General features: G+C 42.0%; 6 protein-coding genes across 10 annotated transcripts in view; 3 read left to right on the top strand and 3 right to left on the bottom strand.

The window, feature by feature from the left end:
• Positions 1-10607: 10607 nt before the first annotated feature.
• Positions 10608-15866, top strand: LOC138960011 (uncharacterized). Its single transcript, XM_070331730.1, has 3 exons — positions 10608-11039; positions 11294-11564; positions 11731-15866. Exons 1-3 carry the CDS (start codon positions 10653-10655, stop codon positions 12330-12332), a joined length of 1260 nt encoding a protein of 419 aa, XP_070187831.1. The 5' UTR covers positions 10608-10652; the 3' UTR covers positions 12333-15866.
• Positions 15867-15993: 127 nt separating this feature from the next.
• Positions 15994-36401, bottom strand: LOC138960010 (hillarin-like). Of its 2 annotated transcripts, XM_070331729.1 has the most exons (12): positions 36275-36401; positions 34989-35246; positions 34386-34505; positions 30749-30990; positions 28935-29126; positions 27116-27377; positions 24080-24565; positions 23203-23355; positions 21349-21499; positions 20104-20393; positions 19575-19763; positions 15994-18680 (listed from the first exon to the last, which is right to left on the bottom strand). In XM_070331729.1, exons 4-12 carry the CDS (start codon positions 30970-30972, stop codon positions 18621-18623), a joined length of 2007 nt encoding a protein of 668 aa, XP_070187830.1. In that variant the 5' UTR covers positions 30973-30990; positions 34386-34505; positions 34989-35246; positions 36275-36401; the 3' UTR covers positions 15994-18620. The 2 variants fall into 2 exon arrangements, with proteins under 2 accessions (XP_070187830.1, XP_070187829.1); XM_070331728.1 differs by lacking the exon at positions 34989-35246 and having other exon boundaries at positions 36275-36389.
• Positions 36402-42499: 6098 nt separating this feature from the next.
• Positions 42500-71812, bottom strand: LOC138954633 (uncharacterized). Its single transcript, XM_070326432.1, has 7 exons — positions 71735-71812; positions 51891-52010; positions 48855-49016; positions 45208-45693; positions 44792-44944; positions 43491-43641; positions 42500-42840 (listed from the first exon to the last, which is right to left on the bottom strand). Exons 1-7 carry the CDS (start codon positions 71810-71812, stop codon positions 42500-42502), a joined length of 1491 nt encoding a protein of 496 aa, XP_070182533.1.
• On the top strand, positions 63649-84610 carry LOC138960000 (serine/arginine-rich splicing factor 11-like). Of its 2 annotated transcripts, XM_070331715.1 has the most exons (4): positions 63649-63834; positions 71696-72393; positions 76124-76397; positions 77729-84610. In XM_070331715.1, exons 2-4 carry the CDS (start codon positions 71908-71910, stop codon positions 77992-77994), a joined length of 1026 nt encoding a protein of 341 aa, XP_070187816.1. In that variant the 5' UTR covers positions 63649-63834; positions 71696-71907; the 3' UTR covers positions 77995-84610. The 2 variants fall into 2 exon arrangements, with proteins under 2 accessions (XP_070187816.1, XP_070187817.1); XM_070331716.1 differs by lacking the exon at positions 63649-63834 and having other exon boundaries at positions 71401-72393.
• A 5858-nt stretch (positions 84611-90468) lies between these two features.
• Positions 90469-105861, top strand: LOC138959998 (uncharacterized). Of its 2 annotated transcripts, none has more exons than XM_070331714.1 (4): positions 90469-90737; positions 95121-95281; positions 100571-100886; positions 103417-105861. In XM_070331714.1, the coding sequence occupies exons 2-4, from the start codon at positions 95159-95161 to the stop codon at positions 103791-103793; spliced, it is 816 nt and encodes a 271-aa protein (XP_070187815.1). In that variant the 5' UTR covers positions 90469-90737; positions 95121-95158; the 3' UTR covers positions 103794-105861. The 2 variants fall into 2 exon arrangements, with proteins under 2 accessions (XP_070187815.1, XP_070187814.1); XM_070331713.1 differs by having other exon boundaries at positions 90469-90741.
• Positions 105862-109230: 3369 nt separating this feature from the next.
• The window catches only part of LOC138959997 (alpha-aminoadipic semialdehyde synthase, mitochondrial-like), a 19134-nt gene continuing 4444 nt past the window's right edge, over positions 109231-123920 (bottom strand). The window contains exons 4-12 of one of the 2 annotated variants that reach the window (XM_070331711.1): positions 118353-118529; positions 116256-116408; positions 114343-114489; positions 113560-113638; positions 113205-113332; positions 112569-112843; positions 111481-111592; positions 110378-110437; positions 109231-109450 (exon numbers count right to left, since the gene is read on the bottom strand). In XM_070331711.1, coding sequence (XP_070187812.1) covers positions 109376-109450; positions 110378-110437; positions 111481-111592; positions 112569-112843; positions 113205-113332; positions 113560-113638; positions 114343-114489; positions 116256-116408; positions 118353-118529 — 1206 coding nt within the window. In that variant the 3' untranslated portion in view covers positions 109231-109375. The remainder of the gene's footprint in view (positions 109451-110377; positions 110438-111480; positions 111593-112568; positions 112844-113204; positions 113333-113559; positions 113639-114342; positions 114490-116255; positions 116409-118352; positions 118530-123920) is intronic. The other variant, XM_070331712.1, reaches the window with a different exon arrangement.

Genomic DNA, 123920 nt, shown 5'->3' with positions numbered 1-123920 from the left:
CCTGAGAAACTTCAAGAGAAAAGAAATAGTCGTATGATTATAAGCTTGTGTTACCACTGCAATTCTAGTGGCTACAATGTTTTTTTTGCATAATCAATCAATCAATCAATATGAGGCTTATATCGCGCGTATTCCGTGGGTACAGTTCTAAGCGCAGGGATTTATTTTTTTTAATTTTTATTTTATGAAATTAATATCGCGCACATATTCATGGCGCAGGGATTTATTTATGCCGTGTGAGATGGAATTTTTTTTACACAATACATCACACATTCACATCGGCCAGCAGATCGCAGCCATTTCGGCGCATATCCTACTTTTCACGGCCTATTATTCCAAGTCACACGGGTATTTTTGGTGGACATTTTTATCTATGCCTATACAATTTGGCCAGGAAAGACCCTTTTGTCAATCGTGGGATCTTTAACGTGCACACCCCAATGTAGTGTACACGAAGGGACCTCGGTTTTTCGTCTCATCCAAAAGACTAGCACTTGAACCCACCACCTAGGTTAGGAAAGGGGGGAGAAAATTGCTAACGCCCTGACCCAGGGTCGAACTCGCAACCTCTCGCTTCCGAGCGCAAGTGCGTTACCACTCGGCCACTCGGCCACCCAGTCCATAATTATGAACTCCACTTGCCTAAATTTTGCATTCAGTTTATTTGTATAAAAACTCAATGCATTTGACAGACTCAGTTTAGGCTACACTTTTAATAATATGCTGAATGAACTTTTTTTTATTATCTCTCAAAAAACATAACGAAGAACAAAAACGTATTTTTTTGTATTCTACTTAGTGGCGTTAGAGGTATCCCCCTCCATCCTTCGTTTTCTTCGTGGTTGACAGAAATTTCAGATATAATGAATAACACATTCACCGTGATCAAATCTATACAAGCAGCGCACACATACTGAATGACCACAAACGCTAAAGAAAAAAAGAGAAAAAATAAGAAAAAATCACACATTCTGGCTTGGAATCACGCCACCTTCAGCCCCCCCCCTCTTCCCCACATACCCTCTCTCTCTACCACCCTCCGAACCTCCCTCCACCCTTATTATTCAACCATCACAAAGACAATCATCGGTGGGGAAAAACCAAAGTTAGCTTGATCTGTTCGATAGTGGCAGAGACCCCCCTCCGAAAAAAAGGGGGAAAACCCAACATCATCCGATCTTCTGTACCTTCCAGTTCATACTCTCCGCCCTACTCTTTCCCCGATATCTCCACTATGCGTTACTGTTCAACCCAGAAATCGATTCTCAGGAAGAGGTTTTGATGAACGGGAAATCCCGATATTTCTGATCGACCGAAAACATGATAGACTGCATGAGGTCAATCTTTAGTCAACTCTAGAATAAAGCAGCAGCAAGCCTCGTATACCTGGCAGTACTTATTGACTGCATGTAGTGGTACTACCCTCTGCAGATATTACACCTTCCGTTGTACAGAAAACACATTGCTCCAGTTCGCACCTCAGTGACGACAGAACAGGTGAAAGAAGAAGATCGGCTATAAGGGAATATTTGGCGAGTGATCTTACTATTGACAGAGACTGTCTCGTCTTCAAGGTAAGAGTTCGGTTATTGATGCTGTTCCGAATAGACAAAAAGAAGTTTATAGCACAAATCTTTAATATTTTTCTTTAATTTGTATTCAGCTTTTTTGTCTTTTCATTTGTACATTTAGTAAAGTTTTATATATTTTATATTTATTCACTTTTTACATTTAGTCAAGTTTTAACATAGAGGGGGAATCGAGACGAGGGTCGTGGTGTATGTGTGTGTGTGTGTGTGTGTGTGTGTGTGTGTGTGTGTGTGTGTGTGTGTGTGTGTGTGTGTGTGTGTGTGTGTGTGGGTGAATAGAATAGAATAGAATATATTAGAATAGAATAGAATATATTTTATTGTCGGAACCAAATTGGTTATTGACACAAAGAGCGATTAAAACAATCTGAAATAAACTTTCCTAGACGAATTTGTATTCTGTCTTCGCAAAATACTTCACTAGGTTTATTGTTGGAATATTTTATATCTATATTTGATAGATCCTTTATAAAATCATTTCGCAGTTCAGTGAACTTTTGACATCCGTCTAGGAAGTGAATTTCATCTTCAATAACGTTACATTTATTACATAAACGATTTTCTCTTGGTATGTTATTATGTCTTCCAGTTTCAATTTTTAAAGAGTGTGTACTTGTCCTTAATTCACTCAGTAAATAACTATGCTTGTGTGTGTGTGTGTGTGTGTGTGTGTGTGTGTGTGTGTGTGTGTGTCTGTCTGTCTGTCTGTGCGTGTGTGTGTGTAGAGCGATTCAGACCAAACTACTGGACCGATCTTTATGAAATTTTACATGAGAGTTCCTGGGAATGATATCCCCGCATTTTTTTTCTTTTTTTCGATAAATACCTTTGATGACGTCCTATCCGGCTTTTTTGTAAAAGTTGAGGCGGCACTGTCACACCCTCATTTTTTAATCAAATTGATTGAAATTTTGGCCAAGCAATCTTCGACAAAGGTTGGACTTTGGTATTGCATTTCAGCTTGGTGGCTTAAAAACTAAATAATGACTTTGGTCATTAAAAATCTGAAAATTGTAAAAAAAAAATTCATTTTTTTATAAAACGATCCAAATTTACGTTCATCTTATTCTTCATCATTTTCTGATTCCAAAAACATATAAATATGTTATATTTGGATTAAAAACAAGCTCTGAAAATTAAATATATAAACATTATGATCAAAATTAAATTTTCGAAATCAATTTGAAAACGCTTTCATCTAATTCCTTGTCGGTTCCTGATTCCAAAAACATATAGATATGATATGTTTGGATTAAAAACACGCTCAGAAAGTTAAAACGAAGAGAGGTACAGAAAAGCGTGCTATCCTTCTCAGCGCAACTACTACCCCGCTCTTCTTGTCAATTTCACTGCCTTTGCCACGAGCGGAGGACTGACGATGCTACGAGTATACGGTCTTGCTGAAAAATTGCATTGCGTTCAGTTTCATTCTGTGAGTTCGACAGCTTGACTAAATGTTGTATTTTCGCCTTACGCGACTTGTTATATTTTATATTTATTCACTTTTTATATTTTATATTTATTCACTTTTTATATTCTGTTCGGTCTTATTGTTGTTATTGCTTTTTCGCGTTCAGTCTCTTCCTGTTTTATTTTGTATGTCTAGCCTCTCCTTTGATAAAAAAAAACATCTACTATGTTTTGACTATAATCTACTAGAAAATAAGGGAAGGGAAAAAGAGTACTTAAAGGCACAGTAAGCCTCCCGTAAACCATCACAGATACTGTCAGGCTTTTACACACAGTACAAACACCCTTCCATTTGAACGCTCACCGCTTTTGAACATCCTAGGTGCCCTACGTAAAGAGCGAGCAATTCTGCCGATTGTCTCCTCACACAATCGGACCGTGGTGCGTTTTGGTGCTGGACCTTACTTTAACTAACTATAATAAATTGACAGCTTGTTACACAAACATTCTTAAATCATAAAAGAATTCTTTTTTCATCAAGACAAGATCAGTACAATTCGAAGTTTTGAAAGTTAAAAAAAAAAGAAAAGCCCGGAAGCAGAGTCACGCAAGGTCGTGGTTCTCGTAGCAGACGACGGTTTATGCCTATCGCCAGTCAGTTCCTCTAAACAGTCAAAAGCCATCGCTAGAGTTCTTGTGAACCACAGCCGTTTGTTTCGTGCATAGTCAGAGGTACATAATAACGTGCTATTGCAGATAAGCTCACAGCGAATTACAAACTGACGACAACATTGTGAAAAAGGGAAACTGGATCACACGGGTTCACGATGGCTCAGGGGTAAGATAAACCACGCAAAAATAAATTCTTTGAAAATTGCTCGCTCTTTACGGAGGGCACCTAGGATATTCTCAAGCGGTGAGTGTTTAAATGAAAGGGTGTTTCATTTTTTCGATAAATGTCTTTGATGACGTCCTATCCGGCTTTAGTGAAAGTTGAGGCAGCACTGTCACGCCCTTATTTGCTGACCACATTGATTAAAATTCTGATCAAGCAATCTTCGACGAAGGCCGGACTTTGGTATTGCATTTCAGCTTGGAGGCTTAAAAATTTATTAATGACTTTGGTCATTAAAAATCTGAAAATTGTAGTCTTTTTTTTTTTTTTTTTTTTTTTTTTTTTTTTGTTTTTGCCAAGCACATCATTGTGGGGCTTTTAATGAATAACATGCATCCGTCCACTCACAATATATTTTCTTTCATCCTTCAACATTTACCACTCAAAAAGTATATAGTATCAAAATTAATGAAAAACTTTTTTCTTACTTGTACCCTTAGACAATTTTCCTTGGTTGCCCCAAGATTGTGTTACTATTTGCTTAGACCATAGCTTTTTTTCTTTTTTTTCCGTTGAAATATGTATTTAAAATGCATATCATTATAATTATACACACACAAAAAACACAGTATGACATCCACTATATACATCTTGGTGTAACTTTGGGTCCGTATCTAGAAATGAGAAGAGAAGGAGAAAAAAATAAAAGAAATAAGAATAGAAAAATAAAAGAAATAAAAAAGAGGAATAAAAGTCATAATTTTACATTTCTGATCTGCAATTGCTTTTCGAATAAAACAAAGAGAGGAATTGAAGCCTTTGTTTTTTTATAAATACTTATGCACATTTTAGCAACCAAAATTATACGGTTCAATTCTTTCAACAGGGTTGCTTGCATTTTTCGATTTTTAACACCAAACATAATTTCGTGCACTGTTAACTCTATTTGTTTATCCATATGTACCCAAATATAAAATTCTATCTGTTTCCAAAACTCAATCACCACTGGGCAAAAGAGAAAAAAGTGTTCTATATAATCAACGCTATTGCTACAATATGAACAGACATTGTCCTCCACAACTTTCATTTTACATAACATAATGTTTGTGGGATAAATATTGTGAAGTAATTTCCATTGTAATACACGCAACCTTGTTTCTTTAACCGATTCAAAACTAGTCAGCCAATCTTTCTTATCAATTTCATAATTAAATTTCCTCCTCCAAAAGCCAATTGCACAAGGTTCAACAACTTTCATACTTACTAATTCTTTTCTAAACTGTTGTGCGCTATGTACTTTCTTACCACGATATAAGGGGATATCCATCAAATCAATTTCTTTCTTTCCGTGCATCGTCTTGTGCATTACATTCAGAGCAACAGCACGAACCATGTTATATTCCAAAATTCTCCGTGGGGATTTTCCTAAAACATCACAAATGAACTGATAGGAGACAAATTCGTTTCTGTATAAAACATCATGTACGCTATTAAGACCCTTTCTCGCCCAATCTTCAAAATACAGTACATTTCCGGCATAAGCAAAACATTGGTTATTCCATAAAAGCGGATTAAATAAATTATCATCAATACATAAGCCTTCGTTGTTATCAAGCCAGGTTTTCAAAACAATTTTCCAAAATTTGGATTTGACAAGTTCACTCCCCTTTAGTCTCCGAAAATTAACATTTGAATAAAAACATTCACAATTTGAGCCGTACATTGAAAACACTGACTTTGGAACACATTTCCACTTATCCGTGACTTTGCGGGATGTCAGTCTGACAGCCCATTGTAATAAAAATGATGCCTGCATGTGTTTCAAATCAATCATATTTAAACCACCATTTTCGACATCACTACACAATATTATCCTTTTAACCTTTTCAAATGCCTTTTTATTATTTTCTTTCTTTTTTCACAAAAATCTAAACAACAGTCTATTAACTTCTGCTAATACTTTATCAGGGATCACAAATGCCTGCATAAAATAAACAAATTGGGAGATCAAGAACGTTTTTATTACAATAATTTTACCCATGATACTCAAATTTCTTTTCTCCCATGCCGCAATCAAGCGCTTAACAGACGTAATTCGCTCTGTCCAATTTTCCTCAACGTCAGAGGCTGATATGTCATTACAAAAATAAATTCCCAAAATCTTTAATTTTTTCTTCCAATTGAAATCATAAAAGGTGTCTTGACAATGTTTTTGACTTCCTAGCCACATGGCTTCACATTTTGACAGATTCAACTTTAATCCGGAAACGTAGTAAAAAGAATCAAAAATCAATAAGGCATGTTTTAAATCCGTTTCGCTTTTCAAAAATAACGTTACATCGTCAGCATACAAAGCAATTTTTAACATATCATCCCAAAACCTATCATTTAAACAATTCAAATTCGAAATACCGTTAACATTCTTATTCTGCCTAATCTTAATGGCTACTAACTCAATTGCCAAAACAAAGGCTAAAGGCGAGAATGGACATCCCTGACGGATTCCAGACTCCACTGGAAAATACTCAGACAACCAGCCTGCATAATTAACACAACTCTTGGCATCTTTCATCAAAACTTCGACCCAAGTTACAAACTCCGGGCCAAAGCCAAATTTTTTAAAAACATTTATCATAAAGTCTTTTGAAATACAATCAAATGCATGAAACATGTCGATGGTGACCAAAAGACCTGGTTTATCTTGCACATTCATTTGATCTATGACGTCATCAATCAATCTTAACAAAGATGAAACTTGCCTCCCTTTAATATATCCAACCTGATCAGGATTAATCACATTATGTACAACTTTGTTCATGCGTAAAGCCAGACACTTCGCCAGTAATTTATAATCACTGTTTGTTAGCGAAATTGGACGCCAATTATTTAATTCATCTCTCGGAAGGTTTTTACCTTTATGAATTAACACAATGACAGCATTTCTTTGAGACGCAGACAAACTACCATTATCAAATGCTGCTGAAAAAGAACGTGATATAAATATACTCACTCGAGACCAAAATACTTTAATAAATTCAATTGTAATGCCATCAGAACCTGGGGAAGAACCATTTTTCATTTGTTTTAGTGCGTGCAACAGTTCATTAGCAGTTAGAGAGCCCTCGCAGCTGTTCTTATCTTCGTCGGAAAGAGAAGGAACGCTGCAGCCTTGCAAAAAATCGTCAACATTACCAACATTATCTACTATATCTATTTTCTTTCTATACAAATTCATAAAATACTTTTTTTGCACACTGTGTATTTGTTTTTGATCTGTACACACTCGCCCTTCATCATCTTTCACGCGATCCATAACCTTTGCATTTGCACGTGCTTTTTCCAGACTCAAGAAATATTTTGTGTTTTTCTCCCCTTCCTCGACCCATTTAGCGCGAGCTCTAACCTGAGCGGCTCGTGCCCTTTTTATTTCCATTAACTCGAGTTGCATTTTCACGTGTTCACGCTTTGCTTGGGTATCATTACAGTTAGGATTCTTACTCAAGTAAACGTCTAAATCATTCAGTTTATTACACAAATCTGCAACTTCATTTCTCCTTTGACACTGTTTATTTTTGCTATAATTAATGGTAAACTCTCTAATTTTAACTTTTAACATTTCCCAATCCAGTTGACAATCCAATTCTTCGCTACAAAATCCTTCAATAAAAATATTCATTTCATTAACATAATCAATATCTTCCAACATCAAATTATTAAACTTCCAATAACCTTTGCCTCGTACAATCTCACTTACTTTCAATCGAACCAGGCACCCTCTATGGTCTGAAAAAGGAACACTGACAATGCCACAATCAAAGTTCAAATCAAAAATACCGGAGCTAACCAAAATGTAATCAAGTCGTCTGGCAATAAACGGAGTCTTTCTTGACCAGGTAAATTCCTTTGTATCCGGGTTGAAAAACCTCCAGACATCATACAAATCACATGTGTTAACCACATCATTAAATTTGGCAACGTTATCCCCAGAATGATTCTCGCCAGCTATAACATCCATTTCATTATTCAACACGCAGTTAAAATCACCACATACTATGATCTCATCGCATTCAAAACTTTTAATTTTTTCCGTCAACTCATCCAAAAATTTAACTTTTTCTTTTGTTTCGTTAGGTGCATACACATTTACAATTGCAACTGATTTATTTTTTATTCTAATACATGTCGCTAAGATTCTCTTTGAAAATTGTAATCAACATTATTGTTGTATAAAACGACCCAAAAATAATTTCATCTTACTCTTTGTCATTTCCTGATTCCAAAAATATATAAATATGTTATAGTCGGATTTAAAACAAGCTCTGAAAATAAAACATATGAAAATTATGATTACAATCAAATTTCCTAAATCGATTTGAAAACAATTTCATCTTATCCCTTGTCGATTCCTGATTCCAAAAACATATAGATATGTTATGTTTGGATTAAAAACAAGCTCAGAAAGTTAAAAAGAATAGAGGTACAGAAAAGCGTTCTATCCCGCTCAGCGTAACCACTACCGCGCTATACAGGCTCGTCGATTTCACTGCCTTTTCCACGAGCGGGTATACGGTCTTGGTGAAAAAATGCAGTGCGTTCTGTTTCATTCTGTGAGTTCGACAGCTTGACTAAATGTTGTATTTTCGCCTTATGTTTTAACATAGAGGGGGGAATCGAGACGAGGGTCGTGGTGTATGTGTGTGTGTGTGTGTGTGTGTGTGTGTGTGTGTGTGTGTGTGTGTGTGTGTGTGTGTGTGTGTGTGTGTTTGTAGAGCGATTCAGAGTAAACTACTGGACCGATCTTCATGACATTTTTCATGAGAGTTCCTGGGTATGATATACCCAGACTTTTTTCTTCTTTTTTTTCGATAAATGTCTTTGATGACGTCATATCCGGCATTTTGTAAACGTTGAGACGGCACTGTCACACCCTCATTTTTCAATAAAATTGATTGAAATTTTGGCCAAGCAATCTTCGACGAAGGCCGGACTTTGGTATTGCATTTCAGCTTGGAGGCTTAAAAAATAATTAATGACTTTGGTCATTAAAAATCTGAAAATTGTAATTAATTTTTTTATTTTATATAAAACGATCCAAATTTACGTTTATCGTATTCTTCATCTTTTTCTGATTCCAAAAAGATATAAATATGTTATATTCGTATTAAAAACAAGCTCTGAAAATTAAAAATATAAGAATTATGATTAAAATTAAATTTCCGAAATCGATTTAAAAACAATTTCATCTTATTCCTTGTCCATTCCTGATTCCAAAAACATATAGATATGATATGTTTGGATTAAAAACACGTTTAGAGAGTTAAAAAGAATAGAGATCTAGAAAAGCGTGCTATCCTCCTCAGCGTAACCGCTCCCGCGCTTTTCTGGATTGTTAATTTCACTGCCTTTGCCACGAGCGGTGGACAGACGATGCTACGAGTGTACGATCTTGCGGAAAAAATGCAATGCATTCAGTTTCATTCTGTGAGTTCGACTGAGCTTGACTAAATGTTGTATTTTCGCCTTACGCGACTTGTTTTTTGTTGTTGTTTACATCAGATAAAAGCATCGTTTCATTCTGTCTGATCGACATTCCAAATGTCAACAGCCGGATTGTTTTGTTGCACACCATTTGAACACGCCAATACCTCTGTTGCTTCAGAAATAAAAACAAGTCTGAACGGGATTTTAAAGCTGAAGAGATATTGCTTCCGACGGTAGAAACTATAACAAAGAATTTCTGAAAAAAAATACAACCCCCCCCTCCCCCCTCCCCAAACTCCCAAGGTTTTACTGGGAGCAGTGCCCGGACTATAAACTAAAGTTGAAGGGTGCTCCCATTTCATGAGACAAGTTGGGTGTTCACGTAATTGCTTTGTCTATACAATATGGACAAGTACGTATAGGGGTGGGGTGGGGTGGGGTATGATGTAATGTAATTGTGATAATGTATGGGGGTTATGATGTAATGTATATATGTATGATGATGTATTCTGTGTCGATTGTGAATGTATGGTGGGGTGGGGTGGGGTGGGGGCGGGGGGTTAGATGTAATTAATGTACGATGATGTACTTGGTGTTTGATAGTGTATGATTGTTTGTTAGTTGTAGATAATAGTACGATGTTTGATGTTGTAATGTTTGTGCGTGTGTTATAATGCAATATGTTATGATGTAATGTATGATGATGTATTCGGTGCATGATAGTGGATGTATGCTTGTTAGTTGTAGATCTAGTACGATGTTTGAGGTTGTAATGTTTGTGCGGGTGTTATAATGCAATATGTAGCCGTATGATGGTTCCAGTGTGTGAGTTGTACATGGCCGGGTGCTAGAGTGCCGCATGAATGAGTAAGTGCATGTGGAGCTGTATGGCTGGGTGAATTGTGGGTTGCGTACGTCCGAGGGGCACATGTAGCCTGTGTGTCTGAAGTAGTGGGTATGTTGCGTAAGGGTGTGCTGATATTGAACTTCAGTTGTGTTTTGTAAATGTCTATGTATCAGTGTATTATGTCTTGCCACACACATGCCAAATTTCCTTGTATTGATGAGGACAATAAAACTTCTTGTATCTTGTATCTTGTAAAAGGGGGAAGAAAACTGGATTGCGAAAAAAATGCCTGTAGGTTACTTCCCGTAAACTGGACTAAACCTGAAAAAGCCCACCAAAGATAGGCTATAGCCGGTTTTCTTGTGTGATGTCATAAGTATAATTATTATCGAATGTGATATTAATTTCCTTGTCGTCTGTTATTTTTAATCTGATGCAGATCGAAAATCAAGGAAGGAAAACGCGAACGCAGGGGGCGCATCAACGAAGCATGATGCACAGAATAAGAAGACAGCCAATGAGATATTACACCAACACCGTTAAAGTTTCGCGAGTATTTCCAACCTTCGACGGCGAAACCGACGACAGTATCAACACCACAGAAATGAACCAACTACAAGGGAAAACCCACAGATCGGATAGACAACAACAGAGTAAAACCCGCATAACAGAAAGACGACAGAGTAAAACCCGCTCAACAAAACAAGAGAGACAGCATGAGACAAACCGCCCGGGGCAACGAAAAAGATACCACAGCGACATGAGTTCTGATGACAACTTAGAGGAAAACAGAATAGAACGAAGGAAGAAACAGAAGAGAGACTACGCGAGACGCAAAACTCAGCGCACCAACAGAGATCTTGACTGCCTGGCATCGGTGAGTAGGTCTTTATTTCTTTATTTTTTAATATACCTTTTTTTTCTTCTATTTCTTATTCTACTGTCACCCGGGTTTGGGCGTGCGGGAGTATAACGAAGTTGTGGGCTCCAATAACTTCAAAGCCTACAGACTTTGTAAGATTTATGAAACAGAGTATGAACTCGCACCAATACCACCACATACATTATCTCCTCACTTGCTCATTGAAGGATGACTTGTGCCATAATGTATGGATGGGTCCATTGTTTCAGAACTGTGAACGACTAAAAGATGAAAACAACGATATGAAGCAGCAGATCAGAGATCTCCAGACCTGGGTGAAGTTTGCCGAGAGCTTCCTCACGCTGTGTCGTCATCTGCATTTACGTTACCCTGCTCCACAACCACAGCCAGCGGGAATTCTCGGACACTCCATGACGTCAGAAGCTGGAGTGACGTCGTCTTTATTACCCACTTGTGATGTCGGGCTTTCTGTTCATATTGCTTCCCGCACAAATGACAGTGTCGCTTGGAATGCTACAGGTAAGCGCAACAAATTCCTTCCAGTGTAACAGCAACAACAAAAAAAGCATACACATCAATGTCTAAACACCGGAAGCCGTTAGACACAGTGTCATTATTATGTGACCTTCTTCGAAAATGTTCTAATAACAAAACAATTCCTAATGACACATTGATGATTTTGCAGGAGGCCAAGTCCCGAACACCAATAACCTGATTCAGCAAATGGACCCGGACTGCATGCTACAACATATTTGGAAGATTTCTCACACTCCGACCACCGGGAACTTGCCCACACAAGATCCAACATTTTCTGCTGATTCTGACAGCATAGGCATAAACGAAAGCCAAGTCCCGAACGCCAGTAACCTGGTTCGAACAATGGATTCGGACCGGCAACTGGAAAATGTTTGGCAGCCTACTCATACTCCGATTGCCGGGCCCTTGCCCACACCAGATCCAGCATTTCCTGTCAATGCTAACAGCATGGACATGAACGAAAACCAAGTCCCGCACGCCAGCAACCTAGTTCGAACAATGGACTCGGACCGGCAACTGGAAAATGTTTGGCAGCCTAAACACATTACGACCAACGGGTCCTTGCTCACACCAGATCCAATATTTCCTGTCGATGCTGAAGAAATGGATCTCTTCGACGACCACGTTGTGCAAGACCTCCTTTTGGTTGTTCAACAGGACTTTGATATGCAGACCGCGCTGGAAGAACTGTCACAGTCTTTGCCTCTCCCAGTGGAGGCGAGGTACGGGCTGAGTTTGAAGTCTAATTGAGCAAACCGATCAGAGCTATCGGAAATCAAGCAGTATTGTCATAGAGGCTCACTCCTTCCCGCGTGAACAATCGGGTAAACCATCTCGGATGTGTTCAAAAAGTCCCTGCACATGAAAATATACCCAAAATAACAGCCTAGCTGTTCTTGTGTGCAGCAGGGTCATAATTGTTTGATGAATTTAGTTTCGAACCACTGGTGTTTGTTTCTTAACGTGAACTGTGTTATAAAACTGATTTCATTTTCCACGCCGGCATTTTTTTCAGTGAATTGTGTTAAAACTAGGTTAATCTCCACATTGCAACGGACAAGTCTGAAGAAAGGTGCGTTTTCATGAGTCTTTTCTCGTGAACCATGAGATGATACTTCTCCTTCGTTTACTGTTGGAGACAACAGCAAGCGAAACCCCTTAATCTTACACCCGTGACTAAAGCACTTTTATCCATTCTTCTGACTGCTGCAAAGACGTGAATCCCATAAGCTTACAGTGCAAGTGCATGCAAGCAAGCGCATCAGAATCAGCATTATAATCAATTGAATGTTTTGTGCATGTGTTCATTTTGCACATGCAAGTACCACTGATGTTGTTGTACACAGCATTGTACGTAGGCGATGTAGGTGGAGACAGGGTATGGTGGGAAGCGGGAGGGGAGTAGGGGTGGTGAGGTTCAAAGCGTCAAGAAGTTGTTGCTTGCACTCGATCTTGATCATGCTTTTGAAAAAGTTTTTTTTTAATTCTTTTTTGTTGTTTTTACAGATTGGTAGACTGGTAGAAGTGTTGGTGCTGAAAGTTCCACTGCAGACAATAGTATTTCCCCGCTTTTGCAGTTATTACAGTATTCAGCTTCTACAAATAATGTACACTAGTTAGAATAAGATATTAGTGTTTCGCGGGCGTTTGGCTCAAGCGCCGATGAAGTTGTCACTTCGCTCCGGACTGTTATGTCATGGAGACCTTTTGCAAAATGTGTACAAGTGTCTGAGTGTTGTGTTTGAAACAAGACTCAGCAATGGCTCTTTTTCAACATGAGCAACACACCGTGACAATATTTAGTTCATACAAGCGAAGGAATGTTTGGAGAAAAAACATGCGTGCACACAATTTCAATCTAACCTGTGCTGTTGCAGATATTTCTGGGACGAGGGGTGCTGGTAAAAAAAATTGGGGTATAAAAAAAAAGTACTTTCGTCGATCACGAAAAAGTTTTGAGCAAAAGGGGAAACAGCTTTGAGTACCTTGACAAAGATCAACGATTTTCTTATACTGCTTGTGTTGTGTTGTTGTTACTATACTGTGATATTATTGTTGTAGATGATGATGTAAATGTCGTAGTCTTTATATTCATTGTTGTTGAGATTTTGTCTGGTAAAGATAGATATGTATATAATGAGCTGAGACCAAAGAACAATTTACAGTGAACTGTCAAAAATTAATTCAGTGCTACTGATCCATTGTCGATGTGGTCGCAGACCATTCCGTGGCTAGTACTGGAACAGTGTCGCCCCGTTTAAAACCAAAATGAATGCATCCGCCAGCATATCAGTTAAGCTCATTTTTAGTAGGCTGAACGAACTAAGACAGACGATACAATGTGACTGTGGAGTGAACTGCTAGCATAACAGGTACGTGGACTGAGGCTTCGGAGGCGTTGTTAATGTTCCTCCACCAGTGCAAGCAGAAGCTGTTCGACAGGTTGTGTCAACTTTTCACTGTAATATGGTTCGTACGCCGGATGCCTGTCTAACCATGTGCCACAAGAGAGGGGTGTACGAGCACATACATTGTAAAAGTTGTACAAGTCATATTACTGTGAAACAGTTAACGCACTGTAGTAACGCATACGCCGGAAACCCTCGTCACTTGAACGTTCTCCTTTATTCAAACAACTTTGCATGCATTAATAATTTACAATGATTCGTCTCTGAGACCGATTTAAGTCTAAATTACTGTACTTATGAGGTTGACATAGTTTTTGTGGTACGGAAACTAATAACATTTCAACATTTTACAAACCACAACACAAAACCAAATAGTTGAAGAAGACAAAATGGCGATTTGCCCAACGGTGTGTTGTTGTTGACAGTGCTTTCTTTATTCATCGCTCAATATTTACAAAACCATGAATCAATTTACGCATCAAAGAAGCACAACAACTTATACTTGCAAGTGTGCTTTTACACAAAGCATTTTTAAGTGACGGAGTATCTAAAGGGCTTTGCAACGTTTAATTGTCAGTCAGCTTTATCATTATACCCCTTGGGACAACCGAGCCAGTACATTTCCACAACCCTGACATCAGACAAAATTAATGACTGATAATTATTTGGCATGTTCTTTTGCAAAATCGGACCTCTGCTGAACGATGTCAGTACTTCTAATTAGTGGTATGTAAAACCAATCAAAGCTAATCATTTGATATGAATAAAATAACTTAAAACTTGACTTAAACGCCAATACCTTTATCCAAACATTATTAAACCAACAGTCCTTAGTTTTTGTTAATGTTGTTTTGTTTCTTTAAACATATTTGCATTTGAGTTCTACAGCCCTGCTTTGTGTACCACTAGTCCCGTAATAGCAGTATTTGGCATGTATCATGGTTCGCTCCAGGGTATGGAAGCAGTCTGTTGTTTTAACTTTACGTCATCAAATCGGAATCCGCCACGACAGCTATTTTCCTTCGCACGCTAATGACGTCAAGGCGCCAGCTGTGACTTGTCATGTGTGTATCTCGTGGGTGAAAACAATGGATTGTTTCCAATGTTCTCATTAAAACTACTATTCACGTCTTTCGACCAAAATTGCTGTTTACTATTTTGCATTGGAATAAGTGTCGTTGTTGCTGTACACAAACGAAATGGCTGTGCATTGTTTACCATTTAAATGAATATTCCTTTTACGATCGATTGAAATCGATGTTCACTTCTTATAGTTGAACTGACTGTTCTGTTTACAATATGTACATTTTGTAGCATTCAATTTAATGTACCTACAAAATTACGACTCAAATCGGTGGCCACTCGTTACCATTGAATTCAATGTTAATTTTGCTATAAAAATGAATCTCTATTCTTGACCATTAAATAAATGTTTCTTTTACTACTGAAATCAATGTACATCGCTTACCATTGAAATGAGTGATTAATGATTACTATAGCCATGACGGTGGAACGTGAGAAAATCAAATTTTGTTTTCAAGAGGTCGCTCGCCATTTATTGTCAAAAAAGTCTAGTGGCCACTTTATGTACTCGTTTGGACTTTGAAAAACAGTTACATGTCAATTTTTTTTTTTTTTAACATATTAAAATACATTCATTATCTAATACTGGTTTTAGCTCCAAGTATGAACGAGAGTACCTCGTGTATGTGCGTGTGTCTGTGAATCTATATGTTTACACAGTCGTAGTCCTCCATCGGTCTATGGACACCTTCTGAAAGGTTCTTCAATCAGGAGGATCCTGGCAAGCTCGCCACAACTGTCAGTGAATTATTATGTTTGCATAGTCGTAGTCCTGCATCGGACTTTCGTGCACGCGGGTTGCATCATACACACACTCAGTTACACATGTCTACACACTGCAGGCACGCACTGTCGCACACAGACACACTGGGCGATGACGTCACGCACCCATATGCGCCCAGAACACTTTGGTTAACAAATAAAACTTCGAGAATTTCGCTATTGAATCAAAGAACAAAAGGCAACAACAAAATCACTGGTATAAAAGAAAATCACAAGATATTGGACTCACTGATATATCTAATTTCAGCACAAGTGAAACTCAAAGATCGAAAGAGCGGAATAACTAGAAACCAATAAAAACCTCACTACCCTGTTTACACCAAGAATACTCCTTTGCAACATTTCCCTATTGTTTTTACACACACTTTCTACCTAGACTTACAAATGATTACACACTTTATCCGTTCAACCATTCACCCCAAAGCAAAAACACATCCACGTGCCATGTTTTCCTATCGATCTCTGCTTCCTGCAGAAAAACACATCCAGCATGCTCATTTGAGCGGTAGGGGTGACAGCTTCATACATTCATATAAAACATTACTACTGCTAGCTCAGACAATAAAAGGTAAACATACCTATGCAAATGTAGGAATGTGTAATCACACGAGAACAAATCAAAAGGAAAACAGTATACAGTCTCGCAACACGTCTAATTGCCATAACTTCTCCAAACTACTAATCATCTAAATACCACAACATAACAAAATCGTTACTGATCTCAATGAAAATAATCATACATTACTCTGTTTAACTGTTACTATACTGGTCTCCTGAACACCATACAAATTCCTTGACAGCGTGCATGTAAGAAAGAGAGACAAGACAAGACAAGACAAGACAAGACAAGACAAGACAAGACATTTTTCAAAAAGGGTAATGGCATGAGTAAACAGTTGCTTTTTACATTTAGTCATGTTTTGACAAAATGTTTTAACATAGAGGGGGAATCAAGATGAGGGTCGTGGTGTATGTATGTATGTATGTATGTATGTATGTATGTATGTATGTGTGTGTGTGTGTGTGTGTGTGTGTGTGTGTGTGTGTGTGTGTGTGTGTGTGTGTGTGTGTGTGTGTGTGTGTGTACAGCGATTCAGAGAAAACTACTGGACCGATCTTCATGACACTTTACATGAGAGTTCCTGAGTATAATATCCCCACCGATGATTTTCAGTTTTTGGATAAATATCTTTGATGACGTCATATCTGGATTTTTGTGAAAGTTGAGGCAGCACTGTCGCGCTCTCCATTTTCAACCAAATTGGTTGAAATTTTGGTCAAGTAATCTTCGACAAAGCCCAGACTTTGGTATTGCATTTCAGCTTGGAGGCTTAAAAATTGATTGATGAGTTTGCTCAATAAAGTTGTCGTTAAAATCGATTTTACGTAAACAGATTTAAAATTGATTGCATTGTATTCCTCATCTTCTCCTGAATTCAAAAATATATAGATATGTTATGTTTACTCTAAAAATGTGCTCAGAATAGAGAAAATAGGTTCAGTAAGTACTACGGACGCGTGCTTCGCGGCAGCGAGCGTGACCCATCTCGGTCTTCGGTATGGTTAGCCGAGACTATCTGAATGTAGTCTCGGCGATGAGTGGTTTGTGGTGTTAATCTTGACTAAATGTCTTTATATCGCTTCACGCAACTTGTTAAATATCCATCCCTCGCACATGAGAGGGACTTATCTAAAGATATGTTATATCAATGTTAAACAAACAAACAAAAAAACAAACAAACAAACCAAAAAGGGAGAAAAAATTAAAAATCATTGTTATTATTAAATGTATAAGGAAAATAGTTTCGGACAAGAAAAAACACCGACAATGTCACACAAAAATACTCTGTGAATTGACGGATAGATCTGAAGGAACAACAACGTTGCAAGTAATAACCGTTCAGCGCATTAAAATTAGATACACCATAAAATTGAAGATAAATAACGACATTTATCTGCTGACAATTGGGAAAGGTTGAACAAAACAAGTTATTTGAAGTATTAATACGTTCAGGCTAATTGAGAAGGTCGGCGAAGTGAAAAGGAAATGTGTCATGAATAGAAAATGAAAAATGTCTGCATTCAATATTTCTTTAAATTGATGGTATGTATGAGAACGCTTGGAAGTGAATTCTAGAGATAAAAGAGAGAGAGAGAGAGAGAGAGAGAGAGAGAGAGAGAGAGAGAGAGAGAGAGAGAGAGAGAGAGAGAGAGAGAGAGAGAGAGAGAGAGAGAGACATTAACAGAGAGGGTGGATTGGTGAGTAACTTGAAGATGATTAAAGGATTTCACAATGATATCAACAACTCATTATACCTGCGTCGTGATACTCATAGCCTAGGGATGAGATTCAAACAGCAACATTATCAGAATATGAAGCACATACGATCTAAGCTAGATCAAAACATCCCTTAAAACAATCACATCTTCTCGACCTTAGGAGTAGGCGAGTACGTTAATGACCAACACCAACAACAAGAATAAGAACAACTCACGGGCATGTAAGAAATGACAGTAAATTGAACGAGTACATTTAACTTTGTGCACCAAAAGCACCACAAAACTAAGCAAACAATGAAACAATTACTTTGCTCATTTGTAAGCCTACCAAAAGAATTCTTTTAATTTTTGTTAACAAGTTGCAAATTTTTATTGTTTACATCACAGTTTCATTCCGTCTTCAACTTAGTTGCTGTTGCTGCTGGTCTTGTCGTAGGTTTCGTCGTTTTCCTCGGAGTTGTTGTTGTTAGCGTTATCTTGCCTATCATGGGTTGACGGGCTCTTCGTTGTTTTCTTCCAGTGCTGAATCAACCACAGCTTTGCTCTGTCAAAAGGCAGGAATAAAAGGCATACATAAAATTGAGTGCAAGACCGATAGATAAGGGGAACAGGAATCTGGATCATACAATCTAAGGAACACAACCATACCACTCTCGTGTGGGTCCCATTTAAAGGCGCTGTCCTTCCCGATTTGCCTTACTATCTTTGATCTGACTTTTACATGTAATAAAACTAAGTCTTCATGGTCACTTGGGCACATACCAAAATTCAATATCCTGGGTACTTTCCGTAAACAATTTGATTTTGTAATGAAATAATTCTTCTCTTGATGGATGCTAATGGATGTATGAATCAAAACACAAGAAAGGTCAGTTGTTGGAACGTTGTTATTGATTTGTTTTTGTTGTTGTTGTTTTTGGATTTGATGGATGTATGTTTACTGATTAAATGCCCCACAAAGATGTGCATGGCCAACTCAACAACAACAATCTTCACTTGTGCCAATCTGTAAAATTAATTCATTAACAAGAAAACAAAATGCTTTAAACGACTCTTCCTCATCATGTCCCATTACACTCACTAAATTATAGTGGGACGTATTTCTTTGATAGGTCAGTGGATATTGTTCGTAGTGGTATACCTTCTCAAACAAACATGTTTATGCTGTCGTCTTGAAATTCGACGAAAACCAGCCAAATTTGTGTTATGTCTGACGATTATGAAATGAAACCTACAAGTGTGTGAAATTTGGTGGCTTAAGCTTCAACCATATGAGAGAAATCCTCAATGTTAAGTTTTTTTTATGAACCGAACATGACCCCGCTCTGACCCATTATTTGACGAGGGTCAACCAAACTGGGATAATGTCGGGAGATCACCCAACTCTAGAAGCATGCACATTTCAATGCTCAAGACTGTTTTCGTTCAATCACCTTACCCAGTTGTAAAAAGCAGCAACGCCGATGCTAAGGGAGCGAACTTCCTCTGCCGTAATCTTAGCAAGCAGAGCAGCCGCGCTTTCAAGTCGCTTCGGGTCCACGTCCTTGGTTGCGTCATAGCTTTGAATACGATAGAGGATGTTCTGTTTTCCATGACTGCGCAGCAGACTTTGGACAACGTTCCATTTCTAAAACGGACGAAATAAGTCACATGACAAACCACAACGTATTTGAACTGCTGCAGGAAGGATTAGGTGTATCTTTATGGCATGATTCTTAAATTGAGAAACACAGTGGAATTATGATTTCGGATTCGGACAGAGACTCAGAAACAAACACACAGACAAAGACATTCAGACAGACAGACAGACAACAGAAACACACACACACACACACACACACACACACACACACACACATACACACACACACACACAACCACACACACACACACACACACACACACACAGACACACATATATACATCCCCCAACCCTCATTCCTGACATTTGAGGTCATCTCATATACCTTCTTCAGCTTTTTGTCATTTTCCCCCAGCAAAACGAATGTGGCCACGACAGTATCACGCACGCCCGGATGTGGGTGGTTGTAGCTTTGAACTTCGCTGACCTGTGACCCGCTAAGCTCTTTGACCTCGTGACGTACGCTTGCCAGGCGACGCAAGCGTCGTAGTGTGTCTTGTGCCTGCTGGAAGACGTCTGACTGGTGTATATAGTAGGCCACCGCTGACGCATTGGCTTCGTTCAGAGTAGCTTCGATCTTGTCGATATTCTTGCTTGCAACGGCATTCTTGATGGCTGGATATTAAAAGACGAATGCGTATTGTCATTAGCAGGTATTTACAGGGCTGGCTCTGGGGAGAGTTCATAGGTTCCAGAAAAGGTACCTTTTTTCTCAAGGAGAGAACCAGAAATCCCCTTTTAAAATGCTGAAATTCAACAGCATCTTTCAACAGCAAATACACCCCCCAGTGAAGCAACATACCGTCAGTATCCTAAAAAAAATGAGCAAGCCCTTGTTCTGAACATGCCCTCATCCAGAACTCACTGCTAGTTCCGGTGTAACACGAGAAAATTACTCCCACGAGATTTTTACTCCGGAGTAAACATTTTGTACGAAAAAGTTACTCCCTTTACGAAAAAAGCACTCCCCCATTGCACGAGAAAATTACTCCCCAAGACAGGTGAGTTCCGAGTAAACATTTCGTACAAAAATGTTACTCCCCTGACGAATAAATAACGAATAAATTACTTCAGCCCAACAGGAGCAATTTAACTTCCCATGCCAGGTGTACGAAATTTTTACTCCCTTGTCCCCTGTATTAGTCTTGGTGGTGGAAGGGGTGGAAGGACGGTAGCGCGACATTCGTGTGCGCAGGATCACTTATTGGCATTATCCCTTCGCCCACATCCCATTTTTGCGTACGAGATTTTTACTGGAAGTAAAAATAAATGGGGAGTAAAAAATTCGTGGAGGGAGTAATTTTTTCGTGCCTTGGGGAGTTCTTTTCTCGTACGAAAAGTGTACTCGGAGTAAGAATTTCGTACGAAATATTTACTCCGGAGTAAATTTTTCGTGGAGTAGAAATTTCGTGTTACACCGGGACGTCCCATCAGGCAAGGTTTTAAGACATTTAAATCACAGACGGTAAAAGAATCTGACTTTTAGGCAACCTCCTACGTATACGGACATGCATTCAAACCAAATCTTGTGATAATTCAGCTACGCCTGCGGAACTCGACTGATACCAACCAGTGGTGTGGAGGCTTTTCAGCTTGGTGTAGGCCTGGCTGAGGATGTCACTGTCACTGTTCGCGTCACTGCCGGCATGGAACTGCCGTACAGCACTCTCCAGGCGATCGATGTCGTCGTCTTTCAGCGCGGCGGAAAGTTCGTCGGAAACCTGCCACAACATATGATCTCAGCCTTCTTTTTACATTTAGTCAAGTTTTGACTAAATGTTTTAACATAGACGGGGAACCGAGACGAGGGTCGTGGTGTATGTATGTGCGTGTGTGTGTGTGTGTGTGTGTGTGTGTGTGTGTGTGTGTGTGTGTGTGTGTGTGTGTGTGTGTGTGTGTGTGTGTGTGTGTAGATCGATTCCGAAGAAACTACTAGGCCGATCTTCATGAAACTTTACATACACATTCTTTTAGATAATATCCCCAGACCATTTTTTCTTTTTTTGGATTAATATCTGATGACGTCATATCCGGCTTTTAGTGAAATTTGAGGCGGCACTGTCACGCCCTCATTTTTTAACCAAATTGATTGAAATTTCAGTTAAGCTAACTTCGACAAAGGCCGGACTTTGGTATTGCATTTCAGCTTGGAGGCGTACAAATTAATTAATGAGTTTGGTCATTAAAAATCTGAAAATTGTAATTAAAATTCATTGTTTAGATATCGATCCAAAATAATGTCATCTTATTCTTCATCATTTTCTGATTCCAAAATCATATAAATATGTTATATTCGGATTAAAAACAAGCCCTGAAAATTAAGAATATGAAAATAATAATTACAATTAAATTTTGATTATAGATTTAAAAACAATTTCAGCTTACTGCTTATCGGTTCCTGATTCCAAAAATATATAGATATGTTATGTTTGGATTAAAAACAAGCTCAGAAAGTTAAAAAGACTAAAGATACAGAAAAGCGTGCTATCCTTCTCAGCGCAACCACTACCGCGCAATACTGCATGGCTAGTCAATTTCACTGCCTTTTCCCCGAGCGGGGGACTGACAATGCTATATGGTCCTGGTGGGTTAAGTGGGGAGATTTTTCCGATCTCCCGGGTCAACTTATGTGCAGACCTGCTAGTGGCTTATCCCCCTTCGTGTGCACACGCAAGCACAAGACCAAGTGCGCACGGAAAAAATCCTGTAATCCATGTCAGAGTTCGGTAGGTTATAGACACACTCAAATACCCAGCATGCTTCTCCCGGAATCGGCTTATGGCTGCCCGAATGGCGGGTTAAAAACGGTCATACACGTAAACATCCACTCGCGCAAAAACAGTGAACGTGGGAGTTTCAGCCCATAAACAAAGAAAAAGAAGAAGAAGAAGAAGTTGGCTTATATCGGACAAATCTCCTTCGCCATCAGACGCAGTCGCGATTCGAACTCCGAACCTTCAAGATTAAAGGCCGACGCCTTTATCATTAGGCGACTTTAACTGATTATCTGAATATTCAAATGAGATGCACACGAAACCCTTTGGGTGCTGCTTCTCCAGTTTTGTTGTTATAAACTCTAATTCTCAAGGTGTTTAAAAAAATTCATCACATCAAATGAATCTATCACGACTAGAAGAGGGAAAATCGATATGAACAACTATTTTGCTCGAATGGGCACCATACAAGTAATGCTCGCGTTCCTCTTCGATAGATTCCTAGCTCATTGAAACACCATCCTTATATCTGTCTGCATGTCCATCTGTCTGCCCATCTGTCTGCCCGTCCGTCATTCAATCTGCCTCCCATGTTTGTCCACTGAATAAGAAAACTACAGACAGACACTTCAAAATCAATTTGCCCAAATTTGTAAAAACGAAATTGAGGGGTATGGGTTGGTGCTGTACGTTGGTGGGGTATTTCTCACCTGCTTTGCTTGACCTTTGTCCGAATACACAAGTTGTTTGTCGGGTGTGAGCAGGTAGTTGAGTACGTTCATGAAGTCGGCCTCACTGTCCTTTGTCTTTGCATTGACCTGGAGGGTAAACTCAGGGTTTTGTGCGTGGTACGGCACTTTCACCTGCAACATCAGTTGAGCCGTTATACCGTTAAAACAATAATTTCAAACCTGTGGAGACTGAGGAAAATAAATAGCACTGACATGTGTATAAATAAAGCCAGTTTTGAATATTGAATCTCCAACATCCGATTTATTTTGTGCAAACAATTGTTACACAAATACAGTGTTGTTCCAAGGCCTCAGTAAATTACGCATACTTTTTTGATTAGAAGTATTATCATGACCCGAGAGCGGTCGAATGTCCGATAAGCTTTGCCACATGGGACGTCTTTTGACACAACAATTTGTTTTGTGGTTGGGACATTTTGACCGATATACATTTAAAAACGAGGTCTAACTTACCTATTGTTATTTTCTGTGTCTGGGAAGAACACTGACAATGACAGGGTGACAAGGACAGCTAGAGGCAGAAGGTGTAAGTAGAGGTTTTCCGGAAATATTTCTTTAGGGATTTTCAAGCGTTGTGAAAGAGGTGCGGCCCGCTATAGAGTGACAAACAGGAAACACATGGTCGTGGTGGTTAAGACAACGACCGCAACGAATAACTAACTCCGACGTGTATATTATTCAGAATCCGCTCAATATGACCCCATTCCTTTCGAAAATACACAAATCGGATTTATGCTTTGTTGCGGCCGGCAATTATCGCTTGCTCGGGGCGCAGCTCTTCCACTACTCTTGCAAATTCTGACAGAGTTATTGCGAACATTTACACGTATCGTACCGTAACGGTCACGGTGTTCCCATCCTCTTCCTGAGTGACACGGCTTTCCAGCTCCTGACTTTGAAGGAACCTGTGCACGAGACGGGCCTGGACGTCCAGTGGCTGCGACGTGCGGAACTTGAAGCGGACCTTTTCGCCTTCTCTGGCCACCACCAGCCCTTCTTCGCGCGATGCGTTCACCAGCCCAGAGTCAACCGCCTCCTGGCTGAAACCAAATCCCTTCTCCGGAATGTCAGGAAAAGGCTTCTGCTTTCCGATCTTACCAGTGCATTTCAGACCCATGTCACAAAGGTTGTTCATGTCGTTGTCAAACATGCGTATTTCGTAGATGCCTACAACAGGAAGGCGTATCGCAAAGGACTGAGTTGTCATCGTTTTCTCGGTGATGACGTAGTTTGTCAACTGGAGGTCCTTTGGGAGATTGCCCTTGGACTTCTCTTCGTTGAAGAACAGCTGGTACTTTATTCCTCGACTCTTCTCCGGCATCTGCATCATGAAGCAAAATGCAAGTGTACGTGTTACACGAAATGGATTTCTGATACCATTAACGCATGTGCCGACACCACCACTTTCATTTGGGAGCTGTGCTTGCTTGTTAATACTGCATGTCAGCAGGCAAATTCTCATTGTTTTTTCTTCTTTCCTTATGCACAACTAAAACCCCCTGTGGCAATAACTATTGCTGTTCGGAAGGGATCATATAAACTTAAATCCAAAATCAGATAGACTGCCAACGTTCCAAAATTCAGAATAAAAAAACAACAAGATGATGTTTTGATGTTTACTGAAAAAGATAATATATTAGATGTGTTGCTAGCCGTGGATTTGAAAAAGCGTTGCACAGTGTGTCCTGGCCCTTTTTACAAAAGGCATTAGATTTTTTCAATTTTCGAAATGATGTATAACAGTGGGTAAAGGTTTTCTCCACGACATACGGACATGTGTTACAGTAAATGGCCAATATTTTGCATGGTTTAATATAAGAAGAGGCGTCCGACAAGGTGATAACCTCTCGCCATATTTTTTATTTAATATGTTCTGAGATATTCTCACTCATGTTACGTAATAATCCGGTGATAAAAGGATTGAAATTAAAAAACGAGAAAGTGCTATTGTCTCAGTTTGCGGACGATACAACTCTTATTTGGATGGTTGTACAAAATCATTTGTTGAATGTATTTAAACAAAACAGAGATTGTCTAAATACTCTGGATTAAAGATAGATAATGAAAAAACAGAAATTGTCTGGATCACATGAAAGATATAAGAGGGATATGAATTTTGTTGGGGGGACCCTGGGATTAGTTTTGGGGGGGTCACATTTTCCACAAACACCAGCAACATTTCTGGGATTAATTATGAAGCAAAAATAAAAGAGATTAAAAGAATGTTAAACGATTGCAGTCGAAGACAGTTAACTCCATTCGATCGAAATGTAATTTTGAAAATCATTGGTTAATTTATTGACTGCACTTCCAGACCCACCCAAAATGTTTACGAGAAGTTAATGCAGCTTTTTTTTCCCTTCCTGTGCAATGGTACACGTGAAAACATTCCTGGGAATGTAGTTTGCAGACCTTATTGCCATGGTGGTTTGAATATGATTGATATGTATTCCTTTGTGGCATAGTTAAAGATAAATTGGATTCGCAGGTTTAAGATGTTGGAATTTGATGTAAAAAATATTCTTTTTTGATATAATACCTGAAATGGAAGATATAGTTAAAGTGGTAGCTGAGTATGTAAATGTGTTAATCACACCAAAGATTTCAATCGCTGCGAGATCGCATCCATGCGTTCAACTTTATAATGCTTTCCTTTGTCACACTCTGCAGTTGCCCCTGTGGTGTAAAGGATATATTAAACGTGGCACAACAAACCCAGCGGTCATGGGTTCGATCTTCACATTGGTCTTTCATTTTTTTTTTAATGTTCATGCTTTTTTTCTCCACTGTTTTTTTTGTGTGAAAATATTGTTGGAGTGCCGGCCATTATCAGTTGGCAGGTTTTTGGTTGTGCCTAAAAGGAATATATTTGTTCAGTCTCCGTCTTGATGGGAACGGGTACAAGGTTGTCTGAGTGGGAGATTCTTTTGCCATCCTACATTCTTTCTTTCTTTATTTGCTGTTTAACGTCGTTTTTAACCGTTCAAGGTTATATCGCGACGGGGAAAGGGGGGGGGGTGGAATGGGATAGAGCCACTTGTTAATTGTTTCTTGTTCACAAAAGCACTAATCAAAAAATTGCTCTAGGGGCTTGCAACGTAGTACAATATATGACCTTACTGGGAGAATGCAAGTTTCCAGTACAAAGGACTTAACATTTCTTACATACTGCTTGACAAAAATCTGTACAACCATTGACTATATTCTATACAAGAAACACTTAACAAGGGTAAAAGGAGAAACAGAATCCGTTAGTCGCCTCTTACGACATGCTGGGGAGCATCGGGTAAATTGTTCCCCCTAACCCGCGGGGGGGTTGACATCCTACATATACCTGTCAAAAAACCCCAGTAAACTGTATGATGAGAGTGCGAACTTTGGCTATTTTAACTGTTTAATAATTATTCATTTGATAATTTTAATAATCGATTTATTCACATGGGGGGGTACTTGTTGTGCTGACTTCTGAACAGGTATTTATACGCTCAGGACGATACATTTTGACACTTACTATGGATATGATTCAAAAGTAATGTGACATATTCATTCTTTCGATTTAGGATTTTTTCTGCCCCTACCTCCACAAAACAACTAATTACTTAAAAATAAAAAACCACCACTCTCAGGACGAACATTCATTGTATCCGAGAGTAGAAAGAATACCGTTTCCTAAAATTGCAATTACTTTTTTGACAATAATAGGCAAGCCAACTAAACAAAACAACATGTGCTAGGTAGATAATTGATTTGACTTTATCCTCGTATGTAAAACTTGCCAAGTTTTGCCAATTATGATTTTTACAGCAATTTTTAATTGGTCCCTTCTGTTTTTGACACGTCGAATTTGCGTTTGCCTAGATTACTTATTTACCTTGTCAAAGGTGATGCGGCATCTACCGCCCGCAGCTTCTTCAAAGAGCTTGTGCTTATCCGCAAGGTGCCAGGATGAGTGAAGATACGCCTCATAAAACTTGGGTGTAGTCATGAACGCTTCCAGGGACCATGGTTCGGGGATAAGCTGCCATGCGTTGTCCTTGAGTGGAAAGTTGTTGTGGATAGATAGTTCTGGGTCCATCAAAAAGCTGTCTTCGTCTGGCGAAAACTGTTTGAGGACGACGCCCACAAACAAAGACCTGTGAGACAGACATTTCAACGGTTTATCGGTTTCAAATACGCTTTATGCAATAGCCGTGAAAATAACGGTTCTTCGATTGTTCTTAAAATCAATGTACTAATGCTGCTACTGTAAGGAGAGTGAATTAAAAGAAACAACGGCATTTAACAGGCAAGTGCAAATTATATAACTCTCAAAAGAATTCAAGGGCCACTTTGAAATTCATGCAACGATAAGTATGCTCAAGCTCCAAAGTTAAGCAGATTTTTGTTGACGCTTTTTAAATTTTTTAAAACAATGCAATAATTACCTTTGTTTAATAACTAAGCTTCATCAATATTATATATCCAAAGCGCATCTGTCTGGCTTTCCGTGAGAACATATTCACAATCTTCACGTATAAAACGAGGCGTGAGCACAGCTTAGTCTAGCCAAGGGGTCACTGTACTCGTTTTGGTAATTAATGTTTGTCATCATTTTCACATGTTTTCATTGATAAGCAGCTGGAAAACAAAAAAAACAATGTTCATATGGGACGAATCGAGGTAGTGAATGTGTTTGAGCTTTCAGGCGAAACGTGGATTGTGAAAGTAAAAGCCGAACAGGCTGTTTGTTTGATGTGTGGAACCATCGCGGCTTTGGATTTATGTTTCCAAGGACACAAATTGCAAAAATTCACTATCAAAGACCCAGTCAATGTTGAAATTACTACGGCGACTCATAGTCAATTTGCAACTTATCTCTGTAATCGCAAAATTCAAAGTGAAAAGTCTCGGCCTTGGTCAATAAATATGAAACAAAAGACGATATGCTCCCCCTCGGACAACAAAGCACCAAACATCGTTTTTGTCATCATTTTGGTAGTGAGAAAATAAGTGCAAAATCCACACAGGGAGCCATGCTTTGAAACACGAGTTCCGTTTTGATAACTCATGGTTTGGGGCCCCAGCACGTTGTTGCAATCAAAGCTGGCGTGTGAAAGTACCTTTCTGTGTTTTGAGTTCATAAAATGTTGAGATAAATATGTCAGGTTTGAGGATGCACAGTTCTGTATGTTCCTCTCAGTATTTCTTATTTGCGCTTTGTTTATTGATACAACGTCTTGTGCACTGGTTAAGATGTGTGTACGTGTGTCAGGGGTCAATTGGTTTGACTTGAATTTGACGTTCGTGTTTCTCCGAACGTCTGTGTATCGAAACACAGATACACGCACTCCATGACTTTGTAAGAAGACAAAACATATCGCTAGGTTTCATTTGTTTGTGATGAATTTATGACCTTTCATGAAGTAGTTTTGTTTTTTGTTTACTTGTGCCAGTTTGCCAGTTCGTTTTTGGAACTTTGCAAAGCAGTGTCGTGTCGTCCGTTTAGGTCTGGGGAAACGCCAATGAAAAGAGCCGAAGAATCCCCGAGCGTTTCTATTGGGTTTGCTTTTGATTATCCATGTAAAACCTGCTTCCTGCAACTATGGTAACCGGGGATTTATTGCATGGGGAACATGAGATTTATTTCCCAGGTGTTTGTGAATGAAAACTCGTGAAAATGATGACAAAATTGGATTATCAATGACGAGCACCTTGTTCGTTCGGGGTTCCCGCTGTCCTCAATCAATGTCCACCCATCAGATCCAATACATCGAACATAGGCATCTGAAGTCTGCACGAGGCTCCATGACCCCTCAACGTGCACAGCGTTCCAGATGTCGTCGCCGAAAGAAGTTCTGGATTTAAACTTCCCGTGCAGCACAACACAAGGCAGATTAGCTGACCTGCAGGGGGAAGATTTTAACCGTTATTCATTGTTATATGTAAGCACCCCTTACGACCTTCTCCTTCTTGCTTCCCTCTTCTTCTTTATTATCACCAGCGTTTCGAGCAAAAATAACACAAACTGGCAGTTGCTGATTCATCTTCACAGTTTGCTTGAAATCTGCTCATTCGTTGTCATTCAAAAAGCTATTCCTGTCTCGATTCGTGCTGAAAGGCTATAGTTGTGTTTGCAGTTCGCTTTCATTGGACGTAAGACAACAATAACGATAACGATGTTTAACTGATGAGACTAGACGATGTCTGGTCGACAATGAGAGAATTGGCAAATTATACGACTTATTTCCAATATGCTGACTGTTAGATAATGATAAAGACATGTTGAGGAAATAGATATCAACATGGGCCGGCAAATTCAACATCACACAGTCAGTAAAACTGCATTTGACGTAAACTGAGTTATCCAAATGTATGTGATTCTTACATTTTGTTTACCATGTAGGCCTAATGTTTAAGCGAGCTGATCACAACATGGTATTTTGAGAAGGCATTATGCCTGTATTTCCGGCCCCGACCGAAACCCTAAACACCAACACACACCCGCACACAACTACACACACACAAACATACACATACACACACACACTAACACACACACTTACACACATACCCACACACACTAACACACACATTTACACACACACACACACACACACACACACACACACACACACACATACACACACACAAACTCACACACACACACACACACACACACACACACACACACATACACACACACTTACAAACACACATTCACACACACAAACACACACACATACGCACGCACGCACGCACGCACGCACGCACACACAAACACATACACACACACACACACACATGGTAAAGCAGTACATTCAGTATTATTCTGTTGTTGGGTTTTACGTGGTTTCGTGCATTTTCTTTCATTATTAACAGCTATTGTGTTTTCAGCGTAGCAATAGGGTCCGATATTTAGACGAGACAAGTATAATGCGACGAGTCGAAGACGAGTCGCATTATACTTGTTCGAGTCTAAATATCGGACCCTATTGCTACGCTGAAAACATAATAGCGATTATATATAGCTGTTGTGACCTTGATTTGTTGTTCCAAACTTACAAAATAACAGTTTTTGCGTCGATGCGTTCATCTCAGGTTTTGATAGCAGACAAACTTCTCAGTTACGCGCATCATGTTCGCGCAGACATGCACACCGCTACACGCTTTCTGACTTTGGAAGAAAAACTGACTCCAAGTGCATTCGATTTCACAACACAGTTGTTGAAACAGCTTTTTAAGTTGTCAGTGTATGCTGTTGTCGATAGAAACATCGCCGCGTGGTACAGATGTGTAAACCGGAACCATGCGTCGGCCATTTTTCTCAATATGCTTTTGGATATTGAGAAAAATGGCCGACTTCGGCAGCAATATGCTTTGATGATCGGGAGAGACCATCCAATCACAGCCCCCGAATTCCCCCACGTGTTCATCAGAATAGCTATATAGTGTTATAACATGGGGAATCTTAAATCTTTCTATTCTTATCAAAAGCGTAGGATAAAGATCGATAGCTAATTATTACCTGCAGAGGTGTGCAAAAAACTTTGCTAATGCTAGAAAGCTGAAATTGCCGGTCAGCTCCTTGAGAAGCACATGCGGCGAAGAATCAGGCGCTTCCAAGCGATAGTGAATTCCATAGGGGTACAGTAACTTTCTGGTACCGGCCCACATGAAGAGAGCCCTAACTTTCTGTATGTCGTTTGTCAGACCCTTGAAGAGATAGTTATGTAGTCCTTCCCAGGTCATTGCAATGTCGTCAGGCGCCTGTGCAAAATAATGTAAACCAAATGCCGTATGCATGAAAATATATTGGAGTGTTAATAGCTTCCCACTTCCCACTGTATGAAGACCTAAACTTAAAAGGGGGTGATTTACTTTGATGATCACAAGCAAGTTAAGGGAGTACATCGTTCTTTCGTGTGTGATAAATTAGTCCCATAACCATGATTGGCTGTAGGGGAACGAGATGTTAGAGTTCTCAACCTCTCTAGGGCCATCCTTAATTAGGGCGGTGTTAACCCGTGATTTGTAAAAATGTAAAAAAATTTACAAATCACGGGGCGCGCCCCGCGATTTGTAAAAACATTTGTGACCCTACACCACGGAATGAGTAGCATGTCACCTTTGCATGATTTTCATATTTTTACATTTTCCTAAAGAGTTTTTTATGCTCTATCCAGAGCGAACACTGTTTGAGTTATAAGCCTGTGATTAAGGTGATCCTCACACTGTTACCAGACACTCCCCGGACTTATATTAAGCCTAGCGCAGAACCGCGCGAGGTGACATGCGACTCATTTCGTGGTGGAGGGTCACATTTTTACAAATCGCGGGGCGCGCCTCGCGATTTGTAAAAATGCTTTTACAAATCGCGGGGCGCGCCCCGTGATTTGTAAATTTTTTTACAAATCACGTTTTTGCGCCCGATATTTTTTTGTCATCTCCAAAGTCAAGGGACAAAAACGAAATCCCTTGACTTTTGGGGTAGCGCGACTCTGTTAATTTCATTACTAGGATGTCCCATCGTTGGGAAATTCCGGTCGCTTCCTCCCAGTGGAAAGCTAGCAGTGACAGAGTCGCACTACCCCAAAGTCAAGGGATCTATTAGTCCCGTTTCGCCGTTATCCCATTTCACCCCCATCCCATTTCGCGACATTTCACAGGCCAAGTGACATTTTACCACCATAATTATCATGTACCATTAGCTCCACATCCAATTTTGGCGCAATACCGTTTCGCCGTTAGCCCATTTCGCCCCCATCCCATTTTTGCGACATTTTACAGGCCAAGTGTCATTTTACCACCATGTCATACCACAAGCGCCACATTCCATTTTGTCGCCATGCCGTTTTGCCGTCATCCCATTTCGCCGCCATCCCTATTTCGCGACATTTTGGATTGTGGCAAAAATGGGATTTCGCGTAAACGGAATGTCTTCCTAGTTGAATAACGCAGTATAGTAGTATAGTGAGGCTTGGCAAGAAGAATAAATAAACAAAATAATGGGATGGCGGCCAATGGAATGGTGTCAAAATGGGATGTCGCGCTATTGTTATGACACGGTAGTAAAATGACGCTTGGCTTGTGAAATCTCGCGACAATGGGATGGGGGCAAAATGGAATGGCGGTGAAACGGCATGGCGGCCAAATGAGATATGGTGTCAAAATGGGATGTCGCGCTATTGTTATGACATGTTAGTAAAATGACGCTTGGCTTGTAAAATGTCGCGAAAATGGGATGGGGCAAAAAATGGGACGGCGGCAAAATGGGATTGCACCAAAATGGGATGTGGATCTAAAACCACCCCCACCACTCAACGTAGAGGCTCTAAAAAAGAAAAATTAATAATAATAAAAGGCATGCATTACTTTGTGGAATGCGATATTTTTACATTTTTACATTTTTACATATCGCGGTTTTAGGTTCGACGTGATTTACAAATCACGGGTTAACAGGTGTGCATCTCCTTTCCCTCGCTGCTTCTGCCTTCCGCGGCCATGAAGAGGGTGGGGTACCCAGTTGCAGCTGGGTTGACTGGAAAAAAGCGAGTATTTGTTTCAAACCTAGATCGCCAGCGTGAGAGGCAAGCACTCTAAACACCATAACACTCTGGCTCTGCTTGTATGATAACAAACCCAAAGGAATCAGTTTTTCCAACAGTGAAGTAAGGGTGAAACAAAATCCTGTGGTACATCATCAAAAAATGGTCTTCGTCGGCCTTAAAGATCCGAGTGAAGACGTTCATAAGTCACATGAAAGATCTGCTAATAGTGACTGTCTAATGCCGAAATGTTGACAGTCTTGATTTGGGTTATTATCATAATAATATGTTTTTAATAATGTGTTTCAAAGAGTCCACAAATACAACTTGAATACTGTGCACCCCCAACGTCTGTACAACAGCAATCAAACATTCATGGATGTTATTTGTCTGCAAAGAAATCGACTTTTAAGATTTAAGCTGCAATGGAAGACTTGTACTCTTATACTCTTGCTCTGTGCTTAACATTTCTATTGAAATCGCATGACGTTTGGTCAAAACAGTTTATTTGGAGCCGTACCAGATCACTGCAACTTCAAAGGTAAGCAAAAACGAAATCCCCCCCCCCCCCCCCCCCCTAACAAAAGGAAAGACAAGATGGGAACAAATTCCCTGATCTTGGCTCAGTTACATACAATAAAGGGGCTTTTCTCTCGTCAGTCTGACGCCCGGTGCATTTGCACTGCATGGTTGAGAACCACAAAATACCACCTTTATAAAATCATATAACACACCGACAGGGCTCAATAGTCTCCCAACGTCATTTACTTGTTGACAAAGTGGTAAACGTCTGCCTTCGCCTGTCGATGCATTGTGCACTAACACACAAGTATTGACATTAAAGATATAGCAGTGGAGAAGTCACGTTGCAGAAGTTTTCTGCGCAATGCAACCTTGAGATATTTACTGTTTTATAATTTAAATCCACCTGCCATGCTAAAATCAAACATGCTCCGTAACTATTCTGATAAAATAGATAAATGTAATGTAATTGTTATGCAAGCTCTTTTGTGTTCAGTTTCTGTTCATCGAGTTATTTGTTCTGGGCTGGCAATCGTCCACTATGCTAGTGACTATGACTGCGAGTCAGTTGACAATAATGGCTAAGATTTACTTTGCAAACAGGTCAGTTGCATGCACACAGCAGTCTTATGGAAAAGCCTTTCCCAAGGAAGATGTGCAACGTGTAAATTCTTGTGTAGACAAATCCTCAGATGCTGAGGGTGAACGCATACGTGTGTGTGTGTGTGTGTGTGTGTGTGTGTGTGTGTGTGTGTGTGTGTGTGTGTGTGTGTGTGTGTGGTGTGTGTGTGTGTGTGTGCGTGTGTGTGTGTGTGCGTGTCTGTGCGCGCGTTTGTGTCTGTGCCTGCTCTTGTCAGTGTGAATGTTTCTTTAAGCCTCCGTGTGTGTCTCTCTGTCAATAAGCAATCTTTCTCACAAGAATTAAAAATAACAAAGGTGTTTTTATGGAACGTTAGGTGTAGACAAAACGAACTAATTATTTCACTAAAAGTCATATATCAACAACTAAAGGGATGACTCTTATGGTATGTTGTTCATGATTACATTTTAGATACACCTAACTTTCCTGTTTAAATAAAAACCCTAATGTCTTACAGCTATTGCTCGTTGGTCAATGTAGTCAAAGTCTTTTGCTTGGAAGATGTCAGACTTCTTGTTCAATGGAGGAGTCGGGGGTGGATACCCGTCCACGTAATCGGGTACATCATCAAGTGTCTGCAAATAAAAGTGGTATTTGTGAGCCTGAAAATTGTCACTTGTCTGCATGTATGTATGTATGTATGTATGTATGTATGTATGTATGTATGCATGTATGTATGGGGCGATTTATATAGCGCTTGACGTTCTCTAAGCGCTTTACATATTAATTTCTGCCGTGTGAGGTGGAATGTTTTACCCAATATATCACGCATTCACATCGACCAGTAAATCGCAAGCCAATTATGGCGAATATTTACTTTTCACGGCCTATTATTCCAAGTCACACGGGTATTTGGTGGACATGTGTATCTATGCCTCTACAATTTTGCCAGGAAAGACCCTTTTGTCAATCGTGGGATCTTTAACGTGCACACCCCCAATGTAGTGTACACGAAGGGACCTCGTCTCATCCGAAAGACTAGCACTTCAACCCACCACCTAGGTTAGGAAAGGGGGAAGAAAATTGCTAACGCCCTGACCCAGGGTCAAACTCGCAACCTCTCGCTTCCGAGACAAGTGCGTTTATCACTCGGCCACCCAGTCCACTCGGCCACCCAGTCACTCGGCCACCCAGTCCACTCGGCCACCCAGTCACTCGGCCACCCAGTCCACTCGGCCACCCAGTCACTCGGCCACCCAGTCCACTCGGCCACCCAGTCACTCGGCCACCCAGTCCACTCGGCCACCCAGTCACTCGGCCACCCAGTCCACTCGGCCACCCAGTCCACCCAGTCCACCCAGTCCACCCAGTCCATTCTGCAGATCAAAGGATAAGGGAACTACGTCAAAATTGTTAAATCTTCTTGTACAACCTCATTCCAATTTTCAGTGTTATGGTTGTAGTTGTTGTTGTTGTTGTTGTTGTTGTTGTTGTTGTTGTTGTTGTTGTTGTTGTTGTTGTTGTTGTTGTTGGTGGTGTTGTTTCTGTTGTTGACAATCATGATGACGAAGAGGGTGTTGCGATGAAGAAAAAATAAATCCAGGAGAAAAAAGGTACAAAGAGGAAAGTTTCCAGCGCGTACAAAATAGAAGATAGAGCGTGATTCATAGTTAATTTGACAGTGCATCTGACTAGTAGTTCGTCAATAACATATATTAAAAGTACGCAATTTAAAGGTAGTGAGGTTACGTAGGCTTACATGAATATGAACACCGATTTTAATTATCATAATTGACCAACTTAACTAATACGTTTGTATATAGATACCCTTTACCAAAATATCAACACGTCTGCAAATATCAGGTAATGCATTTGTTGTTGTCAGGTGATCATCTACATAGGGCAATGTATCAAATAATGATCAATAGTTTTGATTAAATAGCCACACGCGCACTGTGAATTTTCCTTCAAGTGATGTTTGGACAAATCAAAATTCAGCTTCTCTTCCTGTCTACATTATATCAGTTTGTGGTTTTGATCTTGTCAGGCAAGTTGTGCCATAGGACAGTGGTTGATGGTTTGAAAGATCTGCTTAATTATTTAGTTCTGTGTTCGGGGACCCTTTTTTTCCAATGGGCTCGGGCTTTCTTTAAGCAGGCACGCACGCACGCACGCACGCACGCACGCACACACACACAAACAAATACACACACACACACGTACACACACACACACACACACACACACACACACAAACACATATGTTTCCATTATTTAAAGTACATATTTCTGATGTTTCAAATACATGAACAACATGAAAAGGGTCGGTGATCTTAAATACACAAAAGTATTAAAGCATAGGTTGTCAATAACAGCAACGGTAAAAAGTGAAATAATTCCCTACCTTGACTCTTCGCCAACGTTCGTCCATGACGGTTGTATAACTGCCAATAACACAGCACTGTTGCCCAATGTCAACACACTTTTGTCTGTGTGTATGCGTTCGATCATTGATCACCTTCCTTATCTCCACACTAAGATATCAACAAGGAACTACATTGATTTGTTGTTGAGCAGGCCTTTTTTGTTCGCAGGGGCGGATCAGTTCATTTTATGGGGGGGGTTTCCAAAAGTATATTGTGAAGATATGGGTGTGAAGGCGCGAAGCGCCGAGCCGACGGCGCGAAGCGCCTAGCTTGCTAGGGGGGTCCGGAAAATTTTGAAAAAAAGGATGCAAAATGGTGCAAGCTGGTGCATTCTGAGGATGATCATTACCAGTTCCAGGCAGCAGATTTTGTCACTGATTAATACCCACAAAATTGAAACTCAACCCAAAAAAACACACAAAAATATTTTTATTTTTTGGCTGGGGGGGGGTTTCCGGAAACCCCAGAAACCCCCCCCTCGTCCGCCCCTGGTTCGTGTATTTAGACAGCACTACTTTCACATTTTGTGAAGGCTTTGAACGTGTGTTTTCATCGCAATCTGACCCAAATTCTGTATTCATGACTTTGGAATGTTGGAATTCTGCCTGTGTACATTTATTAAGGCCTCGTTCCTCCCTAAACGCAAAATTACGCATTCTTACACCCCCCCCCCACCCCACCCCCAACGTTTTGCTCTGCCTGGAATTGCGTTTGAACTGCCTGATTGGTAACCTTTTAAACAAACAAAGACATACTAGTATGGAACATAATCAGTGTTTAAAAAAAAATGTAACAGACTTTTTCTGGAAATAACTCTGTTGGCATTTTATGCTAGAGGGAGATTTGTTTCCTCGTAAAACAATAGGTGTTATAGATGATCGAACGTGTAGCAAAGATATTGCGTCACCCGTGACTCACTTTTTTTCTCCAATGTTCCAAATCATAGGTTGTTTTGGTCCCACCAAGACTTCAGATCTTGGCAAACGCGTGACATAAATACTAGATTTGATGACGTTACCCGTACACGTTCCTGTACACGTGCTGAAAAGTTCCACATCTAGATCTGTCTAATGAGGCAAGACAATGCCGGTGTCACGAACTGAAACCTCTGCTGAACAATCCTTCTCATTGCGGTCAATGCGCATGCGCCAATCTTGGACTTAAAAAAATGCGACCCTTTGACCGAACGAACCATGACCGCAATGAGAAGGATTGTTCATGTAGAGTTTTCAGTTCGTGACACCGGCAACTGTTAAACCAAGCGATCAAGGCGATTAGGTGAAGAAATGGGTGCCCATGTGCATTTTGTGCAGTGTTTGATCGATTTGACGCCATTTTCTTTTTAAATTATATGCACGTCGGAATCTTGGTGAGAATTTGTTTTCGGATTTTTTTGTTTGTTTGTTTGCTTAACGCCCAGCCGACCACGAAGGGCCATATCAGGGCGGTGCTGCTTTGACATATAACGTGCGCCACACACAAGACAGAAGTCGCAGCACAGGCTTCATGTCTCACCCAGTCACATTATTCTGACACCGGACCAACCAGTCCTGGCACTAACCCCATAATGCCAGACGCCAGGCGGAGCAGCCACTAGATTGCCAATTTTAAAGTCTTAGGTATGACTCGGCCGGGGTTCGAACCCACGATCACGGGGCGATCGCCTTACCACTAGCAACCGTGCCGGTTTGTTTGTTTCCGGATTGAATTTTTGAGATCGACATGGGTGTTGTGCAGTCGTGCGTTTGAGAAGGGTGAAGAATAAAATGTGACCCACATTTTGTTTTGTTTTGGTAATCACTGCAAGGCTGTGTTATGGGCATCAATCTGTGCCTTTAACTTCAGGAAGGCATGGTGTAGATCTGAACTGTTCTTATTTTGGTCAATACGATTCTATCCGCCTTGAGCTATCGGCAGTATGCACTGTCTCGGCACACGTTCGATATCTGGATATCTATAGTTTGTTAGAAAATGATTTGGTACGTGGTGGGTGACAACACTGATATGTTACTTCCTGATTGTTATCACCGTAGTTAAAGCAACAGTCGTACAGTCTCGACAAAACTTGATTTGATCAGACCTGTTTAAAGTATAACAAGTCGTAGCACACAAACATACGCAGACAGACAGACAGACAGACAGACAGACAGACAGACAGACAGACACACACACACACACACACACACACACACACACACACACACACACACACACACACACACACACACACACACACAGATTCATTATTTCAAATACACGAAGGAATTCAGACAGTTCCGGTACTGTTTAAAATACATGGACAAAGTGAAACGGTTAGGTGATCTCAAATACACGTACGATTTAAAAAAAACCACCCACAAAAACTCACACACATTCACACACACACACACCCACACACACATATTCACACACGCACACTCACACATGCACGCACACATACACACACTTACACACACTTACACACACACACACACACACACACACACACACACACACACACACACACACACACAGACACACTGACACACACACACACATTCATTATTTCAAATACAGGGTGGTCCAAAAAAGAGCCCTATTTTTGTTTTTGATCTCATTTTTGACTGCAAAGAGAGATTTGGAACATTTCTTCATCAAACAATAGCAGAATGATGGGAGATTATGTCTTGCAAGTTTGGTAGAAATTGGTCTGTCTTTAGCAGTTGATAATAAAATAATATAATAATACTAATAATGACAGCTTATAATAGCGCGAACCACAGTAAACTATGCTCTCCGCTCTTTACATATTATTACTACATATCTCTCTTCGCAGTCAAAAATTACATCAACAAGAAAATAGGGCGCTTTTATTGGACCACCCAGTATACAAAGGAATTCTTACAGTTCCGATACTGTTTAAAATGCATGGGAAAAAGTAAAACGGTAAGACGATCTCAAATACACTTACGAATTTTTGTTAATCTTTTTTCAGACTGACGGTCTCAGTGTTCGTCTCTTTAGATTAGGTTTTGTGTTTGTGACCGGCGATGAAGAAATGTATAATAATATAATTATGTGTTCAAGAAAAATCAAATTTCTTTTAATAAAAAATATACATCATGAGGCAAAGATACTTTATACTTAAGCAACTTTGTGAAATGATTACGATGAATCATTAAGCAAAAGTTTCAACCTAGCTGACGTAACAAGTTTTGGCGGTTTGTCTGTCCAACCTTGCGTTCAGCCGTGGCCTTTGCGCCGAATTGCACATGTGATGATTCGATAACATGGCTAAGCAGTAGATACAAACGCCTCCCAGAAGGTTCAGAAACTGCGCTGTGTGGTTTATGGGATGATGAGTCTTCGGATCTAATCAGTTTGGCAGCTCGACAAATCTGCCGTTCCATCTCACTTCGGCAAGTCTGTGCTGTCATTTCTCACCCGTGCGTGAAGTGTGCAGTTCTTACCTCAATTATGGTACTTTGACAGTGTTTCTGCTGTGATGTAGACTCTTTTTTATTTACTTATTCATTTATTTACTTTTAGGGTCACAGTTTTGCATGCCACACTGTTTTGGAGTCCGTTAGGAAATATGAGCTTACTTTTAAGGGTGGGGTGGGGGGTGGGGTGGGGGGGGGTATGGGTATGGGTGCGAGTCTTAACATGAGGCGTCTAACAACGTCGGATTCACTGTTTTGACATTATATTAATGTTGTTTGTAAGCTAAAGATTAAGTTGATCAGGCCTAAGTTAAGTAATTACCTTTCTTGCGCTGATGGCAAGCGTGGTTTGCCCTAGCATCCGCCTTTCTGCGCTGAATTATCTGTGGTTAATGACACATGGCGGAAGAACGCGTAAGCCTCTTACCTGCGCTTACCTGTCTACCTGTAAATTACCTGTAACATTTCATGCAATACAGGTGGCGATGCAAGAGTTAGAAATGAGGTGCTGAAAGATCTAGTGATATGTTGCAAGAAAAAAAATCTCCTTTTGTTTGGGGTCCATGTTTTGGTCATTGGAGATTCTTGCGCAGCTAAAACTAAAACGTAAAGTGAATTTTCCCGACTTTTGACAAGTGCGCATGCTCAGATATGTACACAATGTTTTAGCTCTCCAAAGCGCATGCTCAGATATTTACACAATGGTTTCCTGGGTTTTTCCAAAGCTTTATACCACCTTTTACCATATATCGAAATCAAAAATGATGCGCTTGGCCATATAAGGAAGATAAATTGCAGTCAAAGAGTGTACTTATGTTTGTTAACCAATTGCATATTTTTATTGTTCACATCTATAAACGTCAAGACGTAAGTGTTACCGCCCTGAACGAGGTAATGGTCCAATCAAGTCTATCCACACATTCTGAACCGGTTCTGCAATCAGGGGTATCCTGGCAAGCTCGCCACAAATGTCAGTGAGTTATAATGTTTGCATGGTCGTAGTCCTGCACAGTTTCATTCCGTCTTCAACTTAGTTGCTGTTGTCGCTGGTCTTGCCGTGTGTTTCGTCCTTTCCCTTGGAGTTGTTGTCATTGTTGTTTGCATTATCTTGCCTATCATGGGTTGACGGGCTCTTCGTTGTTTTCTTCCAGTGCTGAATCAACCACAGCTTTGCTCTGTCAAAAGGCAGGAATAAAAGACATATATAAAACTGAGTGCAACACGGATAGATAAGGGGAACGAGATAATGTTATTTTGTACACGAGCGAATTTTCTTTTCTTTTGTTTGTTGCATTCAGATGATAAAGTTTTATTGAATTGAATTGAATTGAATTGAACAATAATCTGGATCACACAATCTAAGGAACACAAGCATACCACGCGCGTATGAATCCCATTTAAAGGCACAGTTCTTCCCAATTCGGCTCACTATCTTTGATCTGACTTTAACATGTAATAAAACCAAGTCTTCATGGTCACTTGGGCACATACTAAAATTCAATAGCCTGGGTGCTTTCTGTAAAGAATTTGATTCTTTCATGAATTAATTCTTCACTTGTGTGAATCTGTACAATTAATTCATTAAGAAGAAAATGACTTTATACGACCCCCCTTCGTCGTGTCCCATTGCACTCACAAAATCACAGTGGTACTTATTTCCTTGATAGCTAGTGGATATTTTTCGAAGTGATACATCTTCTCCAGCAAACATTTTTATGTTGTGGTCTTGAAATTTGACGAAAATCAGCCAAATTTGTGTCTTGTCTGAAAGTTATCAAAACCTACAAGTTTTCGAAATTTAGTGGCTTTAGCTTCGAGAACATGATATAAATTCTCCACGTTAAATGTTTATTTTAATGAACCGAACATGACCCCGCGGTGACCCAAACATTTGACGAGGGTCAATCAAACTGGGATCATGTCGGGAGATCATCAAACCCCAGAAGCGTGCACAGTTTCAAAGCTCTAGCTTCACAAACATCCGAGATAAACTCAACGTTAAGTTTTTTTAGTCTGCGGACAGCCAATCACTGCTCATCCCTAAGACTCTCCTGATCACTCAGGGGAGTCAAAAAGTCCTATTCACTGAAAGCAGACAGCATTCTGATTCTTCGCATGCCTCAAGGTAGAGGGCCACGTTCACATTAACTGTCATCATCAAACAACAACAACAACAACAACAACAACAACAACAACAACAACAACAACAACAACAACAACAACAACCATACCCAGTTGTAAAAAGCAGCAACGCCGATGCTAAGGGAGCGAACTTGCTCTGCCTTGACAGAAGCGAGCAGAGTGGCCGCGCTTTCCAGCCGCTTGGGGTCCACGTCTCTGATTGCATCATAGCTTTGAATGCGATATAGGATGCTCCGTTTTCCATGACTGCGAAGCAGTCTTTGGACAAACTTCCATTTCTAAAATAGACGAAAAAAGAAACACCACGAACCACATCATATTTTAAGAGCGGTAGGGAGGATTGAATGAATCACCAAGGCATGCTTCTTAAATATTGTAAAACACAGTGGAATTATAATTTCGGATTCGGAAACAGACTCATGAATTCGGACATAGACTCATGAACAAAAACACAAACAGACAGACCGACAGCGATTCACACACACACACACATACACACACACACACACACACACACACACATACACACACACACACACACACGCACACACACACACACGCACACACACACATACACACACATACACACACACATACACACGCACACACACACACGCACACACACACACGCACACTCACTCATACACATATCCCCCGACCCTCATTCTTGACATTTTTGGCTATTTCTTTTACCTTCAGCCATTTGGCATTTTTCCCCAGCAAAATGAATGTGGCCACGACGATAGCGCGCACTCCCGGATGTGGGTGGTTGTAGCTTTGAACCTCGCTGATCTGTGACCCGCTAAGCTCGTTGACCTTGTGACGTACGCTTGCCAGGCGACGCAACCGTCGGAGTGTGCCTTGGGCCTGCTGGAAGACGTCTGTCTGGTGTATGTAGTAGGCCACCGCTGACGCATTGGCTTCGTTCAGAGCAGCTTCGATCTTCTTGATATTCTTGCTTTCAATGGCATTCGTGATGGCTGGATATTAAAAGACGAATGCGTATTGCCATAAGCAGATATTGACACAGAATTTGATCTGAGGGGGTGGGGGGAGGAGGGGGGGATTATGTGTTCCGAAACCCAACCTTACCCAGCAAATCTACCTTTTTTTTTCTCGAGGAGAGACCCAAAATTTTTCTTTCAAATGTTAAATTTCAACAGCGTCAACTAGACCCCCCCCCACCCACATGGCCTACACCTGTGCCCTTGCTCCATTCTGGAAGCCCCTCCCTATCATACACTAGGTCCAGCCTTGGTCCAGTCTCTTTGTATGATTGTGTTAAATTGTTTGCTAGCGAATTAAGAAATGTGACCACAGCTTCAAACGAGGACGTGACCATCACACTCAAGTCTCAAGCCCTGAATTGTGAAGCAACATACTGTCCATCCTCAAAAATGAGCAAGCCCCTGTTCTGAACATGCACCCGCCCATCCAGAACTCACTGCTGGTTCCGGGACGTCCCATCAGGAAAGGTTTTAAACTTTTTGAAAAGAGATTAAGAATTTTAACAAGATTTAAAGTACGGATTGTTAAAGAATTTGACTGTTAGGGAACCTCGTACAGACATACATTCAAACCAAATCTTGCAATAACTCAGCCGCGCCTGCGGAGCTAGATTGATACCAACCTGAGATGTGCAGGCTTGTCAGCTTGGTGCAGACCTGGCTGATGTTGTGGCTGTCACTGTTTGCGTCACCACAAGCACGGAACTCCCGTACAGCACTCTCCATGCGATAGATGTCGTTGTCTCTCAGAGCGGCGGACAGCTCGTCGGAAACCTGCCACAACAGATGATTTCATTTTTCTTCTTTTTAGCTTCTACCTCGCGAATTTAACTCGCACGTGCGCTCATTTTTTGAAAGTGTCTTACTACTTATCATTTGTTTTTCATGAGTTGGCTTTAACGTGTACGGTCGTCTACTGTTTCCCCGTTCCTCTCTCGCTATTGTTTTCAGTATTATTCCGTTTTTGGGGAGAGAATAGCTGGGTAATTTTGTGTTTTTGTAACCCGCCGAACTCTGGCATGAATTGATGGATCCTTTTTTGTGCGTGTTTGATCGTGTGATTGTGTGTACACACAAAGGGCGGTAAGGCACTAGTAGGTCTGCATATACATTAACCCGAGATATCGGAAAATCTACTCCCCCGTTAATCCACCAGGCGCAGCCGGGATTCGAATCCCAAACTCTCAAAAATGAAGGCCGACGTCCTTACCATTAGGCGACTACATCTGTCAATGGATGATCTGAATCTTCCAATGTGACCCTCCACCACGGAATGAGTCGCATGTCACCTTTGCATGATTTTCATATGTTTACATTTTCCTAAAGAGTTGTTTATGCTCTATCCAGTGGTGAACCCCTTTTTTGAAACGAGCCAAAACTGTTTGAGTTATAAGCCTGTGACTAAGGTGACCCTCACACTGTTACCAGGTACTCCCCGGACTTATATAAAGCCTAGCGCAGAACCGCACGAGGTGACATGCAACTCATTTCGTGGTGGAGGGTCACAAATGAGATACACATGAAGCCCTTTGAGTGCTCCTCTCCAGTTATGTTGTTATACCAAAAATAGGTTATATTTCTCGGTAAATTCTAATTGTGAAAGCGTTTAAAAAAGAAAAAAGAAAATATATCACATCAAATAAATCCATCACGACTGGACGAGGGAACTTCGATATTGAACACCTAGTTTGCTCGAATGGGCCACCTTAAAAATAACGCTCGCTTTCCTTTTCGATGTGTTTAGGCTTCCTAGCTCATTAAAACACCATCCTTATATCTGGATGTCCATCTGCGTCGCCTATTTTCATGTTTGTCCTACAACAGACACACACTACTTTAAAATCAATTTGCTCAAATGTTAAAGGGAGTTTGTGGGTGGGGTGGTGTGGGTAACGGTTGGCGCTGAATACGGGGCGTTTATTACCTGCTTTGTTTGACCTTTGTCCGAATACACAAGTTGTTTGTCAGGTGTGAGCAGGTAGTTGAGTACGTTCATGAAGTCGGCCTCGCTATCTTTTTCCTTTGCATTGACCTGGAGGGTGAATTCGGGATTTTGTGCGTGGTACGGCACTTTCACCTGGAACATCAGTTGTGCCGTTGAACAGGCAAAGCAATGACTTCATGCATGTATACACTGAGAAAAATAAATAGCACTGACATTATTTGCATTAATAAAGTCAACAAGTTAAGTCATCCGTACTTACGTACATACATACATAAATACTTACATACATACATACATAAATACATACATACACCTCTAAAAGACAAAACAGAGTGACAGGGACAGTACAGCTAGAAGCCAAAGGTGTAAATTCAGTCAAATAAAGGGCAACGTACCGTAGCGGTCATGGTGTCCCCATCCTCTTCCTGAGTGACGCGGCTTTCCAGCTCCTGGCTTTGAAGGAACCTGTGCACAAGACGGGCCTGGACGTCCAGTGGCTGCGACGTGCGGAATTTGAAACGGACCGTTTCGCCTTCTCTGGCCACCACCAGCCCTTCTTCGCGCGATGCTTCCACCAGCCCAGAGTCAACCGCCTCCTGGCTGAAACCAAATCCCTTCTCCGGAATGTCAGGAAAAGGCTTCTGCTTTCCGATCTTACCAGTGCATTTCAGACCCATGTCACAAAGGTTGTTCATGTCGTTGTCAAACATGCGTATTTCGTAGACGCCTACGACAGGAAGGCGTATTACCAAGGACTGAGTGGTCATTGTTTTCTCGGTGATGACGTAGTTTGTCAACTGGAGGTCCTTTGGGAGATTGCCCTTGGACCCCTCTTCATTGAAAAACAGCTTGTACTTTATTCCTCGACTCCTCTCCGGGATCTGTATCATGAAGCAAAATGCAAGTGTAAGTGTTGAACGAAATGGGTTTCTGATACCCTCAACTCAAGTGCCGACTACACCACTTTCATTTTGGAGCTGTACTTGCTTATTAATACTGCATGTCAGCAGGCAAATTGTGCCCTTTTAGGCTGATCTCATCGTGTATGTTTTCTTTCGTTGTGCACGACTAAGACCCCCGGTGGCAATAACTATAGCTGTTCGTTTGTCTGGGAAGGGATCATTGTAACTTAAATCCAAAATCAGATAGACTGCCAACGTTCTAAAATTCAGAATAAAAAACCCAAGAATATACGGTTGTTGTATGCTATGATGTTTACTGAAAAAGAAAAGATACCAGGTTTGTTGCTAGCAGTGGATTTTGAAAAAGCGTTCGACAGTGTGTCCGGGCCCTTTTTACAAAAGGCATTGGATTTGTTCAATTTTTGAAATGATGTAAAAACAGTTGGTAAAGTTTGTTTTGCACGATATACGGACATGTGTTACAGTAAATGGCCAATATTCTGCATCGTTTAATATAAGAAGTGTGTCCGACAATGCGATGTATAGCCTCTCGCCATATTTGTATTTAATATGTTCTGAGATATTGTCACTCATGCTACGTAATAACCCGATGATAAAAGGATTGACATTGAATAACGAGGAAGTGTTTTTGTCTCAGTTTGCGGACAATACAACTCTTTATTTGGATGGTAGTAAGAAACCGTTTGTTGAAAGCATTACAACTTGACAGAGATGTTCTAAATTCTCTGGATAGATAATGAAAAAACACAAACTGTCTAGATCACATGAAAGATATATGTGGGATATGAATTTTTGTTGGGACCCTGGGATTTTCAAAGTTTTAGGGGTCAAATTTTCGACTAACACCAGCAACATTTTGGGAATAAATTAGGAAGCAAAAATATAAGAGATTAAAATAATTTTAAACGATTGGAGCCGAAGACAGTTAACGCTAGTCGATAGAATTATAGTTTTGAAAAGCATTGGTTTATTTATTAACTGCACAGCCAGACCCACCCGAAGTTAATACAGCCTTTTTTTTCTTCCTGTGCAAACATTCGGCGAAATGTTGTTTGCAGACATGATTGCCATGCTGGTTTGAAAGATTTTGTATGAGAAGTTAATGCAGCCTTTTTTCTTTCCTGTGCAATGGTAAACGTGTTAAAAATTCGGCAAAATGTAGTTTGCAGACCTTGTTGCCATGGTGGTTTGAATATGATTAATATTTATTCCTTTGTGGCATCGGTAAAGATAAATTGGATTCAAAGGTTTAAGATGTTAGAATTTGATGTAAAAGAGGTTAGTTTTGATATCATACCTGGAATGGAAAAAAATAATTAAAGTGGTAGCCGAGTATGTAAATGTGTTAATCACACCAAAGATGGGCGGGGATGTAGCTCAGTCGGTAGCGCGCTGGATTTGTATCCAGTTGGCCGCTGTCAGCGTGAGTTCGTCCCCACGTTCGGCGAGAGATTTATTTCTCAGAGTCAACTTTGTGTGCAGACTCTCCTCGGTGTCCGAACACCCCCGTGTGTACACGCAAGCACAAGACCAAGTGCGCACGAAAAAGATCCTGTAATCCATGTCAGAGTTCGGTGGGTTATAGAGACACAAAAATACCCAGCATGCTTCCTCCGAAAGCGGCGTATGGCTGCCTAAATGGCGGGGTAAAAACGGTCATACACGTAAAAGCCGTGGGTGTTTCAGCCCATGAACGAACAAACAAAACAAAACAAAAAACACCAAAGATTTCAATCACACTCTTCCGTTGCCTACGTGGTGTAATGGTATGACGTTGCGCAACAAACCCGACGATCATGGGTTTGATCCCCACATGGGTCTGACTTTTTTCTAACTGTTTATACGTTTTTTTCTCCTCTTTTCTTTTTGAAATAATGTTGGTGTGACATTATTAGTTGGCAGGCTTTTGATTGTGCCTAAGACGGATATTTGTCCAGTCTTCATCTTCATGTGGATGGGAATGGGTATAAGGTTATCTGAGTGGTAGCTAGATTCTTTTCCCATCTTACATAGATTACCCGTCATAAAAACAGTGAACGGTATGATGAGAGTGCAAACTTTGGCTATTTTAACTGTTTTTAATAATTAATGTATTCACATTTAGCACTATTACCTAGGCGGCGAGGGTACTCTTTGCTGACTTTTGATCGGGTATTTATAAGCTCAGAACGATAACATTTTGACACATGCAATGGATATGATTAAAAAGTAATTAGATATATTTCTTCTTTGGAGTTATGATTGTGTCTGCCCCTTTTCTTTCTTTATTTGGTGTTTAACGTCGTTTTCAACCACGAAGGTTATATCGCGACGCCTCACAAAACAACTAATTACTTTTAAATAATCACTCTCAGGATAAAAATTAAAATTGTCTCCGAGAGTAGAAAGAATAACGTTTCCTAATTTGTAAACACTTTATTGACAATTTTATGCAAGCCAACTAAACAAAACAACATGTACAGGGTGGATGATTTATTTGACTTTATCCTACATACGTGAGAGAGACAACCGTGAGATAATAATCGTTCAAATCACACGTGTGTATATCATGTAAATGAGGTCATGTCAAGCAAGTTTGGCAGGGACCTGTTTTTCCACTGCTTATGATGCCAAAGTCACCGAGACAAACGTCATTATAGAAACAAAAATTGCGCTCCCTAATTACCCTCGATGAATCTTTAGAACTGACACGTCACGCCACACTTTCAGAGTGACGTTTCTTTGCTTTGACGTAATAGATTGCACGAGGCTTTAGAAGAGATCGAGGTTCCAAAACAAGCGTCTTCAATTTAGCTGCCTCGTCTGCAAGACATTTCAGTAAAATACACTGAAGTACAGTATGTAGGATAAACAGAATACTCCATGGCTTGCTGTGTCGTACAAGATTTACACTCGTTGCTTTTTCAAATAGTGAACAGCTCGCTTTCGCTCGCAGTTCAATATTTAAAAAAACAACTCGTGTAAATCTGGTACGACACAGCAAGCCATGTAGTATTTTCTATTTATCCTCGAATGTAAAACTTGCCAAGTTGTGCCGATTATGATTTTTCTGCGATTATTAATTGGTCCCTTCTGTTCTTGACAGGTCGATTTTGCGTTTGCCTAGATGACTCATTTACCTTGTCAAAGGTGATGCGGCATCTTCCGCCCGCAGCTTCTTCAAAGAGCTTATGCTTTCCCGCAAGGTGCCAGGATGAGTGAAGATACGCCTCATAAAATTTGGGTGTGGTCATGAACGCTTCCAGGGACCATGGTTCGGGGATAAGCTGCCAGGCGTTATCCTTGAGCGGAAAGGAGTTGTGGATAGATAGTTCTGGGTCCATAAAAAAACTGTCTTCGTCTGGCGAAATCTGTTTGGGTACGATGCCAAAAACAGTTGACCTGTGGGACAGAAATTTCAACGGTTTATCGATTTCAAATACGCTTTATGCAATAGCCATGAAAAGAACGGTTCTTCGATTGTTCTGAATGTCATTGTACTAATGCTGCTGCTGCAGGGAGAGTGAATTAAAGAAACCGGCATTTAACACACAAATGCAAATTATATTTAACATTCAAAAGAATCCAAGAGCCATTTTGAAAATCATGCAACGTGAAGTACGCTCAAGCTCCAAAGTTAAGCAGATTTTTGTCGTTGACCCTTTTTTAATAACTAAGCTTCATCAATATTATATATCCAAAGCGCACCTATCTGGCTTTCCGTGAGAATATATTCACAATCTTCAGGTGTAAAACGAGACGTGAGCACAGCTCAGTTTAGCCAAGGGGTCAAGGGGGCTTGTGGCCACCGGCTTCGGTCGGTTGGCGAGGGAGGTGGCGGAGATATATGTGACGAGAGACCCAGGAATAAAGAATACCATGCCAGTTAAATATCTTTTGCTGTTGTCACATCGGTTTTTGGACGGATTGGAGAGAGAAAGGCGAATGTTTTTGTGTCCGTGAGTGATAGCCCAGTGAGTCCGGCCCTAACACATTCCCATCATAACAACAAATTATCATCGATTAAGTTTCCATATTTTTGGAACCTGGTCACAAATAGCTGATCAGTTATCGATTTTGTTTCCAAATCGTTCCTCGAACCTGGTTACACAAGGGTATACACTCTTTCACAACCAATACAAACCCGACATAGTTATTTTTGAAATTCGTCTATTAGAGCACACGCATGGCGAGAGGTTGCGTGTTCAGGCCTGGGTCAGGCCGCAATTTTCTCCCCCCTTTCCTAACCTAGGTGGTGGGTTCAAGTGCTAGTCTTTCGGATGAGACGAAAAACCGAGGTCCCTTCGTGTACACTACATTGGGGTGTGCACGTTAAAGATCCCACGATTGACAAAAGGGTCTTTCCTGGCAAAATTGTATAGGCATAGATAAAAATGTCCATCAAATACCTGTGGGACTTGGAATAAAGTAAAAAAATTCCATCTCACACGGCATTAAGTCTCAGGAAACATGAATACACGCATGCAGGAAAAACAACAATATGGGTAGCGCCGTATGTATGGCAGCTCGCTTTCCCCGGGGAGAAAGCAGCCCGAATTTCCATGAGGGTAACCTCACTGGACTGTAAATCTTATCCAATCCAATCCAATCCAATCCAATCCAAATGCATTATCCGTGACGAGCACCTTTGTCGTTCGGGGTTCCCGCTGTCCTCAATCAGTGTCCACTCATCAGATCCAAAACATCGCACGAAAGCATCTGAAGTCTTCACGTGGCGCCATGACCCGGCAACGTGCACAGCGTTCCATTGTTCGTCGCCGAGAAAAGTTCTGAATTTAAACTTCCCGTGCAGCACAACACAAGGCAGATTAGCTGACCTGCAGGGGGAAGATTTTAACCGTTATTTATTGGTATATGTATATATAAGCACCCCTTACCGCCTCCTCCTTCTCGTCTCCCTCTTCTTCTTTATTATCACCAGCGTTTCGAGCAAGCATAACACAAACTGGCATTTGCAGCTCAGATGCATTTTCACAGTTTGCTTGAAATCTGCACATTCTTTGTCATTCAAAAAGCTATTTCTGTCTTGACTCGTGTTGAAAGGCTATAGTTGTGTTTGTAGTTTGCTTTCATTGGACATATGGCAATAATAACGATAACGATGTTTAACTGACGAGACTGGACTGTATCTTGTCGACAATGCTAGAGTTTGCTAAATAATATGAATAATTTCTACTATGCTGTCTGTTAAGCAAATTACATGGTAACAGGTTTGTCGAGAAAATGGATATCAACACACACAGACACACACACACACACACACACACACACACACACACACACACACACACACACACACACACACACACACACACACACACACACACACACAAAATGCTTTCTGTACAGATGCTATAGAAACGCATTGAAGAATGAGTTTGAAGTGGTCGACGAAACTTTTAAGTTTTTGTATTCTTTAAAAAAAAAGAGTAGGATAAATAGCAATAGCTGAATATTACCTGCAGAGGTGAGCAAAAAACTGTGTTAATTTGAAATAGCAGAAGTTTCTGGCCAGTTCCTTGAGAAGCGCATACGGCGAACCGGCAGGCGCGTGCAACTTGTAGTAGGCTCTAGAGTTGTCCAGTAACTTTCTGGTCCCGACCCACATGAAGAGAGCCCTAACTGCCTGTATGTCGTTTGTCAGACCCTTGAAGAGATAGCTATGTAGTCCTTCCCAGGTCATTGCAATTTTGTCAGATGCCTGCAAAAAATAATGCTGTATTCGGGCGTGTGTGTGTGTGTGTGTGTGTGTGTGTGTGTGTGTGTGTGTGTGTGTGTGTGTGTGTGTGTGTGTGCGTGCGTGCGTGCGAGCGTGCGTGTGTGTGTGTGTGTGTGTGTGTGTGTGTGAGTGTGTGTGTGTGTGTGTGTGTGTGTTTGTGCGTACGTGTGTCTGTGTCTGCTCTTGTCAGTGTGAATGTTTCGTATAGCCTCTGTGTGTGTTTCTGTGTCAATGAAAAGAAATTACAAGCAATCTTTCTCAACAGAATCAAAACCAAGAAAGATGTGCTTATGGAACGTTAGGTGTTGACAAAGCGAAATAATTATGACACTACAAATGATATTTACAACTGTAGGGATGATTCTTATAATATTTGGTTCGTATTTAAACTTGCAATACACTGACATTTCTTGGGTTTGGGATATTAATGTCTTACAGCTTTTGCTCGTCGGTCAATGTAGTTAAAGTCACTTGCTTGGAAGATGTCAGACTTCCTGTTCAATGGAGGAGTCGGGGGTGGATACCCGTCCTCGTCGTCGGGTATATCCTTAATCGTCTGCAAAGAAAAAGGGTATTTGTAAGCCCGAAGATTGTCAAAGATCATTTCAATGTTTGTTATCCTCTTAGGTGCCAGCAGATTGGTTCCGCACAACTCGCAACTACTGTATTGCATATTTCGTGTGCATTTAGAGCGTTTACTTCCTTCTTTTTGTCTTCAACCAAAGATTTGTAACTTTATGAGCTTGTTTTGAATCCAAACAGAACACATCTACATATTTTTCGAATCAGGAAATAATAAAGAATGAGACGAAATCATACTTAGATCGATTACTAAAATGGTATTTTTAATTAGAATGTTGAGATTTTTAATGACCAAACGCATTAATTAATGTTCAAGCTACCAAGCTGAAATGCAATCCCATAGTCCGGGCTTCGTCGAAGATTGCTTAACCAACATTTCAAGCAATTTAGATAAAACAATGAAGGCGTGACAGTGCGGCCTCAGCTTTTGTAAAAACCCGGATATGACGTCATCAATGACATTTATCACAAAGTGACAAAAACCATCTGGGGAAACATTTAGTCAAAACTTGACTAAATGTAAAAAGGTACAGGAGCGGATAGGTATGTCTGGCGCATAATATGAAAATTAGACAAATGAATCTTAGAAGTAGTTCGTCAATAGACGATGTTTGAGAATAACTCAGTCGGGTTTGTATGGGTTGTGACAGAGTGAATACCCTTGCTGTTAGGGGGACAAATAATCCATAATGATATGCTCATTGTCCACGTGTTTCAGACACACCCTGCGCCAGTGATTGTCCCGTTGATTATTTGTCTCCCTAAAAGCAAGGGTAATCACTCTTCCACAACTCATACAAACCACACGCAGTTATTTTTGGAATTCGCCTTTAACATATTTTTTAAAGTACACAATAAAAGGTAGTGAGGTTACATAGTTTTTCAAGAATATGTACCATAATCGACAAGTTTTACCAATACATGTTTGTTTTCATTTCAGATAATCTTGTTTGTCCGAAGGGAGAGATTTAATCTACCCTTTAGCAAAATATAAACATATATATACGTATCAGGTAATGCATTTACTTTTGTCAGGCGAACATCTACATAGAGGGGGCAATTTACCAAGAGTAATTGTCGGGTGTTTTGATAAATGTGACCCTCCACCACGAAATGAGTCGCATGTCACCTTTGCATGATTTTCATATTTTTACATTTTCCTACAGAGTTTTTCATGCTCTATCCAGTAGTGAAAACCGTTTTAGAAAATAGCGAAAACTGTTTGAGTTATAAGCCTGTGACTTTAGGTGACCCTCACACTGTTACCAGACACTCCCCGGACTTATATTAAGCCTAGCGCAAAACCGCGCGAGGTGACATGCGACTCATTTCGTGGTGGAGGGTCACAAATAGCCACACGCGCACTATGGATTTTCCTTCAAGTGACGTTTGCACAAATCACATTTCAGGTTACTCATGAGCAAGCGCATTCTGCAGCGGTGAATATCTTTCTGCCTATTAAAAAAAGAAGGTATGAGGACGACATTGGATGCCTTAGTTAAAGGCCCACTCCGCCTCGTGAATTTCAGATCTGGTCAGGCTTTTACATGGGAAAAGACAATCCCTCCACTTGGTCACATTCCGAAAATGAAAAGCCTGGGTGATCTCTGTGCACCGTGGTGTTGTTTTCCAGAACTATTTTCGTGAAAGGCAATTAAGGGTGCCTTTATCAGAAATATATTTGTGACAGGGGAGGCTACCGCTCCTTTCACAGCAGACTCTGCACCCGAGTTGTTGGCCTTTAAGTCAACACCAGTGGGTTGTGGAATTCTGTTTGTGATGGGGTCTGGTGGTTTCCGATTGTCTGTATGTTCATGGAAACCTTCGGGTTTGCGTAACAGTTTTTATAGGGCAAAGAAATTAGCCCTAACATGTTTAATCCTGTTTGATTGCACTTCGCCTCCCGAGGTGATCGTAGTGTTACGGCACTCGGTTACATCTTCATGAATGCAAAAAACTCCATCTCCCTACCACAAGCATTCAGGGTGTTCAAGGTATGTGACCAAGTGGAGGGATGGTCTTATCCAATAGACAAACCTACCCAGATCTCAGATGGTGAACTATTTTCACGAGACAGAATGGGCCTTTTACTCCAAAAAAAGACATGGTGTAGATAGATCTGAACTGTTCTTATTTTGGTCAATTCACTTCTATCCGCCTTGAGCTATCGGCAGTATGCATTGTCTTTGTGCTATCGATATATCGGGTCACGGCAACCCCTGTGGATATATCGTATCGATACACGTTCGATATCTGGATACCTGTAATTTGTTAGACAGGGATTTGGCACGTGGTGGGTGACAACATTGATATGTTACTTTCTAATTGTTAACACCGGAGTTTAAGCAACAGTCGTGGACAGTCTCTGTGCCAAGACGACAAGAGTTGATTTGATCGGAACCGTTCAAAGGAAAACAAATCGTAGCACTGACCTTTGACAAGCGTTGAGCGTGGCGCACACACACGCACACACACGCACTCACACACTCACTCACACACACACACACACACACACACACACACACACAAAACACACGCACGCTCGCACACACACACTCACACACGCACACAAACACACACACAAACACACACACACGCACACAAACGTCCAGACGCACACACACACACACGTACACACACACACACACACACACAGACGCACACACACACACACACACACACACAAACGCACACACACACACACACTCACACACACACATACAAACACACACGCACGCACACACGCACCCACACACGCACGTATGCACGCACGCACACGTACACACACGCACACACACACACACACACACACAAACACACACATACACTGACAGACATACAGAGTTACATACACACACACACGCACGCACGCACGCACGCTCGCACGCACGCACGCATGTACGCACACACACACACACACACTCTCTCTCACACACACACACACACACACACACACACACACACACACACACACATACACACACACACACACACACTGTACATACACACAAACACACACACACTTAACTTACATTCATTATTTCAAATACACGAAGGAATTCTTACAATTCCGCTACTGTTTAAAGTACATGGACAAAGTGAAACGGTTAGGTGATCTCAAATACACGTACAAATGCAAAAACAAAACAAGTCGCGTAAGGCGAAATTACAACATTTAGTCAAGCTGTCGAACTAACAGAATGAAACTGAACTCACTGTATTTTTACAGCAAGAGCGTATACTCGTAGCATCGTCAGTCCACCGCTCGATGCACAGGCAGTGAAATTGACAAGAAGAGCGGGGTAGTAGTTGCGCTGAGAAGGATAGCACGCTTTTCTTTATCTCTATTCTTTTTAACTTTCTGAGCGTGTTTTTAATCCAAACATATCACATCTATATGTTTTTGAAATCAGGAACCCACAAGGAATAAGATGAAATTGTTTTTAAATCGATTTCGGAAATTTTATTTTAATAATAATGTTTATATTTTTATTTTTCAGAGCTTGTTTTTAATCCGAATATAACATATTTATATGTTTTTTGAATCAGAAAATGATGAGGAATAAGATAAACGTAAATTTGGATCATTTTATACAAAAAACATTTTTTTACAATTTTCAGATTTTTAATGACCAAAGTCATTAATTAATTTTTAAGCCATCAAACTGAAATGCAATACCGAAGTCCGGCCTTCGTCGAAGATTGCTTGGCCAAAATTTCAATCAATTTGATTGAAAAATGAGGGTGTGACAGTGCCGCCTCAACTTTTACAAAAAGCCGGATATGACGTCATCAAATACATTTATCGAAAAAAAAGAAAAAAACATCCGGGGATATCATTCCCAGGAACTCTCATGTCAAATTTCATAAAGATCGGTCCAGCAGTTTAGTCTGAATCGCTCTACACACACACACAGACAGACAGACACACACACACACACACACACACATACACCACGACCCTCGTCTCGATTTCCCCTCTATGTTAAAACATTTAGTCAAAACTTGACCAAATGTAACAAAAACAAAAATAAACACACAAACAAACAAACGAACTTAACAAGAGGGGAAAAAAAAGGAAATGGTTCCCCACCTTGACTCTTCGCCAACGTTCATCCATGACAGTTGCGTTAAGTTACCAACAAAACAGCACTGCTGCCCAATACGATTACACTTTCATCTGTGTGCATACGTTCAGTGATCACCTTCACTTTCCCGAGACTGTAATCATCAATAAGGAACCACACTGATTGTTGAGCAGGCCTTTATCGGTCTTGTATTTAATCAGCAATTACTTTTACATTTTGTGAAGGCTTTGAATGTATGTCTTCATCGCAATCTGACCCACGTTTTGAACTCTTGATTTGGGAATGTTGCCTGTGTCTCGTTCTTTCTTAAAAGTTAAACGCAAAACGCAAAATTAGGCATTCTTACCCCCCCCCCCCCCAAACTTTGTGCTCTGTCTGTCATTGCGTCTGCACTGCGGCCTGATTGGTAACTTTTGTATAAACAAAGACATACTTGTATGGAACATGGGGGGGGGGAGGGGGGTAGGGTAGTCGGGTTTGTGGCTTCCTCTCGGCTTTCACCACACCGCGTCATAGGTCTTCTTGAAGAAGAACCTTCCTCTCCCAGGATAAAGTTTTCTGTTTCTTCTGTTGTTGACGTTTCTGTAGCGAAGTCTTTTTTACAGGGAGGGGGTGCTAACCCCACGCCCAACCCTCCTCCTTTTTCAGCCGGGCTTGGGACCGTCCTTGGCGGAATTTGTATGGAACATGATCAGTGTTTTTTGTAAACATGCAACAGACACTCTCTGGAAATAACGCTCATGGATGTGTATGCTTGAGGGAGATGTGTTTCCTCGTAAAACAATGAGGCAAGACTATGCAACTGTTGAGCCACTCGATCAAGGCGATTAGGTGACGAAATGTGTTCCCATGTGTATGTTGTGCAGTGTTTGATCGATTTGACGCCATTTTCTTTTAAAATCATATGCACGTCGGAATCTTCGGATAGAATTCTTGAGATTGACATGGGTACCGGGTGTGATCTTTTAGTCATGTGTTTGAGAAGGATGAAGGAATACATGTGACCCACATTTCTTTGTTGGTAATCAGTGCAAGTCTGTGTTATGGGCATGAATGTGTTATCATTAACGGGCCCAAAGTGCATTAGTTTTGCACCATTTCACCAGGGAGGAAAGCAATGACAAAACTGAGTGGTATTGGCTGAACATTGTTGAACAAATACCGTGAAGTAAAAACTTCCATGTGCAACCGGTGTCACGAAATGAAACCTCTGCTGAACAATCCTTCTCATTGGGGTCAATGCGCATGCGCCAATCTTGGACTTAAAAACGCGACCCGCCTTTGACCGAACGAACCATGGGTTAGGGTTAGGGTTAGGGTTAGGGTTAGGATTAAGGTTAGGATTAAGGTTAGGGTTAGGTTGTTCACGACCTGATTAATCTCCCCATGTTACCGCATGCGCATTGACGGCAATGAGAAGGATTGTTCAGGCAGAGTTTTCAGTTCGTAACACCGGCATAACGGGCAGTAAGTAATTATGTGCAGCTAGTGCGAGTGAAAACTGCCCCCCCTGCCCATAGAATCACATAGAACAAAATTAAAAGGTATACTACTATATGATTCCTGCTCCCCCTCCTCCCCCCCCCCCCCCCCCTCGTTTTTCTTGCAGGGATAATACGCTGGCCCAAGAGATCACAGTGACCCAAGGCAGGATCAATACAAGGAGTCGACTCATAATGAATGGTCACCTTGGCACACAACGGGAAAAATCACACCGCTCTGGCATGAACTCACACCATTTATTTAACAGTCTGCACATTCCGACCCCCCTCACACCCCCCCCCCCCTCACTCCCCCCCACCCCCCCCCCCCACCCCCCACCCGCCGCACAAACACCTCACATACATCTAATCCCGACTGACGTTTCCTTTATGACCAACAGGCCTATCGGAGGAAGGTAGAGGTTTAGTTTGCTAAGTGCATGGTTGGGGAGGGCGGGGGGAGGGGACAAAAACTGATTTCTGCTGTTTTAATAAAATGATGATGATGATGATAATGATGATGATGATGATGATGATGATGATGATGATGATGATGTTGATGATGATGATAATAATCATGATGATGATGATGATGGTGATGATAATGGAGAGAGAGAGAAAGGGAGAGAGAGAGAGGGAGGGAGAGAGACAGGCAGACAGACAGACAGACAGACAGACAGACAGACAAAAAGACAGACAGTCAGACAAACAGACAAAGGCAAAGAAAAGATAGGGGTCAGAGACAGGCAGAAAGACCGAGAGAAAAAGAGAAAAAGACAGACAGATTGCCACGTCAAGGCGGGAGGCCCCCAGATCTTATCGGAAATTCACTTGCATACACCTGAGCTAAAATTAGATTTAGCCAATGGTCAAACGACCTCAGAAAGCGACGTGAGGATGAGTTTACCACATGTTTGTGTGTGTGTGTGTGTGTGTGTGTGTGTGTGTGTGTGTGTGTGTGTGTGTGTGTGTGTGTGTGTGTGTGTGTGTGTGTGTGTGTGTGTGTGTGTGTGTGTGTGTGTGTGTGTGTGTATGTGTGTGTATGTGTGTGTGCGTGTGTGTGTGTGTGTGTCGTGTGTGTGTGTGTGTGTGTGTGTGTGTGTGTGTGTGTGTGTGTATGTATGTGTGTGTGTATGTGTGTGTGTGTGTGTGTGTCGGTGTGTCTGTGTGTGTGTGTGTCTGTGCGTGTCTCTGTGTGTGTCTGTGTCTGTGTGTGTATCTGTGAATATCATGAATGGTAGAATATTGTCCGCCACTTCACGATAGTGTCGCCGCCCAGAGCACATAACTAAGTTTCCCTTTTCTGCCTCATATTGTACACAACATTCCACATCTTTCACACACAAAAAATTACAATAAAATAAAGCAATGTTTTAATCAATATTCATTTCGATAAAAACAAGAAAAATTGGACCCCAAAAAATTTCCCCTCGAGATCACTGATACTTTCATTTCATGCAAAACACGCAAACATATTTATAGATTAGAAAAATCAGAATACATCATACAACTTTGACCAGTTATACTGAAAAAACACGTAGAAACTCACTTTAACGTAGATAGACAACGAAGACGGAAATGGTTTTTAGCAAAGGACACAAATGGAGAATATAAGGATGCGAGAGTTTGCACGTACTTGGTTAGTTTAACAATGATGGGATGCCGGATGTTTAAAACAAAGTGTTCAAAGCGGATTTATGGGTTTTGACTTGGCATTCTTAACATTTTAATTCATGTGTTTTGTCACATGATTAATAAAGAAGAAACATTTCCAAATTAGCCTAGCCCCCGTTTGTCTCCGATATGTTGGATTAAAAACAAGCTCAGAAAAAAATATGAACATTCTTATTAAAATTGAAATTTTAGAAATCGATGTAAAAAGAATGTCATGTTATTCTTTATCGTTTCCTGGTTCCAAAAACCAATAGATATGTTATGTTTGAATTAAAAACAAGCTCAGAAAGTTGAGAGAAAAAAATATAGAAAAGCGCCTATGTCACGTATTGCCCTGAAATCAACAGTGGTCAAAGGCAAGATAAAAAGACACCGGGGAACCACATAGCGAATGCTGGAAAAAAAAGACGCAAACATAGGACAAATCACACAACCAAGACAGGTAATCACACCATTTGGATCTTCACCCTTTAACATACCACTGTCTCTACCTTCCTCCACATTCCCGCCCCCTCCCTCTTTCTTCACCCTTTGACATACCTCTGTCTCTACCTTCCTCCACATTCCCGCCCCCTCCCTCTTCCTTCACCCTTTGACATACCTCTGTCTCTACCTTCCTCCACATTCCCGCCCCCTCCCTCTTCCTTCACCCTTTGACATACCTCTGCCTCTACCTTCCTCCACATTCCCGCCCCCTCCCTCTTCCTTCACCCTTTGACATACCTCTGCCTCTACCTTCCTCCACATTCCCGCCCCCTCCCTCTTCCTTCACCCTTTGACATACCTCTGTCTCTACCTTCCTCCACATTCCCGCCCCCTCCCTCTTCCTTCACCCTTTGACATACCACTGTCTCTACCTTCCTCCACATTCCCGCCCCCTCCCTCTTCCTTCACCCTTTGACATACCTCTGTCTCTACCTTCCTCCACATTCCCGCCCCATCCCTCTTCCTTCACCCTTTGACATACCTCTGTCTCTACCTTCCTCCACATTCCCGCCCCCTCCCTCTTTCTTCACCCTTTGACATACCTCTGTCTCTACCTTCCTCCACATTCCCGCCCCCTCCCTCTTCCTTCACCCTTTGACATACCTCTGTCTCTACCTTCCTCCACATTCCCGCCCCCTCCCTCTTCCTTCACCCTTTGACATACCTCTGTCTCTACCTTCCTCCACATTCCCGCCCCCTCCCTCTTCCTTCACCCTTTGACATACCACTGTCTCTACCTTCCTCCACATTCCCGCCCCCTCCCTCTTTCTTCACCCTTTGACATACCTCTGTCTCTACCTTCCTCCACATTCCCGCCCCCTCCCTCTTCCTTCACCCTTTGACATACCACTGTCTCTACCTTCCTCCACATTCCCGCCCCCCCCCCTCTTCCTTCACCCTTTGACATACCTCTGTCTCTACCTTCCTCCACATTCCCGCCCCCTCCCTCTTCCTTCACCCTTTGACATACCTCTGTCTCTACCTTCCTCCACATTCCCGCCCCCTCCCTCTTCCTTCACCCTTTGACATACCTCTGTCTCTACCTTCCTCCACATTCCCGCCCCCTCCCTCTTCCTTCACCCTTTGACATACCTCTGTCTCTACCTTCCTCCACATTCCCGCCCCCTCCCTCTACCTTCACCCTTTGACATACCTCTGTCTCTACCTTCCTCCACATTCCCGCCCCCTCCCTCTTCCTTCACCCTTTGACATACCTCTGTCTCTACCTTCCTCCACATTCCCGCCCCCTCCCTCTTTCTTCACCCTTTGACATACCTCTGTCTCTACCTTCCTCCACATTCCCGCCCCCTCCCTCTTCCTTCACCCTTTGACATACCACTGTCTCTACCTTCCTCCACATTCCCGCCCCCTCCCTCTTCCTTCACCCTTTGACATACCTCTGTCTCTACCTTCCTCCACATTCCCGCCCCATCCCTCTTCCTTCACCCTTTGACATACCACTGACTCTACCTTCCTCCACATTCCCGCCCCCTCCCTCCTCCTTCACCCTTTGACATACCTCTGTCTCTACATTCCTCCACATTCCCGTCCCATCCCTCTTCCTTCACCCTTTGACATACCACTGTCTCTACCTTCCTCCACATTCCCGCCCCCTCCCTCTTCCTTCACCCTTTGACATACCACTGTCTCTACCTTCCTCCACATTCCCGCCCCCTCCCTCTTCCTTCACCCTTTGACATACCTCTGTCTCTACCTTCCTCCACATTCCCGCCCCCTCCCTCTTCCTTCACCCTTTGACATACCACTGTCTCTACCTTCCTCCACATTCCCGCCCCCTCCCTCTTCCTTCACCCTTTGACATACCTCTGTCTCTACCTCCCTCCACATTCTCGTCCCCTCCCTCTTCCTTCACCCTTTGACATACCACTGTCTCTACCTTCCTCCACATTCCCGCCCCCTCCCTCTTCCTTCACCCTTTGACATACCACTGTCTCTACCTTCCTCCACATTCCCGCCCCCTCCCTCTTCCTTCACCCTTTGACATACCTCTGTCTCTACCTTCCTCCACATTCCCGCCCCCTCCCTCTTCCTTCACCCTTTGACATACCACTGTCTCTACCTTCCTCCACATTCCCGCCCCCTCCCTCTTCCTTCACCCTTTGACATACCTCTGTCTCTACCTTCCTCCACATTCTCGTCCCCTCCCTCTTCCTTCACCCTTTGACATACATCTGTCTCTACCTTCCTCCACATTCCCGCCCCCTCCCTCTTCCTTCACCCTTTGACATACATCTGTCTCTACCTTCCTCCACATTCCCGCCCCCTCCCTCTTCCTTCACCCTTTGACATACCTCTGTCTCTACCTTCCTCCACATTCTCGTCCCCTCCCTCTTCCTTCACCCTTTGACATACATCTGTCTCTACCTTCCTCCACATTCCCGCCCCCTCCCTCTTCCTTCACCCTTTGACATACCTCTGTCTCTACCTTCCTCCACATTCCCGCCCCCTCCCTCTTCCTTCACCCTTTGACATACATCTGTCTCTACCTTCCTCCACATTCCCGCCCCCTCCCTCTTCCTTCACCCTTTGACATACCTCTGTCTCTACCTTCCTCCACATTCCCGCCCCATCCCTCTTCCTTCACCCTTTGACATACCTCTGTCTCTACCTTCCTCCACATTCCCGCCTCCTCCCTCTTCCTTCACCCTTTGACATACCTCTGTCTCTACCTTCCTCCACATTCCCGCCCCCTCCCTCTTCCTTCACCCTTTGACATACCTCTGTCTCTACCTTCCTCCACATTCCCGCCCCCTCCCTCTTCCTTCACCCTTTGACATACCTCTGTCTCTACCTTCCTCCACATTCCCGCCCCCTCCCTCTTCCTTCACCCTTTGACATACCTCTGTCTCTACCTTCCTCCACATTCCCGCCCCCTCCCTCTTCCTTCACCCTTTGACATACCTCTGTCTCTACCTTCCTCCACATTCCCGTCCCCTCCCTCTTCCTTCACCCTTTGACATACCTCTGTCTCTACCTTCCTCCACATTCCCGCCCCCTCCCTCTTCCTTCACCCTTTGACATACCACTGTCTCTACCTTCCTCCACATTCCCGTCCCCTCCCTCTTCCTTCACCCTTTGACATACCTCTGTCTCTACCTTCCTCCACATTCCCGCCCCCTCCCTCTTCCTTCACCCTTTGACATACCTCTGTCTCTACCTTCCTCCACATTCCCGCCCCCTCCCTCTTCCTTCACCCTTTGACATACCTCTGTCTCTACCTTCCTCCACATTCCCGCCCCCTCCCTCTTCCTTCACCCTTTGACATACCTCTGTCTCTACCTTCCTCCACATTCCCGCCCCCTCCCTCTTCCTTCACCCTTTGACATACCTCTGTCTCTACCTTCCTCCACATTCCCGCCCCATCCCTCTTCCTTCACCCTTTGACATACCACTGACTCTACCTTCCTCCACATTCCCGCCCCCTCCCTCTTCCTTCAACTTTACTCTGTTCTCCTCTGTTCCGCTGTTCGTTTAGATGTATCGTTAGCACAGCACTCTTCGGTGCGGGGGAAAGCACAAGTCTGTGGCTAGAACTATTCTTTTGTGCCAGCTAAGAAAAACAAACATCCGACATTCTTCTTTCCCCTTCCAACCACTTACCCCTTCCCCCCCACCTCCCCCCCCCCCCCCCCTTGCTTAGCAAACGTCTAATTTTGGAAAGCCCCCCCCCCCCCCCCCCCCAGGCCCGTCCAGCCTTGCCCTTCTCTTTTTACCTCATAAAGTCTTCCTCAGAAATAGATTTCGTCACAAGAACGGGAAATCCCGGTAAAAATAGACCACATGTCTGTGCAGGTCAGTTTAGTAAAGCCCAGCATTTGCAGCCGCGCGCTGAGCCACGATAACCTGGGAGCACATCTGTTTCCCTCCTTCGTTCAAGTACTTTCCATTCACTGCGTATGAGTAGAGACATACATATATAATCTATCTATGTCCCTGGTGTGAGTACAAAAAGCGAATAGTACACCTTTTGTTTCTGTGTACAGTGAACAGTTAGCTGCTGGTGTCACTTACAGTTGGAGGAAACATATCAGATGTTTGAGAACACTTGGTGAGTAAGCCTGCTATTGCTTTCTTCACGATCAGAGTTCAGTTGCTGATGCTGCTCCTACTTTGATATTGTTTTAAAACTGTTTTTAAAATGTTTTACTTCGACATGAATTATACGTCTCTCATATTGATATATCTTCAGATTCGTGTTAGTTTTGTCCAACTGTTTGACTGATTTTCCCGTTTTTCTATGCTTCAGTTTCTTTTTCTCTATGTTTGATTCCTTTTTTGCACAAAATAATTCAAACTGCATAAGTCGCCGTGCGTACTGCAACCCACCAAGAATAACTTTACTTATGAGGCAAGTTCATTCAAATGAACGCTTAGCGAAAATGTCTTGAGATGCAGGTTGTAAGACTGCAGCTGTTCATGGATATGTGTGTTCACGTGTGGTTTCCTTTTTGGGATATCATGATACCGTACCGGCTCTTTAATTTTGTATAACTTTCTCCGATCAATATTTTCGAAAATGCCATTTTCTACACAATATCACGTTTCTGAGAAATATGAGTAGTTTTCGTAGCCTGGATTTTCCATCGGAATCTCCCATCTTCAGTTAAAGATTCCCCGTCCTTCCCGTGTAAACGATCGTTTGTATAACCACAGAACTCGATCAGTATTGATGGAGTAAAACAAAAATCAAAATCAAAGGCCTGCAGGCCTGGCTTTTTTGTTTGCAGAGTGGGAATTTTTCTTGACATAATTTTGCAGATTAACATGGAAAGTGTTAGCTTCGGAAATAATTCAGAAAAAAAACCTTTCCACTGTACAGAAAGCAACAAGCTATAGATGTGGCATGTGACCAAGTAAAACGATACTTCTATTGCGTGTAAAAACCTGAACAGCTGTTAAGACTTTCTACACCTAATTTCTAATTGTGATGCTGTTCATGGAAACGTTTTGTTGTGCCCTAAAATCAAACGTACGTATAAAGTAGCACGTACGTACTCACACACGCACACACACACACACCGCACAAACACACACACACACACACACACACAGACATACACTGACATACACAGACACACACACGCATGCACGCACGCACACAGACACACATACACACACACACTGACACACACGCACACACATACACACACACACACACACACACACACTCACACACACACACACTCACACACACACACGAACACACACACACACACACACACACACACACACACACGACACACACACGCACACACACACGTGCACGCACACACACATACACACACACCAACACACACACGTACGCACACACACACACACACACACACACACACTGAGACACAGACACAGACACACACACACTAACACACACACACACGAACACACACACACACACACACACACGAACGAACACACACACACACACACACACACACACGAACACACACACACACACACACACACACACACACACACACACACACACACACACGAACACACACACACTCACACACACACACACACACACACGTACACACACACACACACACACGAACACACACACACACACACACACACACACACGAACACACACACACACACACACACACACGAACACAAACACACACACACACACACACGAACACACACACACACACACACACACACACACACACACACACGAACACACACACACACGAACACACACACACACACACACACACACACACACACACACACACACTCACACACACGAACACACACACACACACACACACACGAACACACACACACACACACACACACACAAGAACACACACACACACACACACACACACACACACACACACACACACACACACGCGGCAAGGGATGCATCTTTAACCAACACAACGCTGGCCGCGCACTCAGTCTGTGCGCACGATTTTTCAGAAATGTAGCAGACGACACCGAACAGTCAGAGGCAACAAAGGTCACGCTGGGTCAGCATACAGGCTAGTTAATGTGAACATTTTGTTCGAAAGGAATGCATTTTTGACAAAAGAGCCTACCCCACGGATCTTTTCGCAGGAAAAGCTATCTGCTTTAACCAACATTGTATCATTATGATCTCACAATGCCCGCGGGAGTTTTCAGAAAAGTAGCAGACGACACTGGCAGGCATAAGAGACAAAGGTCACGGCCGGTCTGACTACAGAGTCCATGCAGTTACAATTATATGTGACTATTTTTCAGAAGTGTGTACGACTTCATACTCTTCTCATATCTGGCCATGATTGTTATCGTTTGTTTTGTTTTTGCATGGGCTAAAAACATCCCGTCACTTGGACGCAGGAAAACAGTTAATTAACATCCTGGCTGCTTCCTTAGCTTTGCAGATTGAGTTTTTGATAATAATTTAATGTTACAAAAGGCCGCCACTAGGCCCGGAAGTTGAGAAATTAATTCATCCAATTATTCCAACTCTGCTCATAGAGCACCCAGGCTGTTCATTCTTGCTATGTATCCAAGTTAAGGGGTCGTTGACACCGGCAAACGATTACAAGGACAGTTTAAAGAACAAGACGTGACAAGTTAATAGATTTCTCGCTCTCACAATGTTGCATGCAGTTATGCGGCTGTGTTTCTGACCCGGGTCACAGCCAGTTGTCAGTCATGCGCCTGTGTTTCTGACCCGGTTCACAGCTACTTGTCAGTCTGCGCTGTTCGGGCTCGTGTACATGATCAATACAATGAAGGAAGTATAAAAAAAGTCTGTCAGACATGTTACTTTGAGATCAGAAGAATAGGTTCCATAAGAAAATTTCTCACTGTTGATGCCACTAAAACTCTTGTTACATCCTGCATTCTGTCCAGATTAGATTACTGCAACTCCCTTCTCATAGGCTGCCCTGACTCCACTCTCCAACCCTTGCAAAAAGTACAACACTCTGCTGCACGTCTCATTTTCAGAGCACAGCATCGACAACCCTGCACTCCTCTCATGAAAGAACTTCACTGGCTTCCTGTATCTGAACGTATTAGGTACAAGGAACTTAGTCGATAAATATCGACAGGGGGCGGACAAATGGTTTACATGTGAAATGTGTGTATATGGGTGTGGGTTTGAAACAAACAAACAAACCAACCCATGTGAACCCCGGGCCGCAGGCCTTCGATGTAGTGATTGAAAAAAAAGGATGTTCTCAAATGGTTCAATTCTCATTTGGTCTGATTCTCAAATGGTACCGGTATACTCCCCCCCCCCCCCCCTGGCCGCAGGCATAGGAGTAAAATTTTATAGACACTGACCTTCTTCCCAGGGGTCATTGACCCAGTTTTAGCTATGAGAGGTGGTTCGCCCAGAGGCTGTAGAGTATACTGGGGCGGTCTCTTTGATGTCTTGAGAGGAAACTTGGCCAGGGTAGTACATGCACCAGAACTGGTGGACACCAAGGACAAACATGAAATCGAAGCAGTTTGCTTTCAGAGGGAACGGTCGTCAGCAACTCAAACTTCTCTGTTTTCTTTTTTTTTTAAATCTGACTTTCTTTGTGGCCCCCTGACTCCGCCCCCCTCCCTCTGTAAGGACCCCCCTCCACAAGGACCGATTTTTGTCAACATTTTAAAGGTCGCTAGAGAGGGGTTCCACTGTATGACCTAACCGCTACTGGCAGACGGCCTCAATCTTCACGCGCAAAGACGAGATTAATAGGTGCTCGGTTTTGGTATTTTGAATTACATTACATTAAACCTTTGTTGGGTTTCATGGTCATGGCAACAGCCATAATAATATTACATGATGTATAATATCATATTTCAGCATATGTGAATTACATGTCATCATACTAAACTGTCATACATTTTTATTCCTACATTATTCTGATTGATCACAACCAAACCTACTATCATTGAACACATCCAAATGCAAGCGCCTGTTCTTGACAATTTAGATCAGTGCAATTTCCTGGGTCGGGCTTTGCCACAGACACTCACGGTTTGGCCTGTAGGTAAAATGTACAATGTATTTTCTGATTTGTGCACAAAAGCTTTTTTTCTTTTTTCTTTTTTTTAACATAACAATGTTTAATGTCACTGTATGTTTAAAAGACCATGGTCATATTTGTAAAAAAAATGTTAAATTAGAAAATAAATAACATTTTGGTTCATGATTTTTCCTACACCTGTGCTAAAGATAAGAAATAAAAATGTCGGGTATATAAGTCACTCAAATACAGCTAGGTATGAATGGCTCGGTTTGAGTTTGTTGCAGTTGACCCTGCACAAAGCGACATATCATGTTTTTGTTGAACAATTTTGACGTCACCCCTCCCATAGGGTGACGTATTTCACAACTTCCTGTGTTACACAAACTCTGTGATGACCAATTTTGACGTCACCCCTCCCATAGGGTGACGGATTTCACAACTTTCTACAGATGAACAATTTTGACGTCACCCCTCCCATAGGGTGACGGATGTCACAACTTCCTGTGTACACAAACTGATGACGTATTTCACAACAAAATGGCGCTGCCCATGGTCAACCTCGAAACTATCCGTATAGAATGGGGGCGTCCTCGCCCCCATAATAAAGCTGCCTGCTTCTGCTACAATATCATCTCTGAATCGGCACCTGCCTATCTTTCTGAACTGGTCTCTCTCTACACTCCCTCTCGCACCCTTCGTTCTTCTGATGATGCTCGACTTCTCTGTCAAGGTCGCTTTAAACGCAAGGCTCATGGCTTCCGCACGTTTTCGTATTATGGACCTCAGTTATGGAATTCACTCCCCTTTCAATTACGTCACTCTCCATCCATTTCATCTTTTAAGTCCAATTTGAAAACTCACTTGTTCCAACAACACTACGGATAGTTCCTTAGTATAGAGTCTGGGGATGTGAGATGTGCATGATGTGTTGTTTGAATCTGACAGTGATTGTATGATTTGTGTATACATGTGTTGTTGTCACGCGCTTTGAACTTCTGATAAGGCGCTTTATAAATGCCCGTTATTATTATTATTATTATTATTATTATTATTTCTTTTATTTCTCTCCCCTATTCAGTCAAGGTACAACCCACTTATTCTAGATTACCCCTCCGACCTCCTTTTCCCCCACCTGCAATCCCATGCAACAGACAGAGAGAGAGACAGGCAGACACATACCCACACACTCACTTACACACAAACACACACAAACACACACACACACACACACACACTGACACGCACACACGCACGCACGCACGCCGTCGCACACACACAGACACACATAGACACGCACACACTCACACACTCACTCACACACCCACATACACTCACAGACACACGCACACAGACACACACAAGCACACACACACACGCACGCTTGCACACGCACATATAGACACACACAAACACACATAGACACGCACACACACATAAACACACATACACGCACGCACGCACACAGAGGGCCCCAAAGGGTTTAAAATCGTGATCGTGATTGGCGTTCCATTTCTGTGATCGTGATGGGACTTTGCCCGTGATCCGTGATGACAAAAAAATCAAGTCTCGTGATCGTGATCGTCATTTGTTTTCGTGATCGTGATGGGCATTATTGCAAAGCATTTTATTTTCAACGTACATTTTCCCCTCTATGATCCTCTATTTTTAACAAGATCACAACACTATCACAGCCCTGAAAATGATGCCCAGAATGCACCAGATTGCACAGATTTTTACCTTTTTTTGAAAAAAAATCCGGGGGGGGGGGGCATGCCCCCGGACCCCCCTAATTGGCTCGCCTGCTTCGCCACTAGCACTGAGCGCTTCTTTCAGGTAAAACCAGTTTTGGGACTGTAGCATTCCTGTTTGTTTTTCAAGGCCATGAAACCAGGCGATGGTGTACCTCAAATTGTATGGCATAGTTGAAAATAAAGAATACATGTACTTTTATTTCAATCCACCCAATCGTTTTTGAGAAAATGGGTTTACAAGATTTAGCTCTGGAAATGTGAAATTGTGCAAGTATATATTCATGTGTGTGAGTGAGGGTGTGGGAGTTAAATGTGTATGAGTGGAGAGAAAGAGAGAGAGAGAGAGAGAGAGAGAGAGAGAGAGAGAGAGAGAGAGAGAGAGAGAGAGAGAGAGAGAGAGAGAGAGAGAGAGAGAGCTGGGCCGGACTACCGGGGGGGTTATGGGGGTTGCGCAACCCCCCTCCCTAGCCTAAACATGTACCTCACTTATTTAAAACATTTTTTATTATTGTTTATTTTATGCCGTTTCAGGCAAGGAGCGACCGTTTTCCTATCTCAGAATATGACCTACCCATCAGCTTCAGGGGGCTTCGCCCCCTGACCCCCACTAGGGAGACCTCCGCTAGGGAGAACATCCCCCTGGACCACCACTGGCAACCCCACCCCCTCCTCTTAGCCTAGTCCGGCCCTGGCTCAGAGAGAGAGAGAGAGAGAGAGAGAGAGAGAGAGAGAGAGAGAGAGAGAGAGAGAGAGAGAGAGAGAGAGAGAGAAAGAAAGAGAGAGAGAGAGAGAGAGAGAGAGAGAGAGAGAGAGAGAGAGAGAGAGAGAGAGAGAGAGAGAGAGAGAGAGAGAGAGAGAGAGAGAGAGAGAGAGAGAGAACAATGAAAACAACATTCTTGTTACTGATTACAAATCATGATATGTATTTCTATGTGTGTATGAAAGAGAATTAAAAAAATAATAATAAAAACTTGAAGTTCTCACTTTGTGTTGAATAAACAATAGATCCAGAGGAGCGAATTACTGTGTGCTTGTGTCTACTTTGACACGTGCTTAATGTACATGCAACTTTTACCGTGACCGTGATTTGCCACTGGTGTTCGTGATCGTGAAAACTAAAATCAAGGTAACTGTGATCGTGAAAGCTAAAATTTCCCTTCCCGTGATCGTGATGATACCCCCCCTTTGGGGCCCTCCACATTCACACACACACACACACACACACACACACACACACACACACACACATACACAACACACACGCACGCGCACACGCACATACACACACACACACTCACTCACACAGTCATTGACACACACTCACACACACAAACACACGCACACACACACACACACACACACACTCACACACACTCACACACACACACACACACACACACACACACACTGCGTCACTGGTGACGCACATACACACACACACACACACACACACACACACACACACACACACACACACACACACACACACACACACACACACACACACACACACACACACACACACACGCACGCACGCAGCACAAAAACGTTAACATAAATCTACTTCACGAAAATCGCTGCACAAAGCTTTTGCACTGCATTTCCAATAAAAAAAGTATTGGCGAAGTTTTCGCGAAGTCAACTTCATTCTCAATTAAGGACAGTGATTAAATCCTGGGCAAGGCTGGGTGGTAATGTAATGTTTTTTACACGTAATGTACACGGTAACAAGTGTCTGTTTAGTGGGAAGAAAGAATGACTGTGCATTAACATTTCCAAACTTTTCAGAAACCGATTCTTCGGAAATTGTGCTTTGTGGGGGTCGGGGCGTGGTAGAAAAACCTGCGAGAATATAAAGACTGTCACCCAGCCCAAACTGAATGTCTCAGAACAACGCAATGCATTTTCCCTCGGGGTTGACTCTGAGAATTCAATATTTGATATGATAGATCTTCAATGTGTATCTCGGCTATAATTCCGCAATAAAATTAGATATGAAAACATTTTTCATTTTAATCTCATGCAAACATTTCATGACCTTTAGAAGCAGTGTTTGTGTGTCGGAAGAGTGAACGTCTGTCAAAATAGTGTGTAGGCTAGTTTTGTGTCAATGCAAACGCATCATCGCCTGCACCGGGAATTTTTTTTCTCGTCTGAAAATGTAATTTTTGTTTTATTTTATATGATGCAGAGAGAATCGACAACACTTGAACTCCAAACGTGACCTTACCACAAACAGAGTTCCTGAGACGGCATAGAAATTCGGCCCGCTCAAGCGGAAGGGAACTACTTCGAAAGGCTCGTACATTGTGATTGGTCTGACGGTAGCTGAAAAGGCCCAGGGATCCGAAACCAAGGAAGGAAAACGCGAACGTTGTGGAAGTAGCAGCAACAGATCACATCATGCAACGAACAAAAAGACCGCCGAGGAGATATTCCACCTTCATCACTCAAGTTTCGCGAGAACTTCCCACCTCCGATGGCGAAACTGACGACAGCAGCAACAGCACACAAGCTGTCAGACGACGGACGAAAACCCGCAGCTCAGAAAGACAAAGGCATCAGAGTAAAACCCGCAAAGCCCAAAGACAACAGAGGAGTAAAACCTACACAACACAGCGACAGATACAGCCGGAGAAAACGTGCAGCTCACGAAGACAACAGAAGAAAACCCGCACAACACACAGACAACGGAGTATTACCCGCACAACACAACGAAACAGACAACATGAAGAAAAAACCCGCGCTACACAACGGAAGAAAGATCACAGCGATATCAGTTCTGATGACAGCGAGGAAGGCAAGATAGAACGAAGGAAGAAACAGAAGAGAGACTACGCGCGGCGAAAAACACTGCGAGCGAACAAAGAGCTGGAGTCACTGGCATCGGTAAGTTTAACAAAACAAACATTTTATTCAATAAAAAGTATTGTCTTTGTTTAATTTTAAAAAGTTTAGCTACCTTCTTTCTCATGAAACCCATCCCAACAGACATGTACAGTCTTTTACATTGCATAAGTGAATACTTCAACACGAACACATGTCAACATTCTACAGCCTGTCTATTTTCTGTTAAGAATGGATTTTTGTTGTTGGTCAAATCACCATTTTCGTAACCAGAGCCAGTACCAACTTGCAAAATGCATGTATTCAACAAAAGAATCCAACTTGCACTGAATGAACGCAGCCAGGCGGTTGATTTTTGTTATGTGCTTAAGTGGAAGGATGCTCTCATTCCATGCTCTCATTCCATGCTCTCGTTCCATCTGGGTTCAGATGTTTAAGATGGAAATGAGCTGAAACCGGGAAAGCAAATGCCTACTTTTGAAGTGTGAACTTCTCAAGTTTACTCCCAAGCTATTCGCTCTGCCGTTCTTCCGACCGATGCATAAAAAGTGAGGGAAGTACATGGTCTTCTGAAGTTGCTCAAATTTTTCGAAGTAGTCGCGAACTTCCCTCTCATGCATTCGGGCCCTGGAAAGATCTGTGATGGCTGCCCTTCTTTTTTTCACTCAGGAAGGAATGTATGTTTATGCAACTGTTTTATAACGGCGACATATTTGAGCATAAGGTGAACGTGGAGCCATAATGTATCGACGACATCATTATTTGAATGATCAAATGAGAATGGAGCTGGTGAGTTTTTACACCGACAAGGAGATCTACACTTGGCCGGGTTGCGTGGGGCTTTTCTGAGAAATTCTGACTCACAATTCATAGGAAAACGTTTGTGATTGCGGCGGTTGTGGTTTATGTGTGTGTGAGTGTGTGTGTGTGTGTGTGTGTGTGTGTGTGTGCGTGCGGACGTGTGTGTGTGAGTGTGTGTGTGTGTGTGAGTGCGCACGGGTGTGTGTGTGTGTGTGTGTGTGTGTGTGTGTGTGTGTGTGTGTGTGTGTGTGTGTGTGCATGCGTGCGTGAGTGCTTGTAAACACAAAATGATCTGTTTAGAAATCAAGCAGAGTTATTTTTACACTTAATAATACTGGATTGTTCTGCGTTGATTGTCCCTGCCGTTTGTCATTACCTTCCATAGTGTAAACACGTCTGGGTTTTTTCTTCCAGTGTGTCACTTTTCAGCAACAAACCCGTCATCATATACACTCCAATAATTACATAGCTGTTCATCTACTCACAAAAGCTTCAAAACAAAAGTGTTTTAACTCATCGCCATGTTTTTATTTTTCCGGTTTTGTGTGTGATTTTTTTAAGTGCAGAGTTAACTGGGGTGCGCCACAAAGATATGCCAGTGCATGGTGACAAAAAGCTTGCAATTTGATCGTTGAGATTAGCTGGAGAGGCCCAGTTTTTCAGAAAAGAGGATGAGCGTCGGCGCACATGTTGATAATTATGTACATATATATACGACACTGGCAGTGTCAACAGTTTGTTACCAGAAACCAGTCTGGATGTTGATTTCTGGTATGTGTCCAGGAATGGCTGGAGGAATGTTATATTTTGTTGGTGTGTGTTTGTTCGTGATCCTGATGAAGCTTTCATAAGCGAACATTCGTATTGTATTGTGCTGTCATTGTATCGGTGAGTACAGAATTCTTTTGTTTAAAAAACGAACTTTATTCTTCAATATAAAATGCTGACCAAATTTGAGATGATGAGCCGAACTCTTTACACGGGAAGGACTGTGCCTTTAAGGCCAAACACAAATATATGTTGGTTTAGGGTATAGTAACTCGACCGACCCTATTTTTTCCCGCCGACCCTAAAACATTGTCTCAAAACAAATCCCCCCAAAACAACATCTGGCACGTTTTGCGAACCATACCGAAAAAAAAGAAGAAAAAAAGCCGACCTTTTTTGTGGGGTCATGTTACCCTAAACCAACATATATTTTTGTTTGGCCTAAGAGTAGCCAGCCCTGTATCAGTTCCCGACATTTAAAGGTACCTGTACCTTCCTTACCAATGTAAGCCTCACATATCTTTGCACATTGTTTCGCTGGACAGCATCATTCTTCCACTTGGACACATACCAAACAGGAGCAGCCTAGTTTTTGCTGAACTACTTTCGCAAGTTTGACATCGTGTGCCACTTAGGAAATAAGTTCAGCAAACAATTCCTACTGCAACTCTGCAAAGGGCGCAGTCAGGCTGAGTATTGTTGGTGAAAGGGAGTCCTTATACCACGTGAAAGTCTGGACAGATGAACGGAAGGAATGCATCTTTAAGAGTTACCAGCCCTGTTGCAGTCCTGAACGAGATGAAACTGAGATTTAGAAATGGATACCAACTACCAAATCTACATATATGTTGATAATACTATATTTGGTTCAAAGTGACTGCATTCAAGTTTTTTTCCAGGGACAATTCAAGCGTTTGGAATGCGTGTGTATCGCTCATCAGGGTATAAGTTAATCTCTGACTGAGAAGATTAAGTTCATTCCAGAAGACTTCATGGTTAACATCGATTGTTATGTTTGGCAAGCCCCAAAGTTTCTAACAATACCCATCTGGTAAAGTCTAGGTTATGGCGCACGGTGAGACCTCCGCAGTCACAGACTGCAGCACGTGACGAATGCAACTTGACGCAACAACAAAAACTAAAAGAAAAACTAAATTATTTTTAAACAAGTCGCGTAAGGCGAAATAACAACATTTAGTCAAGCTGTCGAACTCACAGAATGAAACTGAACGCACTGCATTTTTTCACCAAGACCGCATACTCGTAGTTTCGTCAGTCCACCGCTTGTGGCAAAGGCAGTGAAATCGACAAGCCAGAATAGTGCGGTAATGGTCGCGCTGAGTAGGATAACACGCTTTTCTGTATCTCTATTCTTTTTAGCGTACTGAGTTTGTTTTTAATCCAAACATATCATATGTATATAATTTTGGAATCAGGGACCGACAAGGAATAAGATGAAATTGTTTCTAAATCGATTTCGGACAATTAATTTTAATCATAATTTTCATATTTTTAATTTTCAGAGCTTGTTTGTAATCCAAATATAACATATGTATATGTTTTTGGAATCAAAAAATGACGAAGAATAAGATGAAATTGTTTTTGGATCGTTTAAAAAAAATGTAATTACAAGTTTCCGATTTTTAATGACCAAATTCATTAATTATTTTTTAAGCCACCAAGCTGAAATGCAATACCAAAGTTCGGCCTTCGTCGAAGATTGCTTTGCCAAAATTTCAATCAATTTGATTGAAAAATGAGGGTGTGACAGTGCCACCTCAACTTTTACAAAAAGCCGGATATGACGTCATCAAAGACATTTATCGAAAAAATTTAAAAAAACGTCCGGGGATATCATACCCAGGAACTCTTGTCAAATTTCATAAAGATCGGTCCAGTAGTTTAGTCTGAATCGCTCTACACACACACAGAGACAGACAGACAGACAGACAGACAGACAGACAGACACACACACACACACAGACACACACACACACACACACACACACACACACACACACACACACACACACACACACACACACATACACACTTACACCTTATTTAGTCAAAACTTGACTAAATGTAAAAAGAGAGAAAAGAAAGGTTACACTATTGGAACGTTTAGATAAACTCAAACATTTCGAACCGACTGGTTCACAAAGTGTTGCTGGTGCATGACAATATTTCTGCATTGTTTCAGTGTTGTGAGCGGCGGAAAGAGGAAAACAGCAACATTATGCAGCAAATCAGAGATCTGGAGACTTGGATGAAGTTTGCACAGAGCTACCTCACGCTCTGTCGTCATCTGCCTCGACCTCATCCTGCCCCACAACCACAGCCAGCGGGAATTCCCGGACACTCGGTGACGTCAGAAGCCGAATTGACGTCATCGTCATTACAACCCCTTTCCAATGTCCAGCTTTCTGTTTACATTGCTGCACATGCGAATGGCAGCGCTACCTGGGACGCTGCAGGTGAGCTCTGGCTACTTTATTTTTTTATTTTTTATAGGCACATTACTTTTTCGTGTAAGCAATCGTGTTTAGTAACACAGGTCTATTCACGCTTTTACAAGGAATAAAAGCATCCTTTCACTTGGACATATACAAACAATCAACAGCGTTGTTGCATTTTGCGCAGAGTGGTGAACTTGCTGAATTAACTTGGCAGATTGATGTGGTTGTTGCTTACGACAAAAAGTCAACAACAAATCCACACTCTGCATAGGAATTAAGCAGCTAGTCTGTTAATTTTTTGCATGTGTTCGAGAGAAAATTAATCGTATTCCATGTAAAAGCCTGGTAGGAGCTGTGGTGGCGAAGATGATCGCGTACAAGATACGGACTGACCTTCAAGAGTTAGTCGCGCCATGTAGAAGTGCTGATTTTGGTCTAAACATGGGGGAGATAGACGGATTCCAAAAACAACTCTGTCGGGTTTGTATGAGTTGTGAGAGGGTGAATGACCTTGCAGATTTCACTCGGACAAACATTGGAGGGGCCAATTACTAGCGAGAGGTATGTCGGAAACACGTCGACAGAAGCACGTGTGAAGTTATTTGTCAGAGGAAACGCAAGGGTATTCACTCTTTCACAACCCATACAAACCCGACGGAGTTATTTCCGAAAATCGTCTATAGTGCACATTTGCGGAGTACCTGACAAGATGCTGCTGCAGACCTTCAAAAACCTCTCGGCTTTAGGGGTTTGAATTATGTTCCCTTTTTTGTGTAAGCGCGGCACATACCGACTTCGAGTTTTGGGAATTCTGCGCTGGGCAAACGTTGAGTAACTATTATTCTGTCAATACTATAATAATGCTTTGTGCACTAATTTTACCCAACTGCAACGCTTAAGTTTCCAATTTATCAAGCAATGTTTTGTCTAGTATTAAAGCACGTTTTTGGGCTCATGTTAAGCAACTTCAAAACTAAAAACTGTGAAACACTGTTAATAGTTTTTCATTTTGTAACCGTTATTTTGTCTATTTTGAAAAAACATTTTCTCTAGACTCAAGTTACGTACACTACTTCAAATATAAGTAACTGACAATACATTTGATAGTGTCTAAGCCTGAAGCGTCATTTCAGTTTGCTTGAAAACATTTTGCACACTTTTATGTTGTCTACTAATGATATACTTGAGTCTCGGAGCCTTTTCATTGGCCCTTGTGGTAGACAAAAGCAAATTATTCAAATCCTCAACACTGAACATTGTTGTTGACATTTTGGCATAATCAACTGACCTTCTTTGAAAGACAGTCACGACAAAATAATGTTGACACATTTTCATCTATGATTGTGCAGGAGGCGAAGTCTTTAATCCGAATAACCTGGTTCAGCCGATGGACCCGGACTGGGAAAGGCAACATATTTTGCAGACTTCTCACGATTCAACCACCGCTAACTTTCCTACGGCAGATCCAGCATTTTCTGCTGACCCCGGAGACATGAAACTCCTGGAAGATCGTGTTGTGAAGGGCATTCTGTTGGATGTTCAACGGGATTGTGATGTACAGTCCGCATTCGAAGAATTGTCTTTCTCTTTGCCTCTGTTAACAGAATTATTGTAGATCTAAGGGTTCATTTTGACTTAGATGGCCATTAGAAGTCAACATTAACATGTTCAATGAGAGATGACGAACATCAATCAGTATTATCGGTTAAATTGATTTCTGGATGGAGGGAACGAAGGAATGTGAGCCTAATTATGGCTAACAAACACAAAATCAGAAAACAAGAAAGGTAAGTTGTTGGAACGTTAGTTATTTTAACAAACACAAGGAACAAAGGGAGGTAAGCACCCTAATTTTGGCTAACAACCGTTAAGAACAAAGGGAGATAACCTCCCTAAATATGGCAAACAACCGTAAAGAACAAAGGGAGATAAGTGCCCTAATTATGTTCAACAACTGTAATGAACTAAAGGCGATAGGCGCTCTAAATATAGCCAACAACCGTAAGTTGAAGTCCTTCTCATTCTCTCGTAGGCACCAGGCCGAAACCCTGGTTCCTAAATGACTTTAATGTTGCTGTTTATATTTAGATCGCTTACTTCCCTTTAATTCTTAGCCCTCTGTCTTACTTGGTTAGGACTCCAGTGAATTTCTTGTCAAAATAGGCGCAGCGGAGACTGCAAATTAAGAGCAGACCAAATCCAAAAACAAAGAGACTGCCAACGTTTCAAAATTCAGAATAAAAAAACAAGAGAATAAAAAAACAAGAGAGGTAATTTGTTATTGACAAAACAAATTTGTTATTGTGATTGTAACGTATTGTTTTGTCAATAACAAACGTACCAACAAACTACCTTTCTTGTTTTTGATTCAGAGCAGACCAGTTCTTTTTTAATGTCAGTATTCTATTGAACTCCAAAATGTGTTCAGTATCGATCCCTTATGATTGGAGGATATTCTGTTTGAATTTCCTGTTCGCAATCATTCAAAACCATTTTTTTGTGGTCTCCAAGTTGTTACCTTCAAAAAAGATAAAAGAACATCAACAGTCGATTTCCATTCTTGTTCAAATTGAGTGGTGCGCAACTCTGTACCCTTGATGATGAGACAGAGATAATATCCCTACCCAGTATTGTTGGCTGCTTTCATAACAGCTCTGTGGATTATGGTAGACGAAGCTGGTTAATCTCTCATGTGAAATGTAACATAGGAAGTTGGCCTCTGCTCCAATTTGCAACGTGGTAGTCTGTCCGAAAGTCCCTTTTCTGGAGTCTTCTCTCGTGAACCTTCAGGTACTACTCCTTTGTTTTCTGTTGGAGACAACAGCAAGCGAAAGTCTGTACATCTAAAAAAAACATGTGTAAAGGTCCAGATAAAGCATTTTCAGACAGTATTTCGATCGTTGCAAAGAAGTGGATTTTACATGGCCTTACAAGGACAGACCGTGCATGCAAGTGCATCGGTATCAGCATTAGAATAAGTTGTAACTCTGTGTGTGTGTGCGTGTGTGTGTGTGTGTGTGTGTGTGTGTGTGTGTGTGTGTGTGTGCGTGCGTGTGTGTGTGAGTTCAAAATACCATTTATACCACCGTACTTTCATAAACTTGTTCAATATTTGCTTTCATATGTTCCCCTGCAATTTGATTGTTTTAGCGAAGATGATAGAAATCACAGTAAACAAAATGTATGTAAAAATAGTGCAAATGTACATATTCTTTGTTTATTTGATTTAAATGATTGTGCACATCGCTGCTGAAGCCACATATTTCTGTTTGATAGCCATTGGCATTGTGTTGTGGCAACTTCTCACAATGTTTGGTTTTTACAAATCTGTAGAGCAGTAAAATTGTTGATACTGAACGTTCAGCTTGACCATGTCTCTGACTTGACCAAGTCGGACTCCCTCCTTTGGCCATTTGTGGACCAGTAGCAGTGTTGTAGTTGAAAGTTGGACTTGGAAGGTTGGAAACTCCCTTTCTTGCTCAGTTTGGAAAAGTTGCAGTTGAAAAATCGATTTTTCAAATCCAAACTCTGCCCCTTGTAATGTGAAGACCGGTAGCAGGGATGCAGTTGACATTTCGACTTGTCGAAACTGTATTCCCAAGCTTGCCCGTTTGTAAGCTGGTAGAAATGTTTAGTTGAAAATTCAACCAGGTAAAATCGGACTTGCTGGTTATGGCAGTAGGCTATGTAGATAGGAAGAAGTGTAGGCGCTGAAAGTTCGACTTGACACAATTTAATTTTTTGCATGCTTATATATAAACGGGAGGAAGTGCTAGTGTTTACAAAAATGGACTTGATAACAAAAATCTTACTCTCTATCTAGGTTATATGCCTCGCTACAACTAGTATGGTACTTGTTGGTGTTGCGTCATGAGTCTGACTCATGTGCCGCTGACGTCAGTTTGGTCTAAATATGTCGTGATGACGCTTTGCAGCGTGCAAAGGTGTCGAAATGTTGCGGTCGAAACAAGACTCAGAAATGGCTCTGTTTTACTATGAGCAACACACAGTGACACTGTTTAGTTCCTGCAAGCAGTAGAATATTCAGAAGGAAACATTCAGAGATGCAAATTCATTCCAGGCATATGTAAACCTTTCCTGAAGGAGGGTTGGTGGTGTCAAGATTTGTCCTTCTTCTGCTTCTTCTTCTTCCTCTTCATTCATGGGCTGACACTCCCACGGGTTTTACGTGTATGACCGTTTTACCCCGCCATTTAGGCAGCCATACGCCGCTTTCGGGGCAGGTGTGAAGATATGTAGTGAAGGAGGAAATGTGCCCAAGTCAGTCTCCTTACCCCTTCCACTCCCCAAACCTCGCACGGTAGGCATTTAGATTGACTGTGTTGGATGAACTCTGAGCATTACAGGTGGACGAAAGCTTCGGAGACGTTGTTGAATACACTTGTCAGTGTGCAGGGTGTGTCTATAGTTTCACTATAATAAGGTTCGCACGCCGGATGTATGCGCTCGTACACCCTCCACTCACTGTACCTTTTAAGTTGTGTTGGCAGCACAGTTTTTGGTTGGACCAATAGACGAACCCTGAATATCACTCTGTCGGGTTTGTGCGAGTTGCGAAAGAGTAACTCGAATACTCTTTGCTTTTATTGAGAAATACTTTGTCGGGTCTTTATGGGTGGCAAAAGAGTTAATACTCTAGCTTTCATTGGGGCAAATAGTTATTTGTGAACATCGTCTATTGCAATAAGCGAGGGGTATACAAGTGCATACATTACAAAAGTTGCTTGCACCATATAACAGTGAAACAGTTGACGCACAGTGGTAAAGAATATTATTTTTATTTTTATTTTATTTTTTAAACCACCTCGGCACTTGAATAGTCCCCTTTAATCAGACAGCTTTTCATACGTTACAATGGTTTTCCTCGGGGGATCTGATTACTATATGCTTGCGCGGGCAAAATATTTTGTGTGGCTTTGATTCTGAGAAGTTTCTTTTTAGCATTTTGACAAAACACAACTAACGACCCAAAGTAAGAAGGGATAGCAGAGAGGACAAAATGGCGACATGGCCAGTGGATTAGCAGGTTTGTCGATCGTTTAATATGTACACCATGACTGCATGTATGCAACCATTAAGCACACCTACTTAGACAAGTACACGTTTTCTATTATGAAGAACAAATTTGAAGTGACACCAAAGTCACAATTTAGCTCGATGTACACTATTGCAGATATATCAAGTTTGTAAATACTGCTTTGCTTGACTAATTGAACGGACACACTGCTGTTGTAAGGTCTTCCCAAACTTAAACTTTTTGAAGTTGCGGACAATGCTAATTGATTTACAATCATTGCTTATCCATCTCTCACGTGCCAGGAGATTAATTGGTTCTGTATAACTCTCACTCTTGTTGCACGTGTTGTATGCATTAAGAGCGCTTACTTCCGTTTAGTTAGTTAGTTAGCTGTTGCTTTTCGGGTCCAGCGGACCATAATAGGCCAAATCAGGACCCCTTACTTCCGTTTGCTTCTGATACTTTATCCTTCTGACGCTTTTTTTTCAACCGCTTGTAGCAACCTGGCCTGTGTATTTCCACAAACCATTATATTATACAAAAATTGCTGATATTTAGCATCTCCATCCTTTTGCGAAGAACGACGTCATAAATATACATGCGTGAGCCAGTCTAATACAATTAAAATCAGTCAAAGCAAATCCATTATTATCCATTTTGTTTATTTATTTGGTGTTTAACGTCGTTTTCAACCACGAAGGTTATATCGCGACGGGGAAAGGGGGGGAGATGGGATAGAGCCACTTGTTAATTGTTTCTTGTTCACAAAAGCACTAATCAAAAAATTGCTCCAGGGGCTTGCAACGTAGTACAATATATTACCTTACTGGGAGAATGCAAGTTTCCAGTACAAAGGACAGTCACTTAACATTTCTTACATAGGCCTACTGCTTGACTAAAATCTAAAAACATTGACTATATTCTATACAAGAAACACTTAACAAGGGTAAACGGAGAAACAGAATCCGTTAGTCGCCTCTTACGACATGCTGGGGAGCATCGGGTAAATTCTTCCCCCTAACCCGCGGGGGGTGATTATTAATATTATCAATGAATACACTTTAAACATGACTTCAAGACCAACACCTTTACAGCATTCGGGATGTGTACCTTTGTAATGTTAAGCGTATACAAACATTCTTTCCAGCGTTGTGAAGAATTTGTCCTTCAGTATTTACCAACCACTTGCCTGCCTTATGACGGGTATACCCATCATGCGCTTGTGCTGCCGCAGCGCCTTAAGACGGGTTTACCCGTCTTCTCCGTTCCGGGATTTTCCAGAAATGCTATGTCACTGCTGACACACAAATAGCAGCCAATGGCTTGGTAGGATACCTCATTCTCATGAATAAACATAAATGGTGACGCGGTTTTGCGTCTGAAGGCTATTTTCGGCCTTGGCGACAGGGTAGGGGAGAGAAATCTCGACTCGTCAAAATGGCTAACGCGTGACAGTCGACCGGGCCCTAGTAGGGAAAAACAAAGCCGGACTGACGCTACAGGCGGTGCAAATGATTATGGATACTGACAGGGGAAGGGGGAGATCTTCTTTCGGACGATTCGTTGGAAACAGGTAGATGATAGTGATTGTAATCCTTTCTTGGAGCAAGCAAAACAGCCACCTGTGTTTGATTCACAGGCACCAGAAGATGCGCCGGACTGATTTTTCAAAAGTTCATATTTAAACATCATTATAAGCCAAACTAATTATTATTTCCATGATTAGACACTAAAAACAGATTCTTGGTTCAATTTCCCTTAAAAATAACATAGGTTTTACTTACCTACCTACTGCCAGTTTGGAGCTAGAATTTTGGTGTGCATTATTACACCCCGAACTCCAATATTCCCTGGCAGTCAGGAATGCACATACGCAAGTTTTGATTGGCAGCGAAAGGGGTTAATGTTCAAATGTTTTAACTGAAATTGTTGTTCGCCTTTTACAATTTACTGTTGACATTATTGTCACGAATTGTTACCGTATAACGACTGCACACTATTTACCATTAGAATGATTGTTCCTCTTTGTCTTGAAGTAAACATTCACTTCTTACTATTGCACTTATTATTTACTGTTTACTAGTCATTGTATTCTATTGAAAGAATTGTTTGCTGATTTCTATTGCAATGACCGCCTCCTATTTACAGATCAAACGCAAGATTTGCTTTCTATTGAAAAGCTTGTTTACTGATTACTATTGCAATGACCGCCTCCTATTTACAGATCAAACGCAAGATTTGCTTTCTATTGAAAAGCTTGTTTACTGATTACTATTGCAATGACCGCCTCCTATTTACAGATCAAACGCAAGATTTGCTTTCTATTGAAAAGCTTGTTTACTGATTACTATTGCAATGACCGCCTCCTATTTACAGATCAAACGCAAGATTTGCTTTCTATTGAAAAGCTTGTTTACTGATTTCTATTGCAATGACCGTCTCCGAAAAGTCAAAAGCATGTCTGCTGCTTACTATTCAAACGATTCACCATTCACTGTTTACAATCAACATGCTGATTCTTAAATTTGTGAGAAAAAAAAAGAAGAAAAAAAACCACATAGAAATAACATCCACGACTGTTTGATACTGAAATGGTTGTTCATCGTTCACAAATAATATGGCTGTCTATTTTGTAAATAAGAAAAAAAATAAAAAAAATGATAACAACGATATTGACGACTGTTTGATTGATCAACTGTAGAGCTTTTACTTCTACATAATATAATATTATATAATATTATAAAGTCATATAATCATTCATTCGCTTGCGGCTTCGTGGCAGGCGGAAGGAAAAATCAGTCAGATAAGTTTTCGTTATTGTTTGTCTGTGCACTTAAAAGACCGTTGGGGCGATATATATTTGTTTTGTCAATAACAAACGTTCCAACAACCTACCTTTCTTGTTTTTTTATTCTGAATTTTGGAACGTTGGCAGTCTCTTTGTTTTTGGATTTGTAGAGCTTTTAGTTTTGATGTGTTTTGCTGATTGTACAGTCTTGTTCTTCCATCTAAGTGGTGTATTTTACGAAGTGACGAGGGAGGCGGTAAGAACCCCTTTAAATATATCAGATAAAAGGAAAGGAAATGGGTGGGGGAGGGGGAAAGGGATTGCAAATGGCCAGATTTGTTTTCAAGGCGACACTTACTATTTATTGTGTTTGTTTTTACCCATTGAAATAAATTATTCAATTTATTCTGGTTTCTATTTTGAATTCGAACGCGCGCGGGAGTGTGTGTGTGTGTGTGTGTGTGTGTGTGTGTGTGTGTGTGTGTGTGTGTGTGTGTGGAGTGTGTGTGTGTGTGTGGAGTGTGTGTGTGTGTGTGTGTGTGTGCGTGTTTGTGGGTGTGTGCGTGCGTGTGTGTGTGCGTGTGTGTGTGTGTGTGTGTGTGTGTGTGTGTGCGTAAGAATGGGTGTGCGTGCGTGTGTGACTGTGTGTCAGTGCGCACGCGTGCGTGCGTGCGTGTGTGTTTGAGTGTGTGCTTATGTGTAGAAAAGAGTGAGCGCGTGACAGAGACACCTTTAATATTTGAGAGAAAAGAGAGAGAGAGAGAGAGAGAGAGAGAGAGAGAGAGAGAGAGAGAGAGAGAGAGAGAGAGAGAGAGAGAGAGAGAGAGAGAGAGAGATCCCTGTGACTAAAACCTATAAAGGTTTCGGACTATATATCAAACTAGATGAATACCCGCTTCGCCGGGAAGAAGTTGAGCCGAATACCCGGCTTTGCCGGCGCACCGCACGAAGGAAGGGAGATAAACGCGCAAAACACTGGAGAAGAGTAATACCCGGCTTCGCCGGGACAGTGACCTTCTAAAAATAGTATAACGGGAATATGGATTGAGCGTTGTCGACAGTGACCTTCTAAAAATAGAAACGGGAATATGGATTGACGCCACACGAAGGAAGGGAGATAAACGCTGAAAACACTGGAGAAGATAAGGAAGAGTTACTGGGAATGGATCCAGAGAAAAACCAAAATCGGTTCAGCGCTGCGCGCTGAGAGCACGTGTTGAAATATCTCATCGACCAGGTTGTGTCCGGGGGGTACCTGAATATGGCCACCAAATTTGAAAGAGATCCATCGAGAACTTTGGCCGTGCATCGCGGACACACACACACACACACACACACACATACACACACACACACACACACACACACACACACACACACACACACACACACACACACACACACACACACACACACACACAGAGACACAGTCGTATATATAGAAGCACTCTTTGACACTTTTACCTGGGCACACAACACAAAGAAAAGTTGTTGGCACTTTGTCCAGAACTCTGCTGAGATTTACTGCGTCTGGTAAAATTCCATGGCAAGTAATTCCAAATCTTTATGAAAATCCGTGTGTCACCCAGTTCTGTTGATCTTTAGATTTTATTCATTCAGATCATGCATTCATCAGTTCATACATAACATTAATTCATTTATTAATTCAAAGAGCATTTGTAAACGTTATTTTGGAACTGGAAAGATGTCAAGGTAATTCCATGAAAATCCGGTACCGAATAGGTTCTAGCTAACAACAGGAAAGGTCATTGCATTAGCACTATTTTCAGACGGTTTACATTCCATTTAAAATGAGTGAAGATATAAATAGCAGCATACTTTCATTCAAACAATTCTAAGGACAGTGTTGTCTGAGACTTCAGTATGAGTAAGGCTATTAAAACGTGATTGTTAGTGCATTCATGCATTCATTCACTTTCTTTCCTTGGGCTTAGAATTTAGACTTACCGTCTGTTGGGGGTGAAAAAACATCATTTCAAGTACCAGACAAATTCATCGACTTTGTCTAGTATCACCTCCTGAGCATTGATACCATGACATACGCTTTGAAGATATCAAATTATGAAACAGTTTTAGACATGAATAAAGATAATTAGATAGACATTCATAGAAATCAGGTCAAGGGTTACATGACAGAGTGCAAAAGTCAATAAATGCAAAGCAAGGTCAGGGGAAACCCAAAAATTAATGAGAAAACTGAATTGAAAAAAGGTGGCTGGGAGAGGGGGAGGAGGCACTAGGGTTTTTAAATTGAACATGTTTCAGCTGCTGTTCAAGCTAACAATGCTCATATCTATACTGCTCTATTGTTTTCTCTCCCCCCCCCCCCCCCGAATATTCCATTCTAAGAACGGAATTGTGTCATGTCAAGTAACGAGGTATGTCACAAGATAATAATGTGATAAGACAAGTGCCAACAAATCCATGACTTCTTGTTCCCAACTGAAAATTCCGAGCAATAACAGCCGAAGTTTGAGAAAAATGGCGTCACAAAATATATCTGTCACTTCGTAATTATCCCCCCCCCCCCCCCCCCCCCGAAGAAATGACAAAGTGCTTCGAAAATGAAGTTCGTCTTAGTGAGTCAGTCAGTAGAACCGTGGTTACTTGTAAGGTCCCCACTATAAGCTGTGCATGCGTCGGTATGATATCCATAATGTAGGTCTGTAAGTTGTTCCATCTGTGTGTGTGTGTGTGTGTGTGTGTGTGTGTGTGTGTGTGTGTGTGTGTGTGCATTTGCGAATGTATCTGAAAATCAGTTGTCGCTATCGGCATGAATTGGATCCCCACATTCGGCGAGGGAGTCATCTTTGTGCAGACTCTCTCTGTTGTCCCAACTCCCCCTTGTGAACGTAGGCGCAGGATCAAGAACCCAAGTTCACAGCAAAAGCCTTAGAGCTTGGAAACATGAATACACCACGGGCCGGGAACTGTTCCGCACAATATCCGTTTGGAGCGATGTACGTGTTCCGGTTGTAGATAGTCGCTATTTTTTCACTTCCTCTAAATCGCCGAAGATATGTTTTTATTGTACCAAAAGCAATCAGTAAGTTTTTGACTAGCTCGTAATTTGATTGTTTGATTGAGACCATGTCCCTTGCATGTTGGAATCATTTTCCAGCGAGGACTAAAAAATGTTCCAGTTGGGAAAGTAGCCATTGAACGCTTTTGAGATCAAATTTGAAACATAAATACTGCAAGATAACCAACGATATACTCTTTGTTGAATAAAACTTTCCAACTGTTTAACATCCAAATAACGTGAAAGTAATAAACAGCCGTTGTGTGTGTGTGTGTGTGTGTGTGTGTGTGTGTGTGTGTGTGTGTGTGTGTGTGTGTGTAGATCTTTTGTCGCAAATGTTGCACACACGCACTCATACACACGCATTCATACACACGCACTCACGCATACACACGCACTCATACACACGCACTCTCTCTCACACACACACACACACACACACACACACACATCCAAAAACAGGCAAATATGTGTGTAGAAGTGTCAAAACTATCCCAAAATGCCAATAACCCACATACACACACACACACACACACACACACACACTCACACACACACACACACACACACACACATAACAAAAAACACAAACATGTAGTCGCATATAGATAACGCATACTTATCCTGTTTACAATCACGAGGAGAGTCTAAAAAAAAGTGATGTGTCGGAATAGTAATGCAGAAATTCCCGATACGATGTGATTTGTTTAAAGGCAAAAATGAAATCATTGGTCGCATGGGGAGTCCGTATGAAAGGAGGATCACAAGAGAGACATATCTACGAACAACGCACACGCATAAAGACGCAGACATGCGCACAGATAGACACACAGACGCACAAGCAAAGACAAACAGTCAGAAAGAGACTGAAAAACGAACATGAACACAAATACGCACACCTCGAAACGGGAACGTCCCACTAAGTCCGAGGGTTCACAAGTCCGAGGGTTCACTAGTCCGACTGAGGGTTCACTAGTCCGAGGGTTCACGAGTCCGAGGGTTCACTAGTCCGAGGGGTCACTAGTCCGAGGGTTCACTAGTCCGAGGGTTCACTAGTCCGAAGGTTCACTTTATTCCCCCCTCTGCTTCTTTACCTCTGTAAACTTGTAGGGGTAGTTATTTTTCGATAATGACCCAGCAACCAAACAAATAACGACCCAGCATCAGCCTGAATCCTCGATAGTGCAATGGGTTGAGAAGTTGTTCTGCTTCGGTACTACTTTTTGCGACTGAAAAGTTCCGAACGCTCTAATGTACGAAGTATACATCTCTGGAGCAAACAATACAAACATACCGCATTTAAATTAACAACTACAGGCCTGAACACATGAATCTCCATATAAAATCCATGAGTTCGGTTGTTTTCTGAATCTAGATCTGCCGTGCTCAAACGTTCATCACAAGCAATTTCCCGCAAGGCAAGTAACTCATACTAGCGACAAGAGTAGTTCCCCTTCTTTTCACTCAGTTTCTTCGACAACAGACTGCAATCCGACGGTCAGTTTTCAACAATATTTCATTTAATAAACAGATCACACGCAACCAAATGCACACATCTCATCAATTTAAACAACATAAAGCGGTTTCATACATTATTTTCCCCAGAAAACTGAACTTCATACAGTTTTTAACGTTGGAACACGGGTGCAAAAGTTCGTCTGCTAGTCCCATTTGACGAAAGAACATTATCCTAAGCGATACCCGTACAGAACACACAATATCTGCCTTTGCCGCCACAGCAGAATAACAGCATATCTGTGTACTTGATTTTAGTCCAAAATAGGAAAACTGACAAAAGGGGTTAACAGAATGGAATGATTTGCACGGAACTATACAACCGCGCATTAATCAATCGCCTGCGCAGGTTGACTGGTTGAGTGAATAGGATTCGATCAAACTTTCGCAAAAAAACTCCTCTTTTCTTTGAATAACTGAAGAAAGGAGGAATAAAGAGGTTACACACCTCGTCTCAGTGATTATAAAAATTAATGGTCTCAGTTCGCGGTCATGAAAAAGCTCGCTAAAGCTCGCATTTTTCATGATCCGCTAACTTCGACCATTATTTTTAATAATCACTGAGACTCGGCATGTAACCTCTACATATTCGGATTAAAAACAAGCTCTGAAAATTAACAATATAAAAATTATTATTTAAATAAAATTTCCGAAATCGATTTAAAAACAATTTCATCTTATTCCTTGTGGGTTCCTGATTCCAAAAACATATAGATGTGATATGTTTGGATTAAAAACACGCTCAGAAAGTTAAAAAGAATAGAAATAAAGAAAAGCGTGCTATCCTTCTCAGCGCAACTATTACCCCGCTCTTCTTGTCAATTTCACTGCCTGTGCTTCGAGCGGTGGACTGACGGTGCTGCGAGTATACGTACGCTCTTGCTGTAAAAATGCAGTGAGTTCAGTTTCATTCTGTTAGTTCGACAGCTTGACTAAATGTTGTAATTTCGCCTTACGCGACTTGTTTGTTCGTGTTTTGAACAAGTTAAATCTCGCCAGCAGGCATTTTGTGCGTACTCTTTGTTGAACCGACTGTGCGGTACTGACTATCTGACATTTTGAGCACATGATGTCACATCCGGTCATGTGTCTGTATCTAATCCTTGAATGGGAGAATGAAATAATGGTTAAAAAGAAACCACCTACTGAATACAGTGTGTGTGTGTGTGTGTGTGTGTGTGTGTGTGTGTGCGTGCGTGCGTCGGTGTGTGTGTGTGTGCGTCGCATATGGGTGTGTGTGTGTGCGTGCGTGCGTCACGTGCATGCGGCGTGCGTGAGTGTGTGTGTGTGTGTGTGTTTTACATTTCACCGTAGTCCGTTTGACAAAGAAGGGGGGTAGAGGTTGGAGGAGGGGGTTGTGTGCCGACTAGTTCCTTGAGCTAAATCTCCCATCGCCTCACTTCTACTCATACGCTTGCTGTCTCTAAATTGACTTCACCATAAATGACCTCATTGGTGGGTGGGACTGAGGAGAACCGGCACAAAAACCCATGTCAGCAGCACTACAGCACCAGCTGCAACAACACCACCAACAAAAATATCAACATCAATATTAATAACGACGACGGAGACTACTTTGTTTTCAATCAATGTAGCAGCTATGCTTTCACGTAGCTAAAATAACCCTAACTCTCTTGATAACACTCTTCTTTAACGCCAACGTAACAAACCCGTACCCCCTCAAACGGGAAATCCCCATCCATAGCCATTACTCAGAGCTGCATAGATGAGAGCGGAGATTTGTTTGTAGACTGTTCTTCGTAAGGCTATGAGTTGAGCTTATAGTCCATTGCAGGAAGTTAAAGAACTCCAGACTATGTTGGCATCGGTGTTGGTGCGTAACTGTGTCATACCAGTCCCGTTACGAAACCCACGGACGTTTGAACTTGTTGCATATTGACAATCACAGCTCCAGTTTTGTGTGAAGTACAGTTTGTTGCATCATATCACCCGTGTTACGAGGCGAACAATGCTGTAGGTAAGTGTTACGATTGCATCTTGACAGCCATGTATTTATACACATACTTCACTACATTGCACTGCACTACGCTACAATACACTAACATGCCATGTCATGACATGCCCTGACTACAGTACACCAAGCCATACCATGGCATGAAATGTCATATACACGCACGTCTGGCACGTCATGTCAAACACACCACTAAAATACTCTACACTTCAGCACATTGCCCTGTCATCAATCAATCAATCAATCAATGAAGCTTATATCGCGCATATTCCGTGGGTACAGTTCTAGGCGCTCTGCAGTGATGCCGTGTGAGATGAAATTTTATACGGCCAGTAGATTGCAGCCATGTCGGCGCATATTTACCTTTCACGGCCTTATTCCAAGTCACACGGGTATGGTAGACAATTATTAACTGTGCCTAAGCAATTTTGCCAGGAAAGACCCTTTTGTCAATCGTGGGATCTTTAACGTGCACACCCAATGTAGTTTACACGGGGGGTGGTTCGGACACCGAAGAGAGTCTGCACACAAAGTTGACTCTGTGAAATAAATTTCCGCCGAACCTGGGATCGAACTCGCGCTGACAGCGGCCAACTGAATACAAATCCAGCGCGCTACCAACTGAGCTATATCCCCGCCCCCTATGACATACATTTAACTTTTCACTGCACTAAAATACACTGCCATGCGATACCATGGCATGCCATACACGACACGACATTTCCATGCCACGCCCTGCCATGCCATGCCAATAAAAAAAATCCGTGTCGATATTATCGCGATAATTTGTCCTCGTATCAATATTATCAACGATATAATTATCGGTAACTCGACATAGTTTTAACAAATGACAAATGATAGTGATTACACAACCAGAAAATGCCTCTTTGTGTGTCTGAAAAACAGTCAAAGTCTTGCACGTGAACAGTATACACGTAACTTAAATAAAAAAATAAAAAGCTTTTTGGGGCATATGCGTCATTGTAAGAAATTCTTGTTAAAAACTGATACAGAAAAGATCACAGTACGTACGCAGGTAATCAAGTAAAATAATTTAGAGATTAAACACACATTCTGAGGGATCTCTCATGATGAAAAATGCAGATAAAAGGAATGTGACAAAAACAAAAACAAGAAATTCCTCCGAGGTAGGAAAAACACCCCCGTCAAAGGGAAATAACCTTCTCAGTTGGTGGCAGTGACTGAGTGAGAATGGTTATTTCCCTTTGACCATTAAGATGTCCCTCTATAAGTCCTTGTATAATTTTAATCCACCAATAACTCCCTAACCGTGTGTTTGACTGGTCCCAATTTTTGTAAGGACCGTCTCAGGAATGTATAGAACCTGTTCACCAAGTTTGGTGACGATCGGTCCGTTCATTCTTGAGATCTATATGCGAACACAAACAAACAAACAAACAAACAAACAAACAAACACATCGAGCGAAACCTATACACACCCCTATACCGGGGGTGTAATGAAAGTGACTAAACAGCTCGGTTTGAAAACTTCAAGAAAAAAAAAGTTGATACATGGGTGCGTGCTTTTCGCAGAAGTGAGTGTCTTTGCGTGGCCAAGCTTGTTAAATGAAGAGAACAACACATTCTACATCCGCTTAATGAGATATGATAGCGACACATGCACAGCCTGGCGGTGACCTTACGGGTATGTTTCCTTTGCAGATACGATTTTGTCGCCGAGACAAACTTTACTGTTGACATTCTTTGTTATTTTCTCCAGAGAGATCCCCCAAAATAAGTGACAGATCTAGACCTTATGTGTTATGCCATTATTCGCATTGTGACGTTTTCTCGATTTTTGGCACCAGAGATTTCCTTTTAGACCAGAGGGTCAAGAACAGACATCTTGATTGTCCAATCGACGTCGTATCTCATTAAATATAAAACAGCGAAGACGGCGTTTTGAAGAAGTTTGCTGGTGAAAGTTTACTTGAGAAGTCCAAGGGGCATCCACTGTTGTGTAAATTAAACTTATCAACCGGCCCCCGTGGCGCAGTGGTTAGCGCATCGCGCTGCGGGCCGGTAGGTCGTGGGTTCGAATCCCATCCGTCAGGGTCATGTGGGTTTTTCGGGCTACGGTCGGCTCCTACCCAGAGTGGAAGTGCTATGGTTCTTATGGGAAGGCTGGGATCACACAGCCGAGTGTCATTCACTGAACGAATGCGACTTTGAGGATGCTCAGGTTCTGTGTACCTGACCAACACCGCAGGTGCGGCAGTTCTCGGGCCTGGTTGACGCCAGGATATATTATGACAGTAAGCGTAGAGTGCTGCCCTGTCACGTAGTCTCAAACCAAATTGGAAATCCAAAGCATCATTATAATTATCCTCATCTCATTAATCATCCAAAATATAAATTGTCCTTGCTCTTGTGGCCCTTCATGCCCGGAGCTCTCATGGTGACCTTGGTCTCAGTGCTCCTGTTCCTTCCTTCCCTGTTGTCAGTCTTCAACGTGTGACGTTCTGGGGGGTCGACGGAGGGACGTGGTGGTGGTCTGCTCTCTGGAGGGGACGCTCACTCAGTCTGGCTCCGCGACTTAAAGTCAATGTAGGGGGCATAGTAGGTAGTGGGCTGCGTCCGTTAGCTCGGGACAGACCCACTACTGAACACCGTCGAAGTGACTCAGCAGAAGCGCAGCGTGCATCTTCCGAGGTTAGCCTACCGCAGCGACCCGACACCCCCCCCCCCCCCCCCCTAGAGCGTCTGTAAAATCGACAAGTCTGGCAGCGGAACGAAATTCAGAGGTGGTTGGAGCAGCGAGTGCAGGGACGGGGCGGTGTGAGAGCACAACGGGACAAGGGAACAAGTGTAAAGACGAAAAAAAAAAATCGAACTTATCATCATCAATGGTAAACTCGAAAACTGTCCGTCCTTTATATGTTAATTACTTAAATCAAAGCAGATAGAACAACGGCTGATTTTCGCAAACTCTTCTGCATACTCTCTCTTATTTTGATTTTTTGTGTATTTTAGTGTCTGTAAGTTTGCTTTTGCGAATTTGATTTGGGGGGGGGGTCCTATGTATCCGCGATCCGGTACACTGCATAAACACTAATTAATGAAAAATGAAACTCTTTATTTCATACGGTAGGGGAATGAATGACCTTTCTGGCAATATACTTGGTTTTAATACAAAGATCTACAGCTAAATGTATGTGTGTAGTTTTTTTTATGACAAGTAGTGTAGAATACACTGCACTGTAATACACTACCATAAACGCAAACAAAGAAAGATAAAATTACCTCGAACGTTTAAAATAAGAACTAATTCAGGAAGTTTGTTTGCATGCAACAGTTAGTTTCGACTTCTTTTCCTCAGTTCTCTTACGTCTGAATAGCAGGTAGTTATTAGTTATATGAAGTCTTATATCGCGCGCGTATCTCCAGACTCGGACTCAAGGCGCAGGGATCTATTTATGCCGTGTGAGATGGAATTTTTTACACAATACATCACGCATTCACGGGGCGGGAATATAGCTCAGTTGGTAGCGCGCTGGATTTGTATTCAGTTGGCCGCTGTCAGCGCGAGTTCGATCCCAGGTTCGGCGGAAATTTATTTCACAGAGTCAACTTTGTGTGCAGACTCTCTTCGGTGTCCGAACCACCCCCCGTGTATACTACATTGGGTGTGCACGTTAAAGATCCCACGATTGACAAAAGGCTCTTTCCTGGCAAAATTGCTTAGGCACAGTTAATAATTGTCTACCATACCCGTGTGACTTGGAATAAGGCCGTGAAAGGTAAATATGCGCCGACATGGCTGCAATCTACTGGCCGTATAAAATTTCATCTCACACGGCATCACTGCAGAGCGCCTAGAACTGTACCCACGGAATATGCGCGATATAAGCCTCATTGATTGATTGATTCACATCGACCAGCAGATCGCAGCCATTTCGGCGCATATCCTACTTTTCACGGCCTATTATTCCAAGTCACACGGGTATTTTGGTGGACATTTTTTTTTTTTATCTATGCCTATACAATTTTGCCAGGAGAAGACCCTTTTGTCAATCGTGGGATCTTTAACGTGCACACCCCAATGTAGTGTACACGAAGGGACCTCGGTTTTTCGTCTCATCCGACAATCCTGTGCATGTGAGTGTGCATATCCCGGTCACAGAGACTGTTGAAACAGGTTCACTCATATTTTGTTGTTTATAATTCACAGTGGCACCGGTTTCTTTCCTTTATGTTTTGCAGCAAACTTTCAATGTCGCTCATTTGTTATCACACACAAATTTTGTTTTTTGTTTGTTTGAACAAACAAAAAGTGCACAATAACCAAGATTTGACCCTCGGTGCTATGAAGAAAATACTGATGATACTTTTGTTCCTCCGTCTCCATTTTTTTTTAACTAAAGGACCAACATGAGACATGAGACACTGACGAACATGTAGAATGAAGACGAGAGGATACAGTTCCACCTACAGCGATAAGAGTGATCGTCGGAGGAAACAGAAGAGAGACTACGCTACCAGGAAAAGACTGGAAGAGAAAAGAGTCTTGGAGGAGCTGCATTGTGTGAGTAGTTACTCTCCCCCTCACTGCTGTGTTGTTTTAGCCATGGCATCAGAACGTTTCTGCAGGTGTGGGGTTGGGGAGGGTGGTGTTGGGGGGGGGGGAGAGAGAGAGAGAGAGAGAGAGAGAGGAGAGAGTGAGAGAGAGAGAGTGAGAGAGAGAGAGAGAGAGAGAGAGAGAGAGAGAGAGACAGAGACAGAGAGAGACAGAGACAGACAGACAGACAGACACAGACAGTGAGACACAGACAGTGAGACACAGACAGAGAGGGAGAGACAGAGACAGAGAGAGAGACAGAGACAGAGAGAGAGAGAGACAGAGAGAGAGAGAGAGAGAGACAAACAGACAGACAGACAGCCAGACACAGACAGAGAGAGAGAGAGACAGAGAGTGTGAGAGAGTTGGGTTGGGAGGTGAGGGGAGAGGGGGGGGGGGGGGGGAGGAGGGACAAGATCAGCCAGCAGTCATCAGTTTGCCTTTCTCTTTCCAGCATATTTATGTTTTTAGCAAAGTTTTTCTTCAAGCGTCGAGTTTTTACTTTCAAAATTCAGAAATTTCGGCAGCACAGTTGACTCTCTTGGAGAGATTGGCCCAGGTTCGGAGTGCCTGGCGAGCTCTTGTTTGCGGCCTATGTCCCGGACGGGGTCAAAGGCATAAATGAAATGAATGAAAAGTTGACTCTCCGGTATGAAGAACTTTCAAGCAATATTTAACACCAGAAAAGTCCCAGGAAAGTTATTTTTCCACAATAGAGTTTTCAAGCCTAATTGTCATTTCAGCACATATCTTTCAAGCAAAATTGTCGTTCCTGCATACACGTTTCAAGCCAAATTGTAGTTCCAGCATAAAGGTTTCAAGCAAAACTTAGTGTTGATCCAGCACAGAGGTTTCGAGCGAATTTGTTTTCCAAATACAGGTTTCAAGCAAAATGGTCGTTCATAATAGAGTTTCCAAAGAAGAGTTATCAAGAAAATTGTCTTTCTGTAATGGTGTTTCCAAGCGAAGTCTTGCCAGCATAGAGATTTAAAGTGATATTTCATTGCAGCAAACATTTCCCGAGCTCACAACTTACAGTCATATTTTTGTCTCAGCTTAGGGTGTTTACACCAAAGTGTCCGGACCATTTAAAGCTCGCATTTTTCACGAACTGCTAAGTTGGAACAGTATTCTTGGTATCCACTAAGAACCTTGGCATCGATTCTATCAAACTGTGTGAACAGTCCTTTGTGTTATTTTACTGGCCTGTTAAGCCTGCGGGCACTTATGTGTAAACATGCGCCTACACACCAGCGGCGGGAGGCGAGGGAGGTAGGGATGGTAAGGCGGGGGAGTAAGAGGTACATTTCAGTCCTGCATATGGCATATGGCGGTTTGACAAATAGTCAATACATTTTCGTGTAGCTTTTCGCGCTTGGGTTTCCGGAGTAAGATTTGAAAAGGATCTTTGAGTCATACAAAATACCAGTACAGAAACGATAATATTGAAATTGCGTGCCAAAATGACTACAAGCCACGCAACTCTATATCTTCAAGCGCTCGTAGTTAATTCCCAGAAAATGACATTGGCATGACACGTTTTATCGGTGTCACTGCCATCAGACATTCCCTTTTCTTTTTTGATTTAAAGGACCTTCCTTGTCGTGTGAAAACAAGTTTTTGTCAGTTACCATGGATACCTCCAAGCTTTTGATGAAAGATTTTTTCCTAAAGAAGTCAAGACTGCCGGCTACTTCAAAATGACGCTGATGTAGACTTAGCAAAAAACATATTGCGACAAATTTAGCACCCCAATTAAAGCGTACATTCCTGTGTCATTTTATTCAAACTGTATATATGTCATTTTAAGGCCGTCCACTTGACTATCTGGCAAACCTTTCGGATCAAAGATTTCTTGTACAGCGGGGTTCACGTGACCGCCGCTCAAATAAAGAAACCCCCAAAATCGAAGTGACATATTTTTGATTACAAGTTGAAAGGCTTGTTTCTGTACTGGTATGTTGTACATGGGTTTTTTCACTTCAAAGATGTATGACTCAAAGATCCTTTTCAAATCTTACTCCGGAAACCCAAGCGCGAAAAGCTACACGAAATGTATTGACTATTTGTGAAACCGCCATATGCCATATGCAGGACTGAAATTTACCTCTTACATGGGCCAAGAACATCCGTCCACTGTACACATTCAAAAAGTCCAATACTGACTGCTGTTTGTGCAGCCATTTCACAAGAAGGCACTAGGGTCCTTTAAGATTGAATTAATAAAAAAAAATTAAACCCATCAGCTGGTTTGTTTGTTTGTTTTGCTTAACGCCCAGCCGACCACTAAGGGCCATATCAGGGCGGTGCTGCTTTGACATATATAACGTGCGCCACACACAAGACAGAAGTCGCAGCACAGGCTTCATGTCTCACCCATTCACATTATTCTGACACCGGACCAACCAGTCCTAGCACTAACCCCATCATGCCAGACGCCAGGCGGAGCAGCCACTAGTTTGCCAATTTTAAAGTCTTAGGTATGACCCGGCCGAGGTTCGAACCCACGACCTCCCGATCACGGGGCGGACGCCTTACCACTAGGCCAACCGTGTCGGTCACCCATCAGCTTAGAGCACCCCGTCTGTTGATTGTTGGTATGTGTCCAAGTGGAGGGATAGTCTATCCCACGTAAATCTGAGAACACGAACCGAACTGTTCACACAGTATGAACTGTGCCTTCAAAAAAATGTCCCGAACAAGATTTGAAATTCGAGGTTTCTTATTCCTCAACTATTTCCCTGAATCGCCTTCAGTTTTTCTGTAATTCTACGAAAGAGAATGTGTACATTTATTGCACCTTTATTACTTCAATCATCCCATTGTAACTTTCGTGGAATTAAGCAGGCCTGACAGTGAATGAAGTGAATGTTGGCAGTAAGCATGTTGACATGATTACCACTCTCTCGCTGCAGTTAGGAATCTTGATTCGTTATCTTTATGCCTTAGTTATCGTATAAAACTATTGTTCCTACATATCTTCCTGTTTGATACCGTCATCCAAATGCCGAACTATTTATATCGATATTCGATCCTGCAGCGATTTGAAATGTTTGAAACACGAAAGTTTCTTCTAATTTAACGAAGAAACGAAGACATTATTAAACAAGCAAGCAAGCAAAAACACACACACACACACACACACACACACACACACACACACACACACACACACACACACACACACACACACACACACACAAAACACACAGAACAAATCTTTGAAAGTTTATAACGTTCAAATCCACGTGTCCTATTTTTCCTCCTATTTCTTTCTTCCTGTTTCAGTGGTTCACGAAATGACACAGAGTTTGAACAGCTAAAAACGGAAAACTCTGCAATAGCAAATTTAAGAGAAAGAACTCTTGGAGTGCATACAGAGAATACAGAAATGAATTGGCAGTATTGTTTACTTGCAAAGTGGCGATTATCATTCTGTCCGTTTACAACCTATTTGTGTCTATTGTACCATGTACACGTTCTTGCCCACACTCAGGCCAATGCACCGCTCCGTTATTTTCTTCCTCATTGCGTGTGAGCAATAAAACCATTTGTGTATTTGCTGTATGTAATACTGTAAGCTCCGCTCAAGATTTACCGTGACAAACAGACTGTTATGGCATTTGTATCTGTGTGGCCTTGACAAATCATAGAAAGAGCGAGAGCGTTCGAGCTGGACACGTTTTGTAACTCGTCAAAGCAGCTTGAACAATGTAACAAGAGTTTCTTCCCTTGGTACGGAAAACAAATTCGAATCGTTGCTTTGCGTTTTGAAAATTCCACAACAAATTCTAGCAACTTGTCACGTCATGTCTTGCAGGAAATTTAACCGTTAAATTTTAAATCGTCGACAAAAAAAAAGTAGCGTGTATTGCTCTGATATTAGACGAGAGGGACAAATAACTAGAAAACTACCATAAGTGTTAGAGCAAGAAAATGTGATGCGATAAACATGAGAAATTGTAACTTTCAAAACTTAAATCCGCAGATAGTTATTGAAACAAGTAACATTTATTCGCAATAGTACTTTCAAAACTATACACATGTAAAGATATTTGCTTTCATGTTTCTTTCTATGCCAAGGGAAGGAACTCCTGTCAGCTTGGTCCAGCTACTTTGAAGAGTTACGAGACTTGACCTGTTCGAATGCTATCGCTTTGCTCTTTCTGCGACTTACATTTTCCCTAAAAGGATTCTGTTCAGCATTCCGTCATCTTTATTTGCATGTTCAAGGACCATAACAAAATGGCAGACTGTTGACTTACTGACATAATTTGGGACACGGTTCTTGGATTTTATCCATTGTAGGGGAAGGGCTCCTAATATGGACCGGCTCCTAATATGGACCACCTTCTGTTCTGACAAACTAACGGCGCTAGAGCGCTCCAAAAAGTTTTATTCGCTGTATTCACCCTCTCTGGATAACTTGCACATGTCAAAACAGTTGCAGAAACAGAAATCTCAAAACCGTTAGGCTTTTTCTCTTTTTTTTCACTTTTGGCAGCGTTCACTCTAAATTTGCCGCCTAAAACGGACTCGTTTCTGTCCACAGCCAAAGCTTTTATCACACAAAAATTGCTATATATGACAGCTAAAACCGTATTTGTTATATTTTAGCAGTGTTCTACTGTAAACAAAAAATAATAGCAAAATCTCAAAGTATGTGCGAGTCCCCTAATATGGACCACCTTCAACTAATCGAAGAAAATAAAAGCAAAAGGCTTTTTTCATTAATTCATTCAAAAGCTTGCTGGAAATAACATATAGCTAGCCCTCGAGATTTAAAAAAAAATGCAACAAAAAGTCTTCTTTTCGTGGAAGTTGATAATTTCACTTATTTTCACTCTGTTTTTCATAAGCTTCTTTAGTTTTCTGGTGTGCTTCAAATAATGCTCTCATCAACCCGAAACAGATAAATCTAGAGCATATTTTAATTAGGCTGACTTGTACACTAAGTTGTATCATGTTATTTTGAAATATAGGGGACTTTTTACAGTGATTCGTGAAGGCCGCTTCACTGGTCCATATTAGGCACCCAGGCTCCTAATATGGACCCTTTGTGATTTTTTCTGTATTTAATTTTTGTTGAATGTCTATCAAAGCTATTTCACTCTGATTAGGCCTAACGGTTAACCTAAGAGAGAAGGACTACCAAACACAAAATGAAACTTCTTCGCAAGAAAACAAGCTAGTTATCAGCATGAAACAAAAAGTGGTCCATATTAGGAGCCCTTCGCCTACCGTTCTTTGCTACAGGACAACATCCAGCTTTACCACCTACGCCAGAAGAGGAAAGATCAGATCGAGAAGCTGAAGAGCTGGGCCATGTACGCCAAAACCTACCTCAGCCTCTGTACCCAGCTGCTCGTCTGTCGTCCTGCGTCAACCGCGTGGCAGACGGGACAATGTCGCGCCAGTTTTTCCGTGACGTCAAATGCGAATGTGATGTCAGAGGCGGAAGTGATGTCAGAAGCGGAAGTGGTGTCAGAAGCGGAAGTGACGTCATCGTCGTGGTCGTTTCCGGATTCGACTGTTATTGAAACTAGGGGTGTTGCTGCTTCGGATGTCAATGGTAAAGTGTTTCTAACAATTAGAAGAAGTTAAAAAACAAAAGATATCTGTACTCACCGATACAAGAACAACACAAGACAGTACGAATTTTCGCTTATGTAAGCTTCATCAGGAAGAAACAAACACAAAAGGCTTGAATGCAAAAATGTGAAGTGCATGTATCCCCGAAACACTGTGGATTTGCGGTACGTGTGTGTGTGTGTGTGTGTGTGTGTGTGTGTGTGTGTGTATGTATGTATGTATGTATGTATGTATGTATGTGTATACTGTATGTATGTATGTATGTATGTACGTACGTATGTGTGTGTGCGTGCGTGCGTGTGTGTGCGTGTGTGTTTTAGTTTTTTTCCCTTAATGAATGTGTAATATTGTTAGTGTGTGTGCGTGTGCTCTTGACATCATCGAACCACTTCTCTCCCCTGTTATTTATTTCCGTTCCTAGAGTTCCTTCGCTTTTTTGTGTTTACCCTCCATATTCTTTTCAAACCTTGTTCGTTCCGTGTTGCGTCTGATTTTTGGTGCCTTTTGTGTTTGTTTGTTCCTGATGAAGCTTACATAAACGAAAATTCGTACTGTCTAGTGCTGTTCTTGTATCGGTGAGTACAGATATCTTTTTTTGTATTTTTATTTGTTTTTAACTTTGTTCATCTCACCACAGTCACTTTGTTGTTTAGAATTAGAAGAAGGATTTTGACATATTTATCAGGGGCGGACGAGGGGGGGCACAGGGGGCACGTGCCCCCCCCCCCCGAAAAAAAAAAAAGAAGAAGAAAAAAAAAGATTTTTCTATGCTGATTTTATGACCATTTCTAAGTTCAAATGGCACCAGATGGCACCATTTTGCTTCTTTGGGCAAATTTTTTTCCGGGGGGGCATGCCCCCGGACCCCCCTAGCAAATTCGGGCGCGAAGCGCCCATCACAATCACTTTCGATTCAAAGTGCCCCCCCCCCCCCCCTTACAAAGCAACTGATCCGCCCCTGTTTATTCAGCAGTATCGAGGGGTATTGTACTTGTCTGGGAACGTAGATGAAGTAGAAGAACTTGTTCCATATGTAGCCGTGTGGCGAGTTCATGTACTGTTGTCCCTCTCTTTTACTCCCTGTCTATTATCTTCCCCTGGCCCAAGTTGTGTCTCCCGCTAGGATTATTGTGTGTTGTAGCTAATTGTAGGTGTGTATGGAGGCTGGTTTGGTTTAAACAAGATTTTATCAGATAAATACAGGGTGGCATGTATATGCGATATAGACATGTGTGACCACACAACAAGCTAAGCTTATATTAAATTAAGTGTCCGGTTATAAATATGTACATCTAGATAGGAAATATTATTTCACTTGATGTCAAGGCTGGTTTCTTATTGGTTGATTGCTTGAACGGGTGCGCGCGTGAGTCAGAATAATAGCGTGGGCTAGAAGAGTACCCGGTGTGATTTCGAAGTGTGAAGACGTGTCAGAGTGCGTATCTTGGATTGTGATGTTTTAGTTGTAGTTGAACGATGTTTGTGTTTCTGAAAATATCAATGCAAGTAGTGTAGTTTGGGCCATTATGACTGTATTTTGGCGAAGGAGTGATTCGAGGATTGTTTAGAGAGACTTTGTGTGTGTGTTCAGTTGAACAAACGTTTTAGAGCTGGGTTTATATCAGCGAAGTGACTTTCGACCAGGATCGTAATTCAAGTTCCGACGAGTTGTGTACGGCTGTATATTGAGGAAGGAACTACACTGCTTTCTGGTGTCTGCTTTCTGGTCACGTTATCGCAACCTCTGTCTTGGCGTATCATTTATGCTTCCTGGCCTATTTTCCCCCTTCCACTCCACCCTATTACATCTGGCGCTTGCGAGCAGGGATGGGACTCGGCATGATATGTTCAGGTAATGGCATAATATGGCCACTGAACATTTTCGTGCTGTTCCCATTCTGCGAACTTGGGATGGACAGTGGTCCCCCGGTTCGGAACTTCGGGACAAAGTTCATTCAAACGGGGGCGATTGTGACAGGGGAGGCTACCGCTCCTTTCACGGCAGACTCTGCACCCGAGTTGTTGGCCTTTAAGTCAACACCGGTGGATTGTGGAATTCTGTTTGTGATGGGGTCTGGTGGTTTCTGATTGTCTGCATGTTCATGGAAACCTTCGGGTCTGCATTACAGTTTTTATAGGGCTAAGAAATTAGCCCTAACATTTTCAATCCTGTTTGATTGCACTTCGCCTCCCGAGGTGATCGTGGTGTTACGGCACTCGGTTACACATATAACGTTTCTCCGTGAAACAATGCCTTGATCTGTCATGACAGAGGAACAGGCGTTATACCGGCATCTTATTAACTACTACCAGGTCAGGAATCCATTTTAAAAATAGCTTCTTCGGCTAATGACTGACTGACTGGATAGATAGATAGATTGAATGATTGATTGAATGTTTTGATTGAATTAATGATTGATTGATTGATTGATTGATTGATTGACTCAATGACCGAGTGACTGACAGATTTCATGTTTGCTGTATTGACCGATTGTTTGATTGTCTTGTAGAAGACATATGTACGTCAAGCACCAACATCCATCAACCTGAAGACACCGGTCTGGAAACAGAAAGCGGACTGCAGAAAGCCTCCTCCACAGACGACACAACCCTTGCAGTGCCGGATTCAACCGTCATGAGTAGTGAAGAGGACCTCAACCACGTCCAGGTCCAGGATTTGAAAGTGCTCGTTCTTGACGCACTGCGAGAATCAGGTCCCAGGATTCGAGCCGAAGATGTGTGCTCTTCGTCATCGAGCATTCCCTTCGAGAACACAGTCGTGGGCGAGACGTTATGTGTCAGTTTATCATGTGAAGAGTTCTTCGATAAAAGCTTTGAACGAGGAGGTCTGGCTCAAACGTTTGAAATTGCAAACGTTTTTACCTGACGCTGGGATGATATAAAAGTGTCACTCTTCTGACACTTTGAAGCGCTGCAATCCAATGGAAAATAAAATGCTGAACAGTGGTGCCTCTATTTTAAGACTACTCCGAAATTTGGAGGAAAAACAGGTTGTGAAAGAACGGAAGTATATTTACTGACACTTAGACGAGAGCATGTGAAGAAGAAAAAGTCAGGAGTCTTAAAATGGAAGGTTAACACAGGAGTTTAACACAGGAGTTTAACACAGGAGTGTCACGGTATTGCGAACTGTGAGCGCTAGATTGTTCAAGTGTTGAAATGCGACGCGTTACAAATAAGCGTTTATTGTTGCGCATGTTTGGTGTAGTAACTTTCCTCACGGGTTGACACTGGCTTCAGAGTGACATTTGAAGCTGGACAGTGTGTATTGTAGTGAGCATGTTGTATAATACAATTTAGCCTTCTGCGTCATCAGTTCGTCTAGTGGCATTTATTTGAAGAAGAAAACAAAGGTCTGGAGCTAGCGTAGGCTATTTCTGAAAGGAAATGTTATGCTAAAACGGCAGCTCGAAAGGTCATTCTGACCTTCGCCCATTGGACAAGGTTTTATACCGATTTTGTCCACTTCAACTGTTCTACATTGATCAAACAACGGAAGTGACAGCATTGAGTGAGAAAAACGCTTTGCGGGGTTGTCTTATCATGATCTACAGTAGAGCGCTTACTCCCCTTTGCTCACTGGTCTTGTTCTTGTGACATTGGTTATCATTACGCTTTTCTTACTGTATTGAGTTATAATGATAGCTTCTGTTGCAATGTCAGCATAATTATGATGGTAGTGATTTTTATCTTTTTTGCATTTAGTCAAGTTTTGACAAAATGTTTTAACATAGAGGGGGAATCGAAACGAGGGTCGTGGTGTATGTGTGTGTGTGTGTGTGTGTGTGTGTGTGTGTGTGTGTGTGTGTGTGTGTGTGTGTGTGTGTGTGTAGAGCGATTCAGAGTAAACTACTTTACTGATCTTTATGAAATTTTACATGAGAGTTCCTGGGTGTGATATCCCCAGAAATTTTCTTCATTTTTTCGATAAGAGTCTTTGATGACGTCATATCCGGCTTTTTGTAAAAGTTGAGGCGGCACTGTCACACCCTCATTTTTTTAATAAAATTGATTGAAATTTTGGCCAAGCAATCTTCGACGAAGGCCGGACTTTGGTATTGCATTTCAGCTTAGAGGCTTAAAAATTAATTGATAATTTTGGTCATTAAAAATCTAAAAATTGTAATTAAAATTATTTTTCAATAAAAACAATTTCATCTTATTTGTCATTATTTGCTGATTTCAAAAACATATAAATATGTTATATTCGGATTAAAAACAAGCTTTGAAAATTAAAAATATAAAAATTATGATTAAAATTAAATTTCCGAAATCGATTTAAAAACAATTTCATCTTATTCCTTGTCGGTCCGTGATTCCAAAAACATATAGATATGATATGTTTGAATTAAAAACACGCTCAGAACAAGCGGTGGACAGATCATGCTACGAGTATACGGTCTTGCGGAAAAAATGCAGTGCGTTCAGTTTCATTCTGTGAGTTCGACTGAGCTTGACCAAAATAATGTTGTATTTTCGCCTTACGCGACTTGTTTTATTCTTTTGTTATTTTTTTTTTCATCTGTGAAGAGTTTTAAGACTAGTCCATAGAGGGAAGGAAGGTTTGTGCATACTATACACGTAGTTTAGGCAAACATTATCTTTTACAATCTGTCCAAATTTAGTGATGTGTGGCTTTAAAAACAACAAACAAATACATAAAGCTCCGACTAACTTACACGCAGCAATTAATCATGAGGTTGCATTTTGGTATGTGCCCAACTGGAGGGATGGCCTAACCCCCACGTAAAACCTTGCCAGGTCTGAAATATTGTGCAGAACTGTTTTCACCGGAAGAGCGGTGCCTTTAATATTTGTGTCTGACTGAAGGAGATCATCACACACACACACACACACACACACACACACACACACACACACACACACATACACACACACACACACACACACACCCACACACACACACACACACACACACAAGTAAACAAATTCAGAGTTTGTTAACCTTTGCCTAAAGTTACCGGGCCAACTGGGTCAACTCCAGGTGCACGGAGCCCCTATGGCTTTCAGTCATGCCTCAGGCAGCTATCCCTTTGAAAAATACCAAGTTTCATTGACTTTCATGCAAAGAGTCAAAAACTGCAATTTTTGTACGAATTGATTTTGGACTGCCACCGGGCAGGCATGAGTCGCCCTCGACCAGGCTCACATATCAGGTCCCGCACGTGATATGAACTAATTACGTGAAAAGCATAAATGGGAGTCTACTAGTCTCGGCGAGGGGGAGAAAGGGTACTTGACCTATCAAGAAAGTGTGTGTAATGACGCAAGAACATTGTGAAAGATGGTACGTGGGGCCATTTTGGCATACCGCTCACAGCCTTCAGCTCTAGAACGACGTGTTCACGGGAAATGTTAATTACTTATAATGTAAGTTTGGCGGAAGATGCAAACTTTCAAACCGTATGAGGTTTCGTTTGACTGGCGACACTAAAGGTATGTTTTGGCATCTGTGAGATAGTTGTGAAAAGCTCTTGGCTGTTTATATCATAATCTGCGACAAAAAGACAAATCTTTGCTCTCAATGCTGTGACTTAGGCACTGCATCTTTAAGTGGGTGTACCTTTCCCAGGCTAATATATTCATTTCTACGCCAGTTCACACTTTCACAATTTGTATCAAAATATGCCTTCTTATGTCTCGGTACTGCCTAATTGTGGTCTAAATAAAAATGATCATGAATGAAATGTTGTTTATTAAAATACGGCGCTCCCTTCTCTGTATCTGTCTGTGTGTCTGTCTGTCTGTGTGTCTGTCTGTCTGTCTGTCTGTCTGTCTGTCTGTCTGTTTATGTCTGTCTCTCTGTCTGTTTCTGCAGTCAGTCTGCGTGTTTCTGACTGTCTGTCTGACTTGCCTGTTTGTCCGTATCAGTCTGTCTTAGTTTCTGTCTGTCCGAGTCTGTCTGCTTGTTTTTATCTGTCTGTCAGACTTGCCAGTATTTGTCCGGGTCAGTCTGTCTGTCCGAGTCTGTCTGTCTGTCGGTATCTGTTTGAGTGGACAAGTACATAATGTGCTTGCACTTTGGTGCGTCTACATCGACGGGTGGGCGACCAAAAGGTCCAGAGTCAAAACCTCGAGGCAGTTAAGGTCGCAGTACTAAACTGCGAACCAACGTTTCATTTCCGTGTGTGTCTCCATCACATCTGTTCTTTCTTTCCTGCGTGTGTGTGTGTGTGTGTGTGTGTATCCGTGTGCGTGCGTGTGTACGTGCGTGCGTGCGTGCGTGTGTGTGTGTGTGTGTTTGCCTTAGTACGTGTTTGTGAATGTGCGTGCGTGCGTGCGTGCGTGCATGAATGGGTGGGTGCGTGTGTGTGTGTGCGTGTGTGAGGCGAGGGTGGGTAATTATTCATCTATCGGGAACACTACTGGTGCACGAAGAAATCCACCCCCGGCCCCTCCTACTTAACAGAAAGGGCATGCCAAGTATACAGCTGCGGGGAGGTTTTAGATTGTCCCCCCTCATTCCCATTTGTTGCATTTACTTCAGGTTGGGTAAAAGTAAAGTTGTTTAGTGAAAAGGAAAGGGTACATAGTTCGTTGACTCCGCGACTGTGCCAATGTTTACGCACGCAAAAAGAGAAACGGAAAATCAAACTGGAAACAAACTTTTTTGTAACAATTATTTTACCGAGCAACTTTTAAGCCGAATATCGAAGTCTGGATACTTAAAACCAGCGATGTTTTAACAGATTTCGCAACAGCTTTTGCTGCCATATTGTTTTTGAATCAGTCTTGAACATGTCATATCAGTCGCAAACTAACGTGCTTCCACGTTTGAAGGGGATTCATTAAATCCAACAAATCGCTTTTTAAACAATGTGTCATGTTGTTTTGGAGGTTGAATATTCAGATGCTTGAAGAAAAAACTAAGCAAACAATACCAGAAAGAGAGAGTGTATACAGAGAATTGCAAAAATAAACAAAACAAAAATAAACAATCAAGAAAACGACACAAAAAGAGGAAAGTTGTATCGCAGCATGTCATAACATAATTGACGTTGTGTAGATCTACTTTCATTTGTGATTGCGTAGTGGCCATGGCGATCATAACAACAGAAAACGCTATGGTAGTGGCAGAAAACTATTGTCGCTTCTGTTCAACAAATACACACAGACGTCTACATTCGTTGCAGCGGTAAGTGTATACTTCATTTGTTTGCAAGTTTGCCAATCAGAACTCATCACATAAGTAAGCTTTTAAGAGAGAGATTTTCATTTCGATTTGCAAATAACGTGTTTCTTAGCGATTTGTCTGTTTCGTAACACCGATGCAAATTGTATGAAGATTCAATTTTAGTTTGTTTGTTTGCTTAACGCCCAGCCGACCACATCAGGGCGGTGCTGCTTTGACATATAACGTGCGCCACACACAAGACAGAAGTCGCAGCACAGGCTTCATGTCTCACCCAGTCACATTATTCTGACACCGGACCAACCAGTCCTAGCACAGGCTTCATGTCTTACCCTGTCACATTATTCTGACACCGGACCAACCAGTCCTAGCACTAACCCCATAATGCCAGACGCCAGGCGGAGCAGCCACTAGATTGCCAATTTTAAAGTCTTAGGTATGACCCGGCCGGGGTTCGAACCCACGACCTCCCGATCACGGGGCGGACGCCTTACCACTAGGCCAACCGTGCCGGTGAAGATTGAATGACACGCATGTTATCGAGTAGTGCTCATAATCAATATCTGGGATGGTGTGCCCGAGAAGAGGGGAACCAAGGCCTGGGTTGGATTTGTTGAAACTGAAATCTTAATTTCAACCAGTAGGTTCATGCGCGTGGGTCTCATCGGACTGTAATTATCTCACTATTCCCGTTTGGAAGTGTGAGCTGTACGTGTTCGAGACTTTTCCTCCGTTATCTGACCTATTCTTCTCGGGCAGCATTGATAGAATGACTGGTCAGTTTGGAACTGGTTGTCACCCAGCGAGGGTCCTCTAACTCTGTGGCATACGTCCTATCTGCTTGATGACGTTCAGATCTAGATATCAGACTGCTCACGCATCCATGCCGAAGCTGTTGGACTAGTCAAAATTCAAACGATTCTCGAATTACTGTTCTTGGCAGTACTTGTAACAATCTCTTGTCTGTATGCATGAGAAGTCATGATTTTTTGGATGTACGTCACAGACACACACACACAAACACAGACACAGACACACACACACACACACACACACACACACACACACACACACAGACACACACACACAAACACACACACACACACACACACACACACACCCACACAAACACACACACACAAACACACTGTTAATTCAAACCGAATTTAATTTCTGTGAGGCAATCGGTCAGTAATTACGGCTTATAAGCACCCAAGAACTCTGCATGGATGGCATTCATCAAGTTATGTAAAGGTGTAACAAAGTTCAAACAAAACCTATTACAGGGAGCTTACTCACTTAGACTTCTGGCGCATCTCGTTGATGTACCGGAAGTTGGGTGTCAGTTGTCCGTTGGATGTGATGACAGCCTGTGGGCAAAAACATCGAAATTTTTAATGATAAATTTTCATTTGATTGATATACTTACCCAACTCACATATAAGCAATGACCTCAGTCTAACAGCTTAGACGCTGAAATACACTAACCCTGTTAAGGGGGAGGTAACCAAAAAAAATTGTGACCGTTGCCATGGTTAGGCGTCTGTTAGGGTTACCTCCCCTGGCGGTAATACCGTTCCCGTAGGAACCCCGTGCGAGAAGGCCACGGCCCCCAAGATTCCTCCATGATAAAGTATCGGCGAAGAAGAAAACCATAGCGGGGTTGGCTGGGAGAGTATAGATATGTGAGTTGGGTAAGTATATTAATCAAATGAAAATGTATTATTAACATTTTTGATTAAATTACATATTCTTACTCCAACTCACATATAAGCAGATTGCTAAATTAAGGTGGTGGGCTATTCGCAGTTATGCTCTGAAAAGTATCTGTCCTATGGTCGCTAGTGCGGGGAAAGACCCGCAGCTTTTTAAGTGCAGTGAAAATTGGCTAAAGACGTCGGTGGAAATAAACGGCCTTAAGGATGGCCGAGGGAGATGTCTTAGTCTATGCTTTGGATTTGTGCGATCTGGTCAAGGCCATAGGGAGGACTGTCTACCGTACCCCCCCCCCTCCCCCCCCCCCTCCCCCCCCCCCCCCTCTTTTCTGACGTCGCTCATATGCCTGTCAGGACCACCTCGTGAGCGAAGACTTGAAAGTATTTGTCTCTGGTCTTTTTTAAGACGAAAGAGCAGCTTATGGGTATTTGCTCTTAAGTGACGAGTATGAGACATGCAGCTCTGAAGTGTCCCAATGTTATTTACATTTCAATGAATGGAAAACTACAGACAGTTACAGTCATGAAAGCAACTAATACACACAGAACTATGTTTGATGAGCAAGAGTATGATCAACTTACATTCCTAACAATAGGGTCCGCATCATACTCCTCAAGTGGTTTCTCAGCATTTGACCGGAGCTGGAAAGTAAATGGAAAGGGCACATAAATGTCAAACCTGCTGACACCTGCATATACATCTTACAAAGACCGGAAAATGTCAATGAAACACCAACTTACCATAATGTTCATACAGTTTCAAACTAAACAAATCATTGTGGTAAAGGAATTTCGGACATCCGAAAAAGACAGAAGTTCGTGTGTTTGTGTTATTAGAAATGCGATGTGGTGCCAAAAGACAAAATTCCATTGTTGTGTAAAATGAAAATGGACATTACAGTTTTCTTATCTTATCTTATCTTATCTTATCTTATCTTATCTTATCTTATCTTATCTTATCTTATCTTATCTTAAGATAAACCATGAGCAAAGTCCTTTCCCTGCTGCCCTACATGCCAACTGGGCCAAATGGCCTAGTGGATATGACGCCGGCCTCCCAAGCGGAAGGGCGTGTGTTTGAATCCTGGCCAGGCCTGGTGGGTTAAGGGTGGAGATTTTTCCAAGCTATTCTTGTTTTAAATGTATAAATAATGATACCGACCTCAGACCTGGGAACCCCCGTTTTGCACTTGGAGTATTCTCAAACAAACAAAGTGTATTTTCAGAACATCCATGATTCAAACATGCTTCACACGCGTCCGTCGCACCGTTAATAAAGTTTACCAATACATTTAAAACAAATACTTCTTTCAATGTTTACTGACAAAAACTGCAATCATGTCTAAAAATACTCGATCGGCTTCGGGATGCGCTTGTGAAAAAAAGTTGTCTAGGAATTTTTCTCATCGTTTTTTTTTCCACTGACCATACTAGCTGATCGAATCATTCGTACAAAATACGACAAAAACGTATGAGTTCCCAGGTCTGCGACCTGCCAACCCCTTATTTTGTTGCCCTTGTTATTGGAAACAACAGGGTTTTTTACACATTTTTGGGGAGGGAGTGTGGTTGGAGGCTAAGACTCTTCTTCCCTATTTTAAAGATGGTGGAAGGCCAAAAGTCACGCTTCATCCGAGGATATTGTGTAGATTTACAAGGCAGTGCCTTCATGTCAAGTCACTAACCATCTCTGGAATGTAAGGCAGGAGGAGACCACCAAAGAAGTCTGTGGCTTCCCGCGGTATCTGGGCAGGCATGTTGTCGATGGAGCAGATGAGAACGCCGTTTCCAGCAAAACTGTGAAAGCAAAAGAAAAAGGAGAACAGTAAGTAAGATGATTGCTAATCCAAAAACAAAGAGACTGCCAACGTTCCAAAATTCAGAATCAATAAACAAGAAAGGTAAGTAGTTGGAACGTTTGTAATTGACAAAACAATACGTTACAGTCACAAATATATCGACCCAACGGTCTTTCAGAATGTTCGATCGCTTGCTGGGAAGTCACAAGCGAAAGAATGATTTCATGTTTAATGTAACATGATAGCATTTCACACAAGCAGTACATTCAGAATAGCCAGGACAGTCACAACGTCTACAACACTTACAACCATGTGAATATACAATGACGGCTGCAACTGAAAATCAAAGTTAAATCTGAAACGTTGTGTCAGTTTAGTTTCAAGCGTACCAAAATTTGGAACTTGGAGGATATTTTTTTCAATCAAGCACGTACAACTTTTAAGCAAAGGAAGAAACTTGGAAGATTGCAAACAAGTTTCTCATTGACAGTTTCACGTAGACACGTAGCCTAGTGGTTAGGATGTCGACCTTCCTCGTGGAAGGCTTGGGGTTCGAATCCCGGCCGCACCTGGTGAGTTAAGGGTGGACATTTTTCTGATCACCCAGGCCAACTTGTTATGTGCAGACCTGCAAGTGCCTTATCCCCTTTCGTGTGTACATGCAAGCACAAGATCAAGTATACAAAAAGACACTGTAATCCATGTCAGAGTTCAGCTGGTAAATAGAAACATGAAACGCCCCCAGCATGCATACCCCTAAATCTGACTATGACTGCTTAAACGGTGGGGGGGGGGGGGGGGGGGGGGACGGGGGGGGGGCGGTGGGGGTGGGGGTGGTGGGGGAGGGGGACGGCCATGAATATAACTCCTTCTTGTGCCAATGAGTGACTGTGTACTTGGGAGTCACAGCCCACAAACGCAGAAGAAGAAGAAGAAAGTGACAGTCTCGTCTTTATAACTGAAGTATTTTCTACCTGCTCGTGTACATATTCTGTTTGGCGTCGTACAGGCAGAAGGGCGAGTCGATGGTGGTACACTCCTTCATGAACTCAATGGAACCGCACGGGTCGGCAGAAATGTCGCAGATGGCCAGCAGACGATGGGGCAAGGGGAGACAACCTGGCGACGACGGAAGCCAGGGGGCGTCGGTGGGCTGCAGCAGGACTTTTGCGTCAGGGATGGAGATCAGACGAGGGGAGTTGGGCGCCCAGTAGATACCGTTGATGATGCAGGAAGCATAGGGGGCAATCTATGGCAGGAAAATGTTAGAATGTCGCACGACTCTGGTTTGGAGTATCTGGTGTACTGTCAGATCATCGTTTGTTAAAAGTGAACAGCTTTGTCTGACTACTGAAATTAGAATTACACTGTGTATATAATATTTTTCACATGAGAATAGTTTTACTTAATGAATTACTTTTGCAGCAGAATTGTCAAAAAAGTTCAAACATGTACACCTCGCAATTTTATGAACATGTAAATGCAAAATCTCCAACCAAACACACACACAAACACACACACACCAGAACGTAAATCATCACGGCAGCAAAACTCAAGAAGAAAACTTCACTTTAGTACATCTTCAAAACGTGCAGAGTCCAGTGAGCTACCTTATGGCTGAAGGTAGAAGAAAATCTCTCTGGGTGTTCCTCAAACTCATCAGCGTTGAACTTTCCCCCATCTGTACGCACATAATGGTCCTTTCTGCTCACAACACACGCGTAAAGTTTGTTGGTTGCTGAAAAAAAAAACCAAGCAAAACCAAAGTGGTTCACTTTTCTTTTAAGTGAAAGTATGATAGTTCTATGTGTATTATTTACACTCTACAACAGGGCTAGAGAAAATAAACCACCATACACTCACACAAGCACCTCAAGCACACACGTCATTCACCAAGATTTATCTTTGGTTCCATTTCAAAGTTGGGATGTTAAGTGTTAAAAATAAACAGAACGGCGTACCCACCTCCCTGCTTGACAACTACAGGCAGATCCTCAGGATCGATGTATTCATGAGGGAACTCCTGGAAAACCTCTTGCGCTCCCTACAACAACAACCAAGTCGTGTGAAGCGATATCGAAACATTTCGTCAATCTGTCAGCCGGAAACTGAACGATCAACACAGAAAAACCGGGATCAATCATCAACAATTCAAGTGAGGCTTGGCTAGCTGAAACCCGGAGACTGCTTTCAATCGCTTTTCAATATCTAAAAACCAGACACTTGTGTAAACCAGTTGTCACACAGCAAGAAATGTGGTATTCTCTATCTGTATAGTAATGTCAGTACACGTGTACTCGTCTTTAGTCATACACAACGCAGTGGTCAAAGTTGAGGTAAACAATGCGCCTTGTAGTTTGGCAGATTACATATGAAGTTGGACCACGTAGTACTTTGGTCCATTATGTCGAGTTCAACACGATCTAACTCTGCGGTTTTCTGTTTGATTCAAAATGTCAAAGTATGGTAGTATGACATACTACGAGCTGGTAAGTTAGTTCTTGTGATGTGGGGCGACCAAAGATCGATAAACAGCACTTCTGATTTCTTTGTCCATCTTGAATCAAACAGAACTCTTCTAACAAAAAGGGGATAAAAGAAGAGAAAAATTCAAAGCTTCACAAAACCCGCATTTATAAATGTGTGATGCCTGAACGAATCCCGGTCAAAAGCTTTCGCAGAGTCTTTTTCGTGCTAATTTAAGGACGGCCTTTACACTTAATTGCTCAGACCACATGTCATCTTTACCTGTGACACATTGCCAGCCCCAGTGAAAATGAAGGTGAGAGGGCCAACTGAACGCGGCATGCGATCCAAGGAGACCTCATACCCAGCATCCCTCACAGCCTGTCGCGCAATCTCTGTGTTCCGGTAGCTGTGACTGGGTCCTATGTGCTGTCCGGAGAGTAACAATGTGTGCTCATTTTAACAGGTCCAAGGTTGTTTTTTGTTTTTTTCCCTTACACCTGTTCCTTGTTCCGGTGTTCTCTCACGCCGCCCCGTCCCGGCATTCGCTGCTCCATCCACATCTGAATTTTGTTCCGCTGCCAGACCTGTCGATTTTACAGACGCTCCAGGGAGGGATGTCGGGTCGCTGCGGTAGGCTACCCTCGGAAGTTGACACTGCACTTCTGCTGAGTCACTTCGACGGTGTTCAGTAGTGGGTCTGTCCCGAGCTAACGGACTCAGCCCACTACCTACTATGCCCCCTACTAACGACATTGACTGCTAAGTCGCGGAGCCAGACTAAGTGAGCGTCCTCTCCAGAGAGCAGACCGCCACCACGTCCCTCCGTCGACCCCCCAGAACGTCACACGTTGAAGACTGACAGCAGAATTACTATTCAGGGAAGGATGGAACAGGAACAATGAGACCAAGGTCACCATGAGAGCTCCGGGCATGAAGGGCCACAAGAGCAAGGACATTTTATAATTTTGGATGATTAATGAGATGAGGATGATTATAATGATGATGCTATGGATTTCCAATTTGGTTTTGAGACTACGTGACAGGGCAGCACTCTACGCTTACTGTCATAATATATCCTGGTGTCAACCAGGCCCGAGAACTGCCGCACCTGCGGTGTTGGTCAGGTAAACAGAACCTGAGCACCCTCAAAGTCGCATTCGTTAAGTGAATGACACTCGGCTGTGTGATTCCAGCCTTCCCATAGGAACCATAGCACTTCCACTCTGGGTAGGAGCCGACCGTAGCCCGAAAAACCCACAAGACCCTGATGGGATTCGAACCCACGACCTCCCGGCCCGCAGCCCGATGCGCTAACCACTGCGCTACGGGGGCCGGTAACAGGTCCAAGTTTATTATTGCCTGTAACAACTAGACAGTCAAGTGTTTTTACCCTGATTTACCTCAGGAGTAAATGTAGTAGGATTACAGGATCAACGTTATAACAAACAACAGAAAAGTGGGTGCGGTTGGGGGTTCCAGGTGGGTGGGATTAGCAGTACAGTGGAACCCTCCTTTTAAGACCTCAAAACATCTGACCAAATCTGGTCTTAAAATGGGGGTACATTTACAGAGGTTATGAACAGAAAGTCTAAGAAAACAGGATCTTAAGAGGGAAGAAGTCTTAAATTGGGGGGTCTTAATCAATCAATCAATGTCAATATAAGGCTTATATCGCGCGTATTGTAAGCGCAGGGATTTTTTTTAAATTTTTTTTAATTTTTTTTTTAATGCAATTTATATCGCGCACATATTCAAGGCGCAGGGATTTATTTATGCCGTGTGAGATGGAATTTTTTTTACACAATACATCACGCATTCACATCGGCCAGCAGATCGCAGCCATTTCGACGCATATCCTACTTTTCACGGCCTATTATTCCAAGTCACACGGGTATTTTGGTGGACATTTTTTATCTATGCCAATACAATTTTGCCAGGAAAGACCCTTTTGTCAATCGTGGGATCTTTAACGTGCACACCCCAATGTAGTGTACACGAAGGGACCTCGGTTTTTCGTCTCATCCGAAAGACTAGCACTTGAACCCACCACCTAGGTTAGGAAAGGGGGGAGAAAATTGCTAACGCCCTGACCCATGGTCGAACTCGCAACCTCTCGAGCGCAAGTGCGTTACCACTCGGCCACTCAGTCCAGTCTTAAAAGGGGGGTTCCACTGTATGTATCAAGGACCGACCATGAATGGTGTGTGATGCCCAAGAGCCAACAGCCTCAGCCCCATCCCGTGCAGAATGTTGATCATGCCGGCCATGCCAGCGTACTTGCCAAACGCCACCACGCGGGATCCATCAGAATCCGACATCATCTCATAGTCTATGAGGCGGATATTCTGAAATGCCACGACAAAGCACATGATGAATGCATGGATGTAGAGTTCTGTAAGAAGGGTCTGTAGTCTCATTTCAAGCAACGTCTAATATTTCTGTGTGGTAGTTGACAGCTGAATTCGATCTGTAACAAGTGTCTGTAGTCTCATTTCAAGCAACGTCTAATATTTCTGTGTGGTAGCTGACAGCTGAATTCTATAACAAGTGTCTGTAGCCTCATTTCAAGCAACCTCTAATATTTCGGTGTGGTAGTTGACAGCTGAATTCTGTATAGAACCTATAGCCTCATTTCAAGCAACGTCTAATATTTCTGTGTGGTAGCTGACAGCTGAATTCTATAACAAGTGTCTGTAGCCTCATTTCAAGCAACCTCTAATATTTCGGTGTGGTAGTTGACAGCTGAATTCTGTATAGAACCTATAGCCTCATTTCAAGCAACGTCTAATATTTCTGCGTGGTGGCTGACAGTTTTAGTATTAAGGTTTTAAATGAAAATGTAACACACACTAATATTATTATAGTATACAGTCTGTTAAAAAAATACTTAGGATTTTGGCCATTTATTTCAAACAGGTCTTCTATGTCCATTTTTTTGCGTTTTTGTTTGTGTGTGTTCAGACATTAAAGCGCAAACAACTCTTTCAAATGCTGTATTTTGGAAACCTTTTTTGATACTTCATTTTAATGCGGTATTTGACCCCTTTCTTATTCTTCTGCTTTGTGCGTTGTATATTGTCTATTGAAATCTTAATGATAAAATCCACAGCTGCCAATGTCATGGTATTTATGTACATGTGTGTTTTTTGTATTTCTGGGTTTAAAGGCACAGTAAGCCTCCCGTAAACCATCACAGATACAGTCAGGCTTTTACACACAGTACAAACACCCTTCCATTTGAACGCTCACCGAACGGGAACATCCTGGCAGCTTTCCGTCGAGAGTGAGAAATTTTCAAAGAATTTATTTTCGTGGACCGTCTGTTCTACAATCAGGCGCCTCGTTTTGGCGCTAGAACTAACTTTTAAAATCTAAATAATAAATTGACAGCTTGTAACACACACATTCTTAAATCATAAAAGATTTCTTTTTTCATCAAGACAAGATCAATACAATTCGAAGTTTTGAAATTTAAAAAAAAAGATAGACCGGAAGCAGGGTCACGAAAGGTCGTGTCTCAAAGCAGACGATTTTTCTGCATAGCGCTCGCTTTTTTTTGAAGCCAGCCGCCGCCGACAAGTTCGTGTGACTCGCAGCCGTTTGTTGCGTTTGATCAGAGGTACACAATAACGTGCTATTGCAGATACAGCCAGTCGCATTGAAATCACAAACTGACGACTCTTCTTCTTCTTCTTCTTCGTTCATGGGCTTAGACTCCCACGTTCACTCATGTTTTTAGCACGAGTGGATTTTTACGTGTATGACCGTTTTTTTACCCCGCCATTCAGGCAGCCATACGCCGATTTCGGGGGAAACTGACGACTAATTTGTAAAAAAAACACGGGTTCACGATGGCTCAGGGGTTAAATAAACCACGAAATCTGGTGTGTGGTTTACGCGAGCTAAATAGCAATGCAAACGTTGTTTTATTTAATGCTATTAAATGCTATTGCAAGTGTGTTCCATAAGGTTAGAACTGCTTTTGTCATTAGAAGATTTAAATCGTTGTGTAAACCATTTGAGACATACTGGGGCTTTAAGCGACGAGAATGATAAAACTGTGCCATTTTCCATTTGAACTCTAGTCAACCCGTACACTACAACTTCAACTTATGACTTTGCTGTTGTTTGTGCTTTTCAACTAACAAAACCGTTTTTTCTCTTTTTTCTTCTTCTTTGTTTTGGCCATGCACATCATTGTGGGGCTTTTCATCCATAAAAAATGTATCCCTCCCTGCATGGTATAACTTTCATACATGATCATGTACAGTTGGCAAAAATATGCACACCTTTTCTAGAATAGCATCCAGAAGTGGCATGTTGTCTTCCTGGGCCTTGATGGTGTGCGAGAAGAAAGCGTAGGTTTTGTTGGGCAGGAGAGTGTCGATCGGGACCTGCTTCACTCCGAGGATGAGGGATGCCTCACTGATGTCTTCCTGTATCACCGCACCCGTGTTGGAGTACTCCTGAGTGGACACAAACCAAAGTCAGAAGGTTGTGTGATTCAGGGATGGCAAAATATCAACATGTTAACTCGCCAGCCGGGCGAGTAACTTCAAGAAAGTCACTAGCCTACCAGAAATGTTGCTAGCCCGGTACATACCACTGTTGCTGCATCTGCGGTGTTAATATGGCTTTGAAACTCAATATGACAACCAAAAGAGTCGCATTTGACCAGAATTTTTACTGGCCAGCCGAGCGAGTTGCAGGGCGGTTTCTACTCGCCCGGAGGATTTTTTACTCGCCCCTGGCGTTCCGGCGGACGATTTGGCCATCCCTGTAAATGGTTGACAGAAAACAAGTTCACCGGTCAAGGCGTATCAATTCAAACAAGTTCAGCTACAAAACATAACTTTAAATTAAGTAGATGTGCAACGCCAAGGCACTGCATACCCCAGCGAAAGACAAACTTCTCTCTTACTCTCTCTCTTTCTCTCTCTCAAACACACACACACACACACACACACACACACACACACACAGACACACACACACACACGAACACACACACACGTACACACGCACACGCACACCCCCCCCCCCAAGTTACACACGTACACACATACACACTCACTCACACGCACTCACTCACTCTCTCACACACACTTCATACACACAAAACACACCCCCATACGCACATATAGACAGACGGACATAAACACCTTTGCAAACAAACACACATGCACACACACTTACACTTACGCACACGCACATACACACACCCACCCACTCTCTCTCTCTCTCTCTCTCTCTCTCTCTCTCTCTCTTTCTCTCTTATACAAACAGACACACACCCACACACACCCACACACACTGTACATACGCACGCACAAGCACACACACACACACACACACACACACACATTGACTCACACAGATCTCATACACACAAAACACACACTCAGGGTACGCACATAGACCGGCACGGTTGGCCTAGTGGTAAGGCGTCCGCCCCGTGATCGGGAGGTCGTGGGTTCGAACCCCGGCCGGGTCATACCTCAGACTTAATTGGCAATCTAGTGGCTGCTCCGCCTGGCGTCTGGCATTATGGGGTTAGTGCTGGGACTGGTTGGTCCGGTGTCAGAATACTGTGACTGGGTGAGACATGAAGCCTGTGCTGCGACTTCTGTCTTGTGTGTGGCGCACGTTAAAATGTCAAAGCAGCACCGCCCTGATATGGCCCTTCTTGGTCGGCTGGGCGTTAAGCAAACAAACAAACAAATACGCTCATAGACAGTCGAACACACACACCTTTACAAACAAACACCATATACACACTCATACACACACAAACACACACAAACTCAGACACACACAAACATACACACAAACACATTCACACACACACACACACACACACACACACACACACTCTCTCTCTCTCTCTCTCAAACACACACACACACACACACACACACACACGCGCACACACACACACACACCCCAAGTCACACACACACACATACACACACTCACTCAAACGCACTCACTCTCTCACAAAAACTTCATACACACAAAACACACCCATACGCACCTTTACAAACAAACACACATACACGCACATACATACACTTATGCCCACACACACACTCACACACGCACGAGTACATACTCATGCACACACACACACACACACCACACACATACGAGTACAGACACACAAAACACACCCCCATACGCACATATAAACAAACACACATACACACACACACACACACATACACACACACACACACACACACACACAGTAACACTAACACATGTGCTCAAAATGAACACAAACACACACACTGCGCGAGAGAGAAAGACTACAGGGAGGCATGACGTCATGATGCAATAATTGACGTCAAAGACTTTTGACCGTGACGTAATCTTCTCACGCGAGCTTTATCCATAGTCTTGAACAACCACACACAAATAGACTTGGAAAGTACAGAATTTCTACCACAGAGAAAATCCAAAATGGCGGCCACAGCCGTGATTTTTTTTTACTTTTCTATGAAGATTTAAAAGGCTAAATAAATATTTTGAAAACGTCAAACAACTTGCAAGGGTTTCTCCAGTTGTTGTTATTTTGAATGATTGTTGGTATGTGAACGTGCTGTTTTTGGTTCATGAGTAAAACAAGTCCCGAACTTGCCCCAAAGAACTATCTCCCGCTTCGGACTTAGCCGCAAACGCGGTGTACAGGGAAAAAGCTTTATTTGACGTCGCGGCAAGCGAAACACTCGAAATCGTCACCCAAGTTCCAAGAGCGCGCGAAGAAAAACTATTTAAAGTACAATACTGAAATTTAGTGTGGCATAAGATCAACCCTTTGTTATGATGTATGTGAAAGAGCGACTTATCAACATTTTATTAACGTCTTGAAAAAGGGTGGGTTCTGAACACAGTGTTTTACTTTTTACACAGATGTTTCTGGAAATCGCCCATTCCTGTCAATAATGTTAAAAGGCCAATCTACCAGGACAATGTCTTATCTAATCAATGTGTGCAATACTTTAACCGGGCCAACCGATTGAAGTGAAGCAATATTTCAACTTTTGCGCCGTCCAAGGCCGAATCGCGTATGTTCTGAGATCTCGCAATGAAAAAGTATTAGATGCAGTTTACTGACAATTTGCATACCATCAGATCAATCCTTTGTAATTATGTATTCCGCTGAGCGACTCATAATTACTATTAACATGTTGTGAATATAGTTGATTCTGAACACAGTGTTTTTGTTTTGACACAGGCGTTTTTGGAAATCGCCCATTTCTCTCAGTAATCTTAAAAGGCTAATCTACAAGAAGAACATCTTTTCTCATCAATACGGGCTATACTTTGACCGGGCCGATCGATTGAAGTGAAGCGATTATCCAACGGTTGCGCCGCCGAAGGCTGAATCTAGTCATTTACAGAGTGATACAGCTATTTGCATGACGCCGCGGCAAGCTGAAACACTCGAAATTATCGCCCCAGTTCCAAAGAATCGCAAAGGAAAGATATTCTAACCAGATTCGTGTAATTTTGCGTGCGATACAATCAACTTTCTGTTATTATATGTTTAAAAGAGCAACTTACACAAATATCATTACGTTGTTGAAAGGGTTAATTCTGAACACAGTGTTTTCTTTTAAGGCATATGTACGCGCTCCCGTGTTTACAAAGTGTAGTTTGCCCATAATCGATGTCAAACGCACCATAAGACCATGTAATGACGATATGTCGCCATGCGCGGACCATATACATGCATTACAGCTTGTTTTAGAGTCTCAAAAACTTTGGATGTAAACAAAGACGCGGAGTTATTTCCCTTGCGTCAACGCTACCTCTGTTGGCAAATCTATAAATAGGACGATCCAGATCAAAATGAAAATTAACATATCTCAACATTGAAGGGGTCCTAGACCACAATATTTTGCAGGGAACTTAATTTAGCATGTCTCCAGCTGTTGGTAAAGCAATTAGCGTGTATAGTCATCGAGTACATATGGCTTTAAACACAGGCGTTTTAGGAGCCACCACGAAAACTTCCCAGCAAACACACAACGTGAATACGACGTTGCGAAAATGTGAATTTTTCGTGTCATTAGCAACGTTGCGAACTTTACGTGAAATTTACGTTGAGCCAACCAAAAAACGCAACGTAAAACCAACGTTGTGTCATTGTGAGATTTTGGTGTTCTTTCGACGTTGTAATACAACGTAAATTTTACGTGAATTTCACGTTGCATTTTGGTGTCTTACAAATGTTGCGAAGATTACGTGAAATTTACGTGGATCCAACCAAAAAACACAACGTGAAAGCAACGTTGCGTTACAGTTGTGTTTTTTTGTTTTTTACACGTTGGTACATAACGTAAATTTCACGTGGATTCCACCTTAAAAAGCAACGTAAAATCGACGTTGTATTATTGTGATTTTCTGGTGTTCGAACAACGTTGGTATACTCACGTGATTTTCACGTGAAATTCACGTGATTTAAAAACAAAAGTTAGTTTGATACAACAAACGTTCCTACAACGTAGTTTCAACGTAAACACACAACGTTGGGGTTTGATTGATCGCCAACGTGCCCTCAACGTGAAATCCAAAACGTAAATCCTCCGTCACCAATTTTTCACCTGCACGGTTTCGTATCGTTTATCAAAGAAATGTATATATATATATATATATATATATAAAGCCTTTGAAAATTACGTAAGGTGAACAGATTTTCAAATACAGGAGATAGATATGTGCGAAACTATTACCGAATAACAAATGACTCAGTCAGACGTTATGAAATTAAGCGCCGATGTACCGCGCAATGTATTTGATTGCTTAATTTGGCGTTCCAAATGCGTCCGGTTACATTTTCTGGCATCATTAATGCATCAACGAGAATTGAAAAGTAATGCTAAAAATATAATTGTGTACGTTTAAAGTTGATCTACTGTGCTCATCAAACCTCTTGTTGTATTTTGTAAATTGGCGAGAGGGGGGCAGAATACATGAACCTAATCTCTGTGATTGTCTATACGTGCGTGTGTGTGTGTGTGTGTGTGTGTGTGTGTGTGTATGTGTGTGTGTGTGTGTGTGTGTGATTACACGTACGTGTTAGTGTGCGTGTGTGCGTGTGTGTGTACACGTGTTAGTGTGTGTGTGTGTGTGTGTGTGTGTGTGACATCAGTTTGTGTATGTGTGTTTGTGTCACATCAGTTTGTGTATGTGTGTTTGTGGGTGGCTGTATGTGTGTGTGTGTGTGTGTGTGTGTGTGTGTGTGTGTGTGCGTGCGTGCGTGCGTGTGTGTGTGTGTGAGTGTGTTTGTGTCCCTCGGCGCGTGACAATATATCTGCCAATAAGTTGAACTAAAACAGGGTTCAAGTGGGAATTACACCTGAAAAAGCAGGAAGGGAGCAGAATACATGTTATGAACTCCGTTATTTATTGTTTGAAATGTTATAACCTGGGAGAAGTCACCCTCGCACCCCGTCCTTAGTTTCTCTTGACCTACCTTTAAAGTATTCTTGAGGACATGACTAGACTACCCGATTGCGCCCATTGCACGGCATAAGAGAGCGCCGTTCCACCCGGCCGATTCCGCTATAGACGTACGCACATCGGCATGAGTGGTTCCATGATCATTACTCACATGACAGCACAAAGGTCTGCCAGTGAGTTTACTGAGTTTACACACTGTGATCGAAACAACTGACAGTCAAACACTGACTTGCTTGTGCCGAAAGCCTCTTTGCACAAACCATGGCGACGAAAAGGAAAGATTACAGCGTCTTGGAAAAACTTGAATTCTTGGACAAAGTGAAAGGATATCCGCCTAACACATCAAAAATTGCAGCTTGCAAATCAGTTAGGGGTCCCAAGAAAAACCC

The sequence above is a fragment of the Littorina saxatilis genome, linkage group LG2, assembly GCF_037325665.1.
Source record: "Littorina saxatilis isolate snail1 linkage group LG2, US_GU_Lsax_2.0, whole genome shotgun sequence".
Classification (NCBI taxonomy): Eukaryota; Metazoa; Mollusca; class Gastropoda; order Littorinimorpha; family Littorinidae; genus Littorina; species Littorina saxatilis.
The sequence above is the reverse complement of the archived record's forward strand: the minus strand, read 5'-3'. Positions and strand labels throughout refer to the sequence as shown.

Excerpts from the sequence above, each read along its gene's own strand:
- LOC138960011 (XM_070331730.1), top strand. The coding sequence starts at position 10,653 with ATGATGCACAGAATAAGAAGACAGCCAATGAGATATTACACCAACACC. Across the intron at positions 11,040-11,293 it reads ATCTTGACTGCCTGGCATCG|AACTGTGAACGACTAAAAGA; the intron begins GTGAGTAGGTCT and ends CCATTGTTTCAG. Across the intron at positions 11,565-11,730 it reads TGTCGCTTGGAATGCTACAG|GAGGCCAAGTCCCGAACACC; the intron begins GTAAGCGCAACA and ends ATGATTTTGCAG.
- LOC138960010 (XM_070331728.1), bottom strand. The coding sequence starts at position 36,301 with ATGGACGAACGTTGGCGAAGAGTCAAG. Across the intron at positions 24,566-27,115 it reads GCCGCATCACCTTTGACAAG|ATGCCGGAGAAGAGTCGAGG; the intron begins GTAAATAAGTAA and ends TTCATGATGCAG. Across the intron at positions 20,394-21,348 it reads GAAAAGCCTCCACACCACTG|CCATCAAGAATGCCGTTGCA; the intron begins GTTGGTATCAGT and ends TTTAATATCCAG.
- LOC138954633 (XM_070326432.1), bottom strand. The coding sequence starts at position 71,812 with ATGTACGAGCCTTTCGAAGTAGTTCCCTTCCGCTTGAGCGGGCCGAAT. Across the intron at positions 45,694-48,854 it reads GCCGCATCACCTTTGACAAG|ATCCCGGAGAGGAGTCGAGG; the intron begins GTAAATGAGTCA and ends TTCATGATACAG. Across the intron at positions 44,945-45,207 it reads GGGACACCATGACCGCTACG|GTGAAAGTGCCGTACCACGC; the intron begins GTACGTTGCCCT and ends CTGATGTTCCAG.
- LOC138960000 (XM_070331715.1), top strand. The coding sequence starts at position 71,908 with ATGCAACGAACAAAAAGACCGCCGAGGAGATATTCCACCTTCATCACT. Across the intron at positions 72,394-76,123 it reads AGCTGGAGTCACTGGCATCG|TGTTGTGAGCGGCGGAAAGA; the intron begins GTAAGTTTAACA and ends GCATTGTTTCAG. Across the intron at positions 76,398-77,728 it reads CGCTACCTGGGACGCTGCAG|GAGGCGAAGTCTTTAATCCG; the intron begins GTGAGCTCTGGC and ends ATGATTGTGCAG.
- LOC138959998 (XM_070331714.1), top strand. The coding sequence starts at position 95,159 with ATGAAGACGAGAGGATACAGTTCCACCTACAGCGATAAGAGTGATCGT. Across the intron at positions 95,282-100,570 it reads TCTTGGAGGAGCTGCATTGT|GACAACATCCAGCTTTACCA; the intron begins GTGAGTAGTTAC and ends TCTTTGCTACAG. Across the intron at positions 100,887-103,416 it reads TGCTGCTTCGGATGTCAATG|AAGACATATGTACGTCAAGC; the intron begins GTAAAGTGTTTC and ends ATTGTCTTGTAG.